The sequence below is a fragment of the Gossypium hirsutum genome, chromosome A11, assembly GCF_007990345.1.
Source record: "Gossypium hirsutum isolate 1008001.06 chromosome A11, Gossypium_hirsutum_v2.1, whole genome shotgun sequence".
In the NCBI taxonomy this organism is placed as follows: Eukaryota; Viridiplantae; Streptophyta; class Magnoliopsida; order Malvales; family Malvaceae; genus Gossypium; species Gossypium hirsutum.
The window spans coordinates 18664177-18774973 of NC_053434.1; the positions used below are offsets into that span (position 1 = coordinate 18664177).

Genomic DNA, 110797 nt, shown 5'->3' on the forward strand with positions numbered 1-110797 from the left:
CTGAAGTCTCAAACTCATCGCGACGAGCTCTACATGATGTTACGACATGAACCCTATTTCTTGTGCAAATTATGAGATTCATCATATATATTTTGAAGTAAGTGCATCCATCATATATGATGGATATCATATAATGTGAGTATAAAAAAGATGGTGCAGTGTATATGTATTCAATCAATGCAATATCTGTTTTAAGAGAATTAGGATTATGCATATTTTAGTGTAGATTCTTTATATCTACTATTCATACAACTAAAATAGTAAAACGATTGTAGTTCCAAACAAAGGATTAAGCCTTTTACATTTTCTTCTAGAAATTTGAAGGCCCAAAATCTGGATGATCCAGTTAGGCTAGGGTTGAAAACGTGAAGATCCCAAGTTCGGCTCAAAAACACATGAAAGAAACCCAAAGGGAGACTATGACCCAGACATTATTCCTTTCTCTTCTAAAACTACGGGTATTGGAAAAAGCAATATAAGCCGATAAAAACTAAATTCCCACGGAAGGAAAAGGCTAGAAGGAAGGAAACTAACTAGTTAGGGGTTTTGTCGTGGGACTGTGATTCCGAATCCGATCCATCGTCGAGAAGGGGAAATGTATCAGTGGAGGAAATTCGAGTTCTTCGAGGAGAAATTGGGAGGAGGCAAATGCAAAATCCCGGAGGAAATCAGTGGAAAAATCGAGTGTGCTTCCAGCGGAAGAGGAAAGCTCGTGATCGGCTGCGATGACGGCACTGTAAGCCTCCTGGATCGCGGCCTTAACTTCAATTTCGGCTTCCAAGCTCATTCTTCCTCCGCTTTCTTCCTCCAAATGCTCAAGGTAAAATATGACTCTCAAATCTTTGCGATTCAACTTTATGTTTTAATAATAATTAACAATAACTTTAATTGATCGAGTGTTTTTTTTTTTGATTGATTGATGACTTTAATTAGCAACGGAATTTTTTGGTGAGTATTGGAGAAGATGAACAAATATCACCTCAGCAATCAGGGATGTGCTTGAAGGTATTCGATCTTGATAAAATGCAGCCGGAAGGATCGAGTACCACTAGTCCTGATTGTATTGGAATTTTGCGTATTTTCACCAATCAATTCCCTCAAGCTAAGGTCTTCTTCTTCCTTTCTCTCTTTTTATTTTTTCCTAAAACGTGTTTAGAGTTAGCTGTTTATTTCATATTATTTCAAATTTGCTCTCTTTAAATTCAATCTCGTTGTAAAAAAAATCAAAGCTATAACTTCTGCTATTCTTTCTACTTTCAGAAGCAATTATATGCATAAACGGTTTGCAGAGAAAAGCCAACGATTTTTTTTGCATGAATGTCAAAAAAAAAAAAAAATTTTGTCTAACAATCATGTCTTGATTAGTTGTTTCATTTTTATTATTTTATTTCTTTTATATGCAAATAACCTCTAGTAATAAAAGGCTAAACCAGCTTGTGGAATACCTGAGACTAGAGTTTAGTGTATTTCTAAACTCTTAATGGAGTCCTTACACATTGCAGATCACATCATTTCTAGTCTTAGAGGAAGCTCCGCCGATATTACTTATAGCTATTGGGTTAGACAATGGTTGCATTTACTGCATCAAGGGAGACATTGCACGTGAGAGAATAACCCGATTCAAGCTCCAGGTCGATAGCTCATCTGGTGAAGGGAATTCATCAGTTACTGGACTAGGTTTTAGACTGGATGGTCAAGCCCTTCTATTATTTGCTGTAACTCCAAATTCTGTGAGTTTGTTCAGCATGCAGAACCAACCTCCTAGGCGGCAATTATTAGATCAGATCGGATGCAATGTCAATAGTGTCGCAATGAGTGACCGCTCGGTATGCATTTTTGTGCCCTTTACTTTTCTTTAACGTGCCTTAATAACCATATATATTTATCTAAGAAGATAAGTGTTTCTCTGTTGTTTTGTCATTAGGAGTTGATAATTGGTCGACCTGAGGCCGTGTATTTTTATGAAGTAGATGGGCGTGGTCCCTGTTGGGCTTTTGAAGGAGAGAAGAAGTTCTTAGGGTGGTATCGTGGATATTTATTATGTGTTATTGCTGATCAAAGAAATGGAAAGAATACCTTCAATATTTATGACCTGAAGAACCGGTTAATAGCACACAGTCTAGTTGTTAAAGAAGTTTCTCACATGCTTTGTGAATGGGGCAACATAATACTTATAATGACTGACAAATCCGCTTTATGTATTGGTGAGAAGGATATGGAAAGCAAGTTAGATATGCTCTTTAAGAAGAACCTTTACACTGTAGCTATCAACCTGGTTCAAACACAGCAAGCTGATGCTTCTGCAACTGCTGAAGTACTTAGGAAGTACGGTGATCATCTTTATAGCAAGCAAGACTATGATGAGGCTATGGCACAGTACATCAACACCATTGGTCACCTTGAACCTTCTTATGTAATACAAAAGTTTCTGGATGCACAAAGAATCTACAACCTTACAAATTACTTGGAAAATTTACATGAGAAGGGGCTTGCCTCTAAAGATCACACCACCCTTCTGTTAAACTGCTATACTAAATTGAAAGATGTTGAAAAGTTGAATGTGTTCATTAAGAGTGAGGATGGTGTTGGGGAACATAAATTCGATGTGGAGACTGCTATAAGGGTTTGCCGAGCAGCAAATTACCATGAACATGCCATGTATGTTGCTAAGAAGGCTGGTCGCCATGAATGGTACTTAAAGATTTTGCTTGAAGACCTTGGCAGATATGATGAAGCTTTGCAATATATCTCTAGCCTTGAACCAAGTCAAGCTGGGGTGACAGTGAAGGAATATGGGAAGATTCTCGTAGAACACAAACCGGCAGAGACAATTAATATACTTATGAGGCTGTGCACTGAGGATATAGAGTTGGCTAAACGTGTAACTTCAAATGGTGGTTACTTATCTATGTTACCATCTCCTGTTGATTTCCTCAACATTTTCATCCATCATCCACAATCTCTTATGGATTTCCTTGAAAAATATGCTGACAAGGTAAAAGATTCTCCTGCTCAAGTAGAGATTCATAACACACTCTTGGAGTTGTACCTGTCCATTGATTTGAACTTCCCATCAATCTCCCAAGTTAACAATGGAACGGATTTTAATATTAAAGCAAGAACAGTGTCCAACAGGAAGTTAGCAGTTGATGGTAAGAATTCATCCATAGAAAAGGACACGCTGGAAAGACGTGAAAAGGGGCTACGTTTGCTTAAGAGTGCATGGCCAGCTGATCTGGAACATCCACTTTATGATGTTGATCTTGCTATCATCCTATGCGAGATGAATGCATTTAAAGAAGGCTTATTGTATCTCTATGAGAAAATGAAACTTTTTAAAGAAGTGATTGCTTGCTACATGCAAGTCCATGACCATGAGGGATTGATTGCATGTTGCGAAAGGCTAGGGGATTCTGGTAAAGGAGGGGACCCTACTCTATGGGCAGATCTTCTGAAGTATTTTGGTGAACTTGGGGAAGATTGCTCTAAAGAAGTGAAAGAAGTATTGAAATATATTGAGAGAGATGACATCTTGCCTCCCATTATTGTTCTTCAGACACTTTCCAGGAACCCATGTCTCACATTATCTGTTATTAAGGATTACATTGCCCGAAAACTTGAACAAGAGTCAAAGCTGATTGAAGAGGACAGACGAGCTATAGAGAAGTATCAGGTCGGTACTAAGTTATTCTAATGATTTTTTTTATATATTGCAATTGTGTTACTGGTCTTTTGGTCACCTAACCAGGTTGCAATGGCTGTGCATATAGTTTCCCAATTATGTAACTGGAGAGTTTCACCAAAAAACATTCCATAATATAACCAGCGCCAGAGTGTAGAAAAAATGTTATAGTATTGTTAAGAGATTAAAATGACAATTTCTGAGCATGTGAGACAAGAAGATTAATTAATTATAATTCAAAGCTGCAATAATGCAAAAGGTAACGTTTACTGCCCTTTTTGATAAAATCCATTTGTTTTCTCAATTGTTTCAGCTTTGATGAAATATGGATTTTTTCCCCATAAAATTTGCCATGATAGTCATACAAAATCATGTTTTTTGAGCATTTTTTTTTAATTCAGTGAGTCTTTGGACTGCACAGGAAGACACAATGGCAATGAGAAAAGAAATTCAGGACCTTAGGACAAATGCCAGGATATTTCAGCTGAGCAAGTGCACTGCTTGCACTTTTACCCTTGACCTACCTGCTGTGCATTTCATGTGTATGCACTCATTTCATCAGCGTTGCCTTGGTGATAATGAAAAGGAATGCCCTGAGTGTGCTCCAGAGTACAGATCTGTAATGGAAATGAAAAGAAGCTTGGAACAGAATTCAAAAGATCAAGATCAATTCTTCCAACAAGTCAAGAGCTCAAAGGATGGATTTTCCGTGATTGCTGAATATTTTGGAAAGGGGGTCATTAGTAAAACGAGTAATGGTTCCACAGGAACTGCTAGATCAGACAGCGTCTCTTCCAGCAGTGGCTTCTGATTTTCTTGATTGTTGTAATTTGTAAGTGTTCTTCCTTAAGCATGTCTCTTCTTTTCCATTGAATTGCAAGGTCAATATTGTGCAGAATCACAAAGACTAGAGGTAAATTAATCTATGTGGGATCATGGCTTTGTTTGGGGCACTAGCCCATGTGACTGGTTGCTCCTTTTCCAAATTGGACTGGTTCAGATGATGAGACTGCATTGTTGGTCCTGTAGAAAGTAAATTATAAGAAGGATACAACCTTCGTGATATTTCAAAATGGAATACTCATTTGTTGTTTCCACTCAGAAGGTACAACATCACATCTATACGCATTTCACGATTGTAGCAGACTGGTGAGTTATTGCAGCATCTATTCCTTGTTTGTTTGTTTGTTTGTTTTTTTTTTTTTTTTTTTTTAACTCTGAGGTTGCATGCTAGAAGTTTTCTTGATTACCTGGCAACAAAAGTTTAGGCATTGAACAGTTTCACTAAGGCAGGATCTAGCTTTTAGAGGTGAAGGAGTTATTGCCGCATTGTAGTTATGATCATAAAAGTTGCAAGTTGTAACCTACCTATTTGATTTATGCAAGTCTAATGTATTGTTATTGGGTTATTTCGTACTCGAGGAAACCTAATGTATGTGAGCTTTAAATGCTGTATTTACAGTTAAATTGCCATTTGAATTTGTTTTCTGAATGAGCTTTGCTGTTCGTTCAGTGGTATGCTTAAGCCATGGATCCGGCTTGGATGTGGATTATTACATAAATTGAAGGTCATTACGTGTTTTGTGTTAAGTTCCTATTAGATGATATGCTACTGTGAATAGTGGTAAAGGCCAGTACAAAAGTTCTTTGCCAGCTAATTGCTGGGGAATCAATAACTAAACGACGTAAGAACATCGTCAACTTGGGCTCTTAAATCAAGCTTTTTTTTGCTACCAAAATATATGAGGTGGTGGTGCTTTTCTTGAATAAACCAAGTCTCACTTTGGGCAAATACTTGTCATAGGATTGGGTTTTTTTTTTTTTTTGGGGGGGGGGGGGGACCTACAGAAAGGCAAGGTTCCGAAGCCAACAAAACCATCTACTTTGTTTCTGTGTCATTCGTCCTTTTGATTTTTCAGAATCTTGTGTTGCGCAACACTGTCCAGTCCAAAAGCGCTTGTATTTTTGTTTTGCGTCTTGTGAGGGTTGGCTCTTTATACATTGCTTTCGCTTGTTTGTTTATCAATTGTTAAAAGTTATAGCTCTAACTAAACGTTAAAATTGTATTGAAGGTGGGATTAGAATCTGAACCACCAAGTTTCTTAGTGCATCAACTTTGTTATTTAATCAATATCTGGGATCTTATTTTTCAACAGCCAATAGGGCGTCTTTCTTGGATTGAACTGTTGTCTGGGAACATGACCCGTGGAAGAAAGGAAAAAAACAGATGTTGATAACAACCGGGAATTATAAGAAAATAATGAAGTTTGTCGTTAAGAGGGTAAGCCGATAACATATCAAATCATGCGGGTTTTGATTGTGGAAGCATGAATGGTTAGAAGGTTAGGCTAGTTTTAATCAATCAATAATGGCAATTTGTGGGACCATCATCAATACAATTTACCAAAAAGATCATAAAGAGAGCCTGAAGTAAAAGAAAAGATTCGAGGCATAAAATCCCATTACTTGCACCATAGCAGGTTTTCTGTTGTTTAGGACAATCATAATCCTACAATAAAGCTCGACTTATTTATATTCACTTCGTAGAATATCAGATTCATCCTTTCTTTAAACTGAAGATTTCTTTTTTTATTTTTTGATAATCCTTTAAAACTGATTGTTTTCTTCATCTTAAATCAAGGAGAATCTACGGGTTCATCAGCCAAGATTTTTACTCCACAAACGGAACACAAAAGGGTATACTCAAGTCAGCGGCTATACCTTACCGACCCATCAACTTTCCATGTCCAACCATACAAATAAATATACCTCCCCAACTACCATATATTTTTCCTACATTATGCATTACTGCTGTCATTAACAAACACAAATATATATTTACACACGTGCAACACTTTCAGAAAAGGGAAATGCCCGAGACTGAATTTCTTCAAGAAAAACAAACCGAATTATCACCATTTCCTTGATATAAACATAAATGGCACTCTGTTTCAAAGAACAAGATGCATGATACAACTATAATAATTAACATATACCATATATGTATATCAAAAGAAAGGCTCGTATACGTAAAAGAGTTCTTGAAGGAAGAACTATCAACAACACCTTTAACAGATTTTAGGACAAAAAGTTCAGTTTTTCCCCTACTTTTTGCTCCCTCAACGAGAAGAAAAAACAACATATACGTAGATAAAAAAGCATATTTTGCATCAAGGTTCCAGCTTCAAGGAAACAACACGTGACTGTCTGTTGCGCTTTGCTACCTTAACAAAGAATATTGAAAGGCACGAAGGAGCCCACCATGGCCTGCGAACTTTTTGCTCTCCTTTCAGGCAAGCCACTGAAGGATACATTTTCAATATATCAATCACAAAGAAGCATATCTACTACTAAGAATGACTTACTCTTGTTTCACCAGACAACAAAGAGAGAATAAATCCATGCTGTTGTGCATGAAAGATATTGTTTTCTAGAATAGCATCCAAATACCATTAAACCGTTATAAATATACTGCAAACAATAGAGGATAGCCTACCTATCATGCAAAAAAGCATCGACAAATCTCAACCAATCAATATTCCTATTTACCAATTCATGCATAGAAGGCATTGCTCCCACAAAACTTGGATACCAAAGGAAGTTGTTTGAAGAAAACGGGCAAAATGTTTATGCTTCATTGGTGATAATGCATGCAGCTGAGAGAAGTGCCCATGTTCTAAAATACGGTTCAATCAGAGAAATACTACTAATAGAAATATGTCTCTTAGCACAAGAATAAGGAATAATCAAGCAAATCTAAAGATTGAAGTCACTTCCAAATCTAGAGGCAAAAGCTTTGTGTGTGGGTGTGCATGTTTACGTATAGAGAGAGAGAGAGAGAGAGAGAGCACCGAGAGAGAGACCTTTTATTCGTCTGAGTTCCTTACATAGCGTGATAAAGTCTCCCCATTTCATATGACACCGCCTTATAAATCGAAGAATCTGCTCAGTTGTGAACATAGACATGCCTTCCAAGTATTCTCCATTGACACCATTTTCTTTGAAAATCTGACGGTAGCTACCAAGATTTATCTCTTCCAACCACATTCCAACATCCTACCAGAACAAAAAGATAAAAGTGGAAAAGTATGTTACCAAATCAAATGTCCATGCCAAAAGCTTTCATGTTGAAGAACAAAAAACAAAAACATGTTCCAAAAGCTTCACCTACTGCTTCAAATTCAAAACCTGTTGCTTTACTTAACATCATAAAGTAAACCACCTTTTGCAGCAACTTTTTCACTAGTAATGGCTCAAGTTATGCACAAATTACCTTGTTGCACAATTTCCGTTATCAGAGTCATCACTATCAGTTTCTGTTATCAGAAATGAATGATACTGATAATGAAGAGAGAGATTGTTTGCATATTTACCATACAATATCTGCAGTCACCTAGACCAAGCTACTCACATTGTAGTTACAGTCGGGCAGCCATAAATCTAGACATTTTATTTATCTACACAAACAACCTCACCAACTTTCAATAGGAATGCTCAACAACGTAAATGAAAGTTCTAACAGAGACAAAAATATTGCAGAGAAGTTCAAGCTATCTTAAATTCGTGAAACCACGATCCAGTAACAAGAAAAAACAAGTGGAATCACCAGAAAAAAATACCAATATGTCTAACCCCATAACTGAACTATTCATTCCAAACACCCCAACAGAAGGAGGGTGAAAATGACAACCTTAAACAAACATTTTAAATGGAATGCTACTAAGCCATATATAAGCAAGAGAGCAGACTCTAAATCACCTAAATTAGAGCCAACACAAAATGTGTTCATCAAACAAATGATTTTTATCTATACCTGGAAATAGATAAATAAAGAGAGATGGGAATATATACCAAATTGATAGCAAAGGAAGCAAAATAAATCTTTCACTAGTTAAGATAGGCAATAAAAAGTGATCACCTTTTTGGTCAAGTCAATTCACTTTAACAGTTTCCAAAAATCAGAAGATCAATAACCCAATATCTTACAATCGATAATAAGTTTTGACGAACAATTTCCAAGTGAAAAAAAAATACAACATAATTAGCGGAATTCCACAATTAAGTAGCAACACTAAATCTCACGAAAAGAAAAACTAAAGATCTAAACTTCACAGGAACAAGATCCAATTAAAATCAAAAGTAAAAACAAACAAAAGAGAGAGAAATACCTCAACAGTCCAAATGAAGAAATCGAGTGGCTCAGGCGGGTGTTCTTTGGTCATCTCCTCTATTATTTCAACAGAAATTCAGCTTTTATATTGATCACCAATTTCCCATCAAAATTAACGCTGCTTGAAACGATAATCAAATTAAAACGGACCGAAAGAATAACTGTCCCTTTGATTCCCGGGAAATTAAAAAGAAAAATGGAGGACAACAGTTTTGAGGTTAGAGTGACAGTTGTTGAGATCCCAATCCTTCTCCTCTTTTTCCTCTTTCTCTTTCTTGGTTTATTTTTATTTTCACTTTTTTTTCTCGGGAAACAAACCCGAGAGCAAAAAAGAGTGAGAAATGGAAAACAGGAAAAAAAAAAGAAAAGCGGTACCGTGTGAGAAAAAAAAAAGAAAGAGCGAGAATTTTAGGGTTGGATTTGTTTTTCCCTTTTTTTCTACATTTTAGATTTTTTTGAGACATTGAGATTGAGATTGTAAATTTGTTTAAATATTGGAAAACAAACTGTAATTATCCACTTTTATCTCATTTCTCTAACATTAAAAACTTCATTTAAATGTTTAATTTTATCTTTTCATAATTAATTTTTGGATTATTTTTCAAAAAAATTGTTGTTTGGAATTTGTTCTCAAAATATGTGTTTTTCCCTTAACACATGAAACTTGAACTCCTGGAGCTTTGTCCTGAAATTGCAACTACAGTTTGACCTACCTAAGTCAACCCTAAGACATTCATTCCAATTCCAATTTAACCCAACCATCCCCACTTAACTTCAACACTCTACATGTTGATTTTCACATTCTATATTTTATGCTTTCAAATAACTTTTTTAGCTTTTCAACTTTTAAAAAAATAAATAAATTATTTTAGCTATTTATTTAAATTGTTATATGAATAATATGTTCACATTTAATTAAGTTTTAAAATTTAAAAATATTTTCTTATATTTTTAAAATAATTTTAATGATTTTTAATTTTTTAAAAATAAGTTTATAATTTTTAAAGAATCAATTAAATGCTGATGTGTCATCCACGTGTATGCGATGTCAATGAAGTTAAAAATGTTAATTTTCTTATTCATTTTGGGGTGATTTGACAAAAAATACAAGTTTAAGGATTAAAAACCAAAAATAAAATAAATGAAGAGTTAAAATAACTATTTTTATAAAGTTGGAGGACCAAATAAATAATTATGCCGATGTTGGTATCATGAAATTCCCAGTCCATTATTTAGATTGTGTAATGAATGCAAAGTAATGTGGTGTGATAAAAACTCAAATTATAAGATAAAATTTGATACTTGGAAGCATTTGAGTATCACTAAATTGGATTATTATGTGTTATATCATATAATTAGAAAATTACTATTTACACATATCTATATGAAAAGAGCTTTTTAAATAAAAATTTATTTTTTGTTTCCAAAAAAATGATTTTTTATAAGTGAATATCTTATCAATCACAAAAATTGGAATGGTATGTTAGAATGATTTTGGTCCATCCCTCACCAAAATTCATACCAATTACTTTTTAGACTTCAACTCATACATGAAATTGTTTACGTTGTACATAAATTCTTCCAAAATAAAAAATAAATTTAGGGTAGATTAATATTTTCTATATTCATATTTTGTCTTTAATTCTTAAACTTGTGAAGAAATTAAAATCGATTCCAATAATAACTATATGATTAAGTTGATAAACACATTAGGGAATATATATTAAATTATGGGGCACTCATAAAATGATGAAATAAATAAAGTTTTGATTAAAATGATAAAGTTAGAATATTAAAAATAATTTTATTTTAGGTTTAAATCTGATCAAATTTTACAATGATAAAAATACCCTTATTTAATTTATTATTTTAAGTTCCCAAAATGGAGATAAAAGTGATCCTAATATCTTAAGCAATGTCTTTTTTCTTCTACAACATGATTAGAGTGTTATATGCCCTTAATTTCATATTTGATTTAACTTCGTCCGGGTGTTAAAAATTAAGCTAACTATATTAGTCCAACCACCCCCTCATTTCTTTATCCCCAAAACCCTAAACCTTACTAAAATCCCTCAACTCACCTTTCAAATATTAATGGTACGTTTGATTAATTAAAATAGAATAAGATCATAATAGAATAGTCATTCTGTGGGAATAAAATAAGGTTGTAATGAAATTAAACAGACATAACTGTGGTTTGATTAAATAAAATAGAATGAAGAATGGAGGTCGACTTTAAAATGAAAATAGAGTCGCCACCAATCCTTTTTGTTTAGGTGTAATCGGGTCACCTTGTGATCGATCATTTTAATAAAGCATTTCGGTTTATTAAAACAATGTTTTTGGTCTACGAAAAACTAGAAAACGAATTCTGGAGTCAGTTATGCGTGAGGAAGGATTGGCACCCTCACAACGCCCAAAATTGGTACCGTATTGATCAATTAACAACTGTTAAAAATTTGAAAAAGATTTTAAAATACAATTCCTTTAAAATGCTTGGATAACTAGAATTGGATATTGAGATTCTCTCGCTTAGAAGGAATAGAATATCATATCCAGCACGATAGGACACAACATTTCAAACCCTCGATACAAGATCATCTTATAATTTCCAAAACTCATGCATTTGAAATTTCAAAAGGATATTTGGCTATCTGGTCAAACGGTAAGTCGAAACCCAACATGATTGGAGAAGATTTCTCGAATTTCCAAACACAAAATATTGCCTCATTTTAATTTAAGAAAACATGGACGAAATTTCAAAAGGATATTCAGTTATTCGGTTGAACGAAAAATCGAAACCCAACACGGTAGGGCACGATTTCTCGAATTTCCAAACATGAAATATTTCCTTATTTTGAGAGGTTTTTTAAAATGAGGATGATTATAAAAGCGATCTAAAGTATATAAAATAATTTTAAAAAAATAGTATCCATTCAAGATAAAATAATATATAAAACTCTTTAAAAATAATATATAAACAATTCAAAATATATAATGTGTAAAAAAAGTTTGAAATATATAATATATGAAAATATTAAAGTAAATAATGTATAAAAAATTGAAATGAGCGTTATATAAAAAGTTAAAATAGATAATAACGAAAAAAAAGTAAAAAAAAAAATAAATAAATAGAATGTTAATAACAAGAGTGAAAAACATATATAAGAAAAACAATAATGAAAATAATATTAGTATATAAATAGAAATAAAAATATAATAAATAGAAATATAATAATAGTAGAAATATAAATAGATAAATAAAAATTAGATAAATAATAATAGTATTAGAATAACAAAATAAATATAAATAGAAACATAAAAATAATAGCAATAATATATTAAATTAGTTAATTTGATAATAAAATAGCAAAAATAAAAAAAGGATTAAATCGAACTTTAAAGCAAAATTCTGGAGCAAATCAGAAATAAATAAAAGAAAATTGACCAATTTGAACATGCGAATAACAAGGAGGGACCAAAGAGAAATAATCCCCACCCTCCAAAACATACAGCTTTAAGAAAGACCAAAATGTAGTCAAAACAAATTTTAGGGCCAAAATTAAGAATCATGAAAACTTAATTGCAAAACAAATAAAAAAACAAAAGGGTTGAAAGCAATCGGACGAATTTAGAAAAAAAAACAAAGAAATTGAAATGAAACGGGCAAAATTCCTACGTAATTGAAAGAGAAAAGAAAATAATTAAATTCCAATGGAAATAGGAAAAGAGAGAATAATCCAATTCCAAATTGAAGTAGGAATACCAAAAGTCCTCCAAAAGTAATTGGTTTCTTCCAAAGAACAAAATACCCCTATTTATATACATGGGGTTTACTAAAAATAGCCTAAATAATTTAATAATAAAATAAAATAAAATAAAAATCATATCTTCCTATTTTTAACCTTTTACCAAGTCAACAAATTTTGATAACTCCTTGGCTTTCTCCATCTTTTTGATTTGGCCACAATTTAATGATTGTCTTTCAATTTGACCATTTTTTAACTTGTTTCCGACTGATTGCATCCTTTGGCTTCGGTTATTTTTTTTGGGGCCCACGCAAAAATTTGCCTATTACACCTTTTAATAAATTAAATTATGTAATATAAAATATTTACCCTTAACCAAAGTTAATAATATTTTATTTTTGTATACATTACAAAAATAATCAATTATATGTATTAAAAATTCAAAACAAAATAATAAAATTTTAATATCTATAAATATAATTAAGAAATAATATCTATAAATATAATAAAAATAGTATTTTGAATACATAATTAACAAAACAATACTAATAAATGTATTTTTCACATCAATTTAATATTAAAGAATAATATTTTATTTTTATGTTTTCTAAAATTTGAAAATAATATTTTCTATTAAAATATTTGAATGATTTTTGCTCTTATCATTTTCTCTTTTCCTTTTTTCTTTTGAAATGGAAACTAGCTAGCATTAAAAAAAAATAAGGGAAAAACACAAAATGTGTCCCATACGCATATACATCAGGACTCAAAAAGTCATAAAAGAAAAGTGCAAATCGAATTCAAAGTAAATACAAAGCAGAGAAGAAAAGTAAAGAAAGAACAAAAAAAAAAAGCCGACCATTAGAACCACTTTCTCCCAAAAAACTCAATATAAAGAACCAACTAAAACTCTCCAATCTCTGGAAACCAAGAATGCATGAAGCCATCAACAAAACCCAATAGAGAGTGGAGCTTCAGTGTCATCATCGGAGTGAAGTATAAAATTTCCCATGAACCAAAGCCAAAACAACCTAGGGCAAAAAGGAATAGTTTGACTTATCTATCTCCGCGACTCACTCCACCATCTCTAGTGCTTCCTCAATCCAGAATCGTTCCTTAGGATAGCGACACCCCTCCTTAGCCAAGGTGTGAGTCGCAGTATTTGCTTCTCTCTTAACATGATGGAAAGTAATCTGCTCAAGAAAACCCAACATGTGTTTGATATCAACTATAATTGGACTGAGAACTGATCTATCATTCGTGTTTGTATGTAATTTCTTTATAATCATCAATGGATCCCCCTCAATCTAGACGTGGTGGAAACCAATCTCCTGCGCAAACCGAATTGCTTACTCGCATGCCCAAGCTTCCACAAAAAGGCATCTGCAATATTAGTACAAGGGTAAGTACAAGCCCCCAAAATCAGCCATTTTCCATTTCTTGCAATAATTCCTGAGATAGATGTTTTCTCTTGAAGATTAAAAGATGAATTAAAGTTAAATTTAATAAAGTCCGGACTAGGTGGTCTTCAATAAATTTGTGTAGTGGGGTAACTACGGTATCGTGCTGTTTCTAGGGCTTCGATTTAGTAAGGTAGCCTAAAATGAACACTACTAAATCATTCATTGTTTGTCTTATACCCTCATGGATTATTTTATTTCGTGCCAACCAAATAGACCAAACAATTAGAGTCACCAATTTTCTATTTCTGTCATCTGTTGTTTGGAAAACCTCTACTAACCAAGATTTGTAATCTAGATGATTCGACATAGGGGGCACTATAATTTGCAAAAATGTCAAAATCTGGCTTGTTACTGAGCAGAAACCTAGCAGGTGATCAATAGATTCCAAATCTATTTGACATAATAGACAAAGAACATGAATAGTAATATGACGTTTGTTTAGATTAGCATACATAGGTATAAAATCATTGTATATTTTCCACGTTGTAATTTTAATCTTATCTGGAAGTTGTAATGCCCATAAATTCGAGAAGAAATTATTTGCAAAGGTAGTCATATGAGTAGGCAATTTTTTTTGTAGTTCAGAGTTTCCATGTACAAGTAGCTTGTAACCAATCTTTACTATATACACCCTCGATTCGTCCAGCCTCCAAATATTAGAATCGGATAGTCTATCCTGGCTAAAGGAATAGACAGAATGGCTTGCACTTGATCCTCGTCTGTAATATCACGGAAGGTCGCTTCATTCCAGGTACCACTTTCCTAATTAATTAGATGAAACACCTTTGTATACCTTATATCAATTTTTTGACATCTAATTCGACCATCTCCAGGTCCCAGAATCCAAGGATCATTCCATATATTCACAAACTCCCCATCATCAATGTAGCAGCCTAAGCCCATTTCCAATAATCCCCTAGCACTTATTATGCGTCTCCAGGTAAGGGAAGGGTAAGAACTTAATCCCGTGGATAAGAAATCAATATGCAGATTAAATAACCCTATTAAAGGAAAGTCTCCAAAGTCCAAAAAAGGAAGTTGGAAAAGGAAGGTAACAGGAAGTCTGATTGCTAAAAAAAATTAAATTTCTTGGTTGGGAAGAGGAAATTAGATTCAAAAATGAATGAGGAATTTCAAAATTTTGATCATGGGAAAACCGAAAAAAAGAAGGCTAGGACGAATTTGATGCCTTAGAATGTTCAATGTTAGATGACGTGATGATGATGACCATGATGCAAATTCTTGCGTTTTTTCTCAATTTTGATCAACAGCTGACAAGAAGTCAACTGACCAAGCACAATGAAAACAATATGTTGAAATGTTAGTGGGCTGGTGAACCAACGGACAGTGTGGAGACTTCGGCTTACGTTGAGGTTATATAATCCTCGTATAGTCTTCTTTATGGAGACAAAATTGGATAATAAAATAATGGAAAAAATAATGAGCGGCGTAGATTTTTGTGTGGGATAAAAGTAAATGCAGAAGGTTCTAGAGAAGGTCTTTATTTAGTTTGGAAAGATGATGTTTCGATTAACTTAAGGATTTTTTTAAAGAATCATATCGATGTATTGGTCAAGGATGATCATAACGACAAGGAATGGAGATTCACCGATTTTTACGGAGCATCTAGTATTATAGATAGGAATGATACTTGGAATTTATTACGACGGCTTAGACAAGACCATAATTATCCTTGGCTCGTTAGTGGTTATTTCAACAAAATATTGTTTTCTTTTGGAAAGGTAGGTGGCATCCCGTGGGAGGAAAGGTAGATGGAGGTTTTTACGGAAGTTTTGGAAGAATATCGGTTAATGAATGTCAATTTCTCTGGGGCGTGGTTCACTTAGGAGAGAGGCAATCTGGTGGAAATAAACATAAGAGAGAGACTTGATAAAGGGGTTGCGAATGATCAACGGCTGACAAATTTTCCTCATGCACATATTTGGCACGTACCACACTTTTTCTCAGGTCATTGTCCATTTTTGATAAATTTGGATCAAATGAGAGAAACGATAGGGGTAGAAAGGTTTAGGTTTGAGGCTTGTTGGACAAAAGACGAGTCATTAGAACGGGAAATTGAAAGGTTATAGGAGGCTTCTTTGAGGTCAATAATAACTAAGTTGAACAACTTACAACATGCTTTGACAGTTTGGTCTAAGTTAATCAAAGATAGAAGGGCAGGGTTGAAGAGGGCTCTTATAAGGAAACTTGAAGGTTTGGTGAAAATAGAATGTGATGATGAGACATTATTTGAATTTATTGATCATAAAATTCAGTTAAATTAGGAGATTGATAAAGATGAAGTATTTTGAGAGCATCGAGCTAGGGCAAACTAGCTTCACTTAGGGGATAAAAATACCGTTTTTTTCCATAAATTTGCTATTGCTCGTAGATGTATGAACACAATTTCTTGATTAGAGTGGGAGGGTGGACATGAAGTGTTTGACGATGAGGGGATTGGGGAAGCAACAGTTGATTATTTTCAAAGTCTGTTCACATCGAGCAGGATGGGGGATATTTCTAATATTTTATCTGGAATTGAAGTTAGTATTAAATCTGATATTAATGTGATCCTTTTGTCTACATATATGATAGATGAGGTTTTTACAGCTTTGAAGGAAATGGGTCCAACAAAAATGCCTGAGATTGATGGTTTTTTGGCTGTATTTTTCCAACGATATTGGCATATAGTTGGAAGTAGAGCTGATCATGGGCTGGGCGGCCCGGCCCGGCCCGGCCCGAAGGCCCGTCCAAAAAATGGGAGGGTTTGAGTAAAAATATAGGCTCGAAAAATGGGTTTGGGCAAAAAAAGAGGCCCGTTTAGAAAATGGGCCGGGCCTCGGGTAAGAGTTTTTTTGCCCTGGCCCGGCCCGAATAATATATTAATATATTTTTTATTTTATTTTTAATTATTTTAAAATTTTAATATAACCATTTTTTATTATATTGTTAATTTGTGTATTATTTTAAGAATTGTTTTAGTATCATTTTTATTTGTTTTAATATTTGTTTTTATGTTTTTAAATATATTTGATTTATTATATTTTTAAATTTTTTTATTTAATGAAATAAGCAAAAAAAAATATGGACCGGGCCGGGCCGGGCTCAGGCTTAGCAATTTTATTTCGGGCCGGGCTTGGACAAATTTTTAGGCCCATATTTCGGGCAGGGCCGGGCCTGGGTCTAGTAGACGGGCCTAAAATTTTGTCTGGGCCAGACCCGAACCCGTCCCGGCCCAGCCCATGATCACCTCTAGTTGGAAGTGATGTTATCGGGTTTTGTTTGGGCATACTGAATGAAAGTAAATTGTTGGAGTTTGTTATTGTTACTGATATAATATTACTTCCCAAAATTTCAAACCCAACAAATTTGATGAGCTTGAAACCCACCAACATTTGCACCGTCATTTACAAGCTTGCGGCTAACGTAGTGGCAAACAGGCTTCATGTAACACCCCTAATCCGTATCCATCGCTGAAACAGGGTTACGGGGCATTACTGAAACTTTCAAAACATTTAAGATAAATCATGTCAATCACTGTTAATTTTTTGATATTATTCAAAATGTCCTTTAAATGGACCCTCGTGGCCCAATATGAGCATTGAGATCGAGTCGGGACTTAATCGGGAACTCTAAAAATTTTTCATGAATTTTCAAAAAAAATTCTAAGTTACAGGGCTCACACACCCGTGTGGTCCAATGGACACGAACGTGTGAAACTGGGATACGTCCGTGCTGTAGGCCATGTTCGACCCCGTGTAACTCTCTGACTTGTGCACACGGCCATGCCACACGCCCATGTGCTAGGCCGTGTGGTTAATTAAATTCTTTCGAAATTAGGTGCAGGTTTCACATGGCGAAGACACATGCCCGTGTTCTAGGCCATGTAGCACACACAGCTGAGACACACACCTGTGTATCTGCCCGTGTGCTCAATTCTAAGCATTCTATTTTCTCGAAGGTGCAAGGGACATACGGTCTAACGACACGCCTATGCACTAGGCCGTGTGTTACACATGGTCTAGACACACGCCCATGTGTCTACCCATGTGAACAAAATAAAGCCATTTCTAGCTTCGTTTCTCACCCAAAATCACACCAATAACCTGCACTTAAACTCACATCCAAATACCAACCATTTCAAACATTCAAATTAAGCAAATCCTATCATTCAACATGGCATATAATTACATGCATACATGTTTATAATTTTACATTGGTATATTCCATATGTTAGGCATAATTTGAACAACCATTTAACATGTATGTAGCTACCATAGTATGACATTACAAGTATATAAAAAACAACCATTTCTAGCCATTCCAATGGCTAGATTACAAACCACATATTTAAGCCATCTATGACCAAGTTAGCCTATACATGTCATTATATCAAAATGATTTTACTCTATATATACCCAAAATAAGCTAGCGGATAGTGTAATGATGCTCTAATGATCTCTAACCTTCGCGAGCTTCCGAGCACTATAAAATAGGGGAAAATAAAATGGAGTAAGCATTACATGCTTAGTAAGTTCGTATAACAAAAACTAAACTTACCAATCTCGTTTATTAAATCGAAGTATACAATATCATGGTTTTCATCAACTTGGCAAAATTGCCTAAACACATGCATTCAATCAAACTTGTTAGTTACAAAATTTTCATATACATCAAGTAAACATAGATGAGCTCATCATGCAATATTCTTTGAAGACATTATCATTTTCATCTCATAATTCACTTATCATGCCAAGAGATTTTTCCGTTGAAACATTGAAATTTCGATGGATATTCAAGTAGTACACTCAAGGTGTACAATTCAATAACCCGTCAATTTTTATTCAAGAGTACCAATTAGGGAATTTAATCAAAGAACACACTCTTAAGCCACCTATCGTATTACAGGATTACCAGTTTAGGCTAAACCCTACTTATAACATATGCTCGAGAGGGATTATATCAGAATTACTCATCTGGGCTAAATCCTTTTCACAATGAGATCAATAGGATTACTCGTCTAAGCTAAATCTTGTCAGTAACAAATGCAGGACCTCATTTTATAAGGCAATCACATTTATCCATCGAAATTCAATATTCAAACGAGACTTTACCCCTTTTTTTTCCAACATTTCCGAACATGTAATCATTTCACACATTTAAAATATTCACATAAATATAAATCATATTACATACAATCATAACATTCAAGTTAACATATTTACATGCTCGATTAAGTTACACGAACTTACCTCCACAATGGTTCGTGTATAAAATCTACTAATCCGAAACATTTTCTTTTCCTCGATCTAAACTCGAATTTGTGTTGTCCAGATCCAATTAAGCCATGAAACTTTCTTCTCTCTCTTCTAGGGTTTCCATAGAATTTTGGGGAAGAAAAAGAGAAAAATAAAATGATATCTTTATCATCTTTTTAATTAATTAAATATATTTCAATTTTTAATTTAGTCCTTACCCTTTTTTCTAAATTTTCATGGATGAGTCACTAAAATATATACATACTTTTCTTTAATGGTCTAATTACCATATAAGGACCTCTAGTTTTAAATTCCATAGCTATTTAATCTTTCTAGCTACTAGAATTCAATTTTTACATTTTATGCGATTTAGTCCATCCCGTATTTAAGCACTTAATCGATAAAATTTTATTATCAGAATTTTCACATGAAATTTATAACATATTGCGGACCACGTAATAAAATTAAAATAAATTTATTTTCGGATCGGATTTGTGGTCCAGAAACCACTTTTCGATTTCACTTAAAGATGGGTTGTTACACTTCAAGGCGTTATTGAAAAATGTAGTGATTGTACGCAAAGTGTATTTGTTTTGGGTCACTTTGTAACACCCTTAACCCTTATCTGTCGTTGAAATAAGGTTAAGAGTGTTACATTTATTGGTATCAGAGCTACGGTTTAGCCAATTCTTGAAATGAATGTGATGTGTAAAGTGTCTAGAAATACATGTCATATAAATCTGTGATAGTGTGATATGTATGATCCGATCTAATCCTTGTTTTTCTTATAGAATGTGAAGATGTCAGATAAATCTAAACATGCTGAATGTGATGAAGCTAATAACAGAATACAAACATCTGAACACGGGGCAAGTATTAGTGTTCTAATTTCTCCAATACAGGAGCAAGAACTTAAAATATATGTTCTATGAGTTTATGAACAAATGGTTTTACGACTTTATGCAAGAAAGAAATCAGGCTCAACAACCTTTTCCCCCTACTGCACCATTTGTAGCACCCTAGTTGCACCTCCACCTCCCCTAGTAACTGAATCTAGTAAACGTGCACCTATAGAAAAACTTAAAAAGTTTGGGGCAGAAGGATTTCGGGGAAGATCAGATAATGATCCAGTTAAAGCTAAATATTATCTTCAGAATATAGTAAGAGTTTTTAGAGAAATGGTTTGTTCCCTAGATAATTATTTGAGATGTGCTATTTTCTTATTGAAAGATGAAGCATATAATTGGTATATGATTATAGAGGCTGTCGTGCCAGAAGAGAAAATTACTTGGGAATTTTTTCAGAATGAATTTAAAAAGAAATATGTTGGCAAAAGGTATCTGAATAAAAAGAATAGGGAAATCATCGATCTGCGACAAGAAAATCAGTCAGTAGCTGAATATGAGAGGAAATTTGTATATCTCAGCAAATATACCTGAGAAATTGCTCCAACTGAAGAAGAAATGTGTATTCGATTTGAGAAAGGGTTAAATGATGAAATTAGAATAATGATTGGGGGTATAGAAATACAAGAATTTTTTGTTTTGTCAGATCGTGCTCAGAAAATGGAAGAGGTATATAACAGAAAGATGCAACGAGATAGACGAAATAAAGAATCCTACAAGAGAAGCTCCTCCAAATCATTTTTAACATTTCCAGTTAAAAAGTCTAGAGAGGAGTCTAATCGAGCCACTTCAATGTCTGAGTGATCAAATAAGAATAGAGCAACTCAATAAGAATTCAGGGTAACTATTAAACCTATAGCTAGTGTGGGTAGTGTACAGAATGTCCCGAGGCCGAAATACAAATATTGTGGAAAGCATCATCTGGGTGAATGCAGAGGCAAAGTGGAAGCTTGTTATAAATGCGGAGCCATTAACCATTTCATTTGAGACTGTCTTCAATTGTAAAAAGAAGAAGATGAACAAAAAGAAAATCAATTAGCCACTTCCCAAAGAAGTAAACATTAAGGCCAAACAGTACTACTAGGGCTACCCATTCAAATATGAGAGATAAAGCTACTCGGTTAGAGACTAAAGTGCCGACACGTACTTATGCTATTCAAGCAAGAGAAGAAGCTACAGCTCCAGATGTAATTGCTGGTTCATTTTATCTTTTAATGTTATTGTATATGCATTGATCGACCCTGGGTCTACACATTATTATGTTTGTACTATATTAGCATCAGAAAAGAAATTGCCTATTGAACCCACTGATTGTGATGTTCAAGTCACTAATCCATTAGGCCAAAGTGTGATAGTTAATTTAATGTGTCGAAATTGTCCACTAGAAGTAAAAGGCTATGAATTCCCTACTGATTTGATGTTGCTACCCTTTCTAGAATTTGATGTTATTTTAAGGATGGATTGGTTAACAAAGCATGATGCTGTAGTAAATTGTCGAGAGAAACGAATTGATCTAAAAGGTCAAATAGAGGAAGTGATTACTGTTGAGTCTGTAAATCCAAAAGAAATTGTCAGAATTATTTCAGCTTTTTCAGCCTAGAGATTAATGCAGAAAAGTAATGAGGCATTTTTAGCCTACATTCTTGATACTCGAGGTTCTGAATCAAAGTTAAAACAATTACCAATTTTTAATGAGTTTACTTATGTATTTCCTGAGAAATTACTTGGTTTACCACCTGATCGTGAAGTTGAGTTTGTAATTGATGTGGTTTCGGGAACAGCTCCAATATCGATAACACCATACCGTATGGCACCAGCTGAGTTAAAAGAATTAAAGACACAGTTGCAAGAGTTGTTAGACAAAGGATTCATGAAATCGGGCATATCTCATTGGGTGCACCTGTATTATTTGTGAAAAAGAAAGGCAGTTCTTTGAGATGTGTATAGACTACAGATAGTTAAATAAGGTCACAATTAAAAATAAATATCCATTGCCTCGTATTGACGACTTGTTTGACCAACTGAAAGATGCTGCAGTATTTTCAAAGATAGATCTTAGATCTGGGTATTATCAGTTGAAAGTAAAAGAGTGTGATGTGTCAAAGATTGCTTTCAGAACTCAGTATGGTCATTATGAGTTTTTAGTAATGTCATTCGGCTTGATTAATGCACCTGCTGCTTTCATGGATTTAATGAATCAGATTTTTCAGCTTTATTTGGATAGATTTGTGGTTTTGTTTATAGATAATATATTGATCTATTCAAAGACAGAATCCGAGCATGCATAACACCTGAGACTTGTGTTACAGACTTTGAGAGAAAAGTTGTTGTATGCAAAGTTTAGAAAATGTGAATTTTGACTACATATGGTTGGATTTCTAGGTCACATTGTATCTACCGATGAGATTCGGGTTGATCCGAGTAAAGTTTCTACTGTGGTGAATTGGAAAATTCCAAAGAATATTACAGAAGTGCAAAGTTTTCTAGGTTTAGCAGATTATTACCGACGATTTTTTAAGAACTTTTCGATGATTGCTTCATCTTTGACCCGATTACTACAGAAGAATGTTGAGTTTGTTTGGTCTAATTTGATCAGTTAAAGAAAGTGTTGACTAAAGCTCCAGTATTAACCCAACCAGAATTAGGAGTTCTGTATGTTGTGTATAGTGATGTATCTCTAAATGGATTGGGTTGTGTCTTTATGCAGTCAGGAAAAGTAGTAGCTTATGCTTCTCTACAGTTAAAACCGCATGAGAAGAATTATCCTACACATGATCTGGAGTTAGCTGCAATTGTATTTGCTTTGAAAATCTAGAGACATTATTTATATGGTGAAAAATGTTATGTGTACAAAGATCATAAAAGCTTGAAGTATTTGATGACTCAAAAAGAGCTGAATTTGAGACATAGACGATGGTTATAGTTGCTAAAAGATTATGATCTGATTATTGACTATCACCCAGGAAAGGCTAACGTAGTTGCAGATGCACTTAGTCGAAAGTCATCTTTATTTGCACTTCGGGCGATGAACGTTCATTTATCTCTTAATGAAGATAGTTCTGTAATAACAAAATTGAGAAAGAAAGCTTTGTTCCTTCAACGGATTCGGGAGTTGCAAGATGATGATCTGAAATTGGCGTTGAAAAGACAAATGGTACAAGACAATATGAGTTCAGAGTATACCATTGATGATAGCGGTATGTTACATTATCGCAATAGAATTTGTGTTCTGAATAATTCAGACTTGAAAAATGATATTCTTTCTGAAGCTCATAGTAGCATGTATTCTATTCATCCGAGTAATACAAAAATGTATTGTGATTTGAAAAAGATGTATTGGTGGTCGAGTATGAAATAGGAAATCTTTGAATTTGTAGCAAAGTGACTGATTTGTCAGCAAGTCAAAATGGAACATCAAGTACAAACGGGTTTATTACAACCTGTCATGATTTTTGAGTGGAAATGGTAGCATGTCACGATGGATTTTGTATCTGGATTACCTGTGACTCTGAAAAAGAAAGATTCTATTTGGTTGATTGTTGATAGATTGACTAAGTCAGCACATTTTATCCCAGTTAGAACAAACTTTTCACTTGAGAAGTTATCAGAATTATATATGTTTGAGATTGTAAGACTACACGAAGTTCAAACATCTATTATGTCGGATCAAGATTCGAGGTTTACATCGAGATTTTGGAGTAAACTACAAGAAGCCCTGGGTACAAAGCTAAAATTTAGTACAGTATTTCATCTTCAGACTGATGGGCACTCTGAACGAGTGATTCAGATTCTAGAAGACATGTTGAGATGTTGTATACTCGAGTTTGGAGATAACTGGGAAAGGTACTTACCTTTGGCTGAATTTGCCTACAATAATAGTTATCAATCCAACATAAAAATGGCACCATTTGAAGCTCTTTATGGTAGAAAATGTAAGCCTTCATTGTATTGGTTTGAATTGAGTGAATCAAAGTTAATGGGAGTCGATTTGATCCAGGAAACCGAAGAAAAAGTTCGAATTATCCGTAATAGTTTGAAAGCTGCTTCAAGTTATCAGAAATCATATGCAGATTTGAAAAGAAGAGATATAAAATTTGCGGTTGGCGATCGAGTATTCTTAAAAGTTTCACCGTGGAAGAAAGTATTACGGTTTGGCAGAAAAGGGAAACTGAGTCCAAGATTTATTGGACCGTATGAAGTTATTGAAAGAATTGGCCCTGTGGCTTACTGGTTAGCTTTGCCTCCAAAACTTGAGAAGATTCATAATGTATGCCATGTATCTATGCTAAGACGGTACAGATTTGATCCTTTACATGTAATTCCTCATACCGAAATAGAAATACAACCATACATGACGTATTCCGAACAATCGGTAAAGATTTTAGCTCGAAAAGTTAAAGAATTGCGAAATAAACGGTACCGTTAGTAAAAATATTATGGCGTCGTCACGGTTCGGAAGTGGCAACGTAGGAAACTGAGGAATCAATGAGGTTACATACCCGAACTTATTCTCAGGTAACAAATTTCGAGGATGAAATTTCCCAAAAGGGGCATTGTTGTAACAATCTAATTTTCAGTGGTGTCGAAAACAGTGATTCGAGATCACTAAATCTGACGAGTCATTTCAAAAATTTTATTATTTATGAGTCAAGTGTTATTTTAGAAAGATTTTTGAATTAGTGGTTTGTGTTTTAGAAAAAATTATTAAGAAAAATGGTTTTGAAAACGAGGTATCGATACCTCAATTTCATAAACAAAGCTGTAAATATTTTTATAAATATTTACGGAGTGTCAATAAGCTGGTATTAAACTTTCATTAGAAAATTTTAACGTTTTGATATTTAATTAATTAAAAAGAACTAAATTGAATAAGGTGTAAAATTTACTAAAGTGATTAAATAACTTAAGTGTTTAATAAGGGAGGACTAAAAGGGAAAATTAGCCCAAAATAGAAGGCTTGGACTGCATGGGTGTAGAAAAATCAAGAAAATTTGATGAAATAAGGGCAAAGTTGGAAATTTTGTAAAATAAACAAATAAAACAATAATTAAAAGATTTTCTAGACATTTCATCATCAATCTTCAGCCAAAAAATCCATAGAAGAGTCCCTCTATGCTGGTTTTTTATATTTTTGCTACATGTGAGTTCAATTCTTTCTCTTTTCTTGAAATTTTTGTGTTTTTGATACTTTTACAACTAGGTCCAATTATCTCATTCATTAGTTTTTGATTTCATAGGTAATTTTGAAAGTTACCATTAATGAGTGTAGAATGTTTATGATAAATTATCATGGATTTGAAGTTTTAATTTTTTTATATGATGATTTTATTAAGTAATTTTGATAGATATTGATTTTAGGACTAAATTGTGAAAAGGTTGAGAATTAGGGTTTGGTGTTGAAAATCTGAATTACAAAGTCTATATGGTAGCCTAAAATAATTAAATAAATTGTCAATTGATAAAAATTAGCTCAATTGAAAGGATAATTGATGATGGACTAAATTGTAATAACTATAAAAGTTGGGGTAAATGTGTAATTTTAAAAATTTAAGGGTATAAATTGTAAAGTGGAGTGAGGCTGAAAATATGTGCTAATGGATGAATAATTTTATATTTTAGATTAAGAATCTGTAGATTAACGAGAAAAAGAGAAATTAGAAGAATAGTTCCCGAATTACTACGAATTTTACAATTTAGTCCAAGTAAGTTCATATGGCTAAATTTAATGTCATTTGATAAATTAATGAATGGCAATATGTATTTATTCATATTATTTTTTCAAAATAAAACTATTGTAAGAATTATGAAATTAAATCAAATATTCGAAATGAACGGAACGTAGGATTGAGTACGATCGTTTAGTGCAAAAGAGGAATTAATCGCAAATTACCCAAGTAAATCGATGATCAACATTTTTTGCGAACTTTCATGTTTTCTTTCCGTTTAGCTCTCATGAGCTTCAGTTAACTCATATGAGTTTCTGTTTAACCCTAATGAGTTTCCATTTAGCTCTTTTGAGTTTCAGTTTTATCCCTTTTGGGTTTCCGTTCAGCTCCTATGAGCTTCCGTTCAACCTTTATGGGTTTCAATTTAGCACTTACGTGTTTTCGTGCAGCCTTCGGGCTTTTGTTCATGATGTACTCAAATTCATAAGTCGTTCTTGATTGACAAGAAGTGGCAAGTGCTACAAGAAATTTGTAACACCCCTATACCATGTTTGACTCAAGGAATGTAACAACTCATATTTCACGGGCATCGAAAAAGTGAATTTAGGGCCTCCGTCTTAGGAAAACGAGTCCTTAAATATTTATTAAAAATATTTCCGAAGATAGTTATGGGTTGAATTAGATTTTAATTAGGTGAATTTATTTCTAATTAGAAACAATTAGTAAGAAATGACTAAATTGAATAGAGTATAAAACTTAATCATAGAATAGAGAAAGGATAAATGATTAAATTAGTAATTAAACCAAATTAGTGACATGTGTAAGACAGAAAATAAATACATGTGTATTTAAATTATTAGTACAAATGTATGTTATATATATATTTACTTATATATTAAGTAAAAGATATTTACTTATTATTATTATTATATTTTATCTATTAATTGAGAAAATGACAAATGTATGGTGTGGGATTAATACATGTGTACATATGTGTATGAATACACATGTAATATTTTTATTGATATTAATTAGATATTTTATTAAATATTAATTAAGTAAATAAGGTAATAAAATAAAGAATGAATAAAAGAAAGAAAAACAAGAAAAAGTTACAAGGAAACAAACGAAATAGAAAGAAAGAAAGAAGAAAAGAAAAAAAAAGGAGAAATTAGGGTTTGAAAGCTTGAAAGTTAAATTGGTAAGTCAATTAAGTCCTTTTCTTTGTAATTTTGATGTTTTTGGAGTCTTAGAGTAAGTACTCTTGAATTTGTGTGGAAATACTGAAAGTTGATAGACTTTTGAGTATATGTTGAATAAATGATGAAATTAGGGATCAAATTGATAAAAGTGTTGATTAGAATTGATTAGAGGACTAGATTGTAAACTAGGCTATAAATTTTGAGTTTATGGGCTAAATTGAAAGAATTTTGAAATTATGGTAAAATAATAAAAAATTTAATGGTTATATTGAAGTTTTGATGGAAATTGAATAAGAAAATGATGTGAATTGTAAAAAGGAAGAAGATGAAAATGATTAGGATAAATTTGGGATTTAGGTAAAAGTTGAATGAAAAGTTATTATTTTATATAAAATATGTGTGTTATTAATTAATTGTACTTATGCTAATTTTCGTAGCAAACAAGGAAACCGAGACGTTGAATACGAAGGGAAAAGAAAAGGTGATCGAGGAATAGCTTGAGAAAAATATCGGTTTGTATTATTATAATTCAAGTTATTTCTTATTAAATGTTTAATTTTAATATATGTGTATGGAATTTGAATGTGAGGTAAATATTGATACTTAAGTTGAATGTGAATTAAATTTATTTGATGAACAAATATATGTATGTGAAATTGAATTGTATGATTGAATTGAATAATGTTGGTATGCATATGAATGTGAATTGAGAAATATGTGAGAAAATGTGGTCAAAGTGCAATTGATGTGAATTTCTTGAAATAGAGGAAGTAATCCGATACCCTATTAACTAGTCGAGCTTATGGGTATAGTTGGCATGCCATAGGATTGGAAAGGTTCAGGGATACTTCGACTTCGAGTCGATGAGACACTTGGTGTGTCATTATTGCTTCGGATAGATTTGATGAGGCGTTGGTCGCCACTTTGCTTCGGCTTAGCAGATGAGACGTTGGTCGTCACTTATTTTCTTCCCGATGAGGCGTTGGTCGCCATTCTGGTGTGTTTGGTTGGATCCGTGTATCCACCAAAGTCCGAGTCATGTTAATAGGGGAAATAAGTAAAATAATAAAATCAAATGAATTTGATTAATTGAGTGATTGAATGAAATGAGAAAGTGATATTGTAAGATAGGATGTCCAGATAAAACTTGTAAAGAGATTGAAGGTATGAACCAAAGGTTCATGAAGCATTCATATTTGAAATGTGAATTGAATAATTATATGTGGTTGAAAGATGAATTAAAGGTTCATGAGTTATTTGAAATATCACTGATGATTTATTGGATCTATCATTGGAAATGATATAATGGAAATATGATAGTTTGGTATGAATTTATATATATGATTTGTATGTATGATTTGCTAATTATCTATGTATGTTATGATATTTTATTGTTGTTATAATTTGAATTATGATAATACCACTGAGTATTTCCAATACTCAGCGTACGGTTGTTTCTCGTGCGCAGGTTAGGTAAAGTTGAAGTTCAGTCAAGCATCCGAGTCAATCCCGACCTCAGCTCAATTTTGGTGATGTATCTATCTTTTAGAAATGTGGCATCTACTAGGTTTGGTGTTTGTCACTTGTAAATGTTTTATATTTTGAATGTAAATGTGGTGCATAATCTTTAAGAGGTAATGAAATGAATGAATAAATATTTGCTAAGTTTGAAAGGTTAGATGAATGTTACTTGATCAAGATTTATAAGTAAATGTTTTGGGCATGAATTAGGTGTGTTTAGTATGTGAAAATAACTAAAAAATGGTCAAAAATCATGTTTTCACACGGCCAAGTCACATGGGCGTGTGCCTAGGCCGTGTGGCAAAGTCAGATTTGCCCACAGGTTAGTCTCACGGCCGTGTGAGAAAAACAGATCTACCCACGAGCTAGCACCACGGCCATGTTGAGCCCCACGGGCAGGCCACACGGGCATGTCCCAAGCCATATGGGCGTGTGCCCCTATTTTCAAGGAAAAGTTTCCAAAGTTTCCGGTGTTCCCGGTCTAGCCCCAAATCACTCCCTAAACATATTTTGGGCCTCGTAGGTTAATATTAGGGACTTAAAGATGGAATTTGAGAAATTTTTAATTGAATTACAGATTTATGACTCGATTTTGTATAATTTCAAGTGTATAAGTCCGGTAATACCTCGTAACCCTATTTCGGTGACGATTTGGGGTTAGAGGGTGTTACAGGAACCTGATATAGGAATATTACATTTGGTGCCAAAGTAATTCCTGGCTAATTACTAATACATTTGAGCATAAAAAAGGACACTTGGAACATACTTAATATTTTTCCTAAGTACATGCCATTCTATTTAAAATTTTAAAACATACCCTGTTGTTGCTTGAAGATGTGATGAGATGAAAGCTTGCAATCTAAAAATTCAACCTTTCAAAAATTTATATACCTAATTTGTGCACGAAAACAAACCGTACACTAAGTATACACCCAGTGGTATTACTATAATTCAAATACTTAAGGTAAAAACAATAAATATGCACAATTAATCTTACCACTATTTTACTTTCAATAAATCATTCATGCATTTAAAACTTTAAATTTTCTTAGTAATATGTATCTTAAATAGCTTTTCTTCATTTTAATTTATATATCTTCCTACTATATTAATATTCATTTCATGCATTTCATCAATAACCATTTCATAAAATCATTATTTCACATATTTCATTTCTATATCTAAATTAATAACTTATTTTATTTCATATCTAAAACCATACAACATTAGTCTTTCAATAATTATTTAAACAACATTTTTCAATAAAAATAATTATAATTAATTCATATGATTATATTCAATTAACTCATACACTATTTCATTATTTCCAATTCATTCTATTTTCACTTCTTATTTCGATATTTTAACAAATTCATTAACCTTAAGTTCATGCTTCAAATCTCATGTCTCAATTCAATTCACATTCAACTCATAATTTTTTTCTCATATTTTAATAGTACTATCAATCAAATTTATTTAATTTTTTCATTTCAGTTATTCACCTTATTAAGAAACTCGGACCTTGACGGATACACGAATTCCAACCAAACACACCAGTATGACACATTGTGCCTAAAACGGTACTCAATACCTGATCATTATATCAAAAATAGTATACGACACATAAAGTGCCTAAAATGAAACACGTGGTGCGTAATACGACACATATAGTGCTTGATCGACAAAGCCGATAAATTCTCGTACTCTTCCAATCCTATGGCATGCCAACTATATCCGACTCAGCCCGACTAGTTAATAGGGTATTCAAATCATTTTTCTATTTCAAATTCATTTTCAATTCAATCACAATTCAATTCAAATTCACTTTCCACTTTCTAATCAATATACAATTCAATACCAATACATATTTCAGATATTCACATATAATCATACTTCGGTTCAATTCAAACCTCTTTTCAATCAATACACAATTCACATATTCACACATATTCATAATTTAATTCATTTTTATTCAATTCATATTTTTAATTCATTTTCCAATCAAATTCAAATCACTAATTATTTTTCAATCAATATACATTTCAAATACTCACATATTTTCTTCATTCAATTCAATTTGATTCAATTCAAATCACTTTTAGTTGTAATCAAAATACTTTCTAATATTCACATAATTCATAATTCAATTACTTAATTCAAATCACTTTTAATTTCCAATTTATTCACATTCAATTTCAATAGCCATAAACATTTTGGAATCAATTTCATTCAAATCAATATTATCATTTCAATTGCTTACCTAATTTTACTTACCATGCATTTTAATTAAAATATAACAATTAATAATAAATAGATTTGAATTATAGAAATACAAACCGTGATCCTCGTGTCTACTCCTCGTCCACTTTTTCTTTTCCTTTCTTCGTGGATGCCTCGAGTGCGATATTAGCTACGAAAAATTAAGATAATTTTCATAATCATTAATACAATATTAATTTATGTTTAATATTTAAATTTTCCTATTCAATTTCTATTCAATTTCTACCTTAAATTCAATTTTGTCCTAATTAAATTCACTTAATTTCCTATCTTAATTCATACTTTATTTCTACTCAAATTTCAACCAAACTTAGACATAACTATCTAAATTTCCTCATAATACCTAATTTCAAAATTCTTGTAATTTAGCCTCTACTATGCAAAACTTATAGCTTACTTTATAAATTTAATCCTTTAATCAATTCTAACTAGAATTTCTATCAATTAAACCCCTAATTCATCAATTTGTTCAACATGAACTATATCCAAAAACCTAAGAATTTCCAAAACTTCAACTTGATTTCAACAAAACTTTGTTCTAAAGCTTCTAAAATATCAAAATTAAGTAAAAAGGACTTAATTGACTTACCAATTAAAGCTTTAAGCTTCAAAACCCTAGTTTTTCATTTTCATTTTCTTTTCTTTTTTCCTTTCCCCCTGTTTCGAATTGCTCTCTGTTTCTTTTCTTCTTTGTTTTGTTTTGTTTCTTTTTTTACTTTATTATATATATATTAGTTAACAATAATAATAATAATAATAATATAATAAATATTTATTTACTTAAAAATTAATTAAATAAATATATTAAAAATATATAAATACTATTATTACATTTGTATATTTTTATCACCGTACACTTGGCTTTAATTTAATTCAATTCATAATATGATATTTATAATAAATTAATTTAATAATAATTATTACAATAAATATCTTATTTTGAGCCCATGGCGCGTCGGGCCCATTTAGCCCATTCTGGCCCAGATGGCCTAAGTACGGCCCAGATCCATGAGATCGCTTATAGAGCCTCTGTCAATGTATCGATTTTCCCCTTATGAGTGTTCGCGCACTTACAAGACTATCGTAGCCAGACTTTCGGCTTTTCGACATTTTGACTTTTCGACATTTCGGGATTTGTCGATCTAACGTATGTGCAGTGTATGTACACACCTTCGGCTTTATATCAAGCTATCATAGGGTAGAAGTACACACCTTATCACCTGGAGTACTAAGTATTCATAATCGCCCAAACCTATATTCAACACTATACTCCATTAGTCACATCCCATTAATTCAAAATAAATCCACTACTTACCGAAGAACAACCTATACTTGCCTTGACTAGATTGATTGGCTGCGATCTGCCTACGTAACTCGAAATCTGACGTAGTCCCCCTTCTGCATCCAAACGAAAAGTCCCTAACGGCTGACACCTTACATCGTTTAAACTTATGAGCCTCTATCTCAACCTCTCTGCTAGAATCCCCTTTTTCCATCAACTAATACTCAGCCAGCGATCACACTCTTAAATGAGAGGGAGAAAGAGAAATAAATGGAGAAACCATAGGTTAACGAAAGTAATGGTATTGGAAAGGATAAAGAAACATCAACTTTTAAGAGTGTATAAACGAAAGAACTTAGAAATATTTAACAAAAGCCGAAGTAGATCTAATTCACTTACCGATCGCGGGATCGCTTGCCAACAAAGTGTATGAATCGACTTTTAAATGAAAAAGAAGCAATCGGCTAAGTTAAAGGGGGAAGAGGTTGATTTGATTAAAATAGGGAAGAAAAGATCAAGAGTTTGGCTTAAAGAAAAGAAGAGGTGAAGGGTTTGAGATTACTCAGGTATTTGCAAAAAAAAATAAAAATAAAACAAAAGAGTCAAGAGGTTGGAAGAAATTTCCCCAAAGAATATGCAACTGAAGCACACAAAACAACAAATGCCTTTACTTGCCTATACGACACACATATATATACTAAAAAAATAAAAAAATAAAAATACAAACCTACACTCCCCAATCGACTTAAACTCATCAAGCTAAATTCCCTTCAATTTCTCAAATTTTATCACCATCATATCTACACTTAATCCTGATCTTTATCTCCACCATAACCTTGATTTTAGCCAACAATTCCAATTTGAATTGCATTCAAATTGCTTCCACCAAATGACAATCCTCCCTTGTGTTGAGCAGCAAAATTAAATTCCCTTTTGCGCATGAAACCACTCAAACTCTAGCCCTCCAACTTCCCTAACATATTGCTGGCCACTGCACTGCCACCCATCTTGTGCTACCATTCGATCACAATTAAATATAAGGCTTATATGCCTAAGCCTCAGTTTCCTTAAAGAATAAATTTTAAAACTTTGCCAAGCCTGAGATTCAAACCTGCAACCTCTCAAATCCATAGCATGCTTCTTGCCACTACCCCCCAGGTGCTCTTGTGCCATATTCCATCCCTAACTATTTTTAAAGCCTATTAACCGCAACCAGGTTATCCTAAAAATATTTGCTACCATTTAGATTCGAACCCCCAATCTCTTGGTTGCGCTATACGTCTCTTGCCACCATGGCACCTACCTTATTTGTGTCGTTCTCCTCCCCAATTAATTATAAAATCTTTCTGCCAACCTCTAGGTTGTTTTAAAAAAACCTACCACAACTTTTGCTCATGCTGCAACTTGAACCCAACACCTCTCCTTACTCCTAACGCCACCATACCACTAGGCCAAGCGTATCTTTTGTGTTGAATTTCCACCAAGCATATTTATAAGGCCTAAACGCTAGCTTCCCTACTAATCATATACGCAATAAAAATTCTCGCCAAGGCCAGGACTTGAACCCTGGACTTCCTACTTGCTACCAACACCTTTTACCATTAGGCCAAGTGTTTCCTTATGTCAGATTTTACCAGGCCTTATTAATAAGCCCTACACCTAATGCTTAGGGTCCTTTAGAAAAAAATATGCAAAATTTTGCTAAAGCCCTAGATCGAACCCAGAACTTTTTCCACAATACCAACCCTTCCTAAATCACTTAACAATTAAACTAAACATGCAATTTAAACACATTCAAGTTATTTAAGCCGCCTTCTAACTGATTCCAAACTCAAGGCCCATTACTTTTAGGCCCAAAATTTAGGGTGTTACAAGCAATGCCTATAATCTGGTTGAGTGGGGTTTTTTGAAAGAAGTGATACTATGTATGGGATTTAGAAAGAAATGGGTGAGTCTTATTATGCAATGCATTACTTCGATGTCTTATTTGGTAATCATCAATGGAAAGCGACGGAGGATTTTCCACCCAACTCGAGGGCTTCGTCAAGGTGACTCTCTTAGCCCCTTTCTTTTTCTAATATGCAATGAAGGACTACCATCTTTTAAAGCAATTGGCCATTAGTGGAGGATTGATGAAAGGTGTTAAAGTGAGTAGGCGGTGTTCGGAGATATCACATCTTCTCTTTACAGATGATAGTATTATTTTTGGGAATCCAACTGATAAGGGCAACTTTGTTAAAAGATATCCTCAATGAGTACGAAAGCTGCTCAGGTCATTGTGTAAATTATCATAAGTCTACAATCTTTTTTAGTACAAACACATCTCTAGAAGATAGGATGCGTGTATCGGGAATGTTAGGAATGAGGTATTTGTCAAATCTGGAAAAAATATTTAAGGATTCCTAATATGGTGGGAAAGGGGAAGAAAGTTTCATTCCAAAACCTTAAAGATCAGATCAAATTATGGATTGAAGGTTGGAGCACAAGATTTTTATCACAGGGCGATAAAAATGTATTTATTAAGTTCGTCTTAAAGGCTATTCCTACTTATGCCATGATATACTTTTTATTACCTAAATATTTTTTTGGTGAATTGAAAAGTTTGATAAGTAGGTTTTGGTGGAAGAAAGGGCAAGGTAAGAGAGGTATACATTGGTGCAGTTAGCAATAAATGTGTTTAATAAAAGAAGAATGGTGTTTGGGCTTTCATAATATGAGTACTTTCAATGTTGCTTTGTTAGCAAAGTAAGGTGGAAACTTATCAATTACCCATATTTATTAGTTGCTTGAATTCTTAAAGCTAAATACTTCCCTAATTTTGATTTCCTTAATGCAAATTTGGGTTATGTGCCATCGTCTACGTGGAAAAGCATTTGGGCAACGAATGAGGTATTGCGTGTGGTATTTTGTTGAAGAGTGAGGTCGGGGAAAATATTTCAATTAATAAGGATGTATGTATCCCTGGGACAGTTGATTATTGTATATATAATGTCAATAAACACATGTATAATCATAGAGTTGTCGATTTAATCGATGTCGCTACTAGAAATTGGAAAAGAGAGTTAATTTTCAATACCTTTTCGGAGGAGGACGCGAATTGGATTCTCTGAATACCTCTAGCATTGTTCGACCTTGATGATATGTTGGTGTGGCATCCCCCATCGAGTGAATTTTCAGTCCGCAGCACCTGCAAACCATTACAAAACCTTTCAATGAGCCTTAACGCTTATGATTTACAAAACCATTTCCGAAACTTCTACAAACAATTGTGGAGCCTTAAACTATCCTTTAAACTTCTAGTTACATTATGCAGGTTGTCACGACATTTTATTCTTAATCTTGTTACCTTGCAGCGACAAAGATTGGTGAGTAATGTAGTCTGTCCACGACATGCACAAGAGGTGGAGTCAATGGATCACATTTTTCGAGTTTGTCATGTATCAATTGAGACATGGTTAGTCTTAGGTTTTTCTCATATATTAAGTAAACCTAAGTTGGATTTTGATCATTGGCTTACTTGGGTTTTCGATGTTTGTTCATCTTAGTAGAGGCATCTAGATAGCATAGCTCTTTAGGCCATCTGGGGAGACAGGAATGTCATAGTTCATGAACGTAAGGTCAATACTAGTCATGATATTGCTCGTTTCATCAATAGTTATAGCATTGAGTTAGAGGTAATGGAAAAGAGGAAACTCACACAAGAGTTTGTAGCAGCAAATTGGAGGAGATCTTCAGGATCAATTATAAAGATAAATTTTGATGGTGCTTTTAATAACAGCATGTTCAGATCAAGAATGGGGTTAGTAGCATGGAATATAGATGGGTAGGTTCTATTTTCCTGTTCAATGCTCCATGAAAACACTTCATCGAGCTTCACCATCGAAGCGATTGTTTGTTTTCGTATAGTGCAAGTGGGTTTAGAGAGAGGTTGGCTGGAAGTAATAGTAGAAGGGGATGGGTTAGTTATCATAAAATAATGTCAGCCATCAACCTTAGATAAATCTCAATTAAGTGCTTACATTCATTATATTCAAAGCTTAAGAGTTAGATTTCAGCATATTGACTTTTTTCACACACCTAGACCGGCAAATAGCCAAGTGAACCTCTTAGTGATAGAATCATTAAAAAGAAATGAGGAATATTACCTGGAGGGAGGAGTTCCAATATTTGCTGAAAGGTTGATGGTAGCGGAAAGGTTGCTTGAGCCAAAATGAAGTAGATCGGAGAAGGGAAAGGAAGAAAATGATAGAAATTATTTTTTGGATTAAATGTAAGTTGTTTTCTCTCTGTGTATTGAAGCATTTAAGACTAAAATGATTGAAATGTTGGAATGGATGCCTGGCGCAAGATGATTGGGTAACATATCAGTGGATTTCTAGATTGTTCCTTTTTTGTTTTGGGCCTCTAGTTTGGCCCATTTATTTAGTCTGTTTGCTTTTGATTGTGGACTTATTTTATTTTGTCTTATTTAATAAAATAGCCCAACCTGTTTTCTTTCAAATATATATAATATCAGAGAAATCATGAGTTAAAAAATGATAAGAGACATTTAAGTCAATTAATTTGTGAGAGATGTTGGTTAATATGTTTAGTCAATTTTGAGAAGATTGATTTCAAATATATGTTTATATAAATTAATTAGAAGAAGAATGAAAAGTCAAATTTGAGAAAGATGATTCAATTCATCTTTCCTTTTAATCATTCATATTGTTAAAATTTTCACAATTACGTCAAATTTTTCATTAAATAATTGACAATTTCATTAATTTGAAAGATTGAAAATCAAGTAATAACAACATTAATTAAAATCAAAATGAAAAAAATATATGAACATTAGAGATTAAGTTTAGGGTAAATTATACCAACAGTTACTCAACTTTGGGGTAGCTGACAAAACAATCACATTGGTCTTTTTTCAGTCACTTAACTTTAGAAAAATAATAAAATAGTCATTAACGTTTTCAAAAAGTGACAAATCAATCACCCACTAACATTTTCCGTTACAGACCTAATGTGGCATGTGACGTGGCCAATTAACTAGTTGACGTGGGCCAGTAAACCCATCCAATTTAAGAAGAAATTGAAAAAAAAACCCCTTACTAATAGAGAAAAAGGAGAAGAAGAGATTGTAAAAAAAATAAGTCTTCTTTGCCTAATTTGGCGGGGCCTGATTCTTTACCATTGAAACACCATGTCTTTGCTCTCCTTCTTCTTCTTCTCCTTAGCTCTTTTCTTCTGTAACATTCCGCCATTGTTTTCCCAGCAAGACTGATCCTTCAGTTTCTCGGATTTCCCATAGACTCCATCTTAAAACAAGTTTCTTATCTCTCTAAACAAAGTCTTCATTGTTGGGTTTAAGTCAATGGGTTCTTCTACAAAACTTTACACTTTTTCTGTTTGGTATTACAACTTATCTAGAAATAACACCCTTGTTTGGTTGGCTAATGATGATTCTCCGCTGACCCGAAATTTGTCTCTTGTCATCGGCGGCAATGGTGAGCTTCGTTTAATAAACTCTTCGGGCCAAAACTTGTTACCGGGACAACCATCAATGATTGGTAATTAGAATTCGACGAGGCTGGTATTGGAAGATGGGGGGAATCTCATTTATGGGAATTGGTAGAGTTTCGATTTTCCAACCGATACCATTTCACCCAGCTAGACAATGAAAACAAATGGGACGACTATTCGTTCAAATAACGATAAATTCATCTTCCGGAACAGTAAAAGGCTAGTTTTCAATTCATCTCAATACTAGGCCACTAATAATTCGCTTTAGAAACTGGAATCAAGTGGGGAAGTGGTTCAAGCTAATTGGGCGACTTTGGTTTCTTCTGATTTTGGCCATTGATAATCCCTTCTTTCCTTTTGGTAGCCCATTTGCCTTAGACAAAAACCATCCCAAATCCCCTTTTCTTCTTCTTCTTCTGTTTTTTCTTCTTTTTTTTCTCTTTTTATAAACCCTAAATGGCTATTGATATGGTTGTTTAAATTGGTGCTAACTTGCCAACTGTTAGGTTAATGGCACCAAGCAAGCCATCATCTACCACGTCACTTTGTTGTTACGTCTGTAATGAAAAACGACAAAAATGATTGTTTTGTAATTTTTTTAAAGTTGAGTGACTGAAATGAAACCAATGTGATTGTTCTGTTAGCTACCCCAACATTGAGTAACTGTTGGTGTAAGTTACCCTTAAGTTTATTGTAACTCCCCTAACTCGAATCCGTCACCGGAATAGAGTTACGGAGCATTACCGAAGTTACCAATTTATTTATAAGATATTTTATTTCATCTAACGTTCATATTTGGAACTAATTAAAATCAAGCATATTGTCCCTTAAACGTACTTATTTTTCTCGACATGTTTTACTTGAATTTATTACTTGTCTCAATATACTTAATTTCATTGTATCAACGTATCAAAGATAATCACATATTTACATGTCATGATAAATATCATTCTCTTGCCAGTTTATAAACATAAATCAAATAATTCATTATACCGATGTTTCATGCATTTAAAAATACAATTCAAATTACATTAACTTACCTCGTTGCTTGTTCATGTTTATAATTTCATTAATCCAATATCTTTTCTTTTTCACGTTCAAGTCTCGTATTCGAGTTATCCGGATATTTATAAATAAATTTGATTGTCGTTTTCATTTATTTCATGGTCTAATACATTCAATTAATGCTCTAAATAAAATTACCATTTTACCCCTAAACTTTTAATTAATGACGATTTCATCCTTAGGCTCAAAAAATAAAATTCTTGCAATTTAATCCTTATTTCTAGCCGTTATTCTTATACAAATTGATAACAACCTATGAATTCTATAAAATATCAGAATTTTCCATAATTTCAACACTTTTCAATTTAATCCTTAAAACATGTTTTTCCCCGATCTTGAACTAAATTAATGATTTCATTCAATTTTGAAATTTTAAATAATAAAATAATCCATTTCATGCAAATTGGTCATTTCTAACATTTTTACAAAATTGCCCATAAAGTTGTAGTTTTATTCAATTTAGTTCTTGAGCCAAAATCATGCAAATTAGCCATGCTAGCTGAATATTCATACATATTTTCCTCCTAATCCTCTCCATTTCACATCCTTAATTTATATAACATGCTACAAGTAACATTATCAATAATTTCACTATTTACTTATATGTATATTCAAAATTGTCTATTTGCGTCATAGTCACTAAATTATTTATATCTTGAGCTATAGAACTCGAAATTAAGATCCGCTAATTTTCCATGAAACTAGACTTATGTATCTTCTTACCATAAAAGTTTTAGAATTTTTGGTTTAACCACTAAGTACAGTTTATTCTTTAAAGTCACCCTTATTCTGCTGTCTGATAGTTCCGACCATTCTTTACTAAAAATTAATTATCTCATTGTACAGGATTCGGATGATGTTCTCGTTTGTTTTTGTTGAAAATAAACTCATTTAGGATTTTAAACATATAACTTTAAGAACCTAATTATATTTCTCCAATTTTTTATGATTTTTCAAAGTCAGAATAGGGGAACCCGAAATCATTCTGACCTTGTCTCACAAAATTTATTATATCTCATGATTCACAATTCCATTGCTTACACGGTTTCTTCTATAAGAAACTAGACTTAATAAGATTTAATTTCATATTTCATTCTCTAATTCAATTTCTACAATTTTTGGTGATTTTTGAAAGTTAGACTACTGCTGCTGCCCAAAACAGTTTTAGTACAAAATGTTAATTATTAAGTTTATAACACTTTTATTTCCTTTCTCTACAATATTTCCCACCACTTTCTCTTATTTCTCTTCACTAATATATCAATAACATAGAATCATATATGAGAAAATTCTACTTTAGCTTCATTTCCATGCTTTTTCAATAATATCAAACTTAAAAATACATGGAAATCTTGATGTTCTTACCTTGTCTTATTGTTTCCAATCTTTAAGTTGATTTTCTCTCTCCTCCAGCTTCTATTACTTGAATCTAACTTGATATTCTAGCTTCCCATAGTCTCCTTATTAGTTTTCTCTCTTGGTAATCATGAAAATTCTTTTGATTTCTAGGTGAAAATAGTGAATTTTTGGTGGAAGGACTAAATTGTAAAGAATGAAAAGTTTCTTTCTTCTCTTCTCTTCTTTCTAACGTAGGATGCATGGACAATGACGGATGGTCTGTGTTGTGTTTTTTTTGTTTCTTTTTTTCCACACACACACGTACACATATATATATAGACTAAATAAAATAATAAAATAATAAAATATCTTATTAAAATATTAAATAAATAATAATTATCTAATTAAATAATTATAAAATATCACCAACATCATCATTACTTTCTAAATTTCTCTCTCTTCCAATTGACCATTTTGCCCTTTATGATCTTTTAAAATTTCATTTTTGAGTCATCACTTAATTTGGTAAAATTGTAATTTAGTCCCTCATAATTTTTTACTTATTTAATTTGGTCCTAATTCATCAATTTTTCTTGGTTTCTAGATCATTCCACCCTTAAAATATTTACTCTTGGGCCACAAAACTTTTCTCACTTTTACAATTTAGTCATTTCTTGAATCAATATGTCATAATATACTTCCCAGTGACATAACTCAATTTTCCTCTTCTTGTCACTTTATTTCCTTATTTTACTATATTAAAGATAATATCTTACTGTAGAAATTTTCAGGGTGTTACATTTTATTATTGTACTTATTATAAAAAATAATTTTTTCTTTTGGACAACTATATATATCCGATGTTGAGATTTATTTTTTGATTTATTTCAAATCATATAGTGTAGAACTATCCATAATCATTTATCAACCCTTAAATAAGAGTATAATGTATTTCAATGCATTTGAACCTATGTCTTCTTGTACTGACAATAAAACCAATGCCAATTAAACTAATACTAAATCAACTGATGTTGGGATTTTATTTTATTCCGAGTGTTGTAGTTTCTGAGCTTTGGTGTGTGCTTATACTGAGACAAGTATTCAATCAATTATGTAAGCTCTGATTCAATTCAATAGTTGCCTAGCACTACCATTCATATATATGACTTAGTAAACAACTAGGATTTATTAGACTTTCAGAGTCATTGAGGAGAGTCAAACTTTTTCTCCTTTACGATTTGGTAAAAGTCCATTTTTCTTTGTTATATACATCGTCTCTTTAAATAGAGATTGTTTATATTATTAACTGTTGCACATTATATTTTTTTAAAGGGAGATATAGATTCAAATTTTAAAGATGACATTGTTGGAAGGAATAATCATTAACTCTGAACATAAATCTTAAAATAAACATAAAGAATACCAAAAATAAAAATATTTATTAGAAAGTAATATCAAACCGCTATTATATATATAATAAATAGTATAACTCCCTCGTAAAGAAAAAGTTAGTCCCTTCACTCCTCAAAAGTGAAATACAAATCATGTACCCAAATAAAATATTCATTCAATAACTCATCTAAAGCGGAGCCATATCAAAATATAAGAAAAGCCCAATAGCTTAAACATGGCACCTCATAACATAAATAGAAGATTCTACAGTAACGGGCAGCATTGGGCCCCACACATGCTTGTACTCTAATATCATTTTTAATTTTACTTTCTCATTAAGCATTAAAAACATCTTCAATCCGGCTTAGCAACTCACTCCATTTTCCATTTCAACAAATCTCAACTTTAGTTTCAAAGTTATGACTAATTCTAACCCTATATCACTTCATCAGCATCAGCCCTTTCTTTCTGTCACTTGTGCTATAAAAAGGGTTTGCTTCAGTCTTTCAACCTCTTACTACCTTTAGAGGGTTGCCATGCCCACACTACCATATTGGAGCTGCCCTCACTTAACTCCCTTTTTTTTTTTTTATAATTATAATGGCAATGTGAAAGTACATACAACTCATAGGTACGACAAGAAAATTTAGAGAGATAAGTTTAAAAAAAAAAGCATAAATATTGAGCGTTAGAGCAAATAATTTTTGAGGAATTATTACAAGTAAAATCTAATTGCTTTCTACGCAATCTTTCAACAAGTCCTCCGTGGTTTTGTAATACATAATTTAAAGGCACCTTCACCTTTTTATAGCACTAATATGCAAATGCAATGGGATTCCCAACCTGTGCTTTTTCTTAATTTTATCATCATTAAAATGTGTAATATTTAAGTTCAAATTTTAAATTATTTTTTTAATCTCAGACCAATATATATATATATAAAATAAATCCAATGAATTGGTGATAGTGAAGATCATTTTACTGAAATAATATACTAAAAATCACTAACACACAATTCATAAGGATTTTTCAATTAATTGCCTTCAAACTACAATATTTAGATAATATTTTAACTTAAAATCTCAAATTTTCATGCCTCAACTGTAGTATTCAGCTTAATTCAACGATAAAGGAAAGGTTTATGTTTTTTTAAATGCAGACCAAGATTAGATTATTAACTACAACATTTTATTTAAGTCATCGAGCTATTAAAATTGATGTTGTATGGCCTTTTTTCTTTGCACCGCCTATACCAATAGAAAGCTCTCATTCCCCTTCTCTTTCGTAGTTCAATTTTTATTTATCGAATATATTTAAATGTTAAGAATCTGTGAATCAAAATCCAAATTACTTTTTCCTTTGATTTTCGATAGTGACCATTAATTATATTAGATCTAAGGTATATTCTCCTACTCACCAATAGGTATTGATTCACTGTACAGATTGTCGAGCCGTCGCTTGAAGCTCGCTAGTCAGATTTAAAAAAAAAAAAGACTTGACAAATAGTGACTTAACTAAAAACTTTTAAATAATTCAGTAATTTAAATGAAAACTTATGAATTATCAAGTTAATCTGAGCAAACCAGTTGAATGAGTTAATTTTGATTTTAATAGGTTGAATTATTTAATTTAGGTTGAATTATTTAATCTCGGTTGTAGGTTAAAGTGAAAAGGTAGGATAAAATAGTTAAGTCGAATTGGTTTCAATTTTGAAAACCAAAATCGAGCTAATTACTTGATTTTGATATATATAATTTATATTTATATAATTTTTAAAATACTTATATCCAAACTCACTAATAATTTTTATATATTATACTAAAATTAAAATCAGTTAATAAATTAAGAGTAATTATTTGATAAAAAGGTGATTGAGTTTTTTCAACTCGACAAACAAGATTAAGAAAACATCACTTTGTCCTTAATTAATATTTAAAAATGATAATTATCTAGTATATTGGCAATGAAAAATAAATAAATAGGACATGTGGCAAAATTTTAACCCCTCTCACGGAGTTAAAAATTTCCACCTTTTGTATATTATATAATTATACATTTATGCCTCATTTGGTTACTACAAGAGGAAAATACTTATTAATTACATATGTATTACAATTGTTAAACAAAAAAAATAGTTGTAAAATTTTAAACTTAAAATTAGATAGATGAGTAAAAACTCTTCAAAATAAGTGGAAAATTTTCCTTCTCTTTGATAAAAATAAGTTATGGGAATGGCTACATATTACCAATTGAATTAGTTTATTGCTCACTCTTATACTAAAACATGAGTAAAATAATAATATTCGTACCAAACGTATTAAAAAATAAAGATTAAATATCAATTGTATAAGCTCAATTTGCGGGCCCAACTAACCCAACTAAAACCCAACCTAAAACAGGTTCAAATAACCCCCAAAACCCAACAGCAGCCCAACTCAAACACAAAACAAAAAAAAGAACTAAAAACCCTAGCCTAATCAGCTGCTGTCGCCCCGTGCCAGGCCTGCCACCGCCTGTCACGTCCACCGCCCATTTCTCTGCAAGGAAAACAGAGCAATTAATTAATAAGCAAGTTGTAAAGGAATATGACTATAAGAAGCCATGTCAAAACCGAATGAGGGTTGGTTTTTTTAGTTTTGGTTTTTGAGTGAAAAAAGAATCATCAATACAAACGATAGGTTTTTCAAACACAAAAAAAACAAAATAGAAATATAGCCATAGCATTCAAGCATACCAAACAATTAAAAAAAGCAGCCAGCAGTTGAAGAGGGAATCAATTCGTTGCTAAGGTTCCTTCTTGTCTATATATTCTTCTACTTTCAAGTCCATTTATACATTATATATATTATATATAAAAAATAATAATAAAGAAAATACTAAAAAAGAAAAAAGGCACCCTTTGTGGCCGGCGACAATGGCCGGCGGCGATCCCACGGCGATCTCCTCGCCGGATTCTGGCTCTGGCCAGAGAGAATAGAGAAGCCATCCCCCCCCTTTTTTTTCTGAAGCAAAGAAAAAATGAATTTTTTTAAAAGAAATCTGCCTTAAATAGCCGATCAAAACGATGTCGTTTTGGTCGGCCTCATTAAGGCCAAAACGACGCCGTTTTACGTGACCCGTGCGAGACCCGACCCGACACCTTAGGATCCGCGTGTTTTCGTTACAAATGGGATATTTACCCGCGTAGTCCTTCCGTTTTTTGTGACTTTGCAATTAAGTTTTGATTCCTTTTAAATTCGCCTCGAATTTGTGCATGGTTTTCATTTTGGTCCTAGGCAGTGCTGCGCGTTTTAGAGAGAGGGATCATTGCCCGATTTGGTCCCTCCTTTTTGTTCGTGCTTTCAAATCGGTCCCTTTCCTCTTTGTCTATTTTTAAATTGGCCCCGAATTCCTTTTTTAAGTTCAATTTAGTCTCTAGTTTGAATATTTAACTCCTTTATTATTAAATTAATTAATTTTATTATTATACTCTACTATTATAGTTATTTTTCTTTTTACTCTCGTTATCACTTTATTATTACTGCACTATTGTTATTATTTTTCTTATTATTACCATTAAAGTTGCATTTCCTTTCTATACTTATTTATTTGTATTATTTTATTTTTTTATATTATTGTATCATTAATTTTATGCTGTCATTATTACAGTAGTTATTATTATCACTTTTATTGTTATGTCTGTTTTTGTTTTATTACTAATATTACCATTAACATTATTACTATTAATTTTATTTACTACTATTATCTCTATTTATATACTATTGTTTTTACTACACTATCATTATTCCTTTTTTTACTCACTAATATTATTGATATGAACATATTTTAATGTATTATTATTATTATTATTATCATTATATTTATACTTATATTTATTTTATTCTAATGCCATTTTTATCACTATATCCATTATTATTATTATTATTATTATTATATACATACCCTATTACTACTGTTTTTATATACACATATATTTTAAATATTATTTCTATTATTATTATGACCTAACATATTGTTATTACCTTTACTATCCCTACTATTATCATCTTATTATTAAACTAAATAATTTCATGTAGATATTATATACCTTCTTTTTCATATTTATTTACTTATACTTCTTTATCAATTAACTTAACTTATTATTATTATTATTTATTGTTATTACGAATATATTGTTTTTCTTCTTATTAATTGTATCATTACTATTAATATTATTATTATCATTGTTATATTATCATTTTTTTAGTTTTACGTAATGAGTGTTTATTTATTACTAGTTCCTTTTAATTTCGAATATTTCCTAGTTTATTTATTATTTTTATTCGTTAATTTTATTTTGCTCTTATCATTACCCTTTACATCTGCATCTATGGTTATTCTGTTATGTCTATCAATATCAAACTTGTATCCGTTTATGCACCTTTTATTATCCCATTTTATTACGACTTACGTTATACTAATTTTACTTAACCCAAAATAATTCTTTCATAAAAGTAAATACTCCGTATTTGGTAATTCGAGACAATCGTGCCCTAACTTACTGGGTTTCAACTTTTCTCTTTTAACCTAAATTACGGAATATTCTTTTAAATCACAATACGAATTTTTAAAAAATGCTTATTTTCGGGGATGCGAGGTGTGGTGCCCTAACTTACGGGTATGACATTTTGTTACTTCGAAATAAGATTTTTTGCAAATAAAGGTGATATTTGGTGTTAGGAAATTCGAGGAAACGTACCCTAACTCACTGGGTTTCGATTTTCCTCGTCCACCCTAACTAACCGAATATCCTTTAAAATACGTTAATTTTAAATAAAGGCAAGCTTGTTCTCAAAGTTCGAGATGTCGTGTCCTAACTTACTAGACATGGTGTTTTATTACTTCGAGACAAGAAGGTCTTTAACATTTGAGCATTTTTTTTGCAAAAAGGGATCGTATTTCAAAGTCTTTCAAGTTTTCAAATTTTCGACACTAAGACACTAATTAACCAACTAGGTACCAATTTTTGGGCGTATCGAGGGTGCTAATCCTTCCTCGTGCGTAACTGACTCCCGAACTCATTTTTCGATTTTCGTAGGCCAAAAATTATCGTTTTAGTAAGTCTTAACTTTTATTAAAATGATTAATTTGAGGTGACCCGATCACACCTCATCAAAAAGGATTGGTGGCGACTCCTCTATTCGTTTTCATTTTCAAAATCTAAGTCGATTCTCTCGTTTTCAAAAATGGTTTCGACATCAATTAAAGACATTTGTTAACTTTTTAACCTTGTTTGTATAGTTAAAAAACTCCAATGCCGATGTATCAAATAATTATCTATAAAAAATGCATAATAATTTTTTAATCTAATTTATGGAATTAAAAGATTGTATGATTTGTGTACTAAATCTTTTTGAGAAATCGATATCTTACTCCATTACTTTGAAGGAAAAAAAAAACAAGAGAACAATAGCCTGACAAATGGTTTGGTCCGATTCGGGTGCCATTTAGGCAAGATCCGAATCGGACCCATCATTGATTTGAGATATTGATAGGGTGAATACCCGGTCTATTCAATGCTAGGCATAATGAGTATAAGGACCTCAAAAATGCTCTTTTCGTCCTATGAATCTTAAGGTGTATGAAGTTTCATGTTTGATTTTTTAATCAAAATGGTAGAGACTCCATTTAACTTAGGTTGATCTAGGCCATAAGTAAACTTACATCAAGATAACCCTTCCCCTCTTTGAAACACTTTGGATCTATAACTTATCTGCCTTGCTTTGTTTTGCTTCTATAAGAATTTGGTGTTTTTTAATTTAGTTTAATTTTTTCAATAGTTTACCATTTGCATAATTTTTTTATAAAATTCCCATATTAATGTAAGTTAAGTTGAATAGCTAAAATAGATGAATTCCATTTTTTTTAATTTTAAGAATAAATCAATTCAAATTAAATTTTATAAGTTTTATGAATAAATATTTAACACTTAATTTTTCTTTAGAATTGAAAGATAAAACTTATAAAATATATTCCTCACGATATAAAAAAAAATTAATAATTTTTTATCATCAACTGGTCCTCTAATATTTAGATAAATCAAAATTAATATATAATTTTAAGATTTATCAAAATTTAGTAAAAATATATTTTGTATGGAGCAGCATAGTCTTTCTGTTAAATTTTTTTTTTGTTAAATTCTGATGTAGCATTTTCATATAAATTTTTGAGGTGAAAAAAATGTGATGGTTAAGATAAAAAATGATTGTCTATAATTTTATTGAGTCAATTACTCAATTACCCATTACCCATTCATCCAATTCATTAACCTCTAAAATCAAAACCCTTTTTTTTCTTCCTTCAACCTGGATATCACTCTCTTTGTCTGATTGCTCTACCGATTTCTGACCTCTAAATTCAACAGAGGGAACATTTTGCTCCTTACGTAATTTACAGAGATTCTTTTATTTATTTTTTCAGTAAAATGATAAAATGCAACTGAGTTATAGTACTTTAACCATCAAAGTTCCTATGTAATCTGTCATGAAAGTTAATGAAGGAAGGGCAAACTACGAGGATCACTTAATTAAAAAATATTATAATTTAGTAATTAAATTATTCAAAAGTTTTCATTTAAGTAATTGATTGTAAAATCGATGTTATATGATTTTCTCTATTTGTATTGCTTGCACCAATTGGATGTTCTCTTTCCCCTCATCTTCTACAGTTTAATTTTTTTCATGAAATAGCTTTGGACGTCACAAATTTGCAAACCCAAATTCAAACAAATTTTTTCTCTAATTTCTGATCTTTGACACTAATCGTTAGATTGACTTGAATTTTAAGTTTATTCTTCTACTCGTCAATGGGTACTAATCCACCATACTGAACATCCAATTGTTGCTTGGAGCTCGTTGGTAGAATTTATTTTAAAAACTTAACAGCCAATGATTTAAATAAAATTTTTTAAATAGTTCAATAACTTAAATGAAAACTTTTAAATAATTAAGTGACCAAAATTAAAATTTACTCATAATTAGTGACTAATGGTGTAGTTTACCCATAAAATAAAAATAGAAGGAAAAAGAATTGTTAGATGTAGCTGTCATGGGGGTCCACATGTTATTGTCACGGCCCCATAATATTTAAAATTGAAACACTGGGCCGATTTGGAACTTTTTGGCTGGCTCGGCCTTGTTAAATTATAGTGTGTGGCGTAGAGACGTTACATGAAAATGAAAGTTCCTATTCATTTTCAACCCCATTCATTTTTATTTTTTTAAATAATAAATAAGTACAAAATATATTAAAATAAATCTTACAAAAATCACACTTAATAAAATTTAATTTTAAAATTTTAAAATCCTATCATTAAACCAAAACCTGATTCATTTATGCTTACTAATTTAAAATTTATAGAAAACACACGTGCACACGTTAAACAAGGCCATTTAACTTCTAATAACACTTTTAAAAATTCAATCTGTTTTGCACATTACTTGTACCTCATATCTAATTCCTTAATCAACTGTAACATAAATAAAATTATATAAATTTAAATTTAATTTTAATGTTGATTAAGTCATAACTCAAGTGACATAAATATTGTTGTTAATGCAGGAGACAACGGGTTCGAGTGTATTGAAGTGTATTATCTTTCTATTTGCGAGTTGAAGAGGGGTTACGAGTGATTTTAGCTATTGTGTCAAAAAAAGTAGATATATCCAAGAAATAATAAAAATTTTAAAATTTATAAGAATACAAGTTATTAAAATGATAAAATATATTTTTATTATTGTAAAAAATATACAATTTAATTCCAATCCCTCCACAATTTTTTTTTTAACTTCACTCTGTCTCTATCATACAAACTATTTATCCACTATAATTTTCAGAATTTTAGAGATTTACCAGTCAAAACAGTACCTCTATAAGCTTCTTTTGATTATGAATAAACATATTGTCTTGATTTAATTTTTAAATTTTATATTTAGCCTTTTTTTTTTATCAATTTATTCAACTGAATTTAAAGATTACAATATGAATTTATATTTAGTACATCCTCCATATATGAATCACGTGCCACCTCATAGATAAAATAATTTACAAGCAGTGAAAAATAAACACAAAGATTTATCAAATTTTAAAAGAAAAAGAGCATCCTTCAAAGAAAAAAAGTTAAATACTTTTGAGGGTTTATAATATATTTAATGTGATATGATTTTCTCTGGATATAGTAATGACTATTTTTTATTTACGTAATATGAATGTGTCAAATATAAATATTTTAATTTTTATAAGAAATTATAATTACAATTAATATATCAAAATAATTATAATAATATTGATTATTACAATGAATTACCAAAATAATAATCTAAATATATTTAGATAATAATAAAACTTGATAGTTTAATTTTTTTTTAATACAATATTTATAACTTGTTAAAATTATTCCTCTTTTTCGACTTTTTAAACTTAATATCATTTTAATGCTGATATAAAATTATAAGAGGGAGAAATTATATCACAAAGTAAAACTTCCCTCAAGCACAAGCATGTCTAATAAGGCATCATTATTAATTATGAAGATGACAAACAGGACATTGATTGGGCATTGGCCAAGTTTAGTACATATTATACCCTCAAAAGGAAAGAAAGAATAATTAAGCAAGCAATTATATTGATTCATATCAAAGCCCCCAATGCTTAATCATACTCTTCCTCACCAACTTCAACAAATCTTGATATAAGAGATAACCCTCCCTTCCTAAACTTTTTTCATACAAACAAACTTAACAAATGTGTTTGTTGTGAATCAATGATGTTCTAAATCCTATCATGATTTTGCTTACTAAAAGTGAACAAATGGGTTGGCCATGAATTTAAAATTAAACTAATAATATTCATCGATAATCTAATTATTAATTTTATATATTCTTTTAAAAAATTTATCTCATATATAGTGATAACTGAACTTTTCACATATCATTAATATAAGCATTATTTTAAGACGTGATTAGAATTTATGTTTGGTCTATAAATGATACAGGTTCAAACTTTGATATTCTTTTTCAATAAAAAATAAATCCAACCCATTTAGTTTATTATTTATTTAGTTATAATCTGATGATTTAAACAATTGGATGTTTAATCCAGTTGTTTTTACTTTCAACATGATTAGTTAAAAGGAAAAAGAAAAGAGAGGTGGGTCAATGTCCAACTGGATTTTGCAATAATTGAACCTAAATGTTGTTGGCCCATTCATTGAGGCACTTCAAACTTTGTGCATCCGAAGTTCCCATCGCCATCTATCCTCCGCTGATGAATAGTTTATTGTTCTCCCGATACGTTTCCACAAACCATCCTTTTGATTCGTTTTCAACTCGACTTAAATCATCTATATAATCAACTTCACTTTTACATTTTTCTTATATAATAATAATAATGAGTAATTGCAATAAACTCTTTTAATAATAATCTTATTTGTTTCTCTAGATTTTATATATTCTAATGAGGTAATTGTTAGACAATTGTAACAACATTTTAATACAGGAAGATAATTGTTGTAAATTTATTTTAAAATTTATATAATTAATTTTTATAAAATAAAGAAAGTGTGACTTATATTCAAAAAAAAAAAGATAGTGAGAATTAAATTAACAAAATTAAAAGACGTACAATAAGTGCACGTGTTATTACTTTTATGCATATTTTATTTTATATTTTTTCACATGGCTAATTATAAAGTTCATAAATTTAATAGGTTCAATTAGTCGATATGAGTTACTAAATTCAAGTATTGTTAAAATATTTTTTTAAAAATGCTTCTATCTTATTTCATAAGAATACAAATAAATATTTATAGTATCTCAATACTTAACTAATCCCAAACAGAAAAACAAATTATTCTACCAGCTTATAATTCTTTCTACACTCCCCCTCAAGTTGGAGGTATAAAAATATTTTTTTAACCCCAACTTGGAAATTAGATGACTGTGCTGTTGTGACCCCAAAGCTTTTGTCATAACATCTGCAAGTTGATCTGCAGTCGGCACATGTTCAGTAGCTATAAGCCCTTCTTGTATTTTTTCTCTTATAAAATGACAATCAATTTCTATGTGCTTAGTCCTTTCATGATACACAGGATTCGCTGTTATTTGAAGAGCTGCTTTATTGTCACAGAACAGTTTCGTTGGTTTACCTACACTTATCTTCAGTTCCTTGAATAAACCCTGAAAGCCAAACCAGTTCTGATGTTACTGCTGCCATACTTCTGTACTCGGCTTCTGCAGAGGATTTTGATATTGTGCATTGTTTCTTCGATTTCCAGGAAATGAGTGAGTTTCCTAAGTGTACACAAAAGCCAGAAACTGATCTTCTTGACATTGGACAAGAAGCCCAATCTGAATCACAATATGCTACCAACTGATGTTTGTTGAAAGCCTTCAAAAAAATTCCTAGCCCTGGCTCTTTCTGTATATACCTTACAACTCTTAACGCTGCTTCCATATGTGACTGTTTTGGACTTTGCATGAACCGACTAAGATGAGTAACAGCGAAGGTGATATCTGGCCTTGTATGGGTCAAGTAGATTAGCCTTCCAATGAGTCTCTGATAAATTGCTTTATCTTCTAACAACTTGTCGTTTTGATGCTGTTGAACTACTTTATCAAACTCTGCTGTTGTTAGTTTCTGATTCTGTTCAAGTGGTGTAAGCGCAACTTTTGCTTTACTTAAACCAGTATCTTGATAAGGTCTTGTGCATATTTCAGCTGATTTAACAAAATCCCCTCTTGAGACCTTAAAATCTCAATCCCAAGAAAGTACCGTAAATCTCCTAAATCTTTTATCTTGAAATTTTGATTTAGGACTCCTTTCAAGTCATTGATCATATCCATATCATTTCTAGTAATAAGAAGATCATCAACATAGACTAGTATTATGACCATCTTGCCTTCTTTCTTTTTAACAAAAAGAGAATAGTCAAACTTACTCTGCTCAAACCAGCCAACATAAGAGCTTCAGTAAGCTTAGCATTCCATTGCCTGGATGCCTGCTTCAACCCATACAAATATTTCTGCAGCCGACATACCATATGCTCCCCCTGGCTGCGGAAACCCTCAGGTAAGATCATAAAAACCTCTTCATGAAGGTCACCTTAGAGAAAAGCATTAGACACGTCCATTTGACAAAGAGACCAGTTGAGAGAAGCCGCAAGAGCCAAAATGGTTCGAACAGTGACCATTTTAGCAACAGGAGAAAAAGTGTCCAAGTAATCGATCCCTTCTTTTTGGTTGTAGCCCTTGGCAACCAACCGAGCTTTATATCTCTCTATTTCACCAGAGGCTCAAAGTTTGACCTTGTACACCCATTTACAACCAATAGGAACCTTCCCTGGAGGCAAAGGAACAACAGTCCATGTATGATTAGATTCTAAGGCCCGAATTTCCTCTTGCATGGCCTGAACCCAGTGGGGAGAGTGGTGAGCCTCAAATTAAGAAAGAGGTTCAGTAATATGGGAAAGGGAAGAAACAAAGGCCTAAGTTTTGAGAGGTAAATGGGATTAAAAAAAACAGAATTAGAAGAAGAAGCACCTGGGGATGAAGGAGATTGATAGGGATGAATAAAATCTTTTAGCCAAGAAGGAGGCTTAAGAGTTTGACCAGACCGCCTAGGTTCAACAATAGGCAAAGTAAGAGAGACAAGAGGTGGAGATGTACTTACTGAAGTTGGAACAGGATGTGGTGAAGCGCTTGTTAGAGGAGTAGGAGTGGGAATAATTAAGAAATCTAAATTTGAAATGTCAGGAGTAGGGGGAAACAGAACAGGAAATTCAGAAGAAGAAGATTTAAAAGGAAAGACATCTTCAACAAAATGAACATTGCGACTAACAAAAAATTTTCGAGAGTCCAAACAAAACAAAATATAACCTTTCTTGGAAGGAGAATAACCCAAAAAAACTGAGGGAAGGGATCTGGAAGAAAATTTATCAGAATTATGGGGGTTAACTGCAAAACAAAGGCACCCAAAAACACGAAAGTGAGAAAAATCAGGGGACTTTTTATAAAGCAATTCAAATGGCATTCGCCAAGCTAAAACAGAAGAAGGGAGCCGATTAATGATGTAACAAGCAGTTAAAATGCAGTCGCCCCAAAATTTAAGAGGAACATTGGATTGAAAACATAAAGCGCGAGTAATTTCGAGCAGATGCCTATGCTTTCGTTCAGCAATACCATTTTGCTGAGGTGTATCAATACAAGAACTTTGATGAATAATGCCTAAAGACTCAAAGAAAGAAGAACAGGAGGAGTTAAAAAATTCAGAACCATTATCACTCCTGACAGTTTGAATGACAGCAGAAAATTGAGTTTTGACCATGAGAAAAAATTGTTTGAGAGCTATCACAACATCAGATTTAAGCTTCAGTAAGTACACCCAAGTCATGCGAGTATGATCATCGACAATGGTTAAAAAGAAACGATGGCCACAATGGGTAGACACCCTATAAGGCCCCCAAACATCAAGATGTAATAAGCTAAAAGGAGTTGCTGCCCTAGAAACACTAGTTGGAAGAGGCAATTTAGATTGTCTAGCCATGGGACAAACAGAACAAGTAAAGTCTTTATTAATTGGCAAATTATGAAAAAAAGACAAACGATGTAATTTGTTGACAGGCACATGCCCGAGTCTAGCATGCCATAAGGAAATCGAATTAGCAATAGAAGTCATACAAGAAGTAGAAGTAGGGGATCTAACTAGGGCAGAAAAAGGCTCAAAAAAATAAAGACCATTCAGATGCTTACCAATCCCCTTCATCCTGCCATTGGAGAGATCCTGCAGGATGCAGAAATCAAACGGTAAAAAATGACTGCACAATGCAAATCAAGGGCCAATTTAGAAACAGAAATCAAATTATGATTAAAGTGTGGTACACAAAGAACATTGGCAAGGGTGATGTCAGGAGATAGTGACAAAGAACCAGAATGAGTTATAGTAGAGTGTTTACCATTCGGAAGCTGAACAAAATGGGAATTAAGAGGGTAAGCAATAGGCAAATTCAGAAACGTAGAATTAAAACATATATGATTAGTTGCACCAGTGTCCAAAATCCAAGAAAAAATATTATTAGCTGAAAAAGGAGTACGAGAAGGGATACCTGCATAATTGACAGCAGGTGCAGGCACAGGTCGGCTTTTATTCAACAACTCCAAGAGCTCAGAATACTGTTGAGGAGTAAAGACAGGGGCACTCTGAGAATTGAGCAGGGAATCGTCGGATGAGACTGCAAGAGCAGCCGGAGAAGCCTTCTTACGGTTGACTTGAATTTTTTACGGTTGCCAGAAGCGGTAGAAAGCAAAGCGATAGGTTCGGAAGCATGAGGTAGAACAGAGGAAAGACTCCGTTGAGCTTCTTCTTGGACGATCATGGAATAAGCTCTATTTACCGAAGGTAAAGGCTGCATCAAGAGGATCTGACTACGAACGGTAGCATAGGTCTCATTGAGACCCATCAAGAACTGAAACAATCGTTGTTGATGAAGATGGCTCGAATTTTGCTGGGCGACCTCGCAATCACAAGTGAAAAAAGGGACGAGAGCAGTATATTCATCCCAAAGCAATTTCAATTGCGTGAAATAAGAAGAAACAGTAGCATCACCTTGAGTGAGATGTGCAATAGATTGATGAAGAAAGAAAATACAGGAACCGTCCACCTTGCTAAAGCGATCCTTGAGATCCGTCCAAACCGCAACAGAATCAGAAGCAAATACAAGCCCCGCAGATAAATCTGGACTCACTGTGTTTAGAATCCAAGAAAGGACAAAAGCATTGCAGCGATCCCATTGAGCACGAAGAGAGTCCGGATACGTCGAACGGCGGCAATCACCATCAACGAACCCGAGCTTGTTCTTTGCGAACAAGGCAATTCGAAGTGAACGACTCCAAACAGAATAGTTCTCAACACCGGTCAAACGATGAGAAATAAGAATGGTGCCCGGTGTATCCGACGGATGAAGGAACAAAGGATGATGAAAATCAATATCCTACATGAGTAAAAAAAAAATAGCAGAGAATCACGAAGAAAAAGAAACGATAATGAATCGAAAGAGAAAGGAAAAAAAAATTAGAATTTGTGCCCTAAACAAATTAGGAACAAAGAGAACAGGAACGAGCCCAAGAAGAAAAAAAATGTGGCCCAACTGGCCAGAGAAAAATTGGCTCACATGATACCATGTTAAAATATTTTTTTAAAAAATGCTTCTATCTTATTTCATAAGAATACAATTAAATATTTATAGTATCTCAATACTTAACTAATCCAAAACAGAAAAACAAACTATTCTATCAGCTTATAATTCTTTCTACAGTATTCAGTTTATATGTTTATAATGTTCCAAATTCATAGTAGAATATTTAATTAGGAAATGTAATAGTTTATTGAATTGATATCTTTAATTCCACTAATTGAAAATTATTTTAATTTAATAAAATATGATTAATAAAATTTTTCACGTGAAATTTAATATTTTATTAAAATAATATTTTAATTAAGATAATTTTTATTTAATAAATAATAATTAATAAGTTTGGTGTATGAATACCTAAAGTTTAAAAAGTATATTGTAATAAAGAATTAATTTAATAAAAAAATGTACATAAATAATTATGGATGCTTTATAAAAAGTTAAATAAATCATAAAAAATGGGGTTTACTAAAAATTTGACTTATTAAGGGAAGGATTTAGCTCACAGTCGGTATACTTATTGACAAATGTGAGTTGCCATTATTGTAAAAATAATTATAATTATTATTCTTAAAATATTAAAACCCTAAACTTTAGATACTAAAATTTAGACCTTAAATTCTTAAACATAGCTTTTAAATCTAACTAAAAAAAAACAATAACAGAAAACAGATAGTGTATTCACATACTGTCAACCTATAATTTCCCTACTTATTAATCATGTAAAATTTTAAATTAATCTGATATTTTTAATTTATTTATTGAAAATACTATTTTTATTAGTATTTATTTGACCCTTGATTTTTTTATATGAAAAAAAAACAATTAAACATTCTCAAATTTTTTACATAATCAATATTAATATAATGTAATATATAAATATCAAATTATTAAATATTATGAAAAACTCATCATAAATCCTATTAGTATGATGAATAGGTGGACCTCTCCTTACTCATCATAACTCCACCTAATCTTAAATATCCTATTTTGAACTAATTAAATTTGTGAAGATGAGTTTCATAATTTTAAAGATAGGATCTAAAATCACTTTTTGTAAATAAAAATTATTATGATTCAAAATTAATTAGTCAATAATTGTGAATTGAATTGTAGTTCGATTGATATGTATATTATTGTCAATATAAAATGACGTAGGTTCAAATGTAATGGGTTGAAAATGAACTATGCATTATATAAAAAAAAATAGCAATGAATTGAAGAGTAATCATTCATATGGTTTCTGAAACAAGAATCATACATAGCCACATGTTTAGTTTGGGAATAAAAAAGATGTGGTAAAAAGGTTAATAAAACAAAAAACGAAGCGAAATGTTTGAAGCTAAATTAGTTGCACCAACAAAAGAAAACATGTTCCCCATTTCTCAAGACAAATAAAAACTAGTAGATATTAAATACAAATTGGTTAAATTAATTAAGAGATTGAGTAAATTAGTTTGATGTCTAAAAGCTTTCTAATCTATCACATGGTCAAGCCAATTAAGCAGGGGTGGGTATGCAGTATATAGCCCACCGACATTTGGGTTGCTGCCTATATCATTAACTAATAATATTACTATTACCATAAATTATGAAACTTCAACCTTTCCGCCACCTTTCTTTTTTCCTTTTGTTTTTTTGTTCTTAACTTTGCTGCAGAAAGTCATGGTTTCATTCCTGCTTTGATCCCTTTATTGTGAAATATGATTTAATTTTACTTAAATTTGGATCCTCCTACTTCTTTTGTTGTTAACATAAAATAATATATGCTTGCACTGTGATTATATTAATTGAGCCTGAGGGACTCTATTCTGTAACATAAAAGAGAGTCTTTTTTTCATATTAGAAACTTGTTACATGCTTCATTGAGAGAGATGTGATTTTCTAGATTGGCAGAGCAAACGTTTTTTACCGCCATTTCCATTGAAACAACTAAATTTCTGTTGAGGGTTGAGTTAGAAGTGTGAAGCGGAAACCATGGTTAGGTGACGTCAATTGTAACAGGGGGATGTGCAATACCAAGTTTAGCCTTCACGGTGTCAGATTCTGACTCCTTCTTTTGTTACAGTGTCTGATTCAGTCCGTATACCTGAGCTTAGCTCAGCTGCAAAACAGCAGAGGATACAAATTATCTTCCCTCTTTAAACTGGTGCAGTCTCTTTCTACTCGCAAAAAAAGTAAAACCCAGAAAATAAAAATTAAAAAATGGATGTGGTGAAAAGGTTTTACAAACTTTGATGTGATACTAATAATAAAATACTTTTTTAAAAAAAATAATAATGAAGGCTTTTATTTTAATTAATTTTTTCTTCTTGTTGGAAGGGTGGTTTGTTTGCTTTTGGGACCTAAACCTTCCCCACTTAGATGATGAGATAATCATGTAACCCCCCTAAAACCTCAGTTTCAAATGCTGGGCTCCGTGACTGTGTTTAAAAGGGCCAAAATAAAGAAAAAGAAAAGAAAGACAAGTTACTGACCTCCTTTTTTTATCCAAAGTGTGATGATTGATTCCAGTTGGGTTAACTCAGAAACCAACCGGGTTAAAGTCTAGGAATTTGGGTTTCAATATGAGGTTTTTATTAATCAAGTTGCATTCTTGATACCACCTTTTTTTTTTTTGTTTCTACAGACATTGAAGGAAGGTCGAGAGAACTTGGACTAGGAAAAAGCCAAATTTTTTCAACTTAGTCCATTTAATGATTCCCTCACAGGTTGCCCAAAAAGACACTGGGTTGGGTTCAGGTTGTTTGTGTTGCGGAAGCGACGATAATATTAATAACAATATTATCAGAAATATTTAGATAATTATTATGCCAACAATTATACTAAGAAAATTCCCAGTTAAATTGGAGGGGTCACAATGGTCCCGCTTAAAACCCAACAACTAGACAGAACTCACTTAGATATTTATAGCAATAATAACTAAATAAATATAACCAACATAAAGCTATTAAATAAAAGCAAACAAATAAGAAATAAAATACCAGAGTTTTAACGAGGTTCGGCCAATTTAGCTTACGTCCTCGGACACTACCAAATTAATATTTCCTCTAGAAATATTACAAAGGAGAAGATTTTGGGATAATACAACCAAAGGGGGAGGGGTTCTATATATAACAAACCAAACCCCCTCCATTTCTATCTTTTCCTAATGTGGGATATTGCCAATATTCAACAAATCTCCACCTTGGCGATATTCCACATCTTCGAACATCTTCTCATAACACAAACTTCAATAGTGTCTTCAATTTTGCAACCAATCGCCTTCTTCCCTTTTGGTAGTTGTGCCAGCTTCCACATCTTGTTTTTCTCTAGAGATTGCATTTCCTCTTCCATTGCACCTAACCATCTATAATTCTCTAAACTCTGAATGGCTTCGGTGTAAGTGGATGGAATATTATCAACAACTGGAAGTGCATAAGCTACCATGTCAGTGAAACGAGCAGGTTTCTGAATTTCTCGTCTCTGCCTTCTGACTGCAATTGGCTCTGATTGCTGTTGAGGTTCTTGGGTAGAAACCTCTTCCTCATCTGACTCTGCATCTGCCAATGAAGAATCACTAGTGGTACCTTTTGCTGGAATTACCACACTCTGCTCAAACTCCACCTGCTGCGGAGTACACTCCACCTGCTGCGAAGTACTACTCACTCCTTCTGGATTTACCTTATTCAACATGGCAGATTCATGAAAGGTAACATCCCTACTGATTATCGTCTTCTTTGCCTCTAGACACCACAAACGATATCCCTTAACACCAGCATTGAAGCCCATGAATAGAGCCTTCTTTGCTCTTGGATCTAACTTTGATTCTTTCACATGATAATATGCAATAGAACCAAAAATGCGCAAGGTGTCATAATCAGTAGCAGGTTTTCCATACCATTTCTCCAAAGGAGTCTTGCCATTTATAGCAGATGATGGCAAATGATTGATGAGATGTTGAGCGTACGTCACAGCCTCAGTCCAAAACTTTCTATCTAATCCAGCATTAGATAACATACATCGAACTTTCTCCACAAGCGTTCGATTCATACGCTCTGCCACCCCATTCTGTTGCGGTGTTCCACCTACGGTGAAGTGCCTTACTATGCCACAATCTTGGCATATCTTCAGGAAAGGATCGCTTTTATATTCTCCACCGTTGTCTGATCGGAGAACCTTAATCTTCCTTCCTGTCTGATTTTCAACTTTAGTTTTCCACTTAAGGAAAACTTCAAGCACCTCATCTTTGTTCTTCATAGGAAACACCCAAACTCGTCTGGAAAAATCATCAATAAAGGTGACAAAATAACGTCTTCCTCCAAGTGATGGAGTCTTGGACGGTCCCCATACATCAGAATGCACATAATCCAGAATACCTTTAGTATTGTGAATCCCAGTGCCAAATTTCACCCTTCGTTGTTTTCCCAGAACACAATGCTCGCAAAATTCAAGTTTGCAAGTCTTTGTACCTTTCAATAATCCTTGCTTGGCTAGAGTTTGCAAGGATTTTTCACCAGCATGGCCCAAACGCATATGCCACAGCTGTGTTGCCTCAGCGTCCTTCTTGGTACTCGTAATTGCTGCTGCTGTTGTCCCGACCACTGTACTACCTTGGTAGTAATACAGATTGTTCTTTCTTATGCCTTTCAACATCACCAATGCTCCTGAAGTTGCTTTAAGAACTCCATCTCGTATTGTCACAACTAGGCCTTTAGATTCTAACGACCCCAAAGAGATGAGATTCTTCTTCAACTTTGGGACATATCGTACATCCCGCAAAATTCTAGTAGATCCATCATGACTCCTCAGTTTAATTGAACCTATCCCGGCTATTTTACATGTGTTATCATTACCCATGTAAACAACCCCTTCATCTAGTTTTTGAAATTCAAAGAACCATTCCCGAATGGGACACATATGATAGGAACAACCAGAATCCATGATCCACTCATCTGCATATAATGTTGAAGATGTCATACTAAGAGAAAAGTCTGACTCTGCTTCACTATTGCATTCTGCAACATTTGCATCTTGCGGAGTCTTCCCTTTTTTCTTCAATTTTGGACAATCTTTCTTCCAATGTCCTTTTTCTTTGCAAAAAGAACATTCATCTTTGGCAACAGCTCGACCTTTGGACTTTCTTCTCTTCCCCTTAGACTGACTTTGCTGACGACCTCTTGTTACCAATGCTTCCACTGCTGCTTCACCTGAACCTTTCAACTTATCCTTTCGGCGTAGTTCATAGCTATACAATGCAGCAGTTACTTCATTGAAAGTTACTTCCGATTTTCCATGAAGTAGAGTAGTTTCAAGGTACTCAAACTCCTCAGGAAGCGATCCCAACAACATTAATGCCAAGTCTTCGTCTTCAAAAGTCACATCCAAATTCAACAAATCAGCCACCAGCTGATTAAAATTGGTAATGTGCTCGTTCATCGTGGTACCAGGAACATAACTGAAACGAAACAGTCTTTTCTTCATATGTAACTTATTTTGACTGTTCTTCTTCAGAAATTTCTCCTCCAATGCTTTCCACAATTTACTTGCAGAAGTCTCTTTACTGAATGTATACTTCTGCTCTCTGGAAAGACATGATCGAATTGTACCACATGCCAATCGGTTGATGGTCTTCCATTCTTTATCATCAACCCCTTCTGGTTTTTCTTCCTCAATGGCAATATCTAGACCCTGTTGAAAGAGGGCATCTAGAAGCTCACTTTGCCACATGCCGAAATGACCTGTTCCATCAAAAATTTCCACTACAAATCTCGTATTTGCAGTTCCAATCCTCGGCAAAATGTACGAAGTGGAAGTTGTTGATATGGATGGTTTTTCTTCTGTCATTTTTGCCATAGCTTCTACTTAATAGCCACCAAATGCAGAATACCCACAAGCTTTAGGAAATGTTTCTGATGTGTAAGATCAGACTAAGCTGCAAACACAGAGCATACTACAAAACCTTGGCTCGGATACCAATTGTTGCGGAAGCGACGATAATATTAATAACAATATTATCAGAAATATTTAGATAATTATTATGCCAACAATTATACTAAGAAAATTCCCAGTTAAATTGGAGGGGTCACAATGGTCCCGCTTAAAACCCAACAACTAGACAGAACTCACTTAGATATTTATAGCAATAATAACTAAATAAATATAACCAACATAAAGCTATTAAATAAAAGCAAACAAATAAGAAATAAAATACCAGAGTTTTAACGAGGTTCGGCCAATTTAGCTTACGTCCTCGGACACTACCAAATTAATATTTCCTCTAGAAATATTACAAAGGAGAAGATTTTGGGATAATACAACCAAAGGGGGAGGGGTTCTATATATAACAAACCAAACCCCCTCCATTTCTATCTTTTCCTAATGTGGGATATTGCCAATATTCAACAGTTTGTTTTGGCATGATTGCTGATCTTGTTTTGGTGGTGTTTCAAAAGAAAAGCATGTCTTTTGATGCGAGCATATGAACTTTCAAGTGGATGGTATGGAGTTTGGACCACTTTGGTTTCTGGGTAAAGTGGATAATTGGAGCTTGTTTTTGTTGAGAAATGAGCTGGATTGTCTCCTGAGTTGTGCTGTCGGTTAGGTGAATGAATTTTTTCTCTGTTTCATTTTGACAAACTTGAATCTGTTTTGAATTTTGGTGTTGGGGTCGCCTTGGTGGTTTTACTTTCATGAATTTGTTCTTCTTCTGGAACTGGGAATTTTGAGAAGTTCTTAAGGCGCCTTGGGGAAATACATAAGTTTGCTTTGCTCAAGATGTCTATGAACGGCAAGCTTTCTGGTTCTAATTGTAGATTATCAGCAAATTTTAGGCTGAAGAAAGCTAAGGAGACTATGCATGGACCCAATTCTTTCAGAAAATGGAAGAGGAACCTTCTCTTCCTCTGGCTTTTAGGCTTCGTTTCCACTGGGATTATTTGGTTCTTGTTGAGTTTCAACAGTGTAGCTTTGGGCAGCAATAAGAAGACAGCCGATTCTTGTGAGGAAAAGGCAAGAATCTTGCTTCAACATTTCAATGTTAGCAAGAACCAATTTCTTGCTTTAGCTTCTTTCTTCTATGAATCAGATCAGGTAACTTTTTGTATCTTTCTTAGCTTTAGACATCCCTAGCTGCAATTAGTTTATATACCGACAAAGCTGTTGCTTTTAAGGTCTGATTTTGGTTTTGAGGGCTGAATTTGGTCAATATAATGTGATAAGACAAATGTGGCTTTGTTCTATCGGATTTTTCCTTTCTGGAAGATAATGTAGAATAAATATATTATGTGGTATGTACTGTTTTTTTATTATTATTATTTTTTTCTGCTGGAAATCATAGAAGATATTCATCTGAAAATAGGGTCATGATATGATTCTGTAACCTATTTTCGAATCTTGTTATTGCCTTCTTCACTCCTTGTATGGTTGGATAATGAGTCACAGAAAGTTGCTCTCTTCCTGTTTTTGAAATATATTATTAAATTGATGCATTAGTCCTCATTCTCATTCAAGCATTAAGGGCCAGATCCCTTTAAATTGTTCTTGTGCTCAACTAATATGTGATTCTTCAAAGAATATTCTTATTTAGACTGGAAATGTTCTCTAAGTTCCTTCCCAGTTACATTTCTTTGGAGTGGAATCGTATGAACATGTCTTATTATTTAATGGCAGCTAAACGTCAATGAAAATGAAGTTTATATCCTTTTCTTGATAGGAAATGCTATATGATACTATAACGGTGAACAGAATTTAAGATCTAGATATGTGGTTAAGATCAAGAGTATTCCAAGATTCCTTTGACAAGGCAATCACATCTTCGTGAAGATAGGATTGAGTTCTCCATGTCTCATTTTAAATAAATTGTTTGTTGTGAAGTTGCATGAACAGTCTTTCCAGCTACGAATATGGTTGCCAAAATGCATGTCTTAGATTTTCTATATGAAAATTTTATCATGCTCTCATTCCTCTGCATATTACAGATAGCATTTCTCGGATGTGGCAAACATTCAGGACTTGAAAAGCCATGGAGTGATGATGTTACTTGTGCTCTTAAAGTACTGTGTCCAGAGAAGCAAGACTCCAGAATGCAGCAGGTGCAGATCGTAAAAACTATGGAACTTAAGGATCAATGTCCAGTCCAAGTTGAAAATATTCACAGCGAGCATGACTTGTCGTTGCTGGATCACCATACTTATGTCCCACAAAAATCTGTTTCATCAATATCATGGGAGCATCATAGTGGTGGAAAGGTAGCATCTAGATGTTAGAAAACACCTAACAGTAGTAAATATTCAACCTTTTAACTTCGTAAAGCTTAGTTAATGCTGTACAATGCATTCTTCAGACTGATGGCTAAAACTTTGCAACATAATTTTGCCCCTTCCTTTACTTGATCACTAAGTAATGTTATCAGAAAAAAAAAGTTGTCTGTTTACACTTGTGGAGCACACCACTGGCTGATAATAATTTTGGCTGCAAAGATTTCTGAAAAGAAGCTGCTAAATATATTCTTCTTTTCTTAGGTATATATGTGCTCATAAAACTACAATGTGTAAATGAACATTGAATGTTAAAGACAATTCAACTTAGAGAATGCAATGAATTTTTATAATTCTTGGTTAATAGATTCTGGTATTCGTTAGGAGTGATATGATGAAACTTACAGTCTCAATTGCAAGCTGAACTGTCAGGATTATACATGTGATATAATGATGGACCCTTTTCCGTAATCAGATAATTTCACTCATATGCATATATATAATCTTACTGAAGTTGCATGCCTTAAAGTCCTCCATGAGTAATGCTATTAAAATAACCATCATTTATGTTGTTTTGGCATAAGCAGAACATCTTGCAAGGAAGTGCATTTGGAGGCCAACCAAAAGACAATTTCAAGAACTTGTCTTTCTGTATGGGGAAAGGATGTTGGTTGCTTCTTGTTGGAGTGATACTGAGCTGTAAGATTCCAGGATTTTGTTTGAAGCTCAGGTGGAAACAAAAGAATGAGCCAGCTCCATTGCAACCTGCAACTCAGCAACTACAGCTGCTGTTGCAACAGAAGCAGCAGCAGCAGCAAGACCAGAGCCCTCCCAAAGGTGCTGGGAAGTGGAGAAAGAAACTCTTAACAGTTTTCGTACTTCTGGGGATCCTTACATCCATCTGGTTATTTTGGCATTTAAACCAAAAGATCATTCTGAGGAGAGAACACACACTTGCCAACATGTGTGATGAGAGAGCACGGATGTTGCAAGATCAGTTCAATGTTAGCATGAATCATGTTCATGCCTTGGCAATTCTTGTATCCACTTTTCACCATGGGAAGCATCCATCCGCCATTGATCAGGTCATATTCTATGTGCTTATATCTGAATAAGTAATGTGTTTCTATTTTTACTTACATGGATTAGTGTATGGCTTTGCTAATGAAAGATGATGGCTTGCATCACTTAACTTGTTGGTCATCTATGGAACCATAGTTCTTGGCTTAAAATTGTATATGAATTCCTAGTGCTTACAATGTAGACAAGTTTGGCTCTTGTTTTATGTCTATCTGAACTACTATTTCATGTTTTCTAGAAAACATTTGGTGAGTATACAGAGAGAACAGCTTTTGAGAGGCCGCTTACCAGTGGTGTTGCTTATGCATTGAAAGTTCTTCACTCAGAGAGGGAGCAGTTTGAGAAGCAGCATGGATGGACAATAAAGAAAATGGAAACTGAGGATCAGACTTTAGTCCAAGATTGCCGGACTGAAAATTTGGACCCTGCACCCATTAAAGATGAATATGCACCAGTGATATTTTCACAAGAAACTGTGTCTCATATTGTCTCTATTGACATGATGTCTGGACAGGTATGTTTTGCTTTATCTCAGGCTGCACTAAATATTTTATAGCATTCAGTTTCAGCCGTAGTAGGAACTAGAGCAGGAACCAAAGTAACTCAGCACATACCCTCCCTACTGAAAGTGGGACTACCATTTAGTGGGGAAATCGTGCAAATTTCCTTGAACTTCAAGTTTTTGAATGATGAGAAATGATTTAATTGGTTATAGCATTCAAGTTTCATTTCAGTGATTTTGCAAACATTGAGGATGAGTGTACTGTGAGACTTGCTAAATTTAAGTTGCTTAGCTACAAGTATATAATCCACATTTTCCCCAATGTTATGTTTGATTTCAACACTAAAACATCAAAGTATTAGGCAAAGGGATCAACAAGCACAGAAACACAAAGTAATAGGAGTATGATATTTATAATCATAGCAGTGAATTGGAAATCTTCTTCAATACCAGGTTAAAAGAAATTAAAGAGCCAACACCAGATCCTCTTTTGTCATGTTGTAATAGTCTGTCTACTTAGTAGGCAACTAGTAGTTATAATGTTGAATACAATTCCCTTAGAATTGTTCCTATTTACGTCTTCTTACTGCATCTTCATTTAGCAAATAATGTTATGTTAATTTGCTGTTTATGCTGTTCACAGCAAGACCTTGAGAACATCCTGCGAGCAAGGGCAACCGGAAAGGGTGTATTGACATCACCTTTTAAGCTATTAAAATCCAACCACCTTGGTGTTGTGCTCACATTTGCAGTTTATAACAAGGATTTGCCTCCAGATGCTACACCTGAGCAACGTACTGAAGCGACCGTGGGGTAATTATCTCTTAAACTGTTATTGGAATTTCTATACATCTGACAAGTACTGTTGTTGTCGCTGTCAGTTCAGTTTTACATTTGAATAGTCAGTTTCAATTGCAGGTATCTGGGTGCATCTTATGATGTCCCCTCCCTGGTGGAGAAGCTTTTGCACCAACTTGCTAGCAAGCAAACGATTGTTGTCAATGTGTACGACACAACCAATGCATCTGCTCCAATCAGCATGTACGGTGCTGATATAGCCGATACTGGTTTACTGCATGTTAGCAGCCTTGATTTTGGCGACCCATTAAGGAAGCACGAGATGCACTGCAGGTTGGTGTTTTTTTCCCCTAAAATATAAATAAGAAGTTTTAATGTTAGCAAAAAGATGTGAGATGTTATGTTTCCTCAAAAATGGAATTTTTTGCTCTTGTAGGTTCAAGCAAAAACCTCCATTACCTTGGATGGCAATCAATGCATCTGTGGGAGTCTTAGTTATTACTTTGCTTGTCGGTCATATCTTCCATGCAGCTATATGTCGAATCGCAAAAGTGGAGAACGACTGCCGAGAGATGATGGAGCTCAAAGCTCGTGCTGAAGCTGCAGATGTAGCTAAATCTCAGGTTCTTTCGCTACTACTAGCAAACAAGTCTCTACTATAAAAAAAAAAGGATTGGCTTAACTTTATCCAAATTCATTTTGTTAGCGATTGTTGTCTTAATGTAAAATTTTCTCCTGAAAAAAATGACTATAATGGAATAGTTCTACAGTGTTTTCTAACTTTATGGTTTTCTATTTTGTAGTTTCTAGCTACTGTTTCCCATGAGATCCGAACTCCAATGAATGGTGTTTTAGGTGATTAGAAAGCCCTTCAACTTTCCAGTCCAGCACAAATAATTAAACTGTGGTATTTACATTTTGTTGTTATAACATTCACAGGTATGCTGAAAATGTTGATGGACACTGATCTTGATGCGATCCAAAGGGACTACGCCGAGACTGCTCATGCTAGTGGTAAAGATCTTATATCGCTGATAAATGAAGTTCTTGATCAGGCTAAGATAGAATCAGGCAGGCTTGAACTTGAGGATGTGCCCTTTGATCTACGCAACCTTCTCGATAGCATTCTCTCACTCTCCTCTGACAAATCTAATGATAAAGGAATCGAGGTAAAACGAAGATATGTCTCTAGTAACTCATCTGGTTTCCTTTCTTCCGTTTTTCTTCTTGTTCTTACATAATCCTGTTTGTTTGTCTTATTTGAACATGAGAAGTCGGCGGTTTATGTATCTGATCGGGTTCCTGAAGTTGTTGTTGGTGACCCTGTGCGGTTTCGACAAATAATTACTAATCTTGTTGGAAACTCAATTAAGGTTTGTTATGTTTGAATTTATATGTTTCTTCCCTGTTTGTTGCATCATACATCTAAAACTTATATCGCCCAAAGACTTGGAAAAGGATGTATGGCTTCTGAACTTGATGCATTTTCTTGCGGATAATTGAGTGGGGTTATCACCTTGTCCTTTTATTCAGAAACTTATATCAACATACATGCAGCATTATGGAAACTTAATGTAAAGATTTGTTTTCAACTCTTGAATGCCGGGAATTCGCCGTTCCATGGTTCTTTCATGTTTAACTTGCAGTAGAGATCCGGGAAATCAGATGAACATTTAAGTTCCATTCTTTTCCCGAAATCTTTCGAATTTGTACATGTTCTCCAACTTAGAACTTGAAATTGCAGTTCACGCAGGATAAGGGACATATTTTTGTCTCGGTGCATCTGGTAGATGAAATGAAAGGCACATCCGATGTGGGGGACAAGGTGCTACAACAAGGCTTGAACTTAGTTCAGGACATGTCAAGCAAAACCTATAATACATTAAGTGGCTTTCCAGTGGTAGACAGATGGAGAAGCTGGGAGAATTTCAAATTGTTAAATGGAAAAGATGCAAAGGATGACCCTGAAAAGATTAGATTACTTGTAACAGTAGAGGACACAGGCGTCGGGATTCGTTTAGATGCACAAGATCAAATTTTCACTCCTTTTGTGCAAGCTGACAGTTCCACTTCACGACATTATGGTGGGACTGGAATAGGATTGAGCATCAGCAAACATCTGGTGGAACTCATGCATGGGGAGATTGGGTTTGTGAGTGAACCTGGCGTTGGCAGTACTTTCTCATTTACTGGAGCTTTTGGAAAAGGCGAAGTAAGTTCTCTTGATTCCAAATGGAAGCAATATGATCCAGTGGTTTCAGAGTTCCAAGGATTGGGAGCACTTATTATTGATAATAGAAGCATCCGCGCTGAGGTCACAAAATACCATCTTCGAAGACTGGGAATATCTGTTGATATAACTTCCAGTTTGGAGTCAGCATGCACCTACGTGTCAAGCATTTTCACCACAAGGTAGCTAGAATAATTGTGGTGGTACTTTATATATAAGAATTTGAGGACAATTAATTTTCAACCGCAGCATTCAACTTACATTGGTTTTGCTGATTCATTTTTATTATTTCTTCTGCAGTGCATTTGCACAATTGGCCATGATTCTTATTGACAAAGATGTTTGGAATCAAGAAACAGTTCTTCAGCTACGATCTTTGCTCGAACAACATAGGCAAAATTGCAAACGAAATGTTTCAACAAACCTTCCGAAGATTTTTCTTTTGGGTACCTCCATGAGCCCTGTGGAGCGCTCCAAGCTTAAGACTTCTGGTTTTGTAGATAATGTGCTGATGAAACCTCTTCGGTTGAGTGTCTTAATTGCATGTTTCCAAGAAGCCCTTGGAAATGGTACAAAGGGCAAAGTACGTAGAAAGAAAATCTCTACACTCGGGAGCTTACTTAGAGAAAAGCGGATTTTAGTCGTCGATGACAATAAGGTTAACAGAAGAGTGGCAGAAGGTGCTTTAAAGAAATATGGAGCAATTGTCACCTGTGTGGAAAGAGGCCACGATGCACTCAACAAGCTTAAGCCACCCCATACTTTCGATGCCTGCTTCATGGATCTCCAGATGCCAGAAATGGATGGGTAATCAATCCATAACAACCCTTTAACTTTTTTTTAGCATTTACTCGGTTAATACATCAAAACTACGAGGCAATATTATTATCAAGTATATCCAGATGCCAGAATGTTGATTAGCTTGATAGACCTTGGTCTTAACATCTCCAAAATATGTTTTAATGGAAAGAGATCCTTGATCCTGATACTTAAAATATTATTTGCAGGTTTGAAGCAACTAGGCAGATCCGCAGTGCAGAGAGTGAGGTGAATGACAAACTTGCTTCTGGAGAAGCATCTATTGAGATGTACGGAAACGTGTCCCACTGGCACATTCCAATATTAGCTATGACAGCTGATGTGATCCAGGCTACATATGAAAAATGCCTGAAATGTGGGATGGATGACTATGTATCGAAGCCTTTTGAGGAAGAGCAACTTTATTTGGCCGTTGCACAGTTTTTTGAGTCTGGCTGATAGAGTGGTAGGTGGTTCAACTCTCTTTGCTTTGGTCGACCCCCCTATGACTTTCTGTTGTCTTAACAAGTGACAAGCCTCGACTGACATGAGTCTACGCAGGCCTATGTCTTGCCTCATGATGGTGGACGACTGAAATATGGTAATTCATGGCATCACTCCTTATCTATGATCTATAATCCATAAACTGGCGACTTAAAGTGATGAAAGAAGCTTCTTGATATGATGAATACATAGTATTTGATGAAATGCCGAAGCCAAGATATGATCGTAGGATGTTTACCATGCGGGATTTTATCTTCAGGAAATGCCGAGCTTTCATCCAAGAAATTGCTTCCAAGTGTGTCGAAAGAGTACCCGAAATCTTCTGATTGTCTTCCATTTATACAATCAGCCAAGTTCAAGGGACAAAGTGGTGGCATTTCCTGTACATAGCAATTTTTATTTAATTTGTAATTAAGTGACCTCCATTCTTTTTGGCCTCTCATCTCATATCATATATTTTTCACCTAAGCAATAAAAATTAATGTACGTTCTTTTCCATGTTTCAATTCTTCGAGTATTTTTGCCTCTCAATTTCTTCTATTTAATTTTGAAGCTCACCAAACTTTTTTCTTTAGGAAGTTTTTATTTCATTTTTTTGGTCTTTCTTCTACTCTTGGATATTTCTCCATTTTTCTTTCGTTTTTGCCCTATATCCATTAATAGCTGGCCCATTGAAGAAAATTGGTAAAGGTAAGGTGAAGATATGAGGACATCCTTAACACTGCCACGACAGAGGACATGCGGCAATTCCTTCGATTGAGGGGGATTAAGGATCTCCACCATTGGTACAAATATTCAGTTAAAAACAACGAGCACCGGTTAAAACGACATCGTGGGCAATGGGAAGGTCATATTCTTGTCCTAGTACATTTTTTTGTTGGGTTTTCATTTACCCTTGCATCCTTCGCTTGTGAGGGTGTTGCAACATAATCTTGATAATTCTACTCTATCTTTTTATTATTATTATTATTATTATATATTTCTCTTAATCATAACTGTGTCGACAATGTCTCCTTTATATCATCATAATATGATGTCAATTGTTCTAACAATTAAGTTTTAGATGATACTGGAGTTGACAATGATGGTGGTTCACATCGTATATGATGCAGAAAGTCACTAAGACAGTTTATCTAAGTTGAGAGGGTGTTTAAGTACAGTGTAAATTATATATACGATCTTGTTTATCTCTCCTGGAAGAAGGGATATTTACAGGTGAAAAAAAATTTAGAGTGAATATTTCATTACATGATTGGATAGAATCCAATTTAGGCATATAATAAAATATGATTAGGATGTTAACAATTTTAAAATTAACGAGGTTAGAGAGAGAAAACAGAGAAAACATTAATAAAATTGAATTTGATATGATGATGATTGATTTTAGTGACATTGTGATGATGCTCTCTTGATAATAGTGCATAGTATTCATATATGAGAAGTACTTCAACATGATGATACACTAACTATTCCCATTAACACTTTTAATCAATAACAATTTATTATTATACAATTTTATTTGATATAAACCTCATCCATGCACAAAATACTCACTTCCAAACATGAGACGCTAAAATATACTAACAAAACATGAAGGCACGAATTCCGAAGTTTAGACAAAACAGAAACATGCAGATGCAAATGGAAGGCCCCCTTTGTCCTAAAATTTCAAGCATTTTGTCGGAAGATTGACATAGATTTGAAGGCAAATAGAACTCGTTTTCACCCATCGCTTGTCTTTTTCCTTCATCAAACTTTGCAAAGCTTTGACAAATTTAGAGACATGGTTACATCGGTGTTAAAATAATTTATATGTTGGAGCCATGCGTGGAAATTTGTATATGAACTCTTGAGGGTTGATTTCATCTTTTATTTTTCTTTAAAACAGCGAAGCAGTCAGAATTTGAGACCTTTTGTCTTAGGATAGGAATGTTGAGTTTATGGGATAGGACAAACGAAAATATTGGATGACACTTTTTTATATTTAAATTTTTTTATAAAATATTTAGAATTATTTATAATTCGTGTTTAATTTTTAAATAATAGATAATAGTATTTCAACGTACTCAAATTTACATATTTTCATATTAATAATAATATCGATATCAACTAAATTAAAATCCAGTCAACCTCTTATATATAATTTAAACTTTTAATAATTAGCCAAATAATTATATATATAAATTATTTTGAGTCAAAAATGTTCCCCCTGCACATATATTTTGGATTTTGTAGCCATCCACTTGTTTCATTTACTACTTACCATGTCAAACCTATGTTTTTGGCTGCATGTTAAATCTAAAGACCAAAGTTGATGACTTTTTACTCATCTACACTTTTTTTTTAGGGAATATAATGCTTTAATTGGTGTCACTCACTAATCAGATTTTAATTCAGTTGTGAATTTATTAAAAATTAATTTATTTTACAAAAAATATTATTTAAGAGTATTTATATCTTTTTTATATATTGGTAAAATTAGAAAATTATATGTATGAAATGGGATTTATAAACCTAAAACAATTTAATATTTATTATTTCAATTTTATCATTTCAACTAAAAAAATCATATTTAATTTTTATGTCATTTTTGAATAATATTTTTATATAATTGTTTTAACCCACATAGTGAATGTGCCCTAATCTAGTTAATATTAATTAATTTAAATTAGGATTAATATGCAAATTTACTTATAAGTGGAAATTAAAATTTTCCACCATTTTTCTTATAAACTAAAAAAAATTACCATTAGACTTTAATTCTATATTGAATTTTGTTACTTTACTTTTATTTGATTGACTTTTCTTATTCAATTTTAATTTAAAATAATTTGAAGACAAAATTTAATTAAATAAAATTTATATTTTACTTTATTATTTAACAATAATAATTTAATTAATATGTTATTGAAATTAAATAAATATAGTTATTTTATAAAAATAAACTTAATTTTTTCTTTTACAATATATATGTTTTTATTTCATTAAATAAAAATTATAATTTAATTTATTAATTTTAATATTTAAAAGTTAAATTAATGTGAACTATTAAAATAAAATATTTGAAATAAAATTCTTGTTAAATTATGTTTTCAAATAATCAATATTGACATTTATTGTAAAATCAATTAAAAATCAAAGTTGGTGGCTAAATTAAATAAAATTCAATCATATAAGAGTTGAATGGAAAATGTAACATCCCGGGCCCTATCCTATCGCTGGGTCCAAGCTATGGAATGCTACATTCATTATTAGAACAATAACAGACAATTACGTGGCATTTAATCATTCAACATGTACAATTAAGCCACAATCACATTCAATTTATGTTAAACAATCATCTTCAGGTCTTATATGAGCTCACGAAAGCTTTTTTGTTAATCTGAGTATGAAATAGGACCAAATTGCAAAGTTTAAAAAATTCAGAAGCGACGCCGTGACTTCATCACTTCCATGTCGTGACGTCGTCAAAACAGTAAGTCACATCACGACTTCATGTCGTTCGACGTTGTGATGCCACTTACTGTTGGCCAACGTTGCGATCAAGAGGGTGGTCGTCGAGACGAGGACACTATTTTTGGCAAAAATGCACAATTTGGTACTTAATCCAAAGTTTCCAATCAAACCTTTCAATATATTCACCTAAAACATTTCGAACTCATAACATTTAATACCAAAATAAGCCATTTAGCCCTTTCTAATCAAAACCAATTCAAATTGAGTTCAACCTGTTCAACCTATTACAAAACTATTCACATTCAATCAAATGCCAAATGAACCTATGTTAACGTGAATCAAATCAACCATACACCAACACATATTTCAAGCATGACAATCAAACTTACCATTTTTAACTAGGGACCAACTTAGCCATTTTACTTATCAGATCCTACCAACATTAACATATCCAAGTTTAAAATAGATTCATATCTCTCCTTCCCAAGAGCATCAAACATTATGCATTAATTAAATCAAATTTCATGCCCAACATGCAAAATTATCATATACCGTAGTCATCACAATTTTCAACTCATCAAGACTTTTATACATTAAGGATTACACCAAGATACTTATATGCATGCCACAACCCTAGACTCAAAATGATTATATAATTACTGATTTAGTGATAGTGTGAGCTTCGAGACAATTTGACTTGTGACGATCTACAGGAAAAAGAGAAAACTAACAAGGTAAGCATATAAGATACTTAGTAAGTTCATATGTATAGTATAAGACTTACCTCAAAACTTTTGACACCTTTATGATTTAAACCTTACTTTAATTTAGTATCCCGCAACATACTTCTCAATCTTTTCTTTAATCATCTTTATATCATTTTTTTCATTTTACCGAAAAATTAATTTTACAATATTCATTTTAATACTACTTTTATAATCTATCAATTTCAGGGGTGTTACATCCTAAGCCATTGACCAATTAAAAACCTATAACGATTGGAATTTTACAATTTAATCATTGGACCTTAATTAACTACTAATTCAACACAATTATCGGACCAAACTTTAATTCGCTAATATAACATCCTCGTAAGTATTAATATTTAATAATTATGAGCTTAGTTTACGAAAATGAAGTTCTGAAACTGTATTTTTTGATACCACTAAAAATCGGGTTGTTATAGGCAAATTTACTAATATTTTTCAAAATATAATGGATAGTGTAAATTAAAACAAAGTATAGTATAGTATGATGACAAATTTGCACTTTAACTCATTAAATTATTAAGTTAGATGAAATGAATCTGAAGTTTAATTTAGACCTTGTTTGATAGACCATTGAAAAAAAAATCTATTGAAAATTAATATTTAATGATTTAATTTTTTACACATGTTTGATAATCCACAATAAAAATAATCTGATAAAATTTTTTTATAAAAAAAGTGTGAAAAATAATAAATAGATAAGAGTTACTTAACACTCAATGTAGAATATTTTCATTTAATTATATTCTATTTTATTTATTTATTTTAATATTATGTTTATTATAAAAAATTTACCTGCTTTCATTTGGAATAAAATGAAATGCTTAAAATTTAATGATAAAATGTAGAGTTTTATTTTTTTTATAATTTAAAATATTTATCAAACAATCTAATTATATTCCTTAATTAATTTTAAGTAATATATCAAACCATTTTATAATTTAAATTCACTATTTAAAATTTCAATACTTAATTTTTCTAACTCTTAAATTTTTAATACTTAATTTTTCTAATACTTACTTTTTCAGCACTTAATTTTTCAATTTAACAAATAATACATTAATTAGTTTATTCCATTTAAAAAAGGTCCGCTTTTGTAAGCTTGAAATTTAATATTGTTATACTTACACTACATATCCTAACACTTGTGCTTTAGAGGAGTTGATAAGCTTTTTTATATAAATGACCTTAAAATTTCGATTAATTACAAAAATGACTCATTTTTCTGATTATATACTTAAATGACCTGAAATTAATAGTAAAAGTTGGTGGAGCCAAAGAGAATGGTGCCACCAATATGCCACGTCAGCCACCAAAATAAAAAAAATTAATTTTTTGGTGATGCCAAGAAAAATGATGCCACCTATATAAAATACAAAGGGAATACTGCTATTTCTTAATAATTGGGGGCTTTAAAAAAATCTATTTTTTGGTGGAGCCATTAAGTATGGCGCCACCACTTTTTTAACGTGTCTCGGGATTTTTTCTTTTTTTTTTTGTTTCTAAAATTAAAAAAATTTGTTATTTTATTTAGTGGCTCCAGAATGGCGCCACCACTTTATTTATTTTGTATTAACCTTTTTTTAAATGTGTTTTTTTAATTTAAATATAAAAAATATATATTTTATTTGATGGAGCATTCTCTTTGGTATGATCAAATAGTTATATATAATCCCCAGTCACAGATAATCTAAGTTGAAGAAATTTTTTAATTATATTTTGTTAGAGGATGAATGAGAGAGAGATGATGAGCGTTTTTTATTATTATGTATTTGTATTTTTGTTTCTTTAGTAAATTTTTTTAATTTGAATGTATGTTTTGTTTAACGATAATCCGGTAGAGCTTCAACATCGGTAAATTTAATTGTTATTTTCGGATGCCATTTTTTTATTCAGTAACGAGTTCAAATTGGTTATGTAAGTGTTTTCGTTAGCTGTGGTAGGACGATAACAGTTTAAATTGGTTATACAGCCAACGAGTGGATTATTTGGGATTCTTTAGGTCATTGGGACGTCTGAAGGTTTTAAGGAATCCCAAATCGAACTGCACGGGTGAGATCATCAATATCGATAACATTCAAGCTACAATTTAATAGCACTGAGAAACTTGCTCGTACTGCGATAACGGGTTCAACTAGCTCCACCTAATAAAATAACATTTTTTTAATTTTAAAAAAGCTAAAAAAATAAAAACTATAATAAAACTAAAAAAATAATAACTATAATAAAACTAAAAAAAAGGCTAAACATTTAAAAAAAAAAGGTTGACGAAAAAAAGAGTGGTGGTGTGATTCTATTGGAACCACCCAATAAAATAACATTTTTTTAAATTAAAAAAAATCTTTACACATTAAAAAAAGTAGTGATGTCATACTTAAGGGCTTCACTATCAAATGGATTTTTTAAATCCCTCTAATTACTGAGAAATAGATATTTATATGGACGGTGTCATTCTTTTTGATACCACTAAAAAATTAATTTTTTTATTTTAGTGGTTGACATGGGATACCGGTGGTGCAAATCTTTTTAGTTTTACTAACTTTTACTATTTATTTCAAGTTATTTACGTATATAATTAAATAAGTGGATTATTTTTATAATTAATAAAAAATTTAGGGAAATTTATATAAAAAAGCCGAGTCCGAGTTGATCCCTTAATGAGTCATGTGTATCTAGTAAGACTAAGCTAGTGTACCATCCACCCTTTATCACACGCGAACCTAAACATGATGAATCTCACACAACAGCACATCTTCACTAGACACATGTATAAAATTTAAAATCATTGATTATCTATTTATTATAAAGTATTATATATTAATACGTGACATCACTGTTATTACTAAAAAATCAAATCGAATCTTAATGTCAATGATCCTTAAATATGTAAATAATCTTATCTCCTATTATAAAAGAGCTAATGCAATAACTCACACGACTCTTCTCAACTCAACCAACATAAAAAACCACCCATATTCAATAACTCAACGCGTAGAATCACCAGTCTAACCCCCATTTGTTTTCCTACTAATCCAACTCGTTAATAAATCAAAAATTTTGCAAAAGTGCTGTTTTTTTTTTCTTTTTTTCTTTTAGTCTTTTAGATTTTCGTGTAAAATAATTCATAAATGGGACAAAACGACTTTTGACCAATTGATTTAGGGTTGTTATTAAATTTAATATTTCAATATAAATATATAGAGAGAGACTAAGTTCAAACTTTAAGTTTTCAATGACTATGCACGAGAAGACTCTTAAATATTAAATCTTTATATAATTTTCAGTCTATTAACTTTTGAATCCATGAATAGAAAATTTATAATTCCTTAGTGGACAATTTTTGTTGTTTATAAAAAGAAGATATGTATCAATTAAGATATCAATTTCAAAAATACTTCATTAACAAATTTCTATTGGAATAATATATTTAATTTTGCTCTTAAATTTTTCATTTGTATTTAGTTGGCCCCTAAAATTTTTTTTGAATTTAGTTGATCTCTGAACTTGTATTCCATTAACTAAGTTGGTCCCTCCATACTAACACCATTAGCTTATGTTGACATGATATTTTTAACCAATCTAATGCTACCACGTGGTAGCCTCTTAAAATGTCACGCACAAACATCATTTATATATTTATATATTAATTTATGTTTGCCATGTGGCACACGAAGAGGTTGCCATGTTGCACCACCAGATTGGCTAGCAATGCATGTCAACACAACTAACGGTATTAGTGCAGAAGTACCAACTTGGTTGACAGAATATAAGTTCAAGGACCAACTAAGTTGAATTTTTTTTTAAGAACAAAATAAGTACAAATAGACAAGTTCAGGGATTAAATTATATATTAACCCATTTCTATTTATATTTTTGAGGTAATAATTTTATCATACATCTCTATCAACTTATAAAATTTTATAGACAACTCATTAATGTTTATATTTGGTTAAAATGAAGATTTTGTATTCTTCGAAAATTTGAAATTTAATTTTTATACTTTTAAAAATAAAGAGTTCTACTTTTCAGATTCCAAAATTTAGGTCTAACAATTGACGATGGTAAAGTTATTTTGTTAAATTCAAAATTATCGCAACATTATTTTTTTAGTTACATATTTACGGAGTGAGTTTATTTTTTTAATTTTAAAACGTCACTCTAAGAAATGTAACAAAAGAAAATTAATAGTGTTAATAATAGAACTTAAATTTTGAAATTTAAAAAATAAATGAACTAAATTATTAGAAATAAAAAGTAGAAAGAAGAAATTCTGAATTTGTGAAGACAATATCAACTTATAACATATTTTAACCTTAATTTTTTAAATGAGAAATTTATTTAATTATTTATAAAATCTAATAGTTTTCTTATTTCATTCAAATTGGAGCGGTGCTATGGGGAAATAGGGGGGACGTTAGCACTCTCGAAAATAGAAAAAGACTGCTTTTATTCTCCTTTGAAAAATGAAAAGTTTTAAGCAACACTACATTTTACCCTTTAGAATTTATAATTAACTTAATCCTTAAAAATAATTATAAATTATAAATTATTTTTTAAAAATTTATATAATAATAAATTTATACTTTTGACTCATTCAAAAAAAGTTATAAATGAATTATATATACTAAGTTTGTCCCTCCTAAGCTATACCCTTTTTAACTCTCCTTCCTTAATTTGAAAGTTGCTTTTGATGTGATATATACATATGCTTCTAATTTTACTCTTACTTAATTCATAGCTTAGCATAGTAGAGATTGAGGGATTAGTAAATTTTTAATTTAAATTTTTTATAATTTATAAAATTTTAAATTAATAATAATAAAATTACACTTTGACTCATTCAAAATAATAAAAAAATAATTTAAGATGATAAAATTATATTTTTATTATCATAAAAATATACTATTTAATTTCACTTTCTAAAAAAAATTTCAAACTCCTCCATTGGAGAGAAGTAAGTTTAAGAGTATATGTTGAAATTTAATTTCATTAAAATTTGATGATAATTATGGATGATGAGTCACCAAAACATAAAGAAGTAAAATAGGAAGATCATGGTTAGGTTGACAAGACTCATAGTATCCTCCAAACAATGAATGATTTAGAAAATGTCACTTTAACTTGGACTTAAAGTCACATTAACTTCCAATGTAATGGACAAATAATATTTTAAGTAAGAGAAAGAGATAAAAAGGGGAGTGGGCCACTAACTTTGGGGAGGGGACAAAGAAGAAACAACATGCCCTTTTCCTTTCAAAACCCACCTCTAACTTTGGGTATTACCTCAATGTTGGATTAACGAAATACATTACTTCTTCCCCATTCTTACCAAATAAACAACAAAATTAACTACTTTCAAAGTTGCATGCAACTAAATTTATTCACGGTTAAAAACTTAACTAATACTTTTATCATTGGAATTTATTTTATATTAATCAAAATATTTTGCTCTAATAGTTAATTGAAACAATAGAATTTAAATTCCACTATGGTAAAATTTTCAATTGAAACCAACTCTGCCAATAGATTTCATCTATATTCAGGGGTGAATTTAAGGGGCTGGTAGGGCCCCGGTCTCCCTTAAAATGTAAAATTATTATTTAGTTTCTTGAGATTTTTTAAAAAGTTTAAATTAGTAGAGATAAAATTACACATTGGCCCTCTTAAAATTATAAAAATTATAAAGATATAGACTATAAAAAATTAAAAAATATATTAACTATGTACTAGTTGGTATAGAAAAGAATATTGATAAATTTGGATTTATTGAGGTGTGGGTTTGTTAAACATTGAATAGTATTTTGTATTTGAATTTTATTCTTTCATATTTCTAAATATGATTATGTAGGTGTTTTCATTTTTTTTATATTTTTATAAATAAAACCTTTTCAAAGCAATTTTAATTTTTATTTCAAACTTTAATAAGTTATATCTATGTTCTAAATTTTTATATATTTACGTTCATACATTTCATTATTTATTATATATTAATTTTTAAACACAAATATATATTTTAAATAGTACATGTTTTCCACATGCATAAGCTTCTAATAATAATAATAATAATTTCAAAACAATATATTTAGTCATTAAATAAATATTCATTTTAACCTAAAAAAAAGGAAAATTGCATCTATGAAATAGAGTTTGGAATTGAAGTAAAAGGTAAAAAGCCTGGCTCTCCATAATTACAGACAATTTTTTCTTTCCTTCTTTCTTTAAATAAGTTAAATAAGTCGATTAAATTTTAATTTGATTGGCATGAATATTATTGTCAATATAAGAGAAGATGAGTTTGAATGTACTTCAACATATTATCCTCCTATTTATATGTTTAATATTTTAAATATAACAATAAAATAGAATATTCCGTTAAAGGAAAATCCAAAATTAAATATTAAAAGATAAAAAAGAGAAGATCAAATGAGGAGATCATGTTCAGACATAAATATATGTTATCATAATCTTGTAATGTTATTTTAATGTATGGAGGTGATCACTTTGATTTGGGGCTTTTGAAATTACAAATATATAATTTCTTATAAATTATAACACCAAGTTTAGGAGAAGGTACCAAATATTCATAAATTATTAATTCGTTATTCAAAATAAAACACAATTATCAAGACCAACATCATGTTTTTCATTCATTCACATGTTCTAATTTTTACTTTCTAAGTATTGTGGGTTTCAATTTAAAAGTTTAAATACTCTAATTTTAAGTGATACTAATTCAATAATTACAGAAAATTGATAATTTTATTTATAATATAAGTACACAAACCATGAGTATTCTTACTTTATTTTTCATATTAGTTAAATAAATATAAAATACTTTGGGGGGGGGGAGACATTTGACCAAATGTGAAATTAAGAAGGGCATTATGGTACATTCAACAAATCCAATAATAATAGTATAAGTAACTTGCAAGACAACTCACAGTGTATGTTTTAATTGTTATGTGAAGGGGTTTGATAATGCATCCCTTTTTCTTTTAGTTAATAAAAAAGAATGCACATGCTGATGTGACTCTTTACAAGAAAAAAGAAATAAAAACAAATCATATGCTGTCTCATTTCCAACCTCCTTTCCATCTCTCAAACCCTCTTGTTTTCTTCAACTTCAATTTCACCAAAAGCTGAAGATTCCTTAGAATAAGGTGCGGTGCCCCCATTGATTTGATGTTGGAATTGAATTTGTTCTTTTATTGAATTTAAGGTTTGTTCTTCTTCCTTCATTGATTTTTTTTTGTGTGGTGTTCTTGAATTCTGTTTTTTTTTTGGGTGTAGCTTTGTTTTGGTGATTGAACTTGTTTTGAGGGTTCCTTTATTGGGGGGGGGGAGGGGGGAAGTGTGTATTTTGGGGAATGTATTGAGTTTTGTGGAAATGGTTTGGTGAGGATCAACTAACAGTAAGATGGTTTTCAAGAATTTCTAGTTTTTATTTGTAAGTTTAGTTGTTTATACTCCAAGTGATCTGCTCTTTCAGATGTTCAACGTTTTGGGTTTTTTTTTTTAAAAAAAGAAGCTTGAAATGGCTCTGTTTTTGTTCAGTTTTCAAAGATCAACTTCCTTCAGTTCTGCAACTGCTAGAACAGGGTGCCTAATGAATAATATGATCTAGTGCTGGAAATGTGTTTTTTAGTTACTTATGAAGTGCTAAATAAGTCGAACTCTGACTTTATGGAGCAAAACTGAAGCTATAATTGGAGTAAAAGTCATTTATGTGTAGACTGGAATTGAAATGTTGAGTTGTGATGGTGGATTTTCATTTGGCTAAATCTTGTTCAAGTATCTAACTGATTTACTTATTTAATGATTTTGTCTCCTTCTGCTAGAAAGTTGTGTTGAATAGGGAGGTCCCTCATGTATCAACCTAAGAAAAGAATGTAGCAGGTAGAGTAGGTTGGATCATTCGATTTTGTTTCGTCAAGAATCATCGCATCCTTCTTCTTTGAAGGTTTAGGAACCTATTATCGAAGTGGTTTTAAGTAACAAAATTTGCATCTCTCATCTTTACGAATCTGGTTAATGAGGAAGTGTTTTGAAGATGTCTGAGATTTCATCTCTGATCCCATCAATATGGAACTGTGTCTTGATTTCTTGATATAGGTTTGTAGATGTCAAAATTTTCATATCTGTCTAGCTAATCCATGGGGGAGAAAAGGGAGATAATTTTAGCACTCTAGAAGGTACATAGAAATATCAGTATGATTTTCAGTACTTTAAGTTTACGAGTCTGAATCACTGCATTTGAGTTGAATAAAGCCTGGCAAAATAGGAGAGAAATAAAAGCTTTGTTTTGTTTGCATATATACATACATATATATATATGTATACGTATATAATATTCACTGCTTATTCTCTGCTTTAAATCTACAGCAAAAGTATATGGAAGAAATAAAACCTTCTGGATTGTGATTATCTGTATTCACTAATACGTTCTGTATATTATGAACCTTAGTGTTTCCTTCCCCACTTTGCAAATAAAGTTCGATACTAAAACAAATGTTTCACTTAGGGTTCCCTGAAATTGACATTGAATGTTATTGTCGGTCGGCATGCTGAATCTCGAACTTCTGTTACAACCTCAGTGCTGTCATTCGGTCTTGCTCAGCTTGTTTCAATATTTTGCAGATCATAAAGAGACAGATGGAAAGAATCTGGGCTGTCAAGGCTGAAGGATCATGGTAATGTTCATTTCTCTCTCATATGTTTGCAAGCAGCATTTAGCTTATAAAGAGAATGCAAGGTTTCTTAAGTTACTGCTATTATGACCATGAAGAAAATACTGAATTCTGACTGTTTGGAATTTTCATTTTAGTTGGAAACAGTCCTGCCAGTCTCGAATCCTTTGATTGCTCCAACCCCCACAAGGGGACAGAACCTGTTCTGGCAAGCTGTCCATCAATGCAAGCATCCCAGCAACACAGAAGCTCAGTCATGGCTAGCAGATTGTACCGTCAAATAAAGCAAGAAGTCGAGCCTGAGCCCTACTGGTTCCCTCAACTCCCACCTATTGACCCCTCTCTCTGCTATAGTGACAGTAGCCACGAATTCCACTTCACTGTTGAGAGTTCCAATGAAAATTTTTGCACTTTGGAGTCATCCTCTGCAAATGGCAGTTATAATGCCTACAACTCTACATCACTTGTCGGTTTCTCACCAAATGGAAGCCCAACGTCACAGCAAGATTCTCAGTCGTATCCATCCGACTTGCATCACTCTCCTGACAATAATGTTGGCTCTCCTATTAGTGGTTCCTGCGTAACCGATGATGTAAGTGATTTGAGGGATAAGCTGAAAGAGCTGGAAACTGTGATGTTGGGCCCTGATTCTGATGTTATTGACAGTAAGACCTCACCAGAGATGGGCACATGGAGACTTGTAACAGATGCAATCTCCAGAGGGGACTTAAAACAGGTCCTTGTCTTTTGTGCAAAAGCCATGTCAGATAATGATCTCTTGATGGCACAGTGGTTAATGGATGAATTACGCCGAATGGTGTCGGTTTCTGGGGAGCCAATCCAGAGGTTGGGAGCCTACATGTTGGAAGGGCTAGTGGCACGACTAGCCTCATCAGGGAGCTCAATCTATAAGGCTTTGCGATGCAAAGAACCAAAGAGTGCTGACCTATTATCTTACATGCACATTCTTTATGAGGTTTGCCCCTACTTAAAGTTTGGCTACATGTCTGCAAATGGAGCCATTGCAGAGGCCATGAAAGATGAAGATAGAGTTCATATTATCGATTTCCAAATAGCTCAGGGGAGTCAGTGGATCACTCTCATCCAAGCATTTGCAGCTAGGCCTGGTGGACCACCCCATATCCAAATAACTGGTATTGATGATTCCACATCTGCATATGCCCGTGGAGGAGGCCTAAACATTGTGGGAAAGAGGCTGTCTAAGCTTGCAAGGTATTTTAAAGTGCCATTTGAATTCCATGCTGCTGCCATGTCTGGTTGCGAAGTCCAGCGGGAACACCTTCAAGTTCGACCAGGAGAGGCTCTAGCTGTAAATTTTGCTTTCATGCTTCACCACATGCCTGATGAGAGTGTCAGCACTGAGAATCATCGTGACCGACTGTTGAGGCTAGTTAAGAGCCTGTCTCCAAAGGTTGTAACCCTTGTGGAACAGGAATCTAACACAAATACTGCTCCATTCTTCGCAAGGTTCCTGGAGACACTAAACTATTACACAGCCATGTTTGAATCAATTGATGTGACTCTCCCCCGGGAACATAAAGAGCGGATTGATGTTGAGCAGCAATGCCTGGCAAGGGATGTCGTTAACATCATAGCTTGTGAGGGGGCTGAGAGAGTTGAACGACATGAACTCTTGGGGAAGTGGAGGTCAAGGTTCAGAATGGCAGGGTTCACTCCTTATCCTCTAAGCTCCTTGGTTAATGCCACCATAAAAACCCTACTTGAGAACTACTGCGATAGATATAGGCTTGAAGAGAGAGATGGGGCTCTGTACCTTGGTTGGATGAATAGGGATTTGGTTGCTTCCTGCGCATGGAAGTGATTTACATTTTTGTCCTTTTACTCTCTTTAGTATTGTCCTCGCACATTTGAGAACAGGGGACTTGAACTGAGGGCCTCTTAGTACCCTGTTCTTGTACCATTAATCAAGGCCTCTGGCATGCATGGAAGTGACAATGATGCTTCTATTGTTAGTGTTAATTTTAGGAGACTGGGCACTACCTTTGGTGCAAAGTCCTCTTTCTCTTAGCTGCCGGGTTTCTTTTTAACCATGTACTTCTTATAAATCACGGGTTATCCACCTTTGCAGTCATCTCATTCCATTGTTTTCTTTGGATCGCAAGCTGTCATGGAGATCCTACTGACAATGGAGAAAGAAGATTAGCAGCCATAAAACCACAAATATGTTATTAACCAATAAATGTAAACAATAACTGCAAGGATGCCCTCGATAAAAATTACCAGTAACAAACTATTTTATATCAAACCATACTGTCAGATAAAATTACTGCACCTTTAATCTCGCATTATTTAACAGGTTATATTGTTTTACACATATGGTTTGCCAATATGGCTACAAAAGTGCAGCCTCAACTCCAATACCCCAAATAGATCCATTTGAATACACTGCCATTTGCGACCATGATTATAATTTATAACTATCAGCCCCAGCTCAGCTTTGAACGGGTTCTGCGCTAGGCATTCGTTGCTCATTGAAAGTACACTCGGAACGTGGAGTGATATGGACCATCTTATCAATGCAAACAGTATCTTTTTCCGATTTCATTTCTAATTTGCTACTCAGTTGCTCTCTTGATGTATTCTGAGAATTTGATTTACTATGAACAATCGTACCACAGTCAACCGCATCGCTTTCTTCACTAGGATCCAACTTCTCAATCTGTTGCTCATTTAATCGACTTGCAGGACCTGATATAGGTGCATCTATCAGACTGACGCAAACAGTACCGCTAAAATCTGACTTGGTTCTCAACTCTCCATTCAATTGCTCACTTGATTTATTCTCAGCTACAGAACCAGAATAAACAACCATGTCGAGGCAGATGGTCTCACTTTCTTCTACCTTGGTCCTTGATTCGCCACTATGAGCTGCCGAATGAACATTTACTCCCGTTGTATTGTGGGTAACACTCCTGGTTGGAGGCAAATCATGATCATGTTGTCCCTCATAAGTAGTTATAACCAATTTTGCATCATGCGAGGCCCTCTCAACATGTTTCTTGACAGGGCACCCAGGACTAGAGCACCTGTAATAGCTCCTACATCACAAGTGAGAAGAGCAAGTCAATTAGTTTTAAAAGCCACAATATGACATATATGTAAAGGAAGGAAAACTTTCTAAGATCAGAAAGTGTTAAGTAAAATGCATTCACTCTCTGGTTATTATAAGAAGATATCTGCAGCTGGGAAAACAGTGTAATCATCAGCATAGCTAATGAGCTGAGATAAAAATGTGCGTAAAAGACCTTAATACATACCTTGGATTTGGATTGCCTTTAACTAACTTTTGCCCATATTTGCGCCAGCGGTACCCATCATTTACAATATCAACCTCACTGAAAGTCTTGATAACCATACGTGAGTCATTGGTTGGCTTCTCCACTGGAGATGCATCAGCATTGCTATTTTCTTTCTTCCTATTTATATTTGATGACTGTTAAACAAAGATTGAGAGATAAACTAACACACTACAGAAAGAAACTAAGGTACCTTCGTTTTGAGACGAGATGATCATCATCACTGTCGGCAACATTCTGAATCTTATTTGATTTTGAAGCTGTACCCTTAACATCTTCACTGACAGCACTAGATAAAGGTTGAGAACCACTTCTTGGCTCAATTTGGTGAGGCATTTGTGCATCCAATGACTTGTCTTCAAATATGAGGCCAGTTAAAAAACAAGATTTACACTTCATTCGATTAGACTAGACGCAACTGATTAAGATGTTTACTTACCTCTGACAACAGTTTGCAATGACTTATCTGGTCGCTCTTCAACAACAGAGACAGCAAAACCAACAGCTAGTGGAAGGTTCAGTGGCTTTGGATGATCATGCTGACCAACATAAACAGTGTCAACCATTTTCCCATCGTGTGAACGTTCTAGTTGCTTTTTTGCTCGGCAGTTCGGATGTGTGCATTTGTAATAACTTCGAACAAATTCATTTCCCTTAACAAGTTTCTGCCCATATTTACGCCAGTTATATCCATCCTGCGATGCTCTCTCACATGCTACAGGACTGCTTCCTTCCATACCAGGCAACAGAGAGGGAGTCTGCTTGGTTATCACAGAGGAAGCATTTCCTAATTTCTCCGATTGTGAAAGTGGGTCTTTCTCTGATTTAATCAAGGGGGTTTCTCCTCCTTGATCAGATTGTGACGAGGGAATTTTACCATCAGTGTTATGTTGCAATGCATGACTCCCAGTATCTGGGCTCCGTAATTTATCTTTACCAACTTCTTCTGTTACACACTCCCCTGACGGAACCATCTGAAGTAAAGAATCTTTTATCAGTTAAAAGTATTTCAGCAAAACCCTAGCTACCATTAAATTAGCAGGCCCAAACATGAAAATGGCATTTGAAAAACATCTTATGTATACTAACACAATAATGCGTGCATAACTTAATGGGGATCGGATTATTCTGAAATGAACCATCTGAAGTAGAACAATCAGCCGTTAATACTGAATTGCTAATAAATTTAGAGAACAATAATCCTATCATATTGCATCAGCTGATGACTGCCATGCTTGATTAAGAATTTCAAAATTAACAAACCTTTGCGGAAAAATTAAGCATTTCAAAAGCTTTTTTTTTTTTGTTTATCTTTTCCTGTTACGATTACGTTCAGCACGACAAGAAATGCTTCAAAACGCCAACCAAACAATTCCTAATTCAGATAGTAATACAACTATGAAATTTAAGAGGTTAAATTAAGAAATGTTCGTCCTATCCTTAAAACTAAAGCTAAGAACCATCTAATAAACTGAAAAATCTCTCACTTTAAGAACGAAACTTAAACTTTATTTTCCAACTATTGAAAATTTAATTCAAAGAGTATGGCTTTCAAAACTCTGTCGCTCTTTTTCTTCGAGTTTCTAGGCAACCAAACAGAACAAACAAATTATGAACCAGAATTTCCAGAATTACGCGGGAAAACGATAAAGGCAATTCAATTAACTCCAGAAAAAAATAAATTAGGTACAATTAAAAAAAAACTGAACCAAGTAAATAAAATAATTTTTTTATAAATAAAAAAGGTTTACCTATGTAGGTGTTTAAGAGAGCCGCAAGGCAGATCAAGTTGACAAAGGGGGAGTTGAGTATTGGATCAGAGGCGTAGATCAGAGCGGTGATGGAGGTTGGATCCGGGTAGCGAAAGTTGGTTAGCTGAAGGATGGAAGTTGTAGAGTGGGGAAAGAGCGTTTCAGGCTGTTATTCTGATTAAAGAAACAACCAAAAATAAGTCAGGAAAGGAGGAAGAGCGTTGGGACAATAATCCACTACGGTCGGGAACAATCCAGCATCTGTGTCTCTTTTGTCTTCATAGGCTATTAATTTTGTGTGTTTAAGGGTAAATTTACTCAATGTGACTAAACTATTACGTAGTTTACATTTTAGTCACTTAACTTCAAAAGGTTACAAATTAGACACGAAACTATTTGAAATTTACAAGTTGTTAGATATTCTTAGTTACAATTTCTTATGATTGAGTTTAGAATTTTATTTTATTGTTTCATTATTTAGACTATATAGACCTATATATAAACACGCCAACTCAAGAGATGAAATACAAGCAATTTCTCTTGACTCTATTTTCTTATATTTCCTTTCTTTGTTTTTGATAACATGGTATCAGAGTCTCTTGGCTTGATTTAGTGAGTTCGTATTTCATTGTTTTGAACGCGAACGATTTGAGTTTATTGTGGGTCACTTGTTCAAAGTGATTTTTTGGGTTCATCGTAGGCATAAGGAGGTGCACCATTGCCTTCGCCATCGATTTGAATATTTTAGTCACTAGAGACCTTGTGCGTGAGGCTCACATGCCACTTGAAAGAAAGTAACTCACATTCATGTGCCAACATGTATGAGTGCGTGGAGCGTTGTTCGACCATCAACTTCTATCCGTGACATCAATTCTTTGGTCCGACCAAAGCCCAATGGTCAGCTTGCTTATTGGAGGTGGTTTGGGGGATGTTTTGAGGTTTTCGCTAATATTTTGTACCATTCACTGTTTGGTTGCTTTTTGGGTGTTATTTGGTCTCTATTTGGTTGTTGTTTGGTGTTGTTTCAGCACTATTTTGTTTTTTGTTTTCTTTGCTTAAATGAGTCACTTTGCTTCCTTTTGGAGTTAGGCAATTCTAATACAGATTTTATTTTCTTTTCATCCAAATGGATAATTGATTCAGGAGCTATAGATCATATGACAGGTAATCCCAACATTTTCTCTACCTTTTGATCACATAATTCACCATGCTCTGTTACTATTGCTAATGGTTCCACTTATTAAGTTGTTGGTTTTGGAAATATTGATCTAATTTCGTCTATCACCTTATCATCGGTATTAAATTTACGTAACATTGCCTTCAATTTAATCTCTGTTAGTAAACTTATTAGTGATCTAAATTGCTCCATTTGGTTTTTTTCCCGACTATCGTATTCTAGAGGATTTTGTGACGAAGTGCACTATTGGTAAAGGGCATGTATCTAATAGTCTTTAAATTTTTACTTGTGGGTTCCTTGATTCGTGGCGCATCCTACTGTTCTCTCATTGATGGAAGCACATTGCTGATTAATACATCCGTCTCTTTATTTGTTGAAGAAGTTATGTTTAAAATTTTAAAATCTACCTTTCTTTTTTTGGAATGTGAAGCATGTCACTTTGCTAAGCACTGATGGAGGCCCTTGAGCTCAAGAGCTAACAAACGAGCTAGTTTCACTTTTAAGTTAGTACACTCAGACATTTGGGTACCTTTCCAAATTGTATCTAAACATGGATTTAGATACTTTGTTATGTTTGTGGATGATTATTCTTGAATAACATGGATATACCTAATGAAAAATCGATTAGAGGTGTTTTTTCATTTTCAAGCTTTTTGTGCTGAGATAAGAACTCACTTTAGTGTTTGTCCAGGTTTTGTGAAGTGATAATGCTAAAGAATACTTCTTTCTTACTATTGTAAGGCATTTTTAAACCAAAATGGGATCCTTTATTAAACCTCTTATGTTGATGCACCATCTTAGAATGGAAGAACAAACATCTCCCTAAGACAGCTAGACCTTTTTTATTTCGAATGAAAGTTCCTAAAGAATTTTGGGTTGATGTTATTTTAACAACTTGTTTTTTGATCAATCGTGTGCCTTATTTTGTACTTGATGGTGATAACCCATATAATGTTCTATTTCTATCCAAACCATTATTTCCAATGAAACCAAGAATTTTCAGAAGTACCTGTTTTGTTTGAGATGTTTGGCCTTATGTCACTAAGTTGAATCCAAAATCCTTAAAGTGTGTGTTTCTGGGCACTCTCACTTTCAAAAGGGGTACAAGTGTTATAGTTTAGATTTCAACAGGTATTTGGTGTCTATCAATGTTGCATTCTCAGAACAAGTGTTATTCTTTTCGAAAGAAATGTCTTCAAAATTTCTGAAATAGGGGTAAGAAAATGATTGGTTAATTTACACTATCACTAGTGAACCAAAGAATTCTAATTCTTTGAATTTTTCTCTGACAAGACCATCAATTACTCAAGTTTATTCCAAACTAGAGAGAGTCATGATGCATGTCCTACACCGATGTCTTCGTCATCTGATCCAATCTCAAGTGACCTTAACCTTGACCTTTTTCATATTTCTAATTTTGTTTCATATAACCATTTGTCTCCTTCTTGTTCTTTAATTGCGTCCCTAGATTCCGTTTCATTGTATAGAAACACATTAACTCAAGAGATGAAATACTAGCATTAATCTCACATTTTTTAGTTTGGCTCAAATCTATTACTTTTGTGTTAATTATATCGAATGCAATTTTAGTCAATGTTTACAATAATAACTTGGATAATTTATGGATGTATCATACACATTTAAATGGTGAACTGATGATTAATTTATTAGGAAACAATGAATGAACAAATATATTGGACAATATCATGACCCCAAATTTGTGGGTAATAAAAGATTTTGGAATAACAAATTTTTTATTTGAATTATAATAGCTTGTGCAGGTAGTTTTAAGAGATATTGGGTACGATAGAAAATTTTCATTTAATTAGTTGAAATGTGCATAAAAAAGATAGTTTATTTTAAATAACATTCTTTTAAAAATTATTTTCTCATGAATATTAATATAAATGGTAAAACAAAACTACTAATCTTTTATTTTGGTTTAGGTTACTAATTTTTGGAGGTAAAAAATTACAACTGCTCTCTAATCTTTACCATTTGTTATTCATCGACTTTAATTGATTCTTTTAAAAGTAAAAACTTTAATTTTATTTTTATATGCTATGATGAATATACTCTAATCACTACATTTTATTTTGCTACTTTAATCAATAAAATTTATCAACGTTATACTTCGCTACCTATTCTAACCACTTATTATCTTTCATCAATATATATTGAGACGTACCATTCATGTAAAAATCAAATTAAATTAAATATGAATATTAAATTGGACAAAAAACACAAGTATCAAATAATGCACTAAGCCTATATAAACAATAAATAAAAGCTGTCACAAATGCATGTGATAGCTTAATTTAACATTGTGAATGATTAATATGAGTCACATGTGATTATTGTTAAAATTGTTTTGAGTAGGACTAAGTAAAATAAAATAAAATAAAATAAAATTGATAAGTCATAAAAGTTACATGTTTTTAATCATATTTTTGATGTGTTTTGGATGATTTATTATATAAATTAGTGAATTTGATGCTCCTAATCCTTTAAATTCATGTTTCTATACTTAAGTGAGCATAGGGGAGTTGAAGGAGCGAAAAACAAGCCAAAATCGGGCAAAAAGAGCTGCTTTCAGTATCCACACGGCCTAGGCATTTCCACACGGGCTGGCTACACGCCCATGTACCAGCCCTTGTCGATATTGTTCCCTGTTTCCCAAACATGCGGAAAAGCCTAACTTTTAGGCTTTCTGAGCATTCTAAAGTCTATAAATATCAATTAGAAGAAGATCTAAAAGGGGCACTCAGAGAAGATTGAAAAAATTACTCGAAGAACACCATCGAAGCCAACTCAGAAGCGAATCTCCTTTAACATTGCAGATCTCCTTTTAACTTCTTTCAAAGTTTTAGTGAGTTTCTTTATGTCTTGTAGCTTTTTTGATTTTGAGATGTTTTCACTTCAGATTATGAACTAAATTCCCTAGATACCTAGGGAAGATGAAATCTATAATAAATCTTATTATTTGATTTCTGAATTACATGATAAATACTTGATTCTTGTTCTCAATTATGTATGCTTATTTTGTGCTTTAATATTTTAGAGATATTAATTCATATTTAATGTTCTTATTTCAGTAGAGCAAAAGCCCCTGTTTAAGAGTAGATCTAGCATAATTGAGTAGAGTTGCATGCAGTCCTAGAAATAGGACGATATAAATCTATCGGATTAGAGTCAAATCTAATAGGGGAATCTATAGATCGAGTTAATGTGACAATAAGGGGTTTTAATTAGAAAGAAATTTTGATTAATCAACCTAGAGTCAGTTGTTCTTATTCTCGAAAGAGATATTAACATAATTTAGGGATTTCTACGGATCAAGACACAAGTGAATAAATTATTTAATTCAGATTAAGAATAATAAGTGAAGTACAGGTGGATTCTTTCTTGGGTATTGTCTTTCTCTTTGGTTATCTTCAAATATTTTCCTAATTCATTCTCCGTCGTGTTCTTAGTTAATTTAGATTAGTAAATTTAGATTAAAACAACCATCCCAATTTATCAGCTAAATAATAGAAAAGTAGTAATTACTAGTATTTTTAGTCATCGTGGATATGATATTCCTTACTCACCATAAATATACTATTGTTCGATAGGTGCGCTTGCCTTTGACGTAATTATAGTTAGTTTAGTGACCATCAAGTTTTTGGCGCCGTTGTCGGTGACTAAAATATTAGGAACACTTGATTTTTATTAATTTAGCCATTTATTTTTATTGCATTTTATTTTTATTTTGAGTTTAATTTTTGTTCTCTAATTTTTTCTTTTATTTGCTTCTGGCAGGTTCCTTTAGTTTATGACTAGAAGAAATCTGTCAGGACTATTAGTATTTGATAGTGAAATTGAAAGTACAGCTCGTAGAAACCGTAGAGAAGCAAGACAGAGTCGACAGAATATAGTGGAAGAGTAAGAGGATGCTATTATTATTACTGATGAAATGGATGATAATTAGAATAATTAGCTACCTCCTATGGTTGCTGTGAATCCTGTAAATCCGAATCCTATTTCTCGTACTATGCCAAGCCCACTCTCACTGGGGCTGAATCGAGTATTGTGAGACACACCATTATTGCGAACAATTTCAAACTAAAGTCGAATACTATTCAGATGATACAACAATTTTTTCAGTTCGATGGTTTGCAAGACGAAGATCCAAATACTTATTTGGCTAACTTTCTGGAAGTCTGTGATACTTTAAAGATAAATGGCATTTCTAACGACGCCATTCGCTTACGGTTGTTTCCCTTCTTGTTGAGGAACAAAGCTAAACAGTGGTTGAATTCCTTACCACGAGGTTCTATCACTATATGGGATCAAATGACTGAGAAATTCCTACTAAAGTACTTTCTACCGGCTAAAATAGCTAAATTAAGGAATGATATCTCTTCTTTCGTACAGATGGACTTAGAGACCCTATATGATGCATGAGAGAGGTATAAGGATTTATTGATAAGATGCCCTCACCATGGGTTATCTCTGTGGCTACAGGTTCAAACCTTCTACAACGTTTTGAACCCCTCAACTAGGCAGTTAATTGATATAGCAGCCGGTGGTACTCTGAACAATAAAACACATGAAGAGGCTTATGAGTTTATAGAGGAGATGTCACTGAATAATTATCAGTGGCAAGTCATGAGGACAAAGCCAACAAAAGCAGCTGGTGTTTTTAACTTAGATGCAGTCACCATGTTATCGAATAAGGTAGAACTTTTGAATAACAAAATTAATGGTTTATGTGTTTCTACACAGGTACATCTAGTAATATAATGCGACTCAAATGGAGATGGAATAAATAATTCAAAATATTTACCCTTCAGTCCTAGCATGGAGAATGAGTAAATAAATTATATGGGTAATAATTCTAGACTTCAAAATGATCTTTATAGTAATAACTATAATGCAAGATGGAGGAACCACCCAAATTTCTCATGGGGTGGTCAAGGAAACCAAATACCACAACCCCCTCCAGGCTTTCAACAACAACCTTATCAGTAAGAGAAGAAACCGAACCTTAAAGAGATGTTGGAAAAATTTATTTCGATGTCAAAGACCCGTTTTCAAAACACCGAGACAGCTTTGAAAAATCAGCAAGCACCAATTTAGGGGCTCGAAAATCAAATTGGACAGCTTGCTAAATTGGTTTCAAAAAGGCAGCAAGGTAGTTTACCTAGTAACACCGAACCCAACCCAAAAGAGCATGTGAAAGCAGTTACACTAAGGAATGGGAAAGTGTTGGCTGAACCTGAAAAGAAGCTACAATAGGAATTTCATACGAAAAATGACGAGCGGATAAATTCCAAAGTGATTGAAACATCGGTGCTTAAAGAATATAAACCACTGATCCCATATCCAACAAAGTTGAAGAAAGACCGCATGGATGCACAATTTGGTAAATTTCTTAAACTTTTCAAACAGTTGCATATTAACTTACCTTTTGTTGAAGATGCCCACATATTCAAAATTTATGAAGGAGCTATTAACAAATAAAAGGAAGTTTGAGGAGCTATCCATTGTGGAACTCAACGAGGAATATTCAGCTATTCTCCAAAATAAACTACCAACTAAGCTGAAAGATCTAGGAAGTTTTATTATTCCCTGTTTTATTGGTAGTTTAAACATTAAGAAGACATTAGCTGATTTGGGTTTTAGCATTAATTTGATGCCTTATAAAATGTTCAAGCAGTTTGGTCTTGGGGAACCAAAACCCACTAGGATGAATATTCAGTTAGCTAATAGAGTTGTTAAATATCCTAGGGGTTTTATTGAAGATGTCATTGTAAAAGTAGATAAATTCATATTCCCTGTTGATTTTGTTGTGTTTGACATGGATAAGGATGTTGAAGTGCCTTTAATTTTAGGTTGTCATTTTCTAGCTACTGCTAGGGCTATCATTGATGTGGACGATGGTAAACTTGTGCTTAGGGTAGGTGACGAAGAGATTATTTTTAAAATCTATGGTGCCATGTGATTCTCTAGTGAACAAGATGATTCCTGTTAATTTATTGACTTTATTGACCATGTTATTCAAAATTCATTACAGGAAATTATTCATAAGGACACGTTGGAACTGTGTCTTGTTCAAGGGGAGGAGGTAAATGATGATACTGCTGTAATAAATCAGACAAAAATTGATTTAAATTCTAATGAGTCTTCACTATGACAAAAGAATTATGAGGGCATTGAGGTAAACGATGAATTAAAATTAAAAATCTCTATTGAAGAACCTCCCAAATTAGAATTGAAGCAATTACCAAGTCACTTAGAGTACGCGTTTTTTGGAAACAATTTTACATTACCAATGATTATTGCTTCAAATTTGAAGCCAAATGAGAAAGATAAGTTATTGCAAGTATTAAAGGAGCATAAAAGAGCTATAACTTGGAAGATTTCTAACATTAGAGGGATCAGTCCTTCTTTTTACACCCATAAAATTTTGATGGAGGATGAATACAAACCATGTGTGCAAGCTTAAAAACGACTAAATCCTAGCATGAAGAAAGTCATTAAGGCTGAGGTAATTAAACTTCTAGATGCTGGAGTTATTTATCCTATTTCTGATAGTATTTGGGTAACTCCTATACAGGTTGTTCCTAAGAAGGGATGTATGACTCTTATAGCCAACGAGAAGAACGAGTTGATTCCAACAAGAACAGTCACGGGATGGAGAGTTTGTATTGATTATAGGAAGTTAAACGATTCCACGAGAAAATATCACTTCCCTCTACTATTCATTAATCAAATGTTGGAAAGATTATTTGGGCATATGTATTATTGCTTCCTAGATGGACTCTCTGGCTACTTTCAAATCTTGATAGCTCCCGAGGACCAAGAAAAAACAATATTTATGTAACGACCCAAATTTTACCGTTACCGAAAAAGTGTATTTTCGGGTCTCCGTTTCTGAAAAATAGATTCGTAAATATTTTTAATAAATATTTACGAAATCAATTGAGTGGTTAATTAGAGTTTAATTAAGTAAATTTAGTTTAATTAAGAGTAATTAGGAAAAATGACTAAATTGAATAAAGGATGAAAGTTGAATTGTAGAATAAAAGAAAATGAAGAGGACCAAAATGAAAATTATGCCATTTGTCCTAAGTGAGGCGGCATAAACATAAAAATCTAAGATTTTTTATGTGTTAAAATATATATATTAAATTATTATTATGTTATAGTATATTATATTATATATTATATTATATAAATAAGTAAAGAAACATAAGAAACAGAATGAAAGCAAACGAAACAGAGAAGAAACAGGGGAGAAAGAAAGAAAGAAAAAGAAAAAGGAAAATTTGGATTTCAAGGCTCAAAGTTTAATTTGGTAAGTCAATTAAGTCATTTCTTCTTAAATTTTGATGTTTTAGATTTGGATTTCAAGGCTCAAAGTTTAATTTGGTAAGTCAATTAAGTCATTTCTTCTTAAATTTTGATGTTTTAGAAGCTTTGGAACAAGACTTTGATGAAATTAAGTTGATATTTTGAGAGTTTATAGATTTTCAAGTATAGTTCATGTTGAATAAAATAGTGAATTAAGGGTTTAATTGAGTAAATTTCAAGCTAGAATTGATAATAGAATCAAATTGTAAAGTAAGTTATAAGTTTTATGTTGTAGGGACTAAATTGATGAAATTTTGAAATTAGGAAAGTATGCTAGAAATTTAATATTTAAATGAGAGTATGGATGAAATTTGAATAGAAATAAAGTATGAATTAAGATAGAAAAGTAAGTGAATTTAGTTAGAATTAAATTGAAATTAAAGTAAATCAACATTTTGTATTAAGACTATTTTGGACAGCAGCAGTAGTCTAAGTTTGAAAAATCACCAAAAATTGTAGAAATTGAATTAGAGGATGAATAAAATATGAAATTAAATATTATTGAGTCTAGTTTCTTATAGAAGAAACGATATAAGCAATTGAATTGTAAATTATGAGATATAATGAATTTTGTGAGACAAGGTCAGAATGAATTCGGGTTCCCCTGTTCTGACTTTGGAAAATCACCAAAAATTGAATAAAAATAATTAGAGGCTTAAAGTTATATGTTTAGAATCCCTAATGAGTCTATTTTCATTAGAAATCAACGAGAATGTTATCCGAGTTCTGTACTGTGAGATAATTAATTTTTAGTGAAGAAGGGACGAAACTGTCAGACAGCAGAATAGGGGTGAATTTAAAGAATAAACTGTACTTAATGGCTAAACCAAAAATTCTAAAAATTTTATTGTAAGAAGATTTGTGAGTCTAGTTTTAGGAAAAATTAGCGGATCTTAATTTAGAATTCTATAACTCAAGATATGAATTAGTAATGTATTAATGATTATGAATTGTATTAATTTCGTAGTCAATGTGGTACCAGAAATCTCGGCTAAGAAAGGACAAGACAAAGTCAACGGGAGTTAGCTCGAAAATTACGGTTTTTATTTCTATAATCCAAACCTAATACTTAATTGTTGAATTTATTTCTTAATATGTATATTAAGTGTTTTGAAGTAAGAATTATTGTGTTTTGCAAATGAAATGGATTGATATAGTATGTGATGAAATTATTGAATTTATATTGATTGAATTGGCGTATATATATAGATATATATATTGAATATTGAATATATATTGATTATTTGAATTGAATTGAAATATAAATTGTTTGAAAATTTTAAATATGAGATTTGTGATATTTGGATATTTGTTATTGAAAAGTGAATTGAATTGTATTGAATTATGAATTTATGTGATTAATTAAAATGTGTATTGATTGAAAAAGTGAATTGAATACCCTATTAACAGTATCGGGCTGAGTCGGATATAGTTGGCATGCCATAGGATTGGAAGTGTTCAGGGATTCTTCGACCTCGAGTCGATGAGACACTGGGTGTCACTATATTTCTTCGGATAGATTCGATGAGGTACTGGGTACCAACTTTACTTCGGTTAGGCCGATGAGACACTGGGTGTCAAATATTGCTTCGAACTATCCGATGAGGCACTGGGTGCCATATTGGTGTGTTTGGTTGGATCCGTGTATCCACCAAGGTCCGAGTCTTGTTAATAGGGGTAAATAAGTGAAAAGATAAGTCGAGTGAATTTGATTGATTGAGCTATTGGAATGAAATGAGAAATTGAATTGAGAATTGAAATTGAGATATGAGATTGAAAACATGAACCAAAAGGTTCATGAAATGAGTGAAGTTCAAATGGATGATGATTGATGTTAGAATGAATTAAAATGGTATATTGTTAAGAAATAAAGTGTGAAAACAAGTGAATTGTGAATATATTGTATAGAATTTATACGGTAAGTAAATGAAAAGAATTGAACAAATATGTTATTGTGTTTGTTATATGACTTGTATAGAATTTATATGGTAAGTAATTGAAAATTTATCTATAAAACAAATAAATGAATACTTATAATTGTTATTGTGATTTTAAGTTTAATTGTTATATTATTAAGTGTTCGAATTATGGAAATACCACTAAGTATACCATACTCAGCGTACGGTTTGTTTCCGTGCGCAGGTTTAGTAAAGATAGAACGTTGAATCAGCATCCCAGTTCGATCCCGAATTCATTAAGGTAAAGTGTGTTAATTATTGGTAATGGCATGTACCTAGGATGTTTTATGAGAGTCATTTAGGTTGTAGATGTACTCATGAAATGAGTAAATTATGGTTGGCAACGGTATGTAGTATGAATTTTGAAATTTACTAAAAATTCGTAGTGATTCTAAATTAGTCCCGAATTGAATTTACTGTTCATACTGGACCGCGAAGGCCCATTAAAGGGACGACATCTTAAAACTAGGATGTGTGTAAATATTTATTTTAATTAATGACCAAAATTGGACTGTACTGACTGGTAATGTCTCGTAACCCTGTTCCGATGACCGTATAGGGTTAGGGGGCGTTACAATTTACATGTCCATATGGTATGTTTGCTTATCAAAGAATGCCTTTTGGATTATGTAACGCTCTTACTACTTTTCAGCGTTGCATGTTAGCCATTTTTTATGAACTTGTAAAAAACATTATGGAGGTATTTATGGATGACTTTTCAGTATTTTGTAATTCTTTCCATCTTTGTCTTAAAAACTTAAAACAAGTTCCAATGAGATGTGAGAAAACGAACCTTGTGCTTAATTGGGGAAAATGTCACTTTATGGTTCGAAAAGGGATTGTGTTGGGCCATAAAATTTATAGTAAAGGGATTGAGGTTGATAGAACAAAAATTGAAACCATTGAAAAATTACCTCCCCTTAGTTCAGTTAAGGCTATTTGAAGCTTTTTAGGACATGCTCGGTTCTATAGAAGGTTTAATAAAGATTTTTCTAAAATAACTAAGCTTTTAACGAATTTGCTAGAAAAAGATGTGCCCTTATATTTTAGTCAGGAATGTTTAGAAACATTTAATACTCTTAAAGAAAAATTAATTAATGCTCCGATTGTGGTTGCACTTGATTGGAATTTACCCTTTGAGTTAATGTGTAATGCGACTGATTTTGCAGTAGGTGCAGTTCTTGGATAGTGAAGGGACAAGCATTTTCAACCAATTTATTGTGCCAGTAAGACGTTGACAGATGCACAAGAAAATTACACTACTACAGAAAAAGAATTGCTAGCTGTGGTTTTTGCATTCGATAAATTTAGACTATATTTCATATTATCTAAAGTTATTGTTTACACTGACCATTCAGCTCTTCATTATCTCCTAACTAAATCAGATGCAAAACCTCGAATTATAAGATGGATTTTATTATTGTAGGAGTTTGATTTGGAAATCCAGGATAAGAAGGGAGCCGAAAATCTTGTAGCAGATCACATTTCCAAACTAGAGAATTCACATCTTAAGGAGCTTAATGAGAATGAGATAAATGACTTGTTCCCTGAGGAACAACTTTTGGTTATAACCAATTCTAAAGCCCTTTGGTTTGTAGATATCGCAAATTACTTAGTTGCTAACATTCTACCGAAAAGGGTTGACACATCATCAAAAGAAGCATTTCTTTGTCGATGTGAAAATTTATTTTTGGGAGGATCTTTTTCTTTTTCATGTATGTGCAGATTAAGTAATTCGGAGGTGTGTTACAAAATCAGGAGTGAGTAAAATCTTGGAACACCGTCACTTAGGACCAACAAGAGAATATTACAGTGGAACTAGGACAACACATAAAACACTTGAATCAGGTTTTTATTGGCACACACTGTTCAAGGACGCTAACAGGTATGTTACTTCTTGTGATAGATGCCAGAGAACAGGTAATATTTCTAAACGTGATGAAATGCCTTAAACTTATATGCTCTCATGTGAAATTTTTGACATTTAGGGCATTGATTTTATAGGCCTATTTCCTAGCTCGTTTGGTATTAAATACATCCTAGTAAAAGTTGATTATATGTTAAAATGGGTAGAATCTCAAGCTTTACCTAACAACGATGCTAGAGTGGTAGTTCGATTTCTTAAGAAGCTCTTTTCTCGATTTGGAACACCTAGAGCTATTATTTGTGATAGGGGTACGCATTTTTGTAACGCTCAATTTGATAAAGTTCTTAAGAAGTATGTGGTGCATCATAGAACAGCTACCCCTTATCACCCTCAAACTAGTGGACAAGTTGAATTTGCAAATCTAGAACTCAAACGTATCGTAGAAAAAAATGTAGAGTCAAATAGAAAGGATTGGGCGATAAAAGTAGATGACACTTTATGGGCTTATAGAACTGCCTTTAAAACACCCATAGGAACATCTTTTTACAAACTTGTTTATGGAAAAAGTTGTCATTTACTGTTTGAACTATAGCACAAAACATTCTGGGCAATAAAATTCCCAAACTATGATCTTAAACTTGCAGGTGAGAAGAGATTGATGTAGCTTAACGAGTTAGATGAGTGGCGAGTGAATGCTTACAAAAACTCGCGACTATATAAAGAAGCAACAAAGCGACGCCATGATACTCATTTGAAGCAGCCCAAACAATTCGCAGCTAGAGATCTTGTCCTTTTATACAATTCTAAGCTCAAGTTGTTTCCCGGAAAGATGAAATCAAGATGGTCGGGTCCATTCATAGCCCAAACGGTCTTCCAATATAGTACAATAGGGTAACCAATCCAGCATATGGCACATTCAAGGTAAACAATCATCGACTCAAACTTTATAGTGGTGACGATTTTTGTAATATCCTGATTTTGGGCCTAATCGGAATAGTGGTTTCGTGACCACAAAATTTGAGATAGAAATAATTATTTTATGATTATTTTGAGGTCTATGATATTATTGCATGATTGTGTGAAAATTTTGTGAAGAAATTTTATGCATAAAGTGCTTAAATTGAAATTAGGGACTAAATCGAATAATTTGCAAAACTTGCATTCTAGAAGTTTCTAGTATGAAATTGTTTTGAAATATTAATTAGGAGGTCTTAAATAGAATTTTACCAATTTCTAAGTCTATGGAAAAAAATTGGACATGGATGGAATTTTTGGAAAGTTTAGTAGTAAGGGCATTTTGGTCATTTAGGGGTAAAATGAATTAAAATACAAAATTAAAAGCCAATTTTGCTCATCTTCAACCCCATGGCCGAATATAGCAAGGAGAAACCATGGATAGGGTTTTTCAAGCTTCCAAGCTCGATTGTAAGTCCGTTCTAGCCTCGTTTTTAATGATTTTTACGTTTTTGGAGTCCCGGTAGCTCGATTAAGCTTATGCTAGCAATTATTCAACCTAGGGTTCATATTTGGAAAAATACCCATAGGTGAAATTTGTGTATTTTGGTGTTTTATGATAGAATATGAGGTTTTAAATTATGTTAGACAACTTGTGCTACTCGATTTTAAGCGAAAACTAGCAAAAGGGCTTAATCGGTAAAAATACCTAATAGTCATAAGTACATGTTAGAGTGAGAATTTGATGTTGCTATAGAAGGGAAAAATGATAAGCATGTCATAAAACATAAGAAAATAGGCTGAATTTTAATTTACGAGCTTTGGGGAAAAAGTGTAAATATGCAAAAGTTTTGGGACAAAATTGTAATTTTTCTAAAATATGATTTTGGGTCAATTTGAATAATGTGAGTCCTAATTAGACTATATTTTAAATGATAGATCAAGGAAAACTGAAATTCGAGCTAAAATGGGAAAAATACCAAGTTGTGGACGAAATGGTAAAAGTAGCCATTTTCGCATACGAGGTAAGTTCATATGTAAATGTTGGTAACGTAGTTATTGTTTTAAATGTTTTAATGTTATTTAAATGATATGATAATTATTATGAAATATCATACTTGTGACAATTGTTTGATAATATGTCAAATTATGTGATATACTTGGAAAATGTGAAATACTACCGAGTATCGGTATCGACATTCCATAGAAGATGGTTGAGACATATGATTGGGAAAAATGTCCCGTTGAGCCTTAGGAATGGATTAGGATACGAGTGACATGTCACTGGGATATTTGGACATCTGAACTCGTTGAGTTGAGTCCGAGTTCACTTATGGATGCAAATGTCCGAACTCGTTGAGTTGAGTCCGAGTTCGTGAGATATAACTAGGCATCCGAACTCGTTGAGTTGAGTCCGAGTTCACTTATGGGCGGGTTACATGGTAGCTTGGCTACATATGTGGCACTTATGTGCAAACTTTCCGTGTATTTGAATTATATTCCGATGTGTTCAACGGGTAAAGTTCTGCTCAAATGGAGGAATACTCAAGATGAAAAGGACGTATTGGTAAGTGTTGTGAAATGGATACTTTGAAAAAAACTCGATATAACAACAATATGGTAAGATGATAAATGAAAATGTGATATGAATGTCTTGGTGATGATTATGCAAATGATGTTTTATGTTTGCTTATATGGTTATGTTACTTGCTATTTGCATGTGAACTTACTAAGCATTTATGCTTACTCCCTCCTTTTCATTCCTTGTAGTGTTGACAAGCCAGCTCGAAAATCGGAAACGGTCGGAGGCACGCTCACACTATCCGTATACCATCTTGGCATAATGACTTGTATATTTTGAGTATGGCATGTATAACATTATAATCATTTTGTGTATATGGTCTTATGATATGGTTATTGAGTGGTATGGAAATGCTTGGTAATGATTAGCCATTGGAATGGCTAATCATGATCATATTTGGTGTTATGTATGCTAAATTGCTAGCTAATCCATGGAAACCATGAAATAGGTAAAATTTACCATAAAATAGATTCAGACAGCAGTAGTGACGTGAATTTGAAAAATCACTAAAAATAGTAGAAATGAAATTAAATAATGAATAAGTTATGGAATCGAAGCTTGATGAGTCTATTTTCAAATGGAAGAAGCGAAACAGGTATATGAGCTATATTTTATGAGATGTTTAAATTTTTGTGAAATAGGGCCAGAGCGATTTCTGGATCCCCTGTTCTGACTTTGGAAATTCACCATAAATTTTAAAAAGATAATTAGAAGTAATTCTTTATATTTACATATTCCTTGTTGAGTCTAGTTTTATTAGAGACAAACGGCATAGTCATTGAAGCTCTGTACAGGGAGATATCTGATTCGTAATACACAGAGGTCAGAGTAGTTGAACCCTGAAACAGGGGAGACTTTAACTAATAAACTGTACTAATTGGCCCAACCAAAAATTCTAGAAAAAAATTAGTACATATATATATGAGTCTAGTTTCAGGAAAAATTTACAGAATTGGATTTCGAGTTTTGTAACTCGAGATATGATTTTTAAAGCGACTGTGATGTAGTTAGCCAGCTTGTTTGGAAATTTTAAAATGAATTGTATGAGCTGTTTAATTAATGAATTAAGTCCGTTAACACCTCATGTTCGAATCCGGAAACGGTCTCGGGTACGGGGCGTTACAATTTTAGAAATGATAAAAAGGAACTTCAGCTCCGCAAACTTCTGTAAGTGTGCATATAAGGTAAAGTTGAGCTTAGACTTTGAATAAGCGCTTCTCGGGAGGCAACCTGAGTGTTAACACTGCTAATTTTCTTATTTTAATTTCATGGTATTTTTAATTAATTTTTTAAAAAAAGTGTGTTTTTGACCCACACGGCCTGGACACACTGGCGTGTACTTGGTCGTGTGGATCTTAAGAATTAGTTTTAAAATTTTAATAAAATCGACAATAAGTTACACGGCCTAGCAACATGGCTATGTAACCCACATAGCCTGGACACACGGGCGTGTCCTTGGCCGTGTGAATCCTGGTACTTAATTTTCAAAAAAATCAACAGAGACACGGCCTAAAATAGTCCACATGGGCGTGTGACACAGTTGTGTGGACCACACGGGCGTGTTCTAGGCAGTGTGAAACCTGGAGCTAATTTTTTCATTTTTAAAATAAGTCAGTGAGTTACACGGGAAAGGCACACGGCCATGTGCGAGACACGGCTAAGCCACACGGGCGTGGGAGAAGAGAAGGAGGTTGCACACGGCCATTCAACACGGCCGTGTGAAGACTGGGTTAAAAATTTTAACGCATACGGGTTGAACAGGAACCACACGATCGTGTGACATGGTCGTGTGACACGGCCGTGTGGCCCAACACGGGCCTCACACGATCGTGTCACATTTAAAAAACCTAGCCCCCTTCTCATTTTTTATTTTGTCTTTTTCTTCACACTCTCCAACCCTAGCCGTCGTCAGCCTTCCTCTCACCATTTCGACCGACCACCTCTCTCTTACCTTCCCCATGCTCGCACCTCCTTCACCGTCCTTCAACTACACCCCTAGCCACCAATAAAGCTGCCCCCTTCTCCATTCCTCTCCTCTTTCCTTCAACACACACACGAACTACCCCTCACAACTCCCATATCTCCCTCGACCTCCCTCTTCTCCTCTTCACCCTCTCTCAACCCCGCGCCACAAGCCTCGACCCCTATTTCCGTACCTCCTAACACCCTCCTCACCCTTTTTCCTTCCCTTCTTCCCTATCGAACCACCCCCATTCCACCCACTCACGTCACACAACCCTGCCTCGACCTCTTCCATCGCTATCGCATACCTTCGACCATCTCATTGGAACCACCACCGTCGATTATATTTCTTTTGACCTATTATTATTATTATTTCTTTATTTATTTCTTTGTTAATATTATTTTACTTTATTATTTTTACTACTTTTACTTGTTTCTTTATTTATTCTTGATTATTTAGTTTTTTTAATTGTTGATTTTGTTTATTCTTAATATAGTTCTGGACATGTTTATTATTTTCTTTTATTTTCTTTTAATTTATTTATTTTATTTTATTTTATTCCTTTTATTTCGACAGTGTTATCCATTTCTTTTGTTTTAATTGATTTTATTTTTTATTTTATTGTTGCTAGTCTTAATTATTCATTTTATTATTTCTCATTATTAGTTTCATTTATTCTTACTATGTTTTTGTTTGGTATTGGCATTTTACTTATTAGTTATATCATGTTAATAGTTAATTTCGTTATTAGTCCAATTGTCGAGCTTAACTTTGATTTTGATTTCCTATTAGCTTATATCTATCATCTTGGTTCATCCATTTAAGTTATTTGAATGCTTTATTGTAGATTCATTATGATGAACATATGCGGCAATTGTAAGGTCGCCGTCCCTGCTTTGAAAAAGCGGAAGACCCTTGGTGCGACCTCTTCCTCGAGTACCTTTGCCGAGGTCCGCTCCCTTATCTCTGATTTTTGGTGGGTCTTCAGGAGGATTTATTTCAACTCATTCGACAGCGCCCACTAGGCCTAGGCCAATGTATTGATTGGGCCGCGTTGGAGCAAGTCCACCTAGCTAATCACGTGCGCGTCTTTATCACTACAGCCCTATGGGACCGATTTTTCTCCATCATTGAGCCCACATACGTGGAGCTTACTTTGGAGTTTTATACTACATTTATTCTACAGCAGGTGATGACGACTCATGACGAACTAGCACAATCACTTTAAGACACGGTAGCCTGGTGCGCCAGATGAGTGTCCTTGAGTTCGGCAATGCTATGAGACTCTACACTGATGAGTTTATGAGTGCTGAGAACTTTTTCTGCCTACATTGAGACATCAATTACTTGCCATCTCATTTTTGGGCAGAGCTTACAGTGAGTAGGCAACTTTATGACGTGAGTCGCTCGAAGGCGACTTTTCTCTCTCAGGCCTTACGGTATCTTCATGCCCTTTTAGCTCACACTTTGACTGGTAGGAGAGAGAGCACCAGAGTCATCAGTACTACTGATGCTTATTATCTATGGAGCATGGCCACCGGACATATCTTTGATTTGGCATACTTCATCGCTTTAACCTTCCGTCATCAGACTGACCGCCACAAGAAAGTCCCATCAGTTTAGGCCCTTATGTGACTCGATTTGTTCAACACTTCGGTCTCCTCGACATACCGGAGCAGTCCTTTACACTTACATTCGTCGGCTAGATATCCCCACAAGGAATCTCGAACATGATCCATATGAGGATGATTGAGCGGCTTCGTGGACTGGATCCTTTTCAATACCAACTATTTCATTCTGACGTTCAGAATGAACCTGAGGACTTCACTAATGATGTTCCTCTCCATCACGAGGACTCACCTCAACCTTCACATTCGAGTCACCATCCTGTTTCTTCTGCTGCTACTTTAGCGGACCTCTCTGAGCGGTTCACTCGTTTCGAGTAGCATTACTTTCAAAGGTTTGACAGTATTGATGCGACATTGCAGTCGATCTATCAACATCTCCATATCTCCTCCTCAGCGCTGACGACTCACAACACCGACACGTCTGATGATGAGGACCATTAAGTCCATTCGTTTTTTATTTTTATTTTTATGTTTATTGTTATTTTCTTAAACTTATTTCATTTTTATATTTTGAACTATACTTTTATTTTTATGGTTGTTTCTAATCGAGTTTTAATCTCTTAATCTTTTTCACTATTTGTGTTTATTTTCTTATTAGTTTATTCGGAATCGTGCTCTACGTTTAGATTTGACTACAATCCCGTTTTTTTACTATTATGGGGCTTTCATCCAATATTCAAGGCAGTTTTAGTTTTCTCCCATTCTTATGACATTCTTTTTATATGTGATAATCTATGTTTTTACATTGGAGAAAATGTACATCTTAAGTGTGGGGAGGTTATTTATACAATTAATAGAAAATCCCTAAATTATGTCTTATGTTTAAGTAATTTTCTCATACTATTATTAGAATGAATTTTTATTAATTTGTGATTTTTATTGATATGTTTTAGATTAATTTGCTGATAATTGTGTATTGGTTGATTTAAACTTTAAGAAATGAAAAAATCAAGCATGATAAGTTTATTTTCAGAATTCAAAATTTTAGGTTGTTTCTATGATTTGAGGTATTATCTTGAAGTTTTAGATTTGCAAGACTGACATAAAAAACCATAATTTTTTGTGAGATTTTGAGCCTTTAGAGCATACATTTTTCTTGCTCATTTTTATTATTGGTTATGAGTGTGTCAATATTGATTTGTTATTCTAGAACTTGCTTCGATTATGCATGTCGAGACCGCACCTTTGATTTGATATACTGAGATGATAAAGATACTTAGGTTTTAACCCACTTATCTCATAAAAAGTCTACCTACATAATTAACCCTTAATGAACCCCTTTGAGCCTAACACACTGTTTCTTGATTCACCCATTAATTTTAACCCATAACTCATTTTTTTTGTTCATTGAGAATTTTTCCTGTTTTATTGACTCTATTTTTTATCGATATTTGATTTGGTTAATTGCCTGATTAAACCTTTTATTTAAGTTGCTGAATTATTTCTTCTTATTCTCAAAAATAAAAAATAAAAAAATACATATACACTGATTATTATTTAGTTCTATGTTAATTGAGCTTGAACAGTTAAATTCATATTTTGAAAAGAAGCTCGTGTTATTCTTGAATAGGTTTCGATTGATGTAATTGTTTTTAATTCAGCATTTATTTATTTTTCTAGTTTGGTAATTTATCAATTTAATCTCTATTTTAACCAACTTTTTCAGCCTTTCTCCACAACCTTTAACCTAAGCCCCATTACAATCTCTTAAAGACCTTTTGATTTGTATATCATCTCATTTAATAGTGGTGGAGATTTGATTTTCATGCAAGTCTATGGTAATGACTTTTCATGTTTAACTATTGAGTGCTTATTTTTGGACCTTAAACACTTTGAGTGATTTGAGTGAATTTTTAGGGATGATGTTGATTCTTGTCAATTTTGAATTAAAGGTAATTACTTAGATGAGGGGAAATAACCATGTTTTCATGCTTTAAAAATATTCGACTTGGATTGTTTGAATCTTTAGTACTCTTTTAGTTAAATTATCAATGTATGATTATTTGTAAATTATGACGAAACATTATTGATGAGAATTATAAGTTGAGAAAGATTAATTTTTAATTATGAGTTGAGGATTTTGCTTGAGGACAAGCAAATGCTTAACTATGGGGATATTTGATAAGCCATAAAAGTAACATATTTTTAATCACATTCTTGATGCGTTTTTGGATGATTTATTATGTAAATTCGTGAATTTGATGCTTCTAATCCTTTAAATTCATGTTTTTATAGGTGAGCATAGGGGAGCGGAAGGAGCGAAAAATAAGCCAAAATCGGGCAAAAAGAGTTGTTTTCAGTATCTACACGGCCTAGGCATTTCCACTCGGGCTGGCCACACGCCCATGTGCCAGCCCGTGTCGATATCGTTCCCTGTTTTCCAAACACGCAGCAAAACCCAATTTTTAGGCTTTCTAAGTATTCTAAAGTCTATAAATATCAATTAGAAGAAGATCTAAAGGGGACACTCAGAGAAGATTGAAGAAATTACTCGAAGAACACCATCGAAGCCAACTCAGAAATAGATTTCCTTCAAGATTGAAGATCTCCTTTTAACTTCTTTTGAAGTTTTAGTGAATTTCTTTAAGTCTTGTAGTTTTTTTGATTTTGAGATGTTTTCACTTCATATTATGAACTAAATTCCCTAGATACCTAGGGAAGATGAAGCTTATGACGAATCTTATTATTTAATTTCTGAATTACATGATAAATACTTGATTCTTATTCTCAATTATGTATGCTTATTTTGTGCTTTAATATTTTAAGGATATTAATTCATGTTTAATGTTTTTATTTCAGTAGAGCAGAAGTCCATGTTTAAGAGTAGATCTATCATAATTGAGTAGAGTTACATGCAATACAAGAATTTAGGACGACATAAATCTACCGAATTAGAGTCAAATCTAATAGGGGAATCCATAGATTGAGTTAATGCAACAATAAGGATTTTAATTAGAAAGAGATTTCAATTAATCAACCTAGAGTCAGTTGTTCTTACTCTCGAAAGAGATATTAACATAATTTAGAGATTTCTACGGATCAAGACACAAGTGAATAAATTATTTAATTCAGATTCGGAATAATAAGTGAAGTCCAGGTGGATTCTTTCCTGGGTATTATCTTTCTCTTTGGTTATCTTCAAATATTTTCCTAATTAATTCTCTGTTGCGTTTTTCGTTAATTTAGATTAGTAAATTTAGATTAAAACAATCATCCCAATTTATTAGCTAGATAATAGAAAAATAGTAATTACTAGTACTTTTAGTCATCGTGGATACAATATTCCTTACTCACCATAGCTATACTATTGTTTGATAGGTGCATTTGCCTTTGTTATAATTCTAGTTAGTTTAGTGACCATCAATAATAAAGCTGACCAAATCAAGAAATCGAGTTGAGCTGACAATTCCATTTGATTCAGTTCAATTTCGATTAGATGATATCATTAAACCATAATTCAATTTAAGTTTATTCCATTGATCACCTAAAAGTAAAAAAAAGAACATTTGGAAATTTTAAAAAGAAAAAACCCAATATTGTTTGAACATATAAGTTCAATATATAGACCCATTTAAAACCCAAAACAAAACTTATTGCTTCTAAATTCTAAATATAACTTTTATTATACTTTTACATATTCTTTAATTAAATAAAAAAATAAACCCTAAATCTAATTCAATGTCAGCCTCTCATGAATTCATTGTTTATTTATTATTGTTGCTAAAACTTCAAAGAATTTAAGTGTTCATCTCTTTTTTACTTACTGTGTTCTTTTTCTATTATTCTTGTTCTTAAAACTTCTAACATTATGGTTATGATTATTAACATTTGATTATGTTCAATAAAAATTGAGAATAATTAAATTAACATTTAATTACATTTTTAATAAACATTTATAATTATTGTACCCACATCTAACTCGGTTATCGTGTCCAAATGAAGAGTACTATATTCGTTGTCAAAACAACTAGAACAAATTTTTCTTTTAATAACAACTCAAGCATCATACATTTATCATATTATACAAACCATTCATTTCAATGTAAACAAGTTAAAAGCATTAAAATACTTTAGAATCACTGGAAAACAAGTTGAAGTGATATTAATTAAAACAACTAGAACTAGTTCTCATTAAACATCAACATAATATCCTCCTTTTATCACACTTTAAAAACATTTATACCCATTAAAAATAAATTGTGACGCTTTCTTGCATGTGAATAACGGTTTTATTATTATTCTATGTTTATTATATTATGGTATTAAAATTAAATGATAAAATTTAACACATTCATATATTATTTTAGATTTATTATAGTTATAAACAACTTAAAGTAATATTATTTTTTTATAAAATAAATAAAATTTTAATAAATTTATAATTAAATTAAGACTCGATTACTAGACAATACGA

General features: G+C 32.7%; 7 protein-coding genes, 1 long non-coding RNA gene and 1 other non-coding gene across 18 annotated transcripts; 3 read left to right on the forward strand and 6 right to left on the reverse strand.

Moving 5' to 3' along the window:
* The first annotated feature begins 392 nt into the window (after positions 1-392).
* Positions 393-5174, forward strand: LOC107923903 (vacuolar protein-sorting-associated protein 11 homolog). The gene is made up of 5 exons (XM_016854088.2): positions 393-820; positions 934-1107; positions 1503-1826; positions 1925-3673; positions 4104-5174. Exons 1-5 carry the CDS (start codon positions 596-598, stop codon positions 4491-4493), a joined length of 2862 nt encoding a protein of 953 aa, XP_016709577.2. The 5' UTR covers positions 393-595; the 3' UTR covers positions 4494-5174.
* A 1393-nt stretch (positions 5175-6567) lies between these two features.
* On the reverse strand, positions 6568-9312 carry LOC107923901 (uncharacterized). The gene is made up of 3 exons (XM_016854087.2): positions 8851-9312; positions 7546-7738; positions 6568-6983 (listed from the first exon to the last, which is right to left on the reverse strand). The coding sequence occupies exons 1-3, from the start codon at positions 8902-8904 to the stop codon at positions 6853-6855; spliced, it is 378 nt and encodes a 125-aa protein (XP_016709576.2). The 5' UTR covers positions 8905-9312; the 3' UTR covers positions 6568-6852.
* Positions 9313-43726: 34414 nt separating this feature from the next.
* On the reverse strand, positions 43727-44533 carry LOC107923682 (uncharacterized). Its single transcript, XR_001691600.2, has 2 exons — positions 44219-44533; positions 43727-44021 (listed from the first exon to the last, which is right to left on the reverse strand). It is a non-coding gene; the product is annotated as an uncharacterized lncRNA (long non-coding RNA).
* Positions 44534-51263: 6730 nt separating this feature from the next.
* Positions 51264-55725, reverse strand: LOC107923411 (retrovirus-related Pol polyprotein from transposon RE1). 3 transcript variants are annotated; one of them, XM_041081284.1, is made up of 2 exons: positions 54623-55725; positions 51264-54300 (listed from the first exon to the last, which is right to left on the reverse strand). In XM_041081284.1, the coding sequence occupies exons 1-2, from the start codon at positions 54626-54628 to the stop codon at positions 52900-52902; spliced, it is 1407 nt and encodes a 468-aa protein (XP_040937218.1). In that variant the 5' UTR covers positions 54629-55725; the 3' UTR covers positions 51264-52899. The 3 variants fall into 3 exon arrangements, with proteins under 3 accessions (XP_040937218.1, XP_040937219.1, XP_040937220.1); XM_041081285.1 differs by having other exon boundaries at positions 51264-54482; positions 54623-55661; XM_041081286.1 differs by having other exon boundaries at positions 51264-54334; positions 54623-55660.
* On the reverse strand, positions 51664-52711 carry LOC121209980 (secreted RxLR effector protein 161-like). Its single transcript, XM_041082032.1, has 3 exons — positions 52665-52711; positions 52460-52574; positions 51664-52266 (listed from the first exon to the last, which is right to left on the reverse strand). The coding sequence occupies exons 1-3, from the start codon at positions 52709-52711 to the stop codon at positions 51664-51666; spliced, it is 765 nt and encodes a 254-aa protein (XP_040937966.1).
* A 6337-nt stretch (positions 55726-62062) lies between the features above and the next one.
* LOC107924440 (histidine kinase 2) lies at positions 62063-70355 on the forward strand. 7 transcript variants are annotated; one of them, XM_041081290.1, is made up of 14 exons: positions 62063-62779; positions 63667-63936; positions 64533-65030; positions 65264-65539; positions 66171-66340; positions 66434-66658; positions 66762-66948; positions 67129-67180; positions 67265-67494; positions 67600-67698; positions 68079-68737; positions 68856-69362; positions 69563-69819; positions 69915-70355. In XM_041081290.1, exons 1-13 carry the CDS (start codon positions 62465-62467, stop codon positions 69810-69812), a joined length of 3738 nt encoding a protein of 1245 aa, XP_040937224.1. In that variant the 5' UTR covers positions 62063-62464; the 3' UTR covers positions 69813-69819; positions 69915-70355. The 7 variants fall into 7 exon arrangements, with proteins under 7 accessions (XP_040937224.1, XP_040937225.1, XP_040937223.1 ...); XM_041081291.1 differs by having other exon boundaries at positions 66446-66658; XM_041081289.1 differs by having other exon boundaries at positions 62064-62779; positions 68070-68737.
* A 12060-nt stretch (positions 70356-82415) lies between these two features.
* Positions 82416-88054, reverse strand: LOC107923987 (WRKY transcription factor 1). Of its 2 annotated transcripts, XR_005904908.1 has the most exons (6): positions 87857-88054; positions 86545-87079; positions 86299-86461; positions 86067-86225; positions 85082-85847; positions 82416-84925 (listed from the first exon to the last, which is right to left on the reverse strand). XR_005904908.1 is itself a non-coding variant. In XM_016854227.2 (5 exons), the coding sequence occupies exons 2-5, from the start codon at positions 87077-87079 to the stop codon at positions 85241-85243; spliced, it is 1464 nt and encodes a 487-aa protein (XP_016709716.2). In that variant the 5' UTR covers positions 87857-88054; the 3' UTR covers positions 85026-85240. The 2 variants fall into 2 exon arrangements, 1 of the variants encoding a protein (XP_016709716.2); XM_016854227.2 differs by lacking the exon at positions 82416-84925 and having other exon boundaries at positions 85026-85847.
* On the forward strand, positions 82991-84880 carry LOC107923986 (scarecrow-like transcription factor PAT1). Its single transcript, XM_016854224.2, has one exon. It carries the CDS (start codon positions 82991-82993, stop codon positions 84608-84610), a length of 1620 nt encoding a protein of 539 aa, XP_016709713.1. The 3' UTR covers positions 84611-84880.
* Positions 88055-93416: 5362 nt separating the features above from the next.
* Positions 93417-93523, reverse strand: LOC121210295 (small nucleolar RNA R71). The gene has a single exon (XR_005905409.1). It is a non-coding gene; the product is annotated as a small nucleolar RNA R71 (small nucleolar RNA).
* Between the last annotated feature and the right edge of the window lie 17274 nt (positions 93524-110797).

Coding starts and splice junctions, on each gene's coding strand:
- LOC107923901 (XM_016854087.2), bottom strand. CDS start 8,904: ATGACCAAAGAACACCCGCCTGAGCCACTCGATTTCTTCATTTGGACT. Junction 7,739..8,850: donor TCTTCATTTGGACTGTTGAG/GTATTTCTCTCT, acceptor TTGTTCTGGTAG/GATGTTGGAATGTGGTTGGA. Junction 6,984..7,545: donor GGAACTCAGACGAATAAAAG/GTCTCTCTCTCG, acceptor TGTATCCTTCAG/TGGCTTGCCTGAAAGGAGAG.
- LOC107923903 (XM_016854088.2), top strand. CDS start 596: ATGTATCAGTGGAGGAAATTCGAGTTCTTCGAGGAGAAATTGGGAGGA. Junction 821..933: donor TCTTCCTCCAAATGCTCAAG/GTAAAATATGAC, acceptor GACTTTAATTAG/CAACGGAATTTTTTGGTGAG. Junction 3,674..4,103: donor GAGCTATAGAGAAGTATCAG/GTCGGTACTAAG, acceptor TGGACTGCACAG/GAAGACACAATGGCAATGAG.
- LOC107923987 (XM_016854227.2), bottom strand. CDS start 87,079: ATGGTTCCGTCAGGGGAGTGTGTAACAGAAGAAGTTGGTAAAGATAAA. Junction 86,462..86,544: donor ATTGCAAACTGTTGTCAGAG/GTAAGTAAACAT, acceptor TCATATTTGAAG/ACAAGTCATTGGATGCACAA. Junction 86,226..86,298: donor CATCTCGTCTCAAAACGAAG/GTACCTTAGTTT, acceptor AAATATAAATAG/GAAGAAAGAAAATAGCAATG.
- LOC107923986 (XM_016854224.2), top strand. CDS start 82,991: ATGCAAGCATCCCAGCAACACAGAAGCTCAGTCATGGCTAGCAGATTG.
- LOC121209980 (XM_041082032.1), bottom strand. CDS start 52,711: ATGGTCACTGTTCGAACCATTTTGGCTCTTGCGGCTTCTCTCAACTG. Junction 52,575..52,664: donor CTTGCGGCTTCTCTCAACTG/GTCTCTTTGTCA, acceptor GGGTTTCCGCAG/CCAGGGGGAGCATATGGTAT. Junction 52,267..52,459: donor TGTTGGCTGGTTTGAGCAGA/GTAAGTTTGACT, acceptor TGAGATTTTAAG/GTCTCAAGAGGGGATTTTGT.
- LOC107924440 (XM_041081287.1), top strand. CDS start 62,465: ATGTCTATGAACGGCAAGCTTTCTGGTTCTAATTGTAGATTATCAGCA. Junction 65,031..65,263: donor ATCCATCCGCCATTGATCAG/GTCATATTCTAT, acceptor CATGTTTTCTAG/AAAACATTTGGTGAGTATAC. Junction 67,181..67,264: donor TCCAATGAATGGTGTTTTAG/GTGATTAGAAAG, acceptor TAACATTCACAG/GTATGCTGAAAATGTTGATG.